The sequence below is a fragment of the Paroedura picta genome, chromosome 7, assembly GCF_049243985.1.
Source record: "Paroedura picta isolate Pp20150507F chromosome 7, Ppicta_v3.0, whole genome shotgun sequence".
In the NCBI taxonomy this organism is placed as follows: domain Eukaryota; kingdom Metazoa; phylum Chordata; class Lepidosauria; order Squamata; family Gekkonidae; genus Paroedura; species Paroedura picta.
In genome coordinates, this window is record NC_135375.1 from 12,357,401 (window position 1) to 12,486,109 (window position 128,709).

The 128,709-nt window shown below is 46.8% G+C and overlaps 1 protein-coding gene across 7 annotated transcripts; it reads right to left on the reverse strand.

Moving 5' to 3' along the window:
• Window positions 1-60,419: 60,419 nt before the first annotated feature.
• Window positions 60,420-114,184, reverse strand: SMAD2 (SMAD family member 2). Of its 7 annotated transcripts, none has more exons than XM_077346742.1 (11): window positions 114,036-114,184; window positions 93,045-93,329; window positions 77,959-78,048; window positions 76,717-76,910; window positions 75,239-75,373; window positions 73,202-73,276; window positions 70,644-70,697; window positions 68,024-68,236; window positions 67,682-67,819; window positions 67,335-67,479; window positions 60,420-64,300 (listed from the first exon to the last, which is right to left on the reverse strand). In XM_077346742.1, exons 2-11 carry the CDS (start codon window positions 93,278-93,280, stop codon window positions 64,177-64,179), a joined length of 1,404 nt encoding a protein of 467 aa, XP_077202857.1. In that variant the 5' UTR covers window positions 93,281-93,329; window positions 114,036-114,184; the 3' UTR covers window positions 60,420-64,176. The 7 variants fall into 7 exon arrangements, with proteins under 7 accessions (XP_077202857.1, XP_077202860.1, XP_077202859.1 ...); XM_077346745.1 differs by lacking the exon at window positions 114,036-114,184 and adding an exon at window positions 113,704-113,724; XM_077346744.1 differs by lacking the exon at window positions 114,036-114,184 and adding an exon at window positions 113,614-113,634.
• Window positions 114,185-128,709: the final 14,525 nt, after the last annotated feature.

The window sequence follows — 128,709 nt, forward strand, 5'->3', positions numbered from 1 at the left end:
GAACTCTGAGTTTGGTAGAAATCGGATTGCGGATATCCCACCCCGCATCTAAACAGGTTCAAAATTTGGCCAAGAATTCATAAGCCTGAGAAATACAGGGGATTTCTACACCCATTAAAAGTAGTGAAATGCTTACCTTTCGTTGTTGTTATATTCCGACCCCCTCCATTTGACGTCACCAACATGCAACGTCTGGGCAGTAATTGGCCAGCTACATCCTCCATTTTAAAGTGTTAGTTGGTATATCCCAAAAAATGGATTCACCAACCTATGTAGCACTAGCTAATGGAGAGCAACCAGCAGGCAACCAGCGGAGGGAAGTTATGGAGGCCAAAATGTGTGAAAGGCACCTTCCTCGTCCCACCCTCGCTCCCACCCCCTCTCCTGGAGACGGAGACGTCTTTTTAAAATGTCCGAAATCCTGGAGCAACGAATAGGTGGACAAGCATGCAGGCAATGGCAGAAATAATTTTTCCCCCAACGTTGTAGCACAATGCATGCCTCTCTAAAGCCCCCTCCCCCTCAAAAATATTGGGAATGAGATTAATTTTTTAAATTATCAAGACTCGTGATTCAATAAGGGGTAGCGTTCAAAAAGCATTATGCATCTATGATTAGATGCATAGGCATAGCAACAGAGAAGTATGTGTTTTTTTTAAAGCATGAAGAAAGGGGATTGGCTGCTTGGCTTGATTGACAGGCGGAAGAGAGTTAAACCGCTAAGTTAAAAGACCAAGTTAAAAGAGAGCTAAAAGACTAAGATGGAGGCTATTGCACTTTGGTTGCTTTATGGAAAAAGGAAACGTGGAAATCAGCAGGAAAAGAGGAGATCCTAGCATGAAACGGACTCAGTCAAGGAGGCCACAATCAAGGTGCTCCGTCTGCAAGGCCTGAGCAAGGCTGTTAACAATGGGCCGTTTGGAATTCATTAATTCGTAAGCTTGCTGTAAATCGGAAGTTACTCAGTGGCACCTCACACCCACCCTTATTTTTATCTGGAAGCCACTTTTGGCAGATTTTTGTTTGTTTGTTTGCTTTTAATATACAATTTTTATTTTTTCATGAAAGATAGAAATAGAACAGATATATAACATCAAGTAAGTTATGCTCTGCATATGTCTTGCTGTAAATCCCCTCCATACAATATTCTATTTTAGTTTATCTTCTTTGGCAATCTAGATATGGGACCCATTGTTCTTGAAAAAACATCTTCCGTTGTTCCATTGTCAATGTCAGTTTGGTCATCTCAGCAAAATCTGCCAGTTTATTCAACCAATCCTCTATTGAAGGCAGTTCTTGGTCTTTCCTCTTTTTTTGGCCATAACTGACCATCGTCACATAAAAAAATAAGTTTCTAGTTTGAGCTGGGAGGCACTGCGGTGGTATGCTTCCTTTGGCAGATTTTTGAAGTATGTGGCATAAGAAGACAACAAATAGAGTAAAAATGTATACTAACCTTCTATAAGGGTGTCAGCTCTTAGGAGCTGCTCATTCAGAGACATGACGGGAACCTTCCTTTGCGGGCAGGTAATGGGGCGGGGGGGGGGGTGTAGGAATGAACCAGTTCCTGATTCAAAGAGTAGGCAAAAACAGCTAGGCATCACAGGCAACTGAAAGGAAGGCAGTGAGTCTCAGAGCAGTCATCAAGCAGAGATGCAGCGGGCACCCTCTTCTACAAACCGGAGCCAGTGACCAACAGATGCCCATCAACACAATTTAAAATCACAGTTAAAACCATTCTAAAACCATAGTATAGAACTTGAACCCTGGGTGGGGTGCAATACAAGATGTTGATGATGACCGTTTTACTGGCCTTGAATGTAGGCCTGGCGGAAGAGCTCCATTTTGCAGGCCCTGCGGAACTCAGTGAGTTCCGACAGGGCCCCATTGTTTTCTGCTGCCTTATTCCACCAGGCGGGGGCCAAAGACAAGAAGGCCATGGCTCTGGTTGAAGCCACATGAATTTCTCTGGGGCCAGGGACCACCAGCCGGTTTCTATTGGCAGAGCACGAGAATCTTCCAGTCGACTTGAGTTATACAGTTTGGTGATGACTCATTTAATCTACAGATGGACTAAGAGGGAACTTGGGAAGCTAAATGGTATGATGCTGCAAAATATTCATTTCAAAGCCCACTTTTTCATCAAGAAGCTGAAATCACTCCCTCCCCCCCCTCCATTTCTACATCTGGCAAAGAGATTGGAGGTTGGGGGGGGGGGGGTTAGCATAACAATCTCTGGCAAAGAGGCTGGAATGAAACCCACCACAAAAGGCAGCTTAACCCTTCTGTTACCACCGTTGTCTTAGAAATTCCATCGGAAAGGGGGCCTGATGCCGTTGTGATGGAAAAACAAGCCTCGTACACGGTTCAGGGGGCTGCAGAATTGAGAGCTATTAAATACTAAAAAGACAAGGTGAGAAACAATTTGCAAAAATCTCCTCTTTTTATAGACTGCAGCTATTGAGAAAAATTGAGTGAATTCCCCGGCTGCCAAGACAGCAGTCTGTTTCAAGATTCCATCAATTTTTTACGGTACAATCAATATTTATGAATCCCCAAAGAACACCCGGCAAAGAGAAACATCGCAAAAAAACCCCGCGCGTCTCCGAGTGTTTTTAAACCGTGCCATCACAAAGATGTAACACGAGGACCTAAATAACTTTTAAAATCATTTCGCTGACAATCAAAGGGCCCAACGTAACCGATGCGCTGTAATATCGGCAGGGATATTAGGGTGGCTCAGAAAGAATCAAGAACGGGAACAGAGATTGAATCCCAAAAGGAATGCTGGAAGTTTGGTGTCTCTTCTTAGGAATCCATGTTGTTGAGGTTAGGATGTTGTAATTTGGTGCAAAAGGGGTGGGTGGGAATACAAAGGAAACACTCTGCTGAAAGGGTTTTCCTTTCCTAATATATAAAGATGTTTCACTATCACGTTCAGCCGTGGATTCTGTGGTTGGATTGTTGCTTCTTCTTCTTTTTTTCTGTTTATCAGTCAGCCAGAAAACCGAAAGATTTCTGTAAAAACTCCACGAAACAGATCTACATCCCTTTAATGGCTACTTTCGGTTTAATATCCAAACTTATTTAAATAACTCTGTACCCTCCTGCTGAGAAATATTGAAACGAATGGATTCCTTTGTGTGCAATCTCCATTTAAATGTAGAGTTTAATTTCCCCCTGGGCCAAACCTGTGTAAAACTTGACTTGAAATGTCCCTCTGTTAAAAACACACACAAAACGCCAATGCGCGCACACACACACACACACACATACACACGCACACAATGCGTAAGAGGTGAGGGAGGTGCTTTTGATTTTATTTAAAATTTATTTTGTACATTATGAGCAAACGGCACGGTCTCCGAAGAGCGACTCAAATTGAAGCTGTATACGTGCCAACTTTGCAATTGTCGTAAGGGGGGGGGGGGTTGGGGGGTGTACAGTAGATCGGGGAGGTGGAACGGATGCTCTTTTTCCCGAACGATGGTGTAAAGTGAACCGGGGCTTTGCTTGTAAGGTTAAGAGTGGAGCAAAATAGAATTTTGTTCTGCGTGCTGTTTTACCGAAACGAGAGGAGCTGTCCATGGATCTATGCCTGGGAGGTAAGTTTTAATACCCAGATCAGGCAGGGGAAACGGACTTCCATCAGAGGGCAAGGAAAATAAGAACCAACCGGCCTGTAACAGGTTGAACAAAAGAACGCAGAAAACTGAGCTAGTCTGACAGAGATCACATTATAGGAAATGGGCAGTTTATATTAAGAAGAAGAAGAATTGGTTCTTATATGCCGCTTTTCCCTACCCGAAGGAGGCTCAAAGCGGCTTACAGTCACCTTCCCTTCCTCTCCCCACAACAGACACCCTGTGGGGTGGGTGAGGCTGAGAGAGCCATGATATTCCTGCTCGGTCAGAACAGTTTTATCAGTGCTGTGGAAAGCCCAAGGTCACCCAGCTGGTTGCATGTGGGGAAGCGCAGATTCGAACCTAGCATGCCAGATTAGAAGTCTGCACCCCTAACCACTACACCAAACTGGCACTTAAGGAAAGAAGAGGTGCCCTGCTGGATCACACCAGTGGTCCCTCTTGTCCAGCATCTGGTTCGCCAACAACAGGGCACAGGGGCTGAGATTGCCGTAAGAACCTTAGAAGAACTGGTCTAGTCCAGCATCCAGTCTCACACAGTGGCCCATCAGTTCCTCTGGTTGGCCAGCAACAGGGCAGAGAGGCCGAGGCCTTCCCCTGATATTGCCTCCTGTCTCTGGGATTCAGAGGTTTAGTCCCTCTGAAGGTGAAGGTTCCCCTCAGGCACCATGGCTAGTAGCCACTGATAGACCTATCCTTCAGGAATTGATCAAATCCCCTTTTCAAGTTGTTCTAGAAGAACTGGTTGGCCCCTGTGAGAGACAGGAAGCAGGATGCTGGACTGGATGGACCTCTGGTCTGATCCAGCAGGGCTATTCTGATGTTCTTATGAAGGCCTCAGCCTCTCTGCCCTGTTGTTGGCCCTCCAGAGGAACTGGCTGGCCCCTGTGTGAGACAGGAGGCTGGACTAGATGGACCCCTGGTCAGACCCAGCAGGGCTCTTCTGATGTTCTTATGAAGGCCTCAGCCTCTACGTGCTGCTGTTGGATCTCCAGAGGACCTGGTTGGCCATAGTACGAGACACGACGCTGGAATAGATAGACCACTCATCTGATCCCACAGGGCTCTCCTTGCATTCTTATGAAGGCCTCGGCCTGTATGCCCTGCTGTTGGACCTCCAGAAGACCTGGTTGGACTAGATAGACCACTGGGTCTGAGCCAGTAGGGATCTTCTTGCATCCTCATGAAGGCCTCAGTGGCCCAATTCAAAAAGCCTGACTTCCAAAATAAAGTGTTGTTGATAATATCCAACTTTGCAGAGCAACCCCAGGCAAAGTTACAGCCAAGGAGCTTAGACTCAGGGGTAATTAAGGGTGCCAACTGTGGGTTCGGAAATTCCTGGAATTTTGGAGGTAAAGCCAGAAAAGGGTGGATTTGGGGGAGGGAAGGGACCTCAGTGAGTACAGTGTCTATATCCCACCCTCTAGAGCAGGGGTAGTCAACCTGTGGTCCTCCAGATGTTCATGGACTACAATTCCCATGAGCCCCTGCCAGCGTTTGCTGGCAGGGGCTCATGGGAATTGTATTCCATGAACATCTGGAGGACCACAGGTTGACTACCCCTGCTCTAGAGCAACCATTTTCTCCAGGGGGAACTATAATCTGGAGACCAGGTGTAATTCTGGGAGACCACCATGACTCACCTAAGGGCAGACACTCAGAGCCACGGCATAATTAGAAGAATTGGTGGTCTCGTGATAGAATTTGCAGAGATGACCAAACTTTCATCAGCAAAGAGACGAAAACTAGAATTTTTTTGGAAAAAAAATCTGTTTCCTTTTCCCCTCCTGTACCTTTCTCCTTTCTCCCTTTTCTTTTTCCTGTCTTGTATTATTTTTTATTAATTTAATCTTTTATTTAAAAAAAAACTTTTAAAAGTTTTTTCAACTGACTAGATCTCATCTCCTCACAAGGTGTAGGCGGCTGGCTCCATAGCGCTACGATGAACATTAAACTCTAAGTGTGAGCTTCTCAGCACGTCTCTGAGCTTGCAGCGAGTGCAGACGGCACCTGAGACACACTTATGTTGTGCTAGAGGTAATTGGACTGCCAACAATCGGGGTGCATCCACCCCATGTTCATCCCAGGCTCTGGGAGACCCCGGTTTTAATCTCCTCTCTGCCAGGAAAGCCTGCTGGGTGGCCATGGGCCAGCCACATGCTCTCCCCCTAACCTACCTCGCAGGGTCGTTGTGAGGATTAAAATGGGAGCAGGGCAAACAAAGCAAGCCACTCTGGGTCGGGGAGAAAGAGGGGGATCCAAAATGAAGGAAATAAACAAATAAATAGCTTGTTTGAGGAATCTTCTCCCCCCCCCCCCCGGTAGTTTAATTTTAACTAGCCTTTGAAAAAAAGAATTTCAGCATCATGTACATTTAAACCAGGATGACGCAGCAATTAATTATCAAAGATTCTCCTGCCCTTTAGATAACTTTGCAACATTAACAATGCTCTTCGATGTACGGGAACATGATGCGTTGGGAGATTGCTTTCAGGGAGGTTGATTTGTTCCAATTTAAGCCAACGAGCCGGAATGCCAACTATTTATGTGTCTAGTTTAAGTGTAGCTCCCTGGTGAGGTCTCCCCCTCCCCCTGCCCCTTCCACCCGCAGACCTTGCAAAGGTATCTGTGCAATTTCGCCTCTTTTTCGCATCTCGCCATCCCGTCCTGGAGAATCTCAGTAGACCAGTCCGTGCTGGATCTATTTCTATATTTAATGACACGTTTTATCATCAGGGAATACTTTTCTGGGAAGATCTCTGCTTGAACAATATTATTTTCAGAATACCAAGGCAGAGAAGAGCTGTTTGGTTCTTAAACGTGGGGTTGTTGTTGTTGGGGGGGGGGGTTAATAAAGGAAGTGTAAAAATATAGAGGACTGTGGAAACAGGCAGAAATATCACAGGTGATGATCAACCACTTCAGATTTGCCAGATTTATCTGATTGCCTGACCTCCTGTTCATTTTCTTTTTAAATGACCTGGATATAGAAAATTGGCATGTTACGGAAGGGGAAAAGCCAGAAATCTTCTCTGGAGTGCTTGTTTAGTATTTTCACCAAAAAAAAGAGGTTTGGGAGGCAGTCATCTGAAGTGGCACAGCCCAGCCAGTGGTTTAGCCCTTCCATGAGAACTAGAGTTGCCAACTTCCAGGTGGCACCTGGAAATCTCCTGCTAATAACTGCAGAACTCCACCTGGGACAATGGCTATTTTGGAGAATGTAATGTGTCATATCCTGCTGAGGTCTCTTCTTTCCCCTTTGCAAACTCCACCCTCCAAAATTTCCAGATATTTCTCAACATGGAGCTGGTTTCCCTAAAGAGATCTTGAAACTTGGAGGGACATCAGAAGAAGAGCTGTTTTTGTTTTGTTTGTTTGGTACCCTGCCTTTTACTACCCAAAGGAGTCTCAAAGCATTTTACAAGTACCTATCCTTCCTCTCCCCACCACAGACACCCTATGAGGTAGGTGGGGCTGAGAGAGCTCTGACAGAACTGCTTTCTGAGAACAACCTCTACCAGCACTGTGACTGGCCCAAAGTCTCCTAGTAAGACCCATGTGTCCCAGCGCAGCTCACAATTGCCTTCCCTTCTTCACCCCACAACAGACACCCTGTGAGGTAGGAGGGACTGAGTGAGCTCTGAGAGAACTGAGACTGATCCAAGGTCACTCCGCTGGCTGCATGTGGAGAAGTAGGGAATCAAATCTGGTTTTCCAGATTAGAGGCTGCCATTCTTAACCACGACACCCAGCTGGGTCTCGGATAATCCTGCCCCACCTTCAATGTCATCATCAGTTAGTGAGAGCCAATGTGGGACAGGCACAAACTCTGAAACCAACTTTAAAATATATGCTTAGCTATAAAGTTTATGGGGAGACCATGGGTAAGCCATTATATGCTCAAGTCATACTTTTAATGCAAATGAGCATAATGAAGCCATTCTGCTCCGTTTGGAACAGAACTTAGTCAACTACTTTTCAGGAAACAAACAAACAAACGTAGCTCTGATCTTCCTAAGATGAGTGCTGAATTTCAGTAATGGCTTTAAAATAAGTGTAGAATGTAACCAGCTAGATATTGGGGTGGGGGGGGGATTTTATGGGTCTTAGTTCAGCCATGGAATGGGCTGCCTCAGGAGGTGGTGAGCTCCCCCTCACTGGTGGTCTTCAAGCAGCGGCTGGACAGATCCTTATCCTGGATGCTGGAGGCTGATCCTGCAAATTTCACAACAGTGAACCAGAGAGGGAGAGAGAGAGAGAGGGAAAGAGATAAAGAGAGAAAGAGAGAAAGGAAGGAAGGAAGGAAGGAAGGAAGGAAGGAAGGAAGGAAGGAAGGAAGGAAGGAAGGAAGGAAGGAAGGAAGGAAGAAGAAAGAAAGAAAGAAAGAAAGAAAGAAAGAAAGAAAGAAAGAAAGAAAGAAAGAAAGAAAGAAAGAAAGAAAGAAAGAAAGAAAGAAAGAAAGAAAGAAAGAAAGAAAAAGCTTTGATTCATTTTAATGACTTTGCCAATATTATGTCACTCCTTATATTTCGATCCCTTTAAACAACAACAAAGTCCAATGGGGAGGGGGGGGAAACACCAAAACAATCAGTGCCCCCCAATTTGTGGTTTTGTCTGACTGCAAGTAATATTCATGTCCACATGCGGATGGCATGTAATTAACATGTCATAATCAAAATGACTAAGTTTGACACATTATAATCACTGCATGGAGATTATAGCATAGCCACGGGCAATCCAAACAGCCTATCTTAATATCATTTGCATAATGAAAGCACGCTGTCAGTAATAGCTTTTTTCCCCTCCTTCTCTTGTTATCATAATTTCACCCAGGGCTGCATGGAGCATTTGGGGGATGTCAGGCGGCCCCCGATCGGATGCCCATCCAGATCAGGGGTTAGCAGACTTCGAGTCCTACACAGACCACCCTCTTACTTTTTAAATCAAGTCCTTACACACACCCACACCAGAATATGTTAAATCCCCATCATCTGCATCCATTATGGGGATAGCATTCTCACCCCCATCCTACTCCTCCATACCATTTCCCTGCAACTTGGTATGAGGAGGAAGAGCCGGCAGGAGATAAGCCAGGAAGATAGTGACGGCTGTCCAGGCATGTTCTGCCTTGCTTTACGGCACCTTCCCCATGCTCGCCACCTTCCTGACCCAATAATATAGCTCTCTTCAAAAAGGGGTTTAAAAAATTCATGGAGGAGATATCTGATAACCATCTTCAAGTATTTAAAAGGCTGCCATGTAGAGGATGGAGCAGAGTTGTTCCCTCTTGCCCCGGAGGGACGGACCAGAACGAATGGGATGAAATTAATTCAAAAGAAATTCCGCCTCAACATCCGGAAGAAGTTCCTGACAGTTAGAGCTTTTCCTCAGGGGAACAGGCTTCCTCAGGAGGTGGTGGGTTCTCCATCTTTGGAGATTTTTAAACAGAGGCTGGAGAGCGATCTGACGGAGAGGCTGATTCTGTGAAGGTTCAAGGGGGTGGCAGGTGACAGTGGATGAGCGATTGGGATGTGAGTGTCCTGCATAGTGCAAGGAGTTAGAATAGATGACCCAGGAGGTCCCAACTCTATGATTCTATCGGTTGGTGACTATTAGCAAGGACGACTAAATCGAGCCTCCATGTTCACACACAGTGTACCTCTGGATACTAAATGCTGGGAAGCAACGACACAGGTGACGTTAATTTTATTGTATTAGTTTTGTCTATACTCCGCCTTCATCACTGGAACTTAGGGAGAAATACCATTACAACTGAACTTTTCCATCAACGTCGATTAAAATTTTGATAACTCTCAGAGGAAAGCCCCCCCAAAAAAGGCTGAGGGAGGGTGGAATGGCTCCTGCAGACCAGTGTGGGCCTGGCAGTGAGGTAGGCCACCTAGACCCATGCGGTGGAGTGAAGTTGGACAGCCGCTCCATCTCCCCCAGCGGCCAATCATAGAATCATAGAATCATAGAGTTGGAAGGGGCCATACAGGCCATCTAGTCCAACCCCCTGCTCAACGCAGGATCAGCCCTAAGCATCCTAAAGCATCCAAGAAAAGTGTGCATCCATCCTTTGCTTGAAGACTGCCAGTGAGGGGGAGCTCACCACCTCCTTAGGCAGCCTATTCCACTGCTGAACTACTCTGACTGTGAAAAACTTTTTCCTGATATCTAGCCAAGAGACAAGAGATAGCAGAGTGGGCACAGCAGAGTATGCGGTCATCCCTTCCCCACCTTCATGGCAGCCCTTGCCTACCCCTTGCCAACAACTGTCAATCCAAAAAAAACATGCAACTAATCCAGGGAAAGTTCAAAGCAAATGTTTGAGAGGGATGGAGCCACTCAACACTGTGCTGCCATTTTCGACGGCAGCCACGAGTTCCTTGTAATGACAATAACGACCAGTCATGTGGGTCAGGGAAACACACAACATGAATACTTTGGGTAGGTTCGGGCAGATTTTAAAGAGGGGCTGGAAAAACACAACACGGTGCTGCCGTTTTCAGCAGCAGCTCTGCGTCCTGCAAAATCTTCAGGTCTCTCCCTACGCCCATTCAGACTGGAGGCTAAAGGACCTGGCAGTGTTCTTTCAACCGCGATGCTCTGTGTGCCTTCCAGTCGCTTGCGATTTGTTTTGCAAACATGCCCCCGAGGAGCTGATTAAAGGTTTATGCAAAACAAGAAAATCTGATAGGATTTGGGTGGAAGCCAACCAGTTTTAAGTTTCCTCCCCGTAAGCCTTTAAGTATTTTCAACCCATTATTTCTGCCTTTGAGGCTGTCAGAGGGCTGTTTTTCCCTTTCAAGCCACTCACCCGCCCCTCACCCCAACCTCATCCAATGAAGAGGGAGAGGAAATAAAAAGCAATGTAAGACACAGAATGGAGATTTCAAAAAAAATCATTATCAGATTTGGGTAAGATTTTTTTTTTTTAAACGGACAAGCTTTTACAGGGTCATCACGTAAACAAATACATGCAAAAGCTTTTTGTGCTCACCCAAACCGATTGCTTCTTGAACGAAGGGTTCTCTAATGCTAAGTGTCTAAATTTTGCCATAGATTTTAGTTACTCTCACCGGAGTTCTAGTAAATGTGTAGCGAGCAAGCCCATCGGTGCCTATTAGCACCTTACAGTCGCCTTCCCATTCCTCTCCCCACAACAGACACCCTGTGAGGGAGGTGAGGCTGAGAGAGCCTGATATTACTGAAGAAGAAGAAGAGCTGGTTCGTTTATGCTGCTTTTCTCTACCAGAAGGAGTCTCAAAGTGGCTTCCAATCGCCTTCCCATTCCTCTCCCCACAACAGACCCCCTGTGAGGAAGGTGTGGCTGAAAGAGCCCTGATATTACTGAAGAAGAAGAAGAGTTGGTTCTTACATGCCGCTATTCTCTACCCAAAGGAGTCTCAAAGCGGCTTCCAATCGCCTTCTCCTTCCTCTCCCCACAACAGACACCCTGTGAGGTGGGTGAGGCTGAGAGAGCCCTGATATCGCTGCTCGGTCAGAGCAGTTTTCTCAGTGCTGTGGTGAGCCCAAGGTCGCCCAGCTGGCTGCATGTGGGGGAGCGGGGAATCAAACCCGGTTCGCCAGATTAGAAGTCGGTGCTCCTAACCACCACACCAAGTAGTACACCAAGGAGAAGAAAGTGAACAAATGAACTGAATGAACACTGCGTGCCAAACCTGAAATTCAAACGAACTATGGGGGCTTCCTAATGTCTCAGCTCAACTATGGAAACGGAAACAGGGCCTGTGAGCATCAGAAGAGCCCTGCTGGGTCAGGCCAGGGGTCCTTCCAGACCTGTCTTGCAGAGCCGGGTGAGATGGGCACACCAGCCACCTTCCTCTGACAAATATAGAAACTCACAATTAATTAGTTTTAATTGCTGTAAATTTCCTTCCCAATAAAAATCTCAAGAATTTTCCAATCACACTGATTTATTGGAGCAATTAGAGAGCCGTGCACAGATGTCACTCCCATCAACACAAACGTGTGGCTGAAACGGGGCTTTTCTTTTCAAAAGGGGGGTTTTTGGGACCGGGCCGGGGTTGCAGGAGGAGGGCAGCTTGAAGAGAGCAAATAATACGGACTCTGCAATGTAGGCTCGGGATCTATCCAAACCCATCTTAGGACAGGCCACAAGAAGAAGAAGAGCTGGTGGCTTATCCCCCGCCTTTCACTACCTGAAGGAGCCCAAAAGCAACTTACAAACACCTTTCCCTTCCTCTCCCCTCAACAGACACCCTGTGAGTTTGGTAGGGCTGAGAGGGCTCTGACAGAACTGCTCTGCGAGAACAGCTCTGCGAGAACCGTGACTAGCCCAAGGTCACCCATCTGGCTGCACATGGAGGAGTGAGGAATCAAACCCTGGCCTCCAGTTTAGAGACTGCCTCTCTAACCTCTGGACCATGCTGGCTCTGCATCACTGAGGTCTCTATGCAAGAACTCTAAAGTTGCCTTTTTATCTGACCGGTAGCACCTTAAACAGCAGCAAAAACTTTTTACCATTGAGCTTTTTTATTTGTCTATGAGATTTTTATAGCACCCTTCCCTCGGGTGCTCAGGGCGGTTTACAAGATATGATAAAACCACAATCGCAATGAAAACCATTCATTGCAGTTATAAAATTCTAAAAAATTGCTACAACGCTAAAATTCTGCACAATATTGAATCATTTACATTCCTGCTGGTAGGCTGTACTCGCATTCGGAGCTTGACGCCGTCCTCAGAGCAGGGGAGGGAAGAAAGGGCCCGTGAGGTGTTAAAGGCATTTGGTGTTCTTCATTTGCCTCACTGTAATAGCTGAGTGCATATAGGTCTTTGGTCTTCTAGGGCAGGGATAGTCAACCTGTGGTCCTCCAGATGTTCATGGACTGCAATTCCCACGAGCCCCTGCCAGCAAAGCGTTTGCTGGCAGGGGCTCATGGGAATTGTAGTCCATGGACATCTGGAGGGCCACAGGTTGACTACCCCTGTTCTAGGGGACTCAGCCATAGGCCTGGTGGAACAACTCCCATCTTGCAGGCCCTGCAGAACTGCTTGAGGTCCTGCAGGGTTCTGATCTCACCTGGGAGGTTGTTCCACCTGGCCAGGCCCCCCCCCCAAAAAAAACTCTGGCTCTTGTTGAGGCCATCTTTACGTCTCTGGGGCCTGAGATCTTCAGCAGATTTTGAGAGCTGGAGTGGAGGTTTCTTTGAGATATCGGGGAGGAGGTGGTCCCATAGGTATGGTCCCAGATCGTTTAAGGCTATGAAGGTAAGTACCAATATCTTGAACCTGATTCAGTCCTCAACGTGAAGCCAATGCAGCTGAGAAAGCACTGGTCGAAGTCAAGAAGAAGAAGAAGAAGAAGAAGAAGAAGAAGAAGAAGAAGAAGAAGAAGAAGAAGAAGAAGAAGTTGGGTTTTATACCCCACTTTTCACTACCCAAAGGAGACTCCAAGCGGCTTACAATTGCCTACCCTTTGGACTAACCAGTCAACTATAGCCCTGTTGGTCATTCCCACCCAGTGGTATGCCAAAAGAGTATAGCCCTAGTTTGCCTTATCTGCATAACTCCGCCTTCTCATTCAAATATGACTGGAGGAATCTCTGTGGCATATCTAAGAGTCTGTTCTCCTCACAGCAACCCTAGAAGGGACCTAAGTCATCACAAAGGATAATTTTGTGGGTTTCACTGTGGCCTGGAGAGGGGGAAGGAACCTCTGCCACTGATAGCAGAAGGGTTGAGCACGAACTGGCTCCTGAACAAAAATTTCTGATGAATTTAGGATGGTCCATGGTACTGAAGAACCACTGCAAACTTCTACAGATTTTAAGGCCCTTCAGGGTGCTTTCTATTCTTTACAAAAAACAGCTGAGTGATGGGGAGCAGAAAGCAGGGGTACAAGTGGCTCTAGCCATTTAAAGCCCTGATTTCTGTTCACTGCTGTTTTTGGATGGGAATGGAAAGCAGCAGGTTTAAATGGCCCACGGCAATTTCACAGTCGACCTTCTACTTACTGCCACTTTAGGCAGAGCACAGAAAGAAGGTTAAATGGTTTGGAGCAGAAAGCAGGGTCACAAACTGATACAAACCGGTTCGTACTTATTCACAAAAAATGCAGTTCATGGCCACCTTAATTAGAGTTGCCTAATGTGCAATGGGAATCTCCTCGGGATTAGAGGGTAGAGCTTGCAGAGAGCGGAGTTTCGTGAAGGGAGGAACCTCAGCCTGGAATAAAACCACACAGGCCAGCCCTCCAAAGTAGCCACTTTTTCCAGGGAAGCTGTCCTCTGTAGTCCAGAAATCAACAGCAATCCCCAGAGATCTCCAGGCCCCACCTGGAGGCTGGCAACCCTAAATACAGTACAAAATGTTGATACAGACATTTTTTCCCAGTTATACTACTCTGTTTGGAGCAACACCATAACTCAGCTTGCTCCATTGAGAAACCCTTGAAACATTCTTCAGGCTTTGAGAAACCCCAAAAGTGGCAGGATCGTGCAGAATACGGTTGGGAAGCAGAGCTGTGGACACGCCCACCTGGAGCCCCTCCCCTTCCCACCCCCTCCAAACCCATCATTGGCCACTTTGGGAGGGGGGGGGGCAGGCTGACATGACCATATATGGCCATATCTCCCAATAAGTGTTTAACACCTACCTCACAGGGTGCCTGTTGCAGGGAGAGGAAGGGAAGGCCGTTGTGAGCCACTTTGAGACGGGATATAAAAACCAACTTTTTTTCTTCTTCTTCTTCCAGGCACCACCAAAGAGCAGGAAAGGGCAGGGAGGGTGGGATTCATTTCAGAAACTGAGAACTAACACAAACAGCTGAAGCAGAAATGTCCAACACAGGAAATAGTGAGGAACAACGATCACAGTTTTCATACCCGCTCGCAATTTTGCTGGTAAAAGGTAAAGGTATCCCCTGTGCAAGCACCGAGTCCTGTCTGACCCTTGGGGTGACGCCCTCCAGCGTTTTCATGGCAGACTCAATATGGGGTGGTTTGCCAGTGCCTTCCCCAGTCATTACCGTTTACCCCCCAGCAAGCTGGGTGCTCATTTTACCAACCTCGGAAGGATGGAAGGCTGAGTCAACCTTGAGCCGGCTGCTGGGATCAAACTCCCAGCCTCATGGTCAGAGCTTTCAGATTGCATGTCTGCTGCCTTACCACTCTGCGCCGCAAGAGGCTCTTAATTTTGCTGGTCGCGTATTTGAATACAGCCTCAACAGGGTAATCCTTGTGTTTGTGGGATTCGTTAAGTAAGAGGTGTTCTCAGTGCCCCACGGCGGCAGGCCGCCCTCCTGGATCCCTAACATCTAGGGCAAGAAGAAATTTCCTCTCGGCCTGAGCTCTTAATGGCTCTGAAAGCTCATGCGTTTGTCTAAGTACAAAGAATCGGGCGGACTCCGTTTAGGAAATAGGTGGATGGGCTTTAATGGAGAGATTAGCAGACAGCATCGAAACCCCCGCCACCAAAACCCCCGAGAGGGTTCAGAGGTTAGCAAACATCTTTTTTTTTTTTTTAAGCGTACTCATTTCATAATACGGACCCGTCGCTCGGGTATCTGCCCACAGAAGCACAAATGCTAAATCAGGCTGTTGCAATCAGGGTTTCAGAAATCCTGGGGTTTCTTCATGGCCCTGGAAGGGTTTCCCAAAAGGATGGGAGTTAATTAATTAATTTATATATTTAAGATATGTCATTAGGAGGGAAGATATTATGGCTAAAGCTCACTTACTTAGGACATATCATGCGATCAAACTCGCTAGAAAAATCATTTATGCTCAGCATGGTCAGCGGCAAAAGGAAACGTGGTCAACAAAAGATCTGTTGGCTCGACACAATCAAAGCCGACACAGGGATGACCATGAACCAAGCAAAAGAAGCAGTCAGAAGCAGGGGCGCATGGCAAAGACTTTCCTATAAAGTCGCCAAGGGTCGGACACGACTGAACTGATGACATCATCATCAAAGATTAAAAACCATTATACATTTATTGGGTTTTATTCCCTGCTTTTGATTACCCAAAGCAGTCTCAGAGCAGCTTACGATCACCTTCCCTTCCTCTCCCCTCAACAGACACCCCCTCAGGTAGGTGGGGCGGAGAGAGCTCTGAGAGAAATGCTCTGTGAGGGCAGCTCTAACAGGACTGTGAGTAGCCCAGGGTCACCCAGATGACGACATGTTGAAGAGGAGCGGGGAATCAAACTCAGCTGGCCAGATTAGCTACCAACCCTCTTAACCACGACACCGCACTGACTTTCATTTGTGTTTTTTGGGCTACCTTCTAATGTGGCCATTCTCTCCAAGGGAGCGGATCCGTGTCATTTGGGTATCTGTTGTGCTTCTCGGAGCTCTCCAGAGCCCACCTGGAGATTGGCATTGATTCCCAGGTTGTTGAAGTCAAGCCAGAAAGATTCCCGAACGGCACTCAGGGTTGCAAAATTCCAGTGGGAGGCTGAAGTTCTCCTGGGATTACAATGGATTTCCATGTTACAGAGACCAGTCCCACTGGGTAAAATGGCTGCTAGAAGACAGACTCTATGAACTTATACATCACTGAAGCACAGGGTTTGTAAAAAAGGAAGGTTACAATACATTCTAAAACCTATGTGAAACTTCTTGATTCGTTACTTCTCACTTTTTCTTGAATGCTTAAACCCCTGTTCTATTATTTTTCACACCACTGTTAATATTTTTGGGCCGATCCTGCGTTGAGCAGGGGGTTGGACTAGACGGCCTGTATGGCCCCTTCCAACTCTATGATTCTATGATGATTCTATGTTTTCTTATTAACCAGCTTGGTGTAGTGGTTAAGAGCAGTGGCTTCTAATCTGTCAAACTGGGCTCGATTCCCTGCTCTTCCACATGCAGGCAACCGAGTGACCTTGGGCTAGTCACAGTCCTTGTAGAACTGTTCTCTCAGAGCTCTCTCAGGCCCAACTACCTCACAGGTTGTCTGTTGTGGGAGGAATGGAAGGTCGATTGTAAGCCACTTTGGAGACTCCTGCGGATAGTGAAAAGCGGGGTATAAAAACCAACTCTTCTTCATTGATTCAATGAGCACCTTCTTTAATTTAATTTTTTTTGGGGGGGGGTTAAATCCCTCAACCCTCCCTCCTTGCTGAGTTCCCTCTTCTCTCCAAACCCCCACCTTCGTTAGGCTCCAACCCCAAATTGACAGGTAGTTCCCAACCCCGGCCTGGAAACCCTAAGCACAATCCTGTAAAACAAAGAAAGCTGCAAGAAACGGAGTCCCTTTGCCGAACATTGGGGGGGGGGGAGCAATACACAGTTCGATATGCAAGCCTTGGGACTTCTCCCCCACCCCAAATGTTCCCCCCCCCGCCAATGGAGCAACCTGTCAAGGGACTGGGGGCTTTGAATTCCATTATGTACCCTCCCCAACCACACCCCCCATCTACGGGATTGCTTCTGTGGCAGAAGCCCTGAGCGTAAACCTTGACCTTAATCTCTGGCAGGATCAAGGGGCAATTCCGGGGATCAATGTTGTCCTTTAAATGGGGGAAAGACACACACAAAAGGTTTTCCAATCAATAACATCGAAGGTCTTTGGCATTTGTCACACACTGGCAAATAGGCTGAGTTTTCCCATACTAGCCAGAATAGACAGGTCCCCTTTATCCACGGAAATACTTTTCAGGGGAAGTGACACACACACACACACACACACACACACACACACATACATACTCTTGTATGTACTCTTCCCATATGAGGGAAGAGGATGCTAGACAGGAAGCAGAAAAGAGCCAGAGTCCAGATGTCCCTGAAAGACTTAACACAATTTGTGGGAGGGAAGGAGCTTTTCTGAGGGCCATTCCGCACCACTTAAATGTAGCAGAAGTCTTACCTTTGGTAAACGCTATTAATTCAACTGTTCCGCATGACGTCGCACACAATCTGCAACACTCCTGCAACACTCCCGCAAAAATTGCTTCGTTGTAGCGCATTTTGGGGGATCCAGAAAAGTGGATTCCCCCTAAAAAAAACCCGCTAGACTCTTGAGAACAACCTGCAACACATCCGAAAAAGACATGTGCATTCTCAATGTAGCGGTAGAAAGAATGTCCCTCCCTCACTCTCGTCCCTTAACAATAAAACAAAGCTCCATACTGCAAGTGTCTTTAAAGTTCCCAAGCACAATACAGCCCCCTGTTTGACACTGCCCGTAATTTCGGCCACAAATCACGCCCATGGGGGGAGGGGATTTTTTTTTTTACTTGAAGAGCGTGTAAACGAGTAAGCGCCAGCTTTTACGCCAGCAAAAAAGGTCTTTCCGAGACAATGAATGAACAAATATTCGTTGTGACTGATGTGCTTGGGTTTTTAAAAAACAGTTCTTAAAGGGAAAGGGGCTTTTCGGGAGCACGGACACAACAGTTCATTGGCTGTTCTGTTGGATTGACGGCCAGGGGCGGGAAGAAGCGTGGAAAAATATCACTTCCTTTGTTGCGATTCCAGCGAGACCGGAAATATGTGGGGAATGAATAGAGCGCTACTGGGACTTCAATGTTCCACTAGAATTAAAGGTATGTGGAATGATGAAATTTCACTATTAAATATAGCGTTTCTGCATGCTGAAAACATTCAGCAAAATTGGTCCTTGTGCGGAAAGCCCCTGAGTCTCTGCTCACTTCTTCAATGGAAAAGAGCCAGAGGCCAGGAGAAGAGTCAGAGGCCAGGAGCCCCTTCAAAACTTGCAAAATTTGTGGCAGGGGAGGAGCTGCATCAGTGGGCACGTTGTGGGGGGCTGAACCCTGCAGCTGCCACAGAGAAATGCCCACCCATATTCTGGGCCTGTCTTGTTGCCAGGCATCCTGCCACTTTGACCCTTATCTGTGGAATTGCTATACAATAAAATTTGGTGGATTTGAGGAAGAAATATTTTGGGCAGCTTGTTTCCAGTACATATTACCTTTCTTTGCAGTCTAATTCAGATATTACTATTTGATTTGGACAATAGTATCATGGAATCATAGAGCTGGAAGGTACCTCCAGGGTCATCTAGTCCAACCCCCTGCACAATGCGGGAACTGACAACTACCTGCCCACCCACAGTGACCCCAATTTCATGCCCAAGTGATCTCTCCATCAAAAATCTTCCGAATCCAGCCTTCCCTGGAGGGAATTCACCTACCATCCCACAGTGGCGATTAGCAATTCTGTAGGGATGCAAGGAGAGAAACCCTGGCACATCTCTTCCTACCCACCTACTCACCATCTGCCTAAGTTCATAAAACAACTCTGCTCCATCTTCTCTATGACAGCCCTTCAAGTATTTGAAGATGGTTATCATGGAATCATAGAGTTGGAAGGGGACATGTCGGCCATCTAGCCTGACCCTCTGCTCCAGATCAGCCTGTATTGAGCAGGAGGGTGGTCTAGGTCAGGGGTAGTCAACCTGTGGAATTGTAGTCCATGGACATCTGGAGGACCACAGGTTGACTACCCCTGGTCTAGACCACAAGTTGACTACCCCTGGTCTAGATGGCCCATGTGATCCTTCCAATTTTATGGTTTTATGATGCATTGCCATGCATTTGAGAGCACTGCAAAATCAATGCGGTTTCAGTTCACCTAAATTCCAAAGCCACATTGAATTAGTAAAGAAAACACTGATAGCACACATCCGATTCCCCCACCAGAAGACCATGTCTATGGGGGGGGGGGGGGAGAGAGAGAGAGAGAGAGAGAGAGAGAGAGAGAGAGGGCGCATGGCAGCCTGCCTCTGCTTTCGGCAGAAGCATAGACTCACCAATGGAGAGGATGAATATTTAATGCCGACAAGCCTTCTGTGATGCTGAGCGGATGTAAATAAGTCAAGAGAATGTGATATTTACCCCGTGATAAAACATTCATGGGAGGAGAGCTCTTTACAAAAGCTAAATATGACACTCTCTCCACCGTGGGTCACCTTCAAAGGTTAGAGATGAAAAGTTTTCGGTCTAATGGAAAGAAACACGCTCCGCCACAACGACGCAAACCCCTGTCTCCTCTGCAGGGAAATATCTTCTGGCTCTCCCAGTTTTCGTGTGCAATTACAGTCGGGTGAGGCCACGGCTGGAAAACGGGCAAAGGTGGGAATTGACGGTCTCTTCCGCACCCTAGTCTGCATTCGGGTGGGGGCAGGGGTCTTCGGGAGGTGGGGGATTCCCCCTCTTGGGTCACGTTCCTTTGGTGGTGCTGGTGGAGCTCACGGATGGTGTCCTTACCAGGTTCCCAAGCCAAGAGGCGCTCACGGGTGGTTCGCTGCTTTCTGCCTCCGTCCGAACTGTAATTGGAGAACGTGCTTCATGTGTACACCTGGAAGCTAAGTTGGGTGACATAGGCAGGTGAAAATACAAGCCGTAGAATGCTAAGGCATTAGAGAGCTAGTGTGGTGTGGTGTGGTGGGTAAGAGTGCTGCCCACTCAACTGGAGAACCGGGTTGGATCCCCCACTCCTTCTGGGTGACTCTGGGCCAATTCCAGTTCTCTCAGAGCTCTCTCAACCCCACCTACTTCACAGGGTGTCGCTTGTGGGGAGAGGAAGGGAAGGAGATTGGAAGCTGTTTTGAGAGTCCTTTGGGTAGTGAAAACCCTCCTCCTTCTTCTAGAATGGACTGTGTTAAATCTGTGGGTTCATGGTGGACATGGACACAGGAAGTGATTCAAGCTCTGGAAGTTATTTGAGCCAGCTTGGTGCAGTGGTTAGGTGTGCGGACTTCTAATCTGGTGAGCTGGGTTTGATTCCCCGTTCCCCCCACATGCAGCCAGCTAAGTGACCTTGGGCTCACCGCAGCACTGATAAAATTGTTCTGACAAAGCAGGAATATCAGGGCTTTCTCAGCCTCACCCACCTCACAGGGTGTCTGTTGTGGGGAGAGGAAAGGGAAGGCGATCAGAAGCCGCTTTGAGACTCCTTCGGGGAGAGAAAAGTGGCATATAAGAACCAACCCTGCTTCTTCTTCAGTAATATCAGGGCTCTCTCAACCTCACCTCCCTCCCAGGGTGTGGGGAGAGGAAAGGGAAGGTGAATATAAGCCGCTTTGAGACTCCTTCGGGTAGAGAAAAGTGGCATATAAGAACAAACTCTTCTTCTCTTCCTCTTCCTCTTCCTCTTCTATTAGGATTCCAGCATGGTACAATTCCACGGAGGTCCCTCACTGCGCCAAGTCCTGCACACTCCCAGCTCCACCCCCAAAATCTCCAGGTATTTCCCAACCTGGAGCTGGAAACCCTTATTGTAGCTCCTCTCCAGGCAGCAGAGATTGGTTCCCCAGGAGAACATGACTACTCTGGAAAGTGGACTCCATACCATTATACTCCAAGGAGGTCCCTCTTTGCCCCAAATTTCCCCCCACCTTCAAGTCTCTAGGCATTCGTTTATTTACTTACTTACTTATTTTTATTCCATGTCTAGACCGCCCTTCCAGTAGGCCAGCTCAGGGCGGCATACAGCATCAACAAAACAAGAATATAATCAAAAGAATACATATTACAAGCATTTCAAACCATCTATAACTCACAACCGCATCAATTCCAGCTAGTATTTCTAGATGATGAAGAAGAGTTGGTTCTTATATGCCACTTTTTTCTCCCTGAAGGAGTCTGGTGGGTGAGGCTGAGAGAGCCCTGATATTACTGAAGGAGAGCAAGAGGTGGTTCTTATATGCCGCTTTTCTCTCCCTGAAGGAATCTCAAAGCGGCTTACAGTCGCCTTCCCTTTCCTCTCCCCACAACAGACACCCTGTGAGGTGGGTGAGGCTGAGAGAGCCCTGATATCACTGCTCGGTCAGAATAGCTCTATCGGGGCTGTAACTAGCCCAAGGTCACCCAGCTGGCTGCATGTGGGGGAGTGTAGAATTGGACCATCTAGTATTTCTAGATGATGAAGAAGAGTTGTTTCTTATATGCCACTTTTTTCTACCCACTTCTACTCAAAGCGGCTTACATTCGCCTTCCCTTCCTCTCCCCACAACAGACACCCTGTGGGGTGGGTGAAGCTGAGAGAGCCCTGATATTCCTGCTCGGTCAGAGCAGTTTTCTCAGTTCTGTGGCGAGCCCAAGGTCACCCAACTGGTTGCATGTGGGGGAGTGGGGAATAAGTCTATTGCCAGATTAAGATGTAGCCATGGGAGTGTTCCCCCATTCCTGCGCTGGCAACTCAATGCTGAACAAACCAATAAGTATGAGGAGTCCATGTGTGCACTGGAAACCGAGGCCTGGCTCCTTGGGGATGAAGTTCTGCTTCCGAAGAGGTCCTCCCTGCCTAACTTCGGAAGCCTCAAGCGTGCCTCTGGGCCTCCGGGGCCCTTCCTCCTCCCCCTCAAGCCACAAGAATCGCTGTCTCCCTACAGAATCGCCTAGAGATTAAAGAGATGCTGAAATCAGTGACGAGATGATGAATAGAGGCAATGATCTTTAACTAAGCCCTGGGATCTCTCTCTCGGGGGCCCGCGAGGGAGTAAACCTGACTATTGATATACTCAATGTACATACTTCAGACGAAATGATAGATTGCCGCACGTCTAAAGCTGTCTAAAGCCTCTGCTTATTACACCCCCGCGGGGAGAGGGGGAGAAAGGGGAGACGTTTCGTTCCAACTTGCAAAAGAGACGCAAATTGAAACTCGTGGAATTGGCGAGATCTGTAGGGCGCATGCTTCAAAGGGATATGAAGGCTACCCTACAGGGGGCATCGGAGGAGATGTGAAATTTGCATATTTGGATCCGGAACTTTCCGATGTTTTTCAAATAATCTCCCCCTCGCTGGCTCAACTGGGGACTTCCTGCGCCTTTGACCTCACTTCCTCCCTGCTTGTCTCCAGAACAAGACAGAAGGGATGAAGAAAAAAGTTAGAAGACAACGACCTGTTTTTTATACCCCGCTTTTCACTACCCAAAGGAGACTCCAAGCCGCTTCCAATCGCCTCCCCTTCCTCTCCCCGCGCCCTGTGAAGCAGGTGGGGCTGAGAGAGCTCTGATGGGAATGCTCTGTGAGAACAGCTCTAACAGGACTGTGACTAGCCCGAGGTCACCCAGCTGGCTGCATGGGAAGGAGGAGTGGGAAATCAAATGCCGGCTCGCCAGATGAGAAGGTTAACCAGTACACCACGGTGGCTCTCCAGCAATATGAAGGCATCGTCTCTGCAGGAGAGACCTACAGAAGAAGAAGAAGAAGAAGAGTTGGTTCTTATATGCCACTTTTCTCAAAGTCTCTTACATTCGCCTTCCCTTTCCTCTCCCCACAACAGACACCCTGTGAGGTGGGTGGGGCTGAGAGAGCCCTGATATCACTGCCCGGTCAGAACAGTTTTATCAGTGCCGTGGCGAGCCCAAGGTCACCCAGCTGGCTGCATGTGGGGGAGTGCAGAATCGAACCCGGCATGCCAGATTAGAAGTCCGCACTCCTGACCACTACACCAAACTGGCTCACTGTGGAGACAGTGAGTTGAGAAAGGGAGAGAGAGGAGGGACGAGAGGGCAGCTGCCAGGTTGAGACAAAGACAGCCGTCCCATTCAAGGAGATAACCCACCCTTAGAGTGATGTAACCCCCCCCCACCCCAGTGTCCAGTCACTCCCAGCACTCATGAAGCCAATCTTCTGCTTTGAGCCACTCTAGGTCTTCACGTAGCACTTAGAACAAACTTAATCATCTGATCAATAGCTTTACTAACCACCCAGGCCGTGTCTACAGATCTCCAGGGATGACAACTGGTTTCTCAGCAACAGAGATCAGATCCCCTGGAGAAAAGGGCCACCTTGGAAGGTGAGCTTCATGGCCGTCTACCCCACTGAAATCCCTCCCCAAACCCTGCTCGCCTCAGGCTACACCCCACTCCCCCCCCCCGAAAGCCTCCAGATATTTCCCACCACCTTGGCAAGTCTGAACATGCACCCCTGCGGAGCATCCCCTTCCCCCTTGTAGCAATACACTTAAGAGCAGTATTTTCTTGTTCATCTGACAAGCGGCCATCGGGGAGAGAGATGGCCGCACTCCCGTCTTCCCCCTCTCTTTGGGTTCGTTGCCAACAACTCACTTGCTCCTTTCCTGTCTCTTGGAATCTCTGGCGGAGAGGAAGAGAGAGAGACAGAGAGACAGAGAGGTGTCTTGGCAAACATCCCTGTGCTTCCTTCCCCTTGGGGTCCCCTTTGGCATCTCCTTCCTCTTGGCCATGTAGAAGAGAGCTCTCCCCTTCCATCTCCTTTCCCATTCCCGCTCCCTTATTAGTTTTAGCAGGGCCATGTTATTTGTTGAGGCCATACGTCAACAAAACAAAAACAAAAACAAATAAAAACCAAAATTGCAATTTGGACGGATGACAAATGCAGGCGCACGCCCATTTGTCATTAAAACGGCCCTCTGCATTAGCTTCAAATTATTTCGGCCCCGCGAGAAGGAAAGGCAACTTTTTGCAGTGGTTGTGGTGGCCAGCTGGGGATACCTTGTAAACATGCAGTCAAGAGAGAAACAGAGGAACAAAGCGCTGGAAGGGACCTCCAGGAGGCGAAAACGCACAATAAGAGAATCCAGAAGGCTGAACAATAAAGCGTTTTTCAAAGTCCAAACTATTCTTGTGTTTATTTTATGCAGAAGTAACCAGGAGTAACCAAAACAAGTTGTTAGGCACAATACCCGTTTTCAATTAGGAAACCTTTCCCAGTGGTTTACTCCTCCATAATGATGGGGGCTTACACAGTTTGGCAAGAGTATTTTTCTAACATCAGTCTTCAAGTATCACTTGGGCTCACCGCTCTCAGGATAATGGGGTTGATTCACTTAAGAGTGTAGCACCTGGAAACATCCTGCAATTACAATCCATCTCCAGATGACCAGTGTTAAATCCGTGGTTTCAGAGACCAGGGCCCATTCCGCACACATTGGATAATGCACCTTCAGTGTTCTTTTACAGCTGGATTTTCCTGTGCGGAAATGGAAAATCTGCTTCTAAAAGACATTGAAAGCACATTGTCCAATGTGTGCGGAATGGGTCCAAGACATGGGGAGTTCATGTCAGCTCTTTATCATGACCCCCATCATGATGCTACAAAGAGGCAAAAACCAGAGAAACCTACAATCAACCCCAACCTATATACACAAGCCCCACAATAGATCTTCCCAAAAGAGCACGCTATTGGCCAATTTCATTTTAAATTGATGGGATCTGGCAGACAGGATCTAGCCGGGCATTGATCAGTTGCAGCACAGACTTACAACCCTACCTCGGACCTCATGCTTGGTCCTTGGCAGAACTACAAGCACAACAACCAAGATCAGTTCTTCTAGAGAAAATGGCTGCTTTAAGGGGTGGACTCTATGAACTGTCCAACAACCTGTCCAGCTTGGTATAGTGGTTAGGTGTGCGGACTTCTAATCTGGCATGCCGGGTTTGATTATGCACTCCCCCACATGCAGCCAGCTGGGTGACCTTGGGCTCGCCACGGCGCTGATAAAGCTGTTCTGACCGAGCAGTGATATCCGGGCTCTCTCAGCCTCACCCACCCCACAGGGTGTCTGTTGTGGGGAGAGGAAAGGGAAGGCGTATCCTAAGCCGCTTTGAGACTCCTTCCAGTAGAGAAAAGCGGCATCTAAGAACCAACTCTTCTTCTTCTTCAGTAATCTCAGGGCTTTCTCAGCCTCACCCACCTCACAGGGTGTCTGTTGTGGGGAAAGGAACAGGAAGGCGACTGTAAGCTACTTTGAAACTCCTTCAGGTTGAGAAAAGCAGCATATAAGAACCAACTCTTCTTCTTCTTCTTCTTCTTCTTCTTCTTCTGCTCTACCTGTCCAACTCTAGATTTCCGGAGTGCAAGAAATAGAGATGCGACGTGCATTACAAAAGCCCACCCGTGCAGCCAAGAGGCCTCACTTTAAGAAAAAGAAGGCAGAAGGGAGGGGGGGAACCCTCCAGCAGGGACAAGTCTCCCCCACTGCAAGGTGCTCACCGGAGCAGAGGGAAAGGAGAAAGGGACTTTGACAGTCTTACATCTTGATCAAGGGATGACTGATACCATTCCCGCCCGCCCCCATCTTTCAGGCCTCTCGTTTGATGACAAAGCACGGCCATTGTCCTGCCATCCATTATCCGCTTCCATCCCTGAGGCAAAGGCATCAATAACTCTCCCTCTTCCCACCAAAGCCCCGTCTTCCCTTCTGCGTGCCGGAGAGGACGCCGCGGCCGGCTAGCGGGTTTTTCCATACGGCAAGGGCACATCATTATGGTCCAGCAATCTTCCCCGCAGCGCACGCTGTTCTTCGACAGGCGCCTGGCGCAGGGCATTTTCTGTCTTTTCCCGTCTGGCTTTAACTATTTTGCAGACAGTAAAAGTCTCGGCGGGAGCCCAGCAGCGAATGTTGGTCACGGAGCCCATCCCTTCTCCAACAACGTCCTTTGTTTTAGGTGGGCGGCCGTGTTGGTGTGAAGCACAAAGTGAGAGTCTAGTGGCACCTTTAAGACCAGCAAAGTTTTATTCCAGGTATGAGCTTCTGTGTGCATGCACGTTTCTTCAGATGCAGGTATACGCTTTCGGGTGCGTGCCCATTTCAGATTCATTGAAATGGAAATAGTCAGGTGGATTAGATAGAGGTGAGTAACAGAACAAAGTTTGAGGCAGGAGAATGGAACCCCCAGGACTTAACAAAAATATTGGGCTCTTATCTCAGTACAAATGCTAATCAGTTCAGGTGGGAGGGCGTGTTGGTCTGAAGCAGCAGAACAAAGTTTTAAGTCCAGCGGGACTTTGAAGACCAACGAAGTTTCATTCAGGGTATGAGCTTTTGTGCACATGCCCACTTCTTCAGATACATTGAAGTGGAATTAGAATCGTGTGCGTCACCATGTCAGTCTGAAGCAGCAGAACAACATTTCGGTCCTGGGGCACCTTGAAGACCAACTCAGTTTAATCGAGACATGAGCTTTTGTCTCACGCACTCACACCTTGAATAAAACTCGGTGGGTCTTCAAGGTGCCCATAGACCCCATCCTTGTTCTGCTCTTTTGTTTTTAGCGTTGGAGATCGACCCCTTAATCCTAGCCAGGTAGGAAGGGAAAAAAACCTTCACATGAGGATGGATCTCTTTTTTTAACAAGAAAGAAAATGCTCTGGGAATTTGGGCAGGCAACCCCTGCAGTCAGATTTCCTTTTTAACGGGCTTCTGCGCCTTTTATTAATTAATAAGGAAAGTGGTACATCCAAGAGGGCTAACAGTTTGAATCTGAATGCAAACATCTCGGAACATCTGTTGCTATAATTTGGCTGGATTAACGGTCTAGTTTCCGACACCATCTGCCGCTCCCCAAGACCGCCGACAGTTCCTGTGGAATTCAGGTTTGTGCCAACGTATGTTTCCGTGTGACACGGCTAGAGCTGCCAACTTCCAGGCGGGACCTGGAGAGCCCAGGCTGGAACAAAAGATCTGGGGTAGAGAAAAGCGGCATATAAGAACCAACTCTTCTTCTTCTTCTTCTTCTACAATGGAGACAGGGATATGTCATTTTTTTAGCCAGGAGATATCAGGGATAGGAACTTAGGTCAGCCTTTCTCAAATTTTTTGCCACTAAGAAAACCCAGAAACATCCTTCAGGCTTTGAGAATATGGCTGGGAAGCATAGCTGTGAACACACCCTCCCAGGGCTCCTCCCCTTCCCATATCCTCCAGGCTCATCATTGGCCATTTTGAAAGGGGTGGGCCAACATGACCATATATGGTCATATCATATTAAAACACATTTCCCAAGGAACCCTTCCAGGGCTGTCAAGATACCCCAGGGTTTCACAAAATCCTGGTTGACACAACCTGATTTAGGTGATCAGCAATTCTGACTAACAGACCTAAAGAGCAGGGAAGTCTGCCATTCCTCAGTAGAGCATACAAGGGCAGAGTCTGCACTTACTTTGTTTATTCCATTGTCAATCCTGTTGAATTCAGATCAATTTGAACTCGAGTCTTCCTCTCCCCCCCCCTCCCCATTGAAACAGGAAAGTCTTCTGCACGTGGTTTAGGGAGGCTCAGAAGAGTGGGGGGACAAATGGAGACTCTTTCTTTGTTTTCTTGAAGGGGGGGGGAGAGGATCCAAGAAGTCAGAGGAGGGAGAAATAAATCCTTTATTTTCTTGAAGGGGGGGAGGATCGAAGAAGGCAGAAAAAAAAATCCAAGACCCACAAAAGTTGAGAGAAATTAGGGACTTCTCCTTTAAGGCAAGTTTGTCACATGACCACCTGTGGCCAGTCATGGGTTCCCTACCACGGAGGAGAGCCCAGATTCAAAACAATGCGATTTTAAAATATATTGAGCATTAAAAGCAAGATATCCCACAATAAAGGTAGGGTCACTCCGGATCAATCCTTCTTGCTGCAGAAGGAAATTTTAAATCGCCCCAAATCCAAACGGAAATCGCATTCTGTGTAGAGGGCAGGGACTGAATTGATCTGGGGTTGGAATAAAAGCTCCGTGCAGTTTACACCAAGAAATACGCCCCCGTGATAACCCCAATCAGTTTAGGCTGCTGCAGCTGGATCCACACACGTTGATGGATATTCCACTGTCGTCATCATTCACCTCCCAGATTTTCTTGTCTGCACAGATAAAATCCAAGAGATGGATGATCCCAGTAGCCCTTCCTGTACTGTGTAAATCCTGCCCAGACACTGGGCATGTGGGGAAATGGTTGCCTGCACTGCCACTGGCCTTTTAGCTTTAGGTTTTTTGGTTTTTAAGTCTAGCTACCATCTCGCTAAAAATTTAATGAAAAGTTATTCCAGGTGTTCACGGTTTGCTGTCGAGGAGACATTTTATTACACATTAAACTCAGTTTTTGATGGGAAAGCCAGCTTCTGGGAGGGGGGACTGGGGAATCATAGAATCATAGAGTTGGAAGGGGCCATACAGGCCATCTAGTCCAACCCCCTGCTCAATGCAGGATCAGCCCTAAGCATCCTAAAGCATCCAAGAAAAGTATGTATCCAACCTTTGCTTGAAGACTGCCAGTGAGGGGGAGCTCACCACCTCCTTTGACAGCATATTCCACTGCTGAACTACTCTGACTGTGAAAAAATGTTTCCTGATATCTAGCCTATATCGTTGTACTTGAAGTTTAAACCCATTACAGCGCGTCCTTTCCTCTGCAGCCAACGGAAACAGCATCCTGCCCTCCTCCAAGTGAGGAGGGCAGGATGCTGTTTCCGTTGGTTGCAGAGGAAAGGATGCACAGTAATGGGTTTAAACTACAAGTACAACGATATAGGCTAGATATCAGGAATAAAATTTTACACAGTCAGAGTAGTTCAGCAGTGGAATAGGCTGCCTAAGGAGGTGGTGAGCTCCCCCTCACTGGCAGTCTTCAAGCAAAGGTTGGATACATACTTTTCTTGGATGCTTTAGGATACTTAGGGCTGATCCTGCGTTGAGCAGGGGGCTGGACTAGATGGCCTGTATGGCTCCTTCCAACTCTATGGTTCTATGATTCTATGATTCTAAGACGAAGAAGAAAATTAGATTTGTATTAAATTCAAAATGTACATTAAAAATGGTACCAAACAATAATATAATGTATACTGAACTCGTTAAGAATATGGTAACAGCTGCAAGGATTCTATATGCATCCAGATGGAAAAAAGGAATTCCACCAGATCTTGTGGACTGGTCAAACAAGATGGCGGAATACACAGCAGTGGTGCAAATTACATGTCCGATGCACCTTGGACTAACCTCAGACTTCAGAAGAAAACAGAGACCAATCTTAGACTGCATATGAGATGGAGAGAACTAACTGAGTTATAAGCTGTGTGAACTGTACATTCCTATGTTGGAAAACATGTAGAACCCAGTATGTCGAATGAGGTGTGATATTATGGGGATGGACTATTATGGGACTTTCCTTCCCTCCTCTTTTTTCTTAGAAGTTGTCTTCTAGCAAAAGATACATTTTACTTCTTCTTTGTACTATAAAATAGCAGCTCAGCGCTTTTAGGAAATTGTTCTTTAATATGCAGTATATTACTTTTAAATAAAATCTCTTTTTTTAAAGGAAATATTGGGGTTCAGATGTGGAAGCTGCTGCCAGAGGATGTCTTGAAGGTCAAAGCAATAAACAGCTTTAAAAGGAGATTAGATAGATTCATGGAGAGTAAGTCTATCAAGGCCCACTAGCTGTGGTGACTGAGGGGAGCCTCCTTGTTCAGAGGCAGTCAACCTCTGGATCCCAGAGCCAGGAGGCAACATCAGGGGAAGGCCTCCACCGCTATGTCCTGTTGTTGGCTATCCAGAGGAACTGGCTGGCCAATGTGTGAGATGGGATGCTGGACTAGATGGACTCCTGGTGTGATCCAGAAGGGTTCTTCTTATGTTGTTATGGAGGCCTTGGTCTCTAGACCCTGATGGTGACCATCCACAGGAATTGGTTGGTCTCTGTGTGAGACAAGATGCTGGACTAGATGGACCCCTGGTCTGATCCAGCAGGGCTCTTTTGATGTTCTTAACCCCTGGTGGTGGGGGATCCACTACCCCAGTGTTGCCAGGAGAAAAATGAACTGATATCACTTATGGGTTTTCCATGGAAATGATAGAATCCTAGAATTGGAAGGGGCCATACAGGCCATGTAGTCCCACCCCCTGCTTAGTGCAGGATCAGCCTCAAGCATCCAGGATCAGCATCTGTCCAGCTGCTGCTTGAAGACGGCCAGTGAAGGGGAGCTCCCCACCTCCTTAGGCAGCCCATTCCACTGTTGAACTACCCTGACTGTGATTTTTTTTCCTGATATCTAGGTGATATCATTCTCCATGTAGCTTAAACCCATTACTGTAGATCCTGTCCTCTGCTGCCAACAGGGACCTTTCCCTGCCCTCCTCCAAGTGACAAGCTTTCAGATCCTTCAAGAGAGCCATCCTGTCCCCTCTCAACCTCCTCTTCTCCAGCCTGAACACCCCCAAGTCCCCCAAGCCTTTCCTTGTAGGACTTGGTCTCCAGGTCCAGGATCATCCTTGTGCACCCTCTCCATTTTGTCCACATCACTGATGTGTCACAGATTACTTTTGATATCAATCAGGAAGTGATGGGGGAGGAAGGTTGACGGATTGTGGCCCACAGCTCAGCTGCAGAGGTTAAAGAAGAGGGAAGGGGTGTCGGTTCCCTGTGCTGCTTCCCAGAGGTGTTCGGCTGGTGTCCTTTTCAACCATTGTTACCACCATGTTTTCAACCAACACAGCTTCCCATACCTAAAAAGACAAAAGCGAATACATAATAAAACTGTGAATTATGAGATTGCGGGTTCTTATCTGGCGGGGCTTTCCTCATGTCCTTTATCAGCGGGTTCCAGAATTTCATGTTTCCAGCCGTTCTAATTTACAATCTCAAGTTATCCTGGCCAATGTGGAGCCAGGAAACTTTTTTTTAATCACCGTCTTCTCTAACCTAAATAACTGTGTCCCTCTTGTGCTACCAACCCTGTAACACAGCTTCCCTCGTAACTTCTCGGTCCCCTGCCCCCTGCCAAGTAATTCCCCGTTATTTAAAACCGTTTAAAATTTTAAAAAAACTAGGCCACCAAAAGGGAGGAGATGAAAAGGGGGAAAGGTTGCATTGCTTTAATAATTAGCAATTACGATTGCAGCAATATTAATTGCATATTTCCACTCGGTGCACACCCCAGGAGGGGGTAATGTGATCAGTGGTTAGAGACCATAAAAGCCTAAAACAAAACAAAAACAAGACCTAAGGGAAGGGAGAATGAACAGATTTCAGGATGGAAAAAAGGGACATATGGTCCTTAAAATATCTGTATTCCGAGACCCGAGCTATTTGTGCACACATACCTAAAAAGAAGCATAAGACTGCCCAGAAAATAAAATCCATTCTGATTTAGAAAAAAATTATTTCATTTTTTTCTTCTTGTTTGTTCTGTTTGCCATTTTGATCAGTAGCCAAAAAAACAACCGAAAGTCCCAGCCTGACATGGAGAGGTAGCCATGAGCAATGGCGTCACATCACTACCAGGATCACCCGAGAAATGATGTCACACCTATCTAGGAATCACTGGAAACTCTATGGTTAAACTATAGAGTTGTGGGCGATTCCTCAAGAAGACTGATGTCACTTCCAGAGAAAGCCCACGCCTGTCTTATTTCTCACCACTACAGAAATAAGCAGCAGTAGGAAAGAAAGTAGAGCCTCCTGTGGTGCAGAGTGGTAAGGCAGCGACATGCTGTCTGAAGCTTTGCCCATGAGGCTGGGAGTTCGATTCCAGCAGCCGGCTCAAGGTCGACTCAGCCTTCCATCCTTCCGAGGTCGGTCAAATGAGTACCCAGCTTGCTGGGGGGTAAACGGTAATGACTGGGGAAGGCACTGGCAAACCACCCCGTATTGAGTCTGCCATGAAAACGCTAGAGGGCCTCACCCCAAGGGTCAGACATGACCCCGTGCTTGCACGGGGGATACTTTTACCTTTACCTTTAGGAAAGAAAACAACAACCAGCAGGAAACTGGGGGAAGCTAAGGACATGGGGAGAGTCAGTCATTGGCCATGGCATGACATCACTTACAGGATAACTTAGATGCAATGCTAGTCCTCCAAAGAATCTCTAGAAACTCTATGGTTTTACAACCTCTCTTCTCCCCACAACTCTGTACAGGTGGGTGGGAATACACAGAAGAACTGTGCTCATGCAGAAAGGAACTTTGCTCCCTTCAAAATGAAAAAGAAATAGAAACAGAACCTGAACTGGCCATTCTTGAGGAGAAAGTTGAACAGGCCTTAATTGCCAAACAACAAGACCCCAGGTGCTGACATGTGCACCAACTGCTGACGTGCACCAATCAAAACTGTGTGCCAGAAAATCTGGGAAATTAAAAAGTGGCCAGAGGAGTGGAAACGATCTGTGCTCATCCCTCTGTCAAAAAAGGATGACTCACAAAGCTGTTCCAATTACCATTCAATAGCCCTCATTTGTTATGCTAGTAGGATCCTGCCCAAAATCGTACAACAATACATAGCAACAACCGTTGAGAGAGAATTATCAGATAGTCTAGCTGGCTTTCAACAGGGGCGTGGCACTCATGACCACACAGCAAACCTGCACTGGATTTTGGGAAACTCACAGGAATATCAGAAGGATGTCTACCTCTGCTTTACGGATTACAGAATTTTGTGGATCGCAACAAATTATGGGAAGCCCTGCAAAATTTGGGGGTGCCAGTGCATTTGATCAAAGTGATGTTGCCACTCTATGCAAATCAAGAAGCCATTGTATTTACACCATTTGGCGACACTGGCTGGTTCAAAATACAGAAAGGATTGTGCCCAGGTTGTATTCTTTCCCCCTTCCTGCTTAACTTGTATGTTGAGATCATTATGAGAGAGACTGAACTCAAAGAATCAAACACTGGAATTGGGATTGAAGGTGGGAATATAAATAATCTTTGGTGTGCTAATGACACTGTTGTTGTTTTTGTTGTTGTTGTTGTTGTTGGATTTCTAACCCACCGCTCCCCTGAGGCTTGTGGTGGGTAACAACATGTAAAAACCCCATAAAACCTTTATACAGTGGTCCCAAACCCCCGGTCCGGGGACCGGTACTGGTCCGTAGCTCAGTCGATACCGGGCTGTGACTCCTTCTTTTCCTCCTGCCTGGCTGCTGCCTCGGGGGCTGTCCTGTTACTCTGCCGCCGGCTCACCTTTGGTGCTCTCTGGCAGCCGCCATGGCTGGAGCTCCCCCTCAGCATGGCACTACACAGCTGCTGCTGGCATCACCCCCCAGTGGCCAGCAGGAAGTCAGGGGCACCAGGGGGAAAGCAAGTGGAGCAAGGGCTCAGGCGGTGGTGATGTCCCTCAGCAAAAGACTACACCCCCCCCTGGGCCTCAGTAAAATTGTCAAGCGTTGACCGGTCCCCGGTGATAAAAAGGTTGGGGAAGAAGAAGAAGAAGAAGAAGAAGAAGAAGAAGAAGAAGAAGAAGAAGAAGAAGAAGAAGAGTTGGTTCTTAGATGCCACTTTTCTCTACCCAAAGGCGTCTCAAAGCGACTTACAGTTGCCTTCCCTTTCCTCTCCCCACAACAGACACCCTGTGAGGTGGGTGAGGCTAAGAGAGTCCGGATATCACTGCTCGGTCAGAACAGCTTTATCAGTGCCGTGGCGAGCCCAAGGTCACCCAGCTGGCTGCATGTGGGGGACTGCAGAATCGAACCCAGCGTGTCAGATTAGAAGTCCGCACTCCTAAACACTACACCAAACTGGCTCTCCCTATAAAGCCCGTTATATCACTGGTAGGCAAAATCATGAAACCCTGGCTCACTTAATTTGGCCATATCATGCGATCCAACTCAATTGAGAGAGCAATTATGCTAGGATTGGTCAGGGGCAAAAGGAAACCAGGCCGACAAAGAAGACGGTGGTTAGTTACGATCAAAATGGACAGCGGCCAGAGCATTATGCAACTAAAAGAAGCGGTACAAGATCAAAAATCATGACGACATCTGAGCCATACGGTTGCGAAGAGAAAGACTCACCAGAATGGCTAACTTCAAATACCTGTAGATTCAAGTGGGTAGCCGTGTTGGTCTGAAGCAGCACAATAAAGTCAGAGTCCAGTGGCACCTTTAAGACCAAAAAAGATTTATTCAGGGCGTGAGCTTTCGACTGCAAGCACTCTTCCTCAGACTATGAACTTCCGTCATGACAGTGGGAATATAAAGCAAAAGTTAATTCTGTTAAATTAGTAAACTGTGTCACGACATCCAAATACAGCCATATAATAATAGCTCTTTCTCCACTTCATTGACCCTGTTGGGGTTTTGAAATCACTAACCTTTAAAACTGTCGTTTACTGTGCCCTGCAGAAAATATTTTTGAAAACGCTTGATAACCAGTCTGCGTTCTGGCAGACCTTCTTTTTGGAATAAAAGAATGCTCTGTTTATTGTCTTCACTTGTATAGCCCGTTTGTCAGCTTCCTTGATTGTTTGCTCCCACCTGGAGGTTGGCAACCCTGCCACTAAGCCACAGCCCCGCCCCACCCCACCCCTCCCAAAGATCTTCCCAAAGCAAGCCCCTCTTCAGCCTATTCGCTGACAAGCCGTTTCTAGTCTTGCTTTGGAGCCATTCCCGGCCACCCGGGGCCCCACCTGCCAAGCCCTCTGATCTGATTTCCACAAGAACGCGACGTAAGGTAACTCCCGCAAGAAAATGTTTCAGCTGCCATTACCTGGCTCGGAGTCACAGGCCTTGAAGTCTGCCGACAGCTGACGGAACCGGGTCAGAGGTCTAGGGGAAACCGAGGCAGGTACCAGAACGAGAGAGCGTGCCCCCCTTGTAATTATTCCACGCCTGCAGGTCTCGACGAAGAGAGTCGTGGCATCTCTGCTGCTCAACCTGGCAGGATTTCAAGCCGGATAATTGCTTTCTACTTCTGTCAGCCACTCTTGCCACTCCGGAGGGAGGGATGAGGCTGGCCTCCCGTATCCCGTATTCTGAGCTGAATTACAAAGAGGCAGGCAAGGAGGCCTGCGTGTCCAGAGGAGGGCTAGGAAGACGGTGAGGGGTTTGGAGACCAAGATGTATGCGGAATGGGTGAGGGAGCTTGGTCTGTTTAGCCTGGAGAGGAGACGACTGAGAGGGGATCTGAGAACCAGCTTCAAATACTTGAAGGGCTGTCATAGAGAAGGTGGAGCAGAGCTGCTTTCTGTTGCCCCAGAGGGTCGGATCAGAACCAACGGGATGAAATTAATTCAAAAGAATTTTTGGCTAAACATCCGGAAGAAGTTCCTCACAATGAGAGCGGTTCCTCAGTGGAACAGGCTTCCTCGGGAGGTGGTGGGTTCTCCTTTCTTTAGAAGTTTTTAAGCAGGCGCTAGACAGTCATCTGACAGAAATGCTGATTGTATGAACTTAGGCAGATTGTGAGTGGGTGTGCAGGAAGGGATGTGCCAGTGTTTGTCTCTTGTGGCCCTTCCTTGCATACCCAGAGATTTGCTGATTGCCACTGTGGGGTGGCAGGTGAATTCCCCCCAGGTTGAACTGGATTCTGGAGAGTTGGTGGAGTTAGGGTTAGGTTCACTTGAGCATGAAATTGGGGTCAGTGTGGGTGGGCAAGTAGTTGTGAGTGTCCTGCATTGTGCAGGGGGTTGGCCTAGATGACCCTCGAGGTCCCTTCCATGATTCCATGATTGTAAAGAGGAGGGGATACCAACTTTCTGATCATCCTTTAAACTGGTTTGGGAGATGGGGCATTCCACGCGCGCACAAAAGAGAAACCCAGTCTGCTGTCCCATCTGGAATCTGCACAGAACAATCCACATTTCACAGTCCAAATTCTGGAGCAGAGAATTGCGGGATTAAATACTGGAGTTTTAGGATGACACATTTTGTCTTTGAAGCGTATCATTGAATCATAGACCACATACCCTGCTGTGCCCACTCTGCTTTCTCTTGTCTCTTGACTGCTGGGGGAGATGGAGTGGCTGTCCAACTCCATTCCACCGCATGGGTCCAGGTAGCCTACCTCACTGCCAGGCCCACACTGGTCTGCAGGAGCCATTCCACCCTCCCTCAGCCTTTTTTTGGAGGGGCTTTCCTGTGAGAGTTATCAAAATTTTAATCGACGTTGATGGAAAAGTTCAGTTGTAATGGTATTTCTCCCTAAGTTCCAGTGATGAAGGCAGAGTATAGACAAAACTAATACAATAAAGTTAACGTCACCTGTGTCGTTGCTTCCCAGCATTTAGTATCCAGAGGTACACTGTGTGTGAACATGGAGGCTCGATTTAGTCGTCCTTGCTAGTCGTCGCCAACAGACAGAATCATAGAGTTGGGACCTCCTGGGTCATCTATTCTAACCCCCTGCACTATGCAGGACACTCACATCCCTATCGCTCACCCACTGTCACCTGCCACCCCCTTGAGCCTTCACAGAATCAGCCTCTCTGTCAGATGGCTCTCCAGCCTCTGTTTAAAAATCTCCAAAGATGGAGAGCCCACCACCTCCCGAAGATGATGATGATTTGGTTTTTATATCCCATTCTTCACTACCTGAAGGGGATATCAAAGCAGCTTACAATCACCTTCCTTTTCTCTTCCCACAACAGACTCCCGGTGAGATGGGTGGGACTGAGAGAGCTGTGACAGAACTGCTCCATGAGAACAGCTCTAATAGAACTAATCAAACCCGGCTCTCCGGATTAAAGGCTGCCGCTCTTAACCATTACACCCAGATGCATTTAAGATATATATTTTAATTTAAAATATATAATAACTGCTTTATTCATGTCAATTAATTACTTGCGTGTTTTCTGTTGTTACCCACCCAGCCTGCAAAGAGAAGGTTATAAAAATAAAGTTACTGTTATTACAATTGTTGTTGTTGTTATTAAAGGTCTCAGGTATGCAGAAATGCTTGCCCAGTTACTAACATGCTGCTTATGATGCAGAATCTGCATTTTAAAAACTGGCCTTTTTAAAACTGTAACTAGCAAGCTATTTCAGTGCGAAGAAAAATAAAGAAATCCAACCTTCCCCAAGAGACCAACCATGAGCTTAAAATTCATTTCTTTCCACCACCTTCCGCTACTTAAACTGTTAGAAGCACAGCTTCCCCGACTCTGTGTGTGTACACATATTAGCCGGTCTGGAGCTTATCCTACCTATCCCTGAGCATTTCTCTGAAAGCTTCTGTTTGGAAACCCATAAATATGAAGTAAGTTAGCGGATTTCACGGCTGGGGCGATGCTTTTCAGCAGTTTGAGCTACAAGCTTCGACAGCTAAAAGGAAACCAAAGGAATCTATTAGCATCTGGAAACAAAGTACAACTAAGAAAGCGCAGAGACAGACCCGGCATTAAGGACAAAGAGAACGGGGGCATTTCAGCAAATAGGAAATGTAGAACGTAACCTCCACCACAACACAGAAAGCTTCTGGGTAGCTGTAATACAGATTCCGAATATCTCATATATTTACATGGATATCAGCACACTTAAGGCCTTCTGCCGTAGACAGAAAGCTGCTCGTTGGTACCCATGTTGTTCCCAAATCCCTGATCACTGGGGAAAGTCTACAGGTGGGAGATTTTTTTATGTCTGTCTCCGAAACCTTGGGGTCATATGAGAGATGGGCAGCATCCACAGGTATTTGGGTAGTGGGCTGTTGCTACACTATCGCAGACTCTAGCAAGTGGACTGTCTCGTCCACACTGGGTCACCCGATTGCAAATAGCTGCTGTCAAACAACATCCAGCAATGTGCAGGTGACTGACGCCTGAGTCATGAGACGACAAAACAAAAATTGAGGAGGGACACGTGAACTCCTGGAAATTCAACTCAGGCATTGTTCACTGGCTGCAAGGTAGGAGCCACGTTTCCCACAGACTTGTTGGAATAGAATAAAATCAGAGTCCAGCAGCACCTTTAAGACTGCTCTGGTTTGGATTCACTTGGAGTCCTGTGTTCAGTTTTGGGCACCCCAGTTGAAGAGGGACGTTGACAAACTGGAGCGTGTCCAGAGAAGGGCAACAAAGAGGGTGAGGGGTTTGGAGACCAAGACGTATGAAGAAAGGTTAGGGGAGCTTGGTTTGTTTAGCCTGGAGAGGAGACGACTGAGAGGGGATCTGATAACCATCTTCAAGTATTTAAAAGGCTGCCATATGGAGGATGGAGCAGAGTTGTTCTCTCTTGCCCCAGAGGGTCAGACCAGAATGAATGGGATGAAATTAATTCAAAATAAATTCCGTCTCAACATCCGGAAAAAGTTCCTGACAGTTAGAGCGGTTTCTCAGTGGAACAGGCTTCCTCGGGAGGTGGTGGGTTCTCCATCTTTGGAGATTTTTAAGCAGCGGCTGGAGAGCCATCTAACCGAGAGGCTGATTCTGAGAAGGCTCAAGGGGGGTGGCAGGTGACAGTGGATGAGCAAGAGGGTTGTGAGTGTCCTGCATGGTGCAGGGGGTTGGACTAGATGACCTGTGATGTCCTTTCCGACTCTTATTCTATGAGTATGATTCAAAGATTGTTTCAAGGCGTGAGCTTTCGACTACAAGCACTCTTTGTCAGACAAGATGAGAGGAAGACCCTGAAGGGGCAGCAAGAGGGCTGTTAGACAGGTCAGAGAGTTCAGGACCTTTCTACCCTTTTAAGTGTGCTTTTTGTCTGTCTTTAGACTGATACTCTCAGGGCAATATCCTCCTTCACGGAAGCTTCTTCATGGAAGCAGGCTTTATTCTATCCCTCTCTGCACTATCTCGATTGTCCTTCCGTAAATAAACCTTTAACCTAAAATACAGCATGTGCATCTCTATGACTTATTTACTCTGCTCACAAAACACCACAGTTGCCTTCTTGCAAAAGTAGGTTTTCACGCATCACAATTCAGTTCCACTCTCCCCTCAATCTCGCTGCTCCGTTCAGCAGACAACTGTTTACACAAACAATTAAAACAGTCCCAAATATTATAAATCAGTCCTGCATGGGGAGTGGAGAATCTTACCATTTCACATTTGTCCTTTGTTAATGCCATTAATGGCTGCAGATCTGATTTCACACATGCACAGTTTTCCTGGTTGGGTGGCAATTGCTTTGTTTGGTGCTGAACATCAGAAGAGCCCTGTTGAATTAAACCAACAGTCCATCTAGTCCAGCATCCTGACCGTTTCCGCATGAGGAATCTGCTCATGGACTGCCTCTGGTTGCTGGGGGGTTTTAGAGCCACATGATGTCACGTGCATCCCAAGGCCATCCTGGGGTTGGCTCACGTTTTGCCCAGATTTGCCTCTGGGTGAGGGAAATCGCAAAGAACAGATTTGCCGCTTTTTATCTTGCATCCCATCAGTGAGCATAGAATCATAGAGTTGGAAGGGGCCATACAGGCCATCTAGTCCAACCCCCTGCTCAACGCAGGATCAGCCCAAAGCCAAAGCAGCTTTTATCTTCAAAGCAACCAATGAGCAATCAGGGCCAAGCCCGTATGCAGAGGGAAAGGTGCCATAGTCTCTGCAGTGTTGTCCCACCCTCGCACCTCCTCTCCTCTCCCCTCTCCATTTCCTGCTCTGAGTAATTTTTTTTTTTAATTCACCTGCCCCCCCCCCGATCATCCAGGCAACCTGAGCATTTTGTTTTTAGCCAACCGTTTACAAAAAAATGACTCTTTGGGCTACAGCTACCATGTTCAGCCTCTCACAAAACAGGCAGGCAATACACAGTCCCATTTCTAATTTCTGGCGGTGGGGAATGAGCTGGGAGAGGTGGGGATGATCAAGCAGCCTTCTTCCTATCATCCAGGTTCGTTTGCGCTTTGTTTTTAAGCCAACTGTTTACACAGAATGAATCCTTGGGCTCCAGTCATCATGTGCAGCGTCACACAAATCCACCCAGACAGAAATAGAGTCTGAAAAACCATAAATCCCAAAAGGGGATGCTGTATCGGTCTAGCATTTCTCCCTACCAATGCGGAAGTGTTTATTTTTTTAATTAAAAATGCTTCTGCGTTGTGGCATTACTGCATAGCAACACAGAAGTGCCTTTTCTATTTTAAAAAAAAATTGAGCTGGGGGGGGGGGAGGTTTCAGTCCATGAGAGAACTGCTGTGCTGTGATTGGTGGCTTGCTGTGATTGACAAGCCAAGGAGCAGAGGGAGAAGTTGGTTTGTTTTCCCTTACAAGTTCGGCAGGAAGCAAAAAGTCACAACAGGGCAGAGGGAAAATGTGGGAGGGGTATCCCGTGAGGAGGGAGAATTCACCTACCAACCCACAGTGGCGATCAGCAATTCCCTGGGTATACAAGGAAGGGCCACAGGAGACAAACATTGGCACATCCCTTCCTGCCCACCCACTCACAATCTGCCCTGGTTCATAAAATCAGCATTTCTGTCAGGTGACTATCTAACCTTTGCTTAAAGCATTTCTTTTTGTCCATCCTGAATCTACTGCCCGTCAGTTTCATTGGATAGATACCCTCGAATTCTGGTGTTTTGGGAAGGGGAGAAAAATTGTCTTCTTCAACCCTCTCCGACTCATGCATAACTTCATAAGCTTTTATCATCTGCTCCCCTCAATATTACTTTTTCTAAACTGAAAAGTCCCAGGCTTTTCAGCCTCCCTACATTGAGATGGTGAACAGATGTGACGCTCAGTTCATGTCCAATCGTCACCGTCCAACGGAGTCACTTTGATGTCAAACACGGCCAGTCTACAACACCGTGGCTTCCCTAGAACCTACTGTGCTCCCAAAGTACTGCTAAGTCACAGCTGACTTATGGCAACCTCCTCCTTTGCATATTTAGAATCATAGAATCATAGAGTTGGAAGGGACCTCCTGGGTCATCTAGTCCAACCCCCTGCACTATGCAGGACACTCCCAACCCTATCACTCATCCACTGTAACCTGCCACCCCCTTGAACCTTCACAGAATCAGCCTCTCCGTCAGATGGCTCTCCAGCCTCTGTTTAAAAATGTCCAAAGATGGAGAACCCACCACCTCCCGAGGAAGCCTGTTCCACTGAGGAACCACTCTAACTGTCAGGAACTTCTTCCGGAAGTTTAGACAAGATTTCTTTTGCATTAATTTCATCCCATTGGTTCTGGTCCATCCCTCCGGGGCAAGAGAGGACAATTCGGCTCCATTCTCTACATGGCAGCCTTTCGAACACTTGAAGATGGTTATCAGATTTAAACTCTGCCAACAATTTTCATCTTCAAGACTTGGATGAGGAGTCAAGTTTCTTGACTCAGAAACCATAAAGGACTCTGATATTCCCATAAAGTTTGGTCACTTCCCGGCAGAACATTCCCATCTTCACACATTCAATGTGCAAAAACTGAACTTAGGAATCCTTCTGGGGAAAAGATTCAGACAGGACAGGTTTCATTTTCCGAAAAATAATTTAAAAAAAAATCTAGCAAGCATGTACACAAGCTATTAGGCACCCACGACCTGTCCAAAAGCTCACAGGTAGCTTTGCCCTTATAGCTGAGAAGGCTGACGGAGAAGCGTCACTGTCCTTATAGGAAAACACAATCCCCACCCCCCACCCCGGGAGAGGGATAAGGCCTAATCCGTTGACTATGAATTTCATTTTATCTCAATACCCTTCCCTAGTTAAACAGGTAGGAAGACAGCTTTGGCCGGTATGTGTGCGCACACATATTAGCGCATGTGTTTTTCATCCCACTTATCCTGGGGAATTTGGAAGACAGCTTGTGGAAATGTGTAAGTCGGTGGCAACTCGCTGGATTTTACATTCTGATCAATGTTCTGTAATGCGGTTCTCTCTACAAGCTTTTAGTCCGATGCCATGGGTTAGGATGAGGAAAAGGCAAAATAATACAATGAATTGGGGGGGGGGGGGAATCAAAATCAATAATGGCCAGAAAAAGAGGTCCAAATAAGACATCACAATGACACAATTAGCAAGCATTTTCTTCTACAATGATCAGGGGGAATGCGTTGATGTCCTTGGATTTGTGTTGTGGTTGAGTTGTTAAGGATAGGCTGCTTTTCCTCTAGTCAAGGCTATGGTATTCCCAGTTGTGATGTATGGCTGTGAAAGTTGGACCATAAGGAAGGCCGAGCGTCAAAGAATTGAGGCTTTTGAACTCTGGTGCTGGAGAAGACTCTTGCGAGTCCCCTGGACTGCAAGGCGAACAAACCAGTCAGTCCTAGAGGAGATCAGCCCTGACTGCTCCTTAGAAGGCCAGATCCTGAAGATGAAACTCAAATACTTTGGCCACCTCATGAGAAGGAAGGACTCCCTGGAGAAGAGCCTAGTGCTGGGAGCGATCGAGGGCAAAAGAAGAAGGGGACGACAGAGAACGAGGTGGCTGGATGGAGTCACTGAAGCAGTCGGTGCAAACTTAAATGGACTCCGGGGAATGGTAGAGGACAGGAAGGTCTGGAGGATCATTGTCCATGGGGTCACGATGGGTCAGACAAGACTTCGCAACTAACAACAACAAAATCTTCCTCCAAACCAAGACCACCTGTACAAAGCCATGTCTCTGGAGTCCTTTTCTGCTCATGCGGATAAATTCTGTTTTGGGAGTTCTATTGGTAAGAAGCAGCTGGAAACAAACTTTTGAGGGGTGACAAAGGGACAGGAAAGTAAGGGTTCATCACCTTCTTCCTTCTCCCTTTTGATAATGAGCTTGGTGTAGTAGTTAAGAATTTGGAGTAGTGGTTAAGAGCGACTGCCTCTAATCTGGAGAGCCAGATTTGATCCCTCGCTTCTCCTCCACATTCAGCCAGCTGGGTGACCCTTGGGCCAGTCACAGTCCTTTTAGAGCTGTTCTCATAGATCAGTTCTATCAGGGCTCTCTTGGCCCCACTTATCCCACAGGGTGCCTGTCGTGGAGAGAGGAAGGTGTTTATGTCACTTTAAGACCCCTTTGGCTAGTAAAAAGTGGGGTATAAAGACCAAACTCTTATTCTTCCTCCACATGCAGCCCAGCTGGCTGACCTTGAGTTAGTCACAGTTCTCCTAGACCTGTTCTCACAGAGCAGTTCTCTCAGAGCTCACTCAGCCCCACCTACCCTACAGGGAGTCTGTTGTAGGGAGAGGAGAGGAAAGGTATTCATAAGTTCCTTTGGGAGTCTGTCGGGTAGCGAACAGCGGGGTATAAGAGCCAACTCTTCTGCCGACACCCAGAAAAAAAAATACACGGAATGAGGGCAGGAAATCTCCCTATCTTAGAGCTTCCAAAATCTCCAACAGAAAGCATACGTGTCCATAAAAACTTCACGTTGACTACAATAAAACAAAATCCATCTCCGTGCGATGCTTTTTAAAACATATATATCTGCAGCCGGATAATCAAAGCAATCCCAACGTGCGTGGACCCTTTTTTTTTAATAAAAAGGAAGGAAAAAATCCTTTCCCAGCGGTTGATCGAAACCAGCGTCGAAGCAGTTAAGCTATTGGCAACAAGCGGCTCCTAATAAACACTCCGCTAATTCTGTAGGAAAAGCACTAATTAGAAAAGCAATAATAATCGGTGTAATTGCTCTAAATTACCCTCCAAACAGAGAAGCGTGTTTGGGTACTAAAACGCAGCTGCTCCTGAGCCCGGAAAGCGGCCGTCGCTCCCAGCCTCTCTTCGCTACTGCCCTCTAGAGGCGCAGGTGGGCAAAGGCCTGGAAAGAAAACATTCCCATACAAGGGAGATCCTGAAGGGGGGATTAAAGGGGGGGGGGGCGACACTGTCCAAAATGTCACACCTTTGCAGGCTATATCAAAAGAAAAATTGACAGCTAGCACATGGCTGGGTTTCCAGTGCCCTGGGCACAAAAGCTCACTGGGTGATGTTATAAACACGGGCAATAGGCCTAAATGGACAGATCGAAGGAAGTCCTTCTCCCCACGTGTGGAATTCACATCTAAAAGCACAGACAGCTTCAAGAGGGGGCTGGAAAAACACAGAGAGTAGAGGTCCACCTGTGGCCTTTAGCCCCAACGTTGTAGGGACGGAACAGTCTGTCTGAGGCAGGGATGCTCTGTAGTTTTGATGCTTGAGGGGGCGACAGTGGGAGATCTTCTGGAGTGGTGACCCTGCTGGTGGACCTCCTGATGGCCCCTGGGTTTTGGCTACTGTGTGACACAGAGTGTTGGACTGGATGGGCCACTGGCCTGACCCAACATGGTTTCCCTTATGTTCTTAAGAGCAGAGGTGCGTGGGTGGCTATTAGCCAGAACGTTTAGATGGAGCGCTGTCTGGGGCAGGGATGGTTTGTGTTCTCGGTGCTTGTGGGGGCACACTGGGAGGGCTTCTGAACTTCTGGTCCCACTTATAGACCTCCTGATGGCCCCTGGGATAGAGGATGTAGAGAAAGAGGTATTTTGCTTTCTTTCTCACAAGACAAGAACTTTGGGGCACTCCATAAAATTGCTGAGCAGGAGGATTTCTTCACCCAAAGAGTAATTCAAGGGGGGGGGGCAGGTTCCAGTGGGGTTGTGAGTTTCCTGCTTATGCAGGGGGTTGGACTAGATGACCCAACTCTATGATTCTATGAGATGGGGGATATTTTTTTTTTTTTGCCAAATAAAGGAATAATCTGGACAATTTCATTTCAGATATTTTACTTTCTCCCCCCCCGCCCCTGTCTCCTGAAAAGTGACAGTGATTTTACAAACACACCATAAAACAAGACAAGTCGATCCAACCTACAGATTATTCAGATTAAAACCAGACAACCAGAACACATATTTTTCTCTGTTAAGGGCTCGAGGGTCGTGGTGCCCCCCACTTCAGATGGTGTTCGGTTAATCCTGTTCGTTTAAAAAGCCTTGGGTTTGTCACACTATGGTGACGTTCAGAAGGGGGCAACCGTAACGCACTGTGTGCTGTTCTCCCTCTCAAAATCAACTCGGAAGTTACAAGTGGTGCAGCCTGCCACAGCTCAGCTGCTATTGGGAGCAAGATGGAGCATGCCTCTTGTTCGTATCCCTCAAGCACTCCATACTGGGTTGCCGGGTCCCTTGGAGCTGCTGGCAGGAGATGGGGGGGTCCACTTACTGGGATTGGGGAAGAGCACCAGAGATATTGTACATTGTGTTTTAATTATGTTTTAATGGGTTTTTATGGGATTTATTGTACTTATGGGTTGTGTAAACCGCTGCGAGACATTTGAGAGCAGCAGAATATAAATATAAATATAAATATAAATATAAATATAAATATAAATATAAATATAAATATAAATATAAATATAAATATAAATATAAATATAAATATAAATATAAATATAAATATAAATATAAATATAAATAAATTAACACAACACGCCTACGTGAAGAACTGTTTTTTAATACCCTGATTTTCACTACCTGTTCCAAAGTAGCTCATACAAACCTTTTCCTTCCTCTCCCCACAACACACACTCTGTGAGGTAGGTGTGGCTGAGAGCTCTGACAGAACTGCTCTTCAAGAACAGCTCTCGGAGAATGGAGACTAGCCCAAGATCATTCAGCTGGCTGCAGGGGGAGGAGTGGGGGATCACACCTGGCTCTCCAGATTGGAAGCTGCTGCTCTTAACCACTACAACCAGGCTTCCTCAACCAGGGTTTCAATGAAACCGACTCGCTATGTATAATCGACCTTGATTCCCTGTGAGAAAGGTTCACTATAACATAAGTAAATATTAATCTACCGGAAGGCCCAAATAACATGGCTTTATGGGAACCCTGTCCCTGTCCCAGCCCCTAGCTTCCAGGTAGAGGGACTAAGGGATTGGACCCTGGCCTCTATTCCAGCCCCATAACCATTTTGGAAACTAACATTTGCCACATCCTAAAAGGTCCAAGTTCTCGAAGGTTTCCATGGCATCAACAGGAACACCATGCGCTCCACTGTGGGTTTTCTCATCCCTCCAGCATGCCAGTCAAGATTACCCCCTCCATGTGCGATTATACGTCTCCGCTTGCTCCTACATTTGCAGGGGGTTATTTATCTTGGCTTAACGACCCATTAAACACCTACTGTACTTCATGAAGTGCCAGGATTGCTCATGAACAATTACGGCAATACTATCGTCGAGCAACGTGGCTGGTCTTTTGCAAGTGACCACTGAATCGCTTCACAACCGCCACAACAGAACTCAAAATGGCATCCGATAGCTCTAGGAATCACCGGAAACTCGGTGGTTTTACCACAGAACTCCCAGTGATTCCTAGAACTACCTGACATCATTTCCGCAGTGAATTGGAGAGAACTGACCCACAGCCTGAGCCACCTTGTCCTTCAGAATGTTAGAATATGCAAGATCTGTAGCGTACAAGATTCAACACTGTTGTGTCCGTAAATCTGACGAGGACTGAGCGTGAGGTCAGAGGCAGGATCATAACCTGTTCTGCAATCAGCCAATGCTTGATGCCGATTGCCAGACCCTGCACTGGCAGGAAGATCCATTGTGTTGCATTGTACGTAAATTGGGAGTTTTGGAGGGGTTCTCAGTTCGGTTTTTGCCTCTTGTCCCGATAAAGAGCTGAAATGAACTCCCAGTGTCCTGTTCTCTGAACCCATAGATCTAGCAGACATTGTAAAAAGAATCTACAGGGGGCATCAGAGGAGCTAAGCCAATTCCATATTTAGATTAGGAGCTTCCGGAGACTTTCAAATACTCTCCACCTGATTGGCTCACCTAGAGACTTTTCGCTTCTTTGAGTACACTTCCTTCTGCTTTCCCTCCCGAAAACAACAGTCCATTAGACTGTTAGGACTACTGCTCTCCTCTCTTCTTTACAAAGCTGTTTCTCTTCTCAGCAAAGCTATTTCTTCTTGAAGCTAGCCAGTGTTCAGCTCCTCCTTTGCGTATTTAAACTCGGCCAACATGGAAACCACCAGGACTTCTCAGATAATTTAGAGAGGCCTGGGCTGCTTCCAGCTTTTGAGGTGCCCAAGCCATCATAAAAAAGAAAACATGGCAATTCACAATGCACGTAAAAGCAAGTGTCAGAACAATTAACAAGTGTACAAATTTGAGCAACCCCCCCCCCCTTGTGCTTCAGATTCAGGCCTTCCTGCTCCTTGAAAGCTCCTCCCCTGTCCCAAATTGTGTTAGTCTTAAAGGTGCTCCTGGAGTCTGGCTCTTTTCTTCTGAAGAAGGGAGCAGGGACTCCCCAAAACAACTCCCCTGCCCCAAATTCAGTTAGTCTTGAAGGCACTCACAGCCCTTGACTCTTTTCTTCTGAGTAACTGAGCAGTGACTAAGGAGCTACAATATTCCGCACAAGGTACCACAAGTAAATGCGCGCGTCCCTTTTCTTGTCCACAAAGTTTCAGTGCAGAAGGCCGCAAAAATGACTTCGAATACATTTGGGGGCGTTTTTTCAGATGGTTTCACAAACGGACATATCGGAAGGCCATTTCCTCTCCCCTCTTCCCCCCCCCTCCCCGTCGGTGACCACCAAATGAACATCGGTGAGACCAGATGATGTAAATCAGTGTCATTCTGCAGAGAAAAGGCAGCCTCGCGCCCCTCTTTCTTCCCCCCACAATTAGGTTTCGTGGAGACGTATTAAATGCCTGCTGCTTCTTTTATGCGCCCCTCTTCCACCCGCCTCCTTGCTTTTCCAAAGGGCTCCTTCTGTCTTGAGATCTCGCTCATTGTGCTTGGCCTGGTAGAGTGGAAAATTTAATTTGAAACTAATTAGTTTGAAGTTGGGGAGCGGGCCTCAAGTTACCGGGCTTCACCTTTCCCGAAGGATGGGGCTCACCTGTAGCCAACATTTGACAAAGGCGGGATCGTGCGGGAGACGACAAAGGAGCCCGGATTGGCTATTGTCCCGGCCTAAAGGTCGAGGGCTGTTTATGACAAAGCTCTAATTAATACTTTATTACCCGTAAATGACCGGAGGGGGCTCTTTTGTCCGCATTTAGTATTATTAGCTAAAGGTTTGGTTTGCATGCAAAAAGATCCTTATCGTCGCAATCAGCTTGTTCCCTTTTCTTCGGTGCTCAAACAAGGCCGCCTTCGAGGTCCTTACTTTTGAACCTCCCTGAACACGGGTTCTATTTGTGTCAACAACACCGCGAGGGAAACCTAATCGGACCGGAGCCGTTCAATGGCGCCTCGGTCAACGAAAGGTCACTCCTGAATGGAGATGTCATTCTGAGTTGGCTGCACGGTTCAGCTGTGGCACTAGCGTAAGAGGACTTGCGGTCAGAGGTGATATGGCAGGGTGGCTTAAAAAGTGATCCACGATCCAGCAGGTCACTGGTTCAAATCTCCTCTCATAGAATCACAGAACCCTAGAGTTGGAAACCCAGCTTGGTGTAGTGGGGAGGAGTACAGACTTCTAATTTGGCGAGCCGGATTTAATTCTGTGCTTTCCCACATACAGCCAGCTGGGTGACCTTGGGCTCGCCACAGCACTGATAAAGCTGTTCCAACTGAGCAGTGATATCAGGGCTCCCTCAGCCTCACCCACCTCACAGGGTGTCTGTTGTGGGGAGAGGAAGGGAAGGCGATTGGAAGCCACAGAGACTCCTTCGGGTAGAGAAAAGCAGCATATAAGAACCAACTCTTCTTCTTCTTCTGGAAGGACTCATGCAGGTGATCTAGCCCAACCCTCGGCTCAATGCAGGATCGGCCTCATCCACGGTCAGGGGGGCTTGTGTAGAGCAGGCTTCTCCTGCCCGCCATCTTCAAGGATTATAATACTAAAGTGACACCAAGGAAAAAAGCGAAGAGTGTGGATATAACACAACAGCCCAGGAACCACTGTGCAAGAGAGCCCTAGAATCAGAATCGCAGTTGGAAGGGACCTCCGGAATCAACAAATCCAACCCCCTGCAGAATGAAGGCAATTCACACTACCTGCCCACCCACAGTGACCCCAATCCCATGCCTAGATTCTCCCTCTTCAAAGTGGTGATCGGCCTTTCCCTGGGCACGCAAGACCGAGTCGCAAGAGCCAAGCACTGACACAGGTTCCTTTTGCCCACCCACTCACGGTCTGCCTAAGTTAACAGAATCAATATTTTTATCGGATGGCTCTCCAGCCTGTTTAAAAGCTTCCAAAGATGGAGAATCCACCACCTCCTGAGGAAGCCTGTTCCACTGAGGAACCGCTCTGTCAGGAATTTCCTCCGGATGTTTAGCCAAAAATTCTATTGAATGAATTTCAAAATATCGGTTCTGGTCCGAGCCTCTTGAGCAACAGAAAACAAAACTCTACTCCATCTTCTATACGACAGCCCTTCAAGTATTTGGAGATGGGTATCATATCACCTCTTAGTCATCTTCTCTACAGGCTAGACAGACCAAGCTCCTTCAACCTTTCCTCATACGACTTGGCCTCCAAACCCCTCACCATCTTTGTTGCCATATGATTGGCTCAACAAATACAATCTTACAGAAATGTTATATTAAATTTCTCAGAAAAAAAATGCATATACATTTTCAGGATATCTGTTAATTTCTTATTTCAGTTGTCACCCTGTTGTCCATACAAAGGTAGGGAAACTTTCCTTTCACCAAGTTCTTGTTTCTTCAGTGGGCTCACAGAACTGCCCTGGTCAATTCCAAAGAAGCAAAGACGCCTTTTTCTCCTCTTCACCTGCCATCCCATCAGACCAACAAAAGGATTTAACAAACTTTGCATCTGACAATCAAGAGCTGACATTCCACACCCCTTGGATGATACACTTTCAGTGTCCTTTTGCAGCTGGGTTTTTCTGTGCAAAAGAGGAAATTTTGAAGTTTCATGTTGATCCATCAGAGTCACAATGGAAGGCAAGGCAGGGCCTTTGAAAAATCCACCCACCTCTCTTCCCTACAATTAATTGAAGCTTCAGCCTTTTCCTTCCTGCCGCCATCTAAATATAGCTTCGGATATACATATTCAAGACTAATAACCTTGAAACGGATCCCCCACTTGGCTTTTTTTCCCCTCATCGGCTTCTCCGCCCACAAGGATGTACTTACATTCAATAAAGGGCACGGTGCTATTAATTATTCCAGCATTGTAGGGTCCCTCCCCCCAATTCAACTTTAGAAGTTTAGTAAAATACCCTAGCACCCCTTTTTAAAGCGCTAAGTGTGTTTAATGAATTTGTTTTAAGGCAGGGAGGAAAGGTAAGGTTGATTCTCAGGGCCCGGCTCTGGAAACAAGGCTAGGTTGCAAAAGGGGGGGAAAAAAAAACAGATGAAAACAGGACATTTTTGAGAATTCAGCACCCCCCAGTGTTAGAGTGTGGAACTAAGGGGAACGTCACACTATTGGAGGCACATGCTTTTAAAGTGCCTATCCGAATGTTTAAAGATAGATTCAAGTGGGTAGCCGTGTTGGTCTGAAGCAGCGCAACAAAACAAAATCAGTACACTGGCCCCTTTAAGACCAACAAAGATTTATTCAAGACGTGAGCTTTTGAGTGCAAACACTCTTCCTGCTTGCACTCGAAAGCTCACGCCTTGAATAAATCTTTGTTCGTCTTAAAGGGGCCACTGGACTCTGATTTTTTGTTGCAAATGTTTAAAGATAGCTTTGACCTCAGTGGCTCAGAGGTAGAATATCTGCCTTACATTCCAAAGCAACCAGGGTCAGTCTCCGACATCTCCAGTTAAAAGGACCAGACAGTAGACAATGAGGAAGAGCTCAGTGGCTCAGTGGTAGAATATCTGCCTTGCATACAGAAGGTCTCAGGTTCAATCCCCAGCATCTCCAGTTTAAAGGACCAGACAGCATGTGATAGAAAAGACCTCAGTGATAGAATGTATACTTTAAATGCAGAAGGTTCCAGGTTCAATTCTGAGCATCTCCAGTTTAAAGGACCAGGCAGCAGGCATTGTGAAAGACCTCAGTGGTCCCATGGCAGAATACCTGCCTTGAATTCTGAAGGTCCCAGGTTCAGTCCCTGGCATCTCCACTTTAAGGACCAGGTGACATGAAAGACTTGAGATTTTGAAGAGCTGCTGCCAGGCTGAACAGACAAGAGGAACCTGGATAGGCCAAAAGTCTGACATGGCAGAAGGCAGCTTCAGGTGTTCAAAGAGCCACCAAGCCCTACAACCCAGGCCTGCATGTAGCTCTCCTGCAAGATCCACATTAAGGCTATGAAGGGAGGTTAAAGAGGAAGTGCTCTTTAGCTTGGAGAGATGACAACTGAGGGTGACATGTTAAAGGTTTACAAAATCATGCATGGGGTACAGGAGGTAGAGAAAGAGGTATTTTGCTTCCTTTCTCAGAAGAACTTTGAGGCACGCCATAAAATTGCTCAGCATGAGGCTTTGAACAAATCGACATCTTTCTTCACCCAAAGAGTAATTCAGACATGGAATTTACAGCTGCAGAAAGTGGTGGAGACCATAAGACAGCTTCAAGAGGGGACTTGAGAAATACTTGGTACAGAGGTCCATCTGTGGCCGTTAGCCACAAGGGCCAAATTGTCTGGGGCAGGGATGTTCTGTATCCCTAATGCTTGGGGGTGGGCACAGGGGGAGGGCTTCTGGAGTTCTGGCCTTGCTGGTGAACTTCTTGATGACACCTGGGCTTTGGCTACTGTGTGACACAGAGTGTTGGACTGGATGGGCCATTGGCCTGAGCCAACATGGCTTCTTTCATGTTCTTAAGAGCAGAGGTCAATGAATGGCTATTAGCCACAAGGCATGAATGGAGCACTCTGTCCCGGGAAGTATTCTGGGACCTGGGAGGCAAGAATGAGAAGATTTCTGGAGTTTGGCCCCACTGGTGGACCCCCTGACAGTCCCTGGGTTTTGGGCACTGTGTGACACAGAGCGTAGGACTGGATGGGCCACTGGCCTGATCCAACATGGCATCTCTTATGTTGTCACCTGCAGCCTCCAGCGGGAGGAGTTCCCATCATGCTGCTACTAACAAAACACCAATCACCGTAGCATCATGTTGCCTACAAAGCCTTAAAAGGATCCAGCTTGGTCACAAGTTTCACCCATCAGGTAACTCCTCAGTCCTCCACAACTTCCTGAAGCCACCATCCCACCGGCAATTTCTTATTCTCTGCCACCATCCAGTGGCTGATTCTGGCCTTGCAGCTGAAGACAGTTAAAGGCAAACACACCACCCATGCTTAGCGTGAGAACCGCAGGTCTCCTCCCGCAGCACCTACCCCACCCCGAAACAAGTGATGCTAAAAGTTCCCGTCAGACTAAAAACAACAGCACTCATTAAGAGGTTTTGGAGGTCCCGATTTATCACGTGATCAAGGTTTAACAAATTTAAAAAATAACGACAGATTAATGAACTGCCCATTCGGGGAACGCTTCTGGGGCCATCGAGAAACCCCCAGATTTCATGACACCCTGGTTGAGAAAGCCCAGCATTGGGGACGCATGAAGGCCATTGGCTAGCACAGGATCCGGACTGCTATTGCTTGCGATAATGGCCCAATCAGAGGGCTCCGCTCAGGGCCAATCACAGGCTATGCCCGGAACTGTATATAAGCTGGGGTGGTGGGCTGATGTTTGCAATCAATAAAAAGCCGATGCCCTGGCTCATGAGCAACTCTGCCTTATTGAACCCACTACTCAATAATTTAGAATAGCCATGATTGGCCTTTTGTTCCATGCATCTGTCCAACTCCCCTTTAAAGCCACCTACCTCCACTGGCAGTGAGATCCAGTTTACTCAGTGAGTAATGTAGTATTTCCTTCTGCCTGTCCTCCTGACCCTCTTCCCCAGTCACTACATGGGATGTCCTTGCAGTCTAGCATTTTGGATGAGGGAGAAAAGCCCCCTCCAGGTCCCCCTCTCTACCCCACGCAGAATTTCATAGACCTCAATCATGTCTCCCCTTCACTCCCTTTTTTCCAGGCTGAAAAGTCTCAGATTCTTCGGCTCCAACCCCCTAAATATTGGGGTTGCCTTGGTCACCCCAGGAAGCTTCTGTGGCAGACCAAGGATTTAAGGCTCCCAGTTGTGGGTTGGGAAATATGTTCAAAATACAATGGGTGCTAGAGGCTCCCCCACCCTCCAGGCCCTAGGGAGGGCAGCCGTGGGGCTGAGAGAGCTCTGGCAGAACTGCTCTGTGAAAACAGCTAAGAGAACCATGTCACCCAGCTTGGAGTACAGGAGCGGGGAACCCAGCCCAGCTCTCCAGATTAGAGTTCGCCACTCTTAACTACTACATCACACTGGAACTTCGATGTCGCCATGCGTGAGTTTGGACTTGATGGTACATTTCCCTTCCTGTTTGGCCCTCCCTGAGTGGACAGCAAAAGCACAGAGCAATGGAGGGGAGATTATTTTGCCAGTGGCTCTGAGACACCGGTAGCAGCCTTCAATTCCACGAGGCTGACCGACGGAGACCAGGGCACGGCCTTAGAGGACAGCAAGGTTAAGAAAGCCGCCATCCACCCAGTTCCCTGCCTGGAGGACTCCCTCTTCTGATAACCTTGATAAACCAATTCAGAACTCTGCAAAGCTCCCCTGAACACACCGTCAAAACCACACCTTCCACCGGTGATCCATAATCCCCTTTGCGTTCCGTGGGGATTTAATTTATGCTCACTCCATTTCAATATCCACCCCGCCCCGTGGTGTATTTATCACCCAATCTATTCTTTTAAGCTCCCTTCCACGGCTGGCGCGTGTTTATCACGTGCGTCTTTTCTCTCGGGCCTGCCGTCCAGCGCCAAGGCCGTGAGAAGCCTAGACATAACGCTGCCTCGGCCGGCCGACAAGGATATTTTGCAAGGCAGCTCCCTCAGAACTCATCGGGGAGCTGCATTTGATGTCCTCCTCTATCATCATATTTCTGGCTCAGGGGGATGTTTGTCTGTTACTCGCCTTATCTCCCCACCCTATAGTAAACTTCAGGGAGGTCCTGGGAACATTTATCTCTTGCTGTGCTAAGACAGATAAAGAGATCCTCCCTCAGTGCAGGATGAAAACACCAAAAAGCAGTGCTCCGTAGATGTCCAGCATTTCGCACTGGCTCCCACGGACCAAACTGCTGGGGCAGGATTGACGTTCAATGACTCTTCATGCCTGTAGCTAAAAACCCATGGCAATTTAAGCTTAACTGTAGCTTGGTGTAGCAATGCAGAGCAAGCAGCCTCTAATATAGAGCTGGAGTTTGATTCCAAACTCCTCCAAAGGCAGCTGGGATGGGTGACCTTCAGCTGGTCCCAGTTCTGAGAGAGCTGTTCTCAGAGCAGTTCTCTCAGAGCTCTCTCAACCTCCCAGGGTGTCTGTTGTGGGAAAGAGGAAAGGAAGGCAATCCCTCCTTCTTTTATAGTAATAATAAAAATGAGGGAGACCCATATACAACCCACTGGGCCGCTCAACAACACCCACCGAAGTTCGTCACGGTCCCAGTTCGAGGTGTTTGCATCCAGCAGCCCTTCCCACCCCAGGAGAGAGCTCTGCCTTAGTACACTTACGCTGTTTCATACGTCTTCCGTGTTTACTACATTTCAATGTGTGCCTGCCATGAAATATGGGTTTCATTTGCTCCCCCCGCCTCCCATTCAGTCTGTACTGTTTTTGTTTTAAAAATAAATCCCAAATTTCCATAACCACAGGCTGCCCTTGTTTTTATTTTCTGCAATTCAGCTTAAATGCCAAGAGAACAGGGTTGCCAAGAAGACCAGAACTCGTCATCCATAGTCTACGGGGGGGGGGGGGGGGAGAACTTTGATGCATGGAAGTCTTCTACCCTGGCCATAAACCGCAGGGGGCCCCAGTAGTTTCCAAAAGCACCTTTAAAATACAATGCTTCAATTTCCTGTTGACTTCTTCCCTTACAAGTCCAGGAGACCCGTTGTTTAGGGGGACCGTTATAATAAGGAGACTCTGGTTTTGATCACTACCTAAATCCATCTTCTGGCAGACCTAAAACTCCACCTACTTTAAAAACACTTAATCCCCTTCCTACTTCTCTTTAGCAAAATATGCATCTAAAACAAAGCTGGAAATAGAAGTTGGTTTCTTATACCCTGCTTTTTGCTACCCCAAAGAGTCTCTCCAAGTGGCTCCCAATCTCCTTTCCCTTCCTCTCCCCACAACAGGCACATTGCGAGGTAAAAAAGGCTGAGAGAGCTCAGAGAGAACTGAGGCCACTCCAGCAGGCCTCGTAACAGGCACCTCAAAATTTTTGCCATTTAAATTGTTTTAACTTTTGCCATTTAAACTTTTAATTCATTTGTAATCGAAATGTTGTAAACCGCCACAAACCAACTACACCGGAAGGGGGCGGACATATCAATCTAAGCATGACTAAATAAATGCATTTTAGATTTTTGCCTAACACAGTATTGCCCTTTAATTTTGCATCTTGACTTCCTTATGCTGCATCTCTCCCTTGTTTAGGCACAAATTCTGGGCATTTGCCAATCCCGACCCACACAAAGTAAGGAATGTGGATGGCCCGGCCCAGTAAGGGTAGGGCTAGCGTCAGTGTACCATAATGGGGGGGGGGGGGTGACTGCTGGAGTCCAGAGCTTCCAACAAGGGCGCATTCCTCCCACCAACCTGGAGGGACGGACCAGAACCAGCAGGATGAAATTAATGCAAAATAAATTATGTCTAAACATCCGGAAGAAGTTCTTGACAGTCAGAATGGTTTCTCAGTGGAACAGGCTTCCTCGGGAGGTGGTGGGTTCTCCATCTTTGGAGATTTTTAAACAGAGGCTGGAGAGCCACCTGACGGAGAAGATGATTCTGTGAAAGCTCAAGGGGTGGCAGGTGACAGTGGATGAGCAGAGTTGTGAGTGTCCTGCATAGTGCAAGGGGGGTTGGACTAGATGACCCAGGATGTCCCTTCCAACTCTATGATTCTATGGCACCCTTAAAGTGCCATGTTTGCTTCTGAGCCTTCCTGCCTCTCATGACACTATCCGTGCATGCTGTCTGGAAAGCGGCAGCTGAATGGTGCACAGCACAAGCACTTCCAAGCTGTGGCCGTATCAATGGAGGAGGAACTGCCCGAGGATCTGGACTGCTCCTGGGGAGGGGAGGGGCCCAGTGACAGCCTGTGCCCCTTCTACCATCTGCACAACAGGAACCGCACTCACAGCTGCCGATCCTGCCGCCAACTTGTCAAATTCCACAGAATGTCACATCATGTGGAAGGGAAGGTAGAATTCGAAGCCTTCCTTTCTTCTCTTGCTGATTTTCTCCCTTCTCTCTGTTAGGTTTGTTGAATTAAGTTAGAAATGCATGAAGAGCAGGGCTCCCGTCACCTACCCAAGCAGTAGCTCTGAAAACTCTGCATAAGAAAACCCTATTTGAGGGGGAGCAGAGGTGTGAGCTGACCAACCTTGGATGACTTCAGCCTTGCTGGCAAAATTGCTTGGAGGCCATTTTGAGACACCTGCGGCCTGCTAAGTGACCTCATGCCAGCCAGTTCTCTCAGTCCTACCTGCCTCACCAGGTGCACGTTGTGGGGAAAGGTTTGTCAGCCCCCCCTTTGAGACACAGGAGGCCTGCTGGATGATCTTGGGCCAGTCCCAGTTCTCTCAGAGCTCTCTAAGTTTCACCTACCTCATGGAGTGCGTATTGTGTGGAGAGGAAGAGAAGAGGACTGTGGGCTGCTTTGAGACTTTAGGGTAGAGAAAAGCAGGGCATAAAAGCCTACCTTTCTTCTCACAATTAATGCGTACCCATCGACAGCCTTTCAGACAATCAGTACATCTACGTCTGACTGCTTGGGCAAAGCTCTTCTTCTTCCAGATTCACAACCAACCTGCAAAACGTGCAGCAGAGCGGAAGTGCCTCCGTCACCCAGTGAGCTCCCTGACCCTGTGCAGAAGTTCCACCCCAGCCCTTTCCAAAGCCAAGGCTTCTTCATCACTCAGCATCACTGCTCCTCATATAAAGACCAACAGCCATTCTTCCGCCTTCAAATCAGAGGAAGAGAACGTCAATTCTCTTATTCTGAAGGCTATTTGATGATGTTATCCATTCAGTCGTGTCCGACCCTCGACGATTCTATTGGAAAGTTTTTGCCATGTCGATAACCGCTTCTTTTAGTTGGTTCATGGTCATCCCTGTATTGGCTTTGATCGTGTAGAGCCAGCCTTTGGCGACCACGTTTCCTTTTGCCGCTGACCAGACCGAGCATTAATGATTTCTCCAATGAGTTGGCTCGCATGATGTGTCCAAAGTAAGTGAGCTTTAGTCATAATATCTTGCCTTCTTATGATATTGTTGGTTTGCTCCTCTCTAAAACTATCTTGTTGAAGGCTATTTAGCAATACTAATTTAAGAGCAGTCCTGCTGGATCAGACCAGGGGTCCATCTAGTCCAGCATCCTGTCTCTCTCAGGGGCTGGCCAGCCCCTCTGGAGGTCCAACAATAGGGCACAGTGGCTGAGGCCTTCAAAGAATATCAGAGGAGCCAATAACAGAGCATGGAGACTGAGGCCTCCATAAGAACATCCGAAGAGCCCTGCTGGATCAGACCAGTGGTCCATCTAGTCCAGCATCCTGCCTCAAACAAGGGCCAACCAGTTCCTCTGGAGGTCCAACAAAAGGGCAAAAAGGCTGAGGATTCCATAAGGACATCAAAACAGCCCTGTTGGATCAGACCAGTGGTCCATCTAGTCCAGCATCCTGTTCTCACAGGGGCCAGCCAGTTCCTCTGGAGGGCCAACAACAGGGCATGGAGACCAAAGGCCTCCATAGGTTACCTAAGAGCCTTGTTGGATCTGACAGTGGTCAGTCTAATTCAGTATCCTTTCTCAGTGACCAACTAGTTAACTCCAGAGGGCTAACAGGGCAGAGTCCGAGGCCTTCCTCAAATATTTAAGCTGTGACTATAAGAGCTGACCTCTCCCATCCCATGCCTGAAGGTGGGCTTCACTTTAAATCTGCCATGGAATCCTGAATGTTCTCATATCTGCAAAGTGCAGCTCAGAAATGCTACCAGGGCCGTGTGGAGAATTTGTGCATCTTAATTTAAGCGCAATGGCCAAGCTGGGTAAGCGAGTTAAAAATAAACGGCTTCAGATGCCAACTCAAAGGACAGCAGGAACAACCTGCCAGAGCATAGATGCCACTTAAGATATCAGCATATGCCTTGAAAGTCTCTATATGACCGTGTGGAAAAAGAGGCACATGGATTTGGTGATTCATGTGCCATAGATGTACCCCACCCCTCTTACACATTGATTGAACTGGATCTGGCTGGCGGGAGGTCAAATTCCTCAGACGTCCAAATTTAATTTAAATTCTGTGCTACAGCCTCGTCAATCTGGAAACAGAAGCCTGGAGAAAACACCCCCGTGCACGGTCAAAGAAAAGGAAGGGCTCCGTGGGGCACAGATTTGGGGCAGGAAAGAGATTGGGCATTCCCCAGGCAAGCACTGTGAAGAGCCTAAGGACAGAAGAACCTGAAAAAGTCAAAAGTAGTAAAAACTGGTTTCACACAGCCTTGCACTAGAGCAGGGGTAGTCAAACTGCGACCCTCCAGATGTCCATGGACTACAATTCCCAGGAGCCCCTGCCAGCAAATGCTGGCAGGGGCTCCTGGGAATTGTAGTCCATGGACATCTGGAGGTCCGCAGTTTGACTACCCATGCACTAGAGCCTTCTTCAAATTGTCCAGGTGCAATTTCTTTCTCTCTCTCTCTCTTTTTTTTTTGCATGGACAGCAGGATGGAGGGAAGCAATGAATAGGGAAGGGTAGAAAAAGGCCCCATCAAACTCATGCCAGCAGTGCTCACTCAATGTTTCCCCAAAACAACTTAATTCTGTGACAAGGCTGAATGTAATTAGGCAACCAGCTGCCACGATTAAAAATGTTCCATCCAGATTTTTAAAACCATGCCACCACTGCTTACCAACGGTGTTGTTTTCCCCACACTGGAACTACCCTGATTTTTATGCTTCCCAAACTGTAAGCAGGACAGCAGGTTTTTCTCCTCTTTTCCTGTTCTCCTCCCAATCACCCTGGGAAGGTGCGTTAGAGCAAGAGTGATTCAGGCAAGGTCACCCTGGGTCACTGGACTCCCAAGAGCATGGGGGGGAAAGGGAGTTGGGTTTTTTGTGCCCCATTTACAGTCGTTTGCCTCTCCTCTCCCCACAACAGACACCATGTGAGGCAAGAGGCTCTAGGCTCTAAGAGGACTTTGACTGGCCTAAGGTCACCCAACAGGCCTTGTGTATCTCAAAGGGGCTTCCAATCGCCTTCCCTTCCTCTCCCAACAATAGGCACTTTGTGAGACAGATGGGGTTGAGAAAGCTCTGAGAGAACTGGAATTGGCCCAAGATCACCCAGCAGGCCTCATGGGTCTCAAAGCAGCTGACAAATCACCTTCCCTTCCTCTCCCCACAATAGGCACTTTGTGAGGCAGGTGGGGTTGAGAAAGCTCTGAGAGAACTGGGACTGGCCCAAGGTCACCTAGCAGGCCTTGTGTCTCAAAGTGGCTGACAATCACCTTCCCTTCCTCTCCCCACAACAAACTGTGAGGCAGGTGGGACTGAGAGAGCTCTGAGAGGACTGGCCCAAGGTCACCCAGCAGTCCTCTTGTGTCCCAAAGCCTTCCCTTCTTCTCCCAGGAGTCACATGTGGCCTCTTGACATCTGAGTTCTCCTGAAGATACAGGAGTGGGCTGAATTTCCAAGGCCAAGGTCCAAAGAGCTACTTCAGGCCAAGGCTTGGCAAATCCCTGGCACCAGGATACCGTGGCACCTAGAAATTACATTGCAGTATTCACCTAGCATTTTTCACTCATTTACGGCAAAGTCTCTCGGTGATTCTCGGCAGAAATACCAAGTTTATTTAATAAGGACTAGAGGTTACTTACCTCTTTGAGGCAATGACAACCCCATGTCCATCAGTTGACGGTGTTTTTAACAGCTCTTTCAAAAAGTTCCAAGCAACCATGAAAAGTTTAGGACTGGGTTCGGTGGCAGCAGGAACGAGAAAGTGCATCCATTAAAGCAGGGGTAGTCAAACTGTGGCCCTCCAGATGTCCATGGACTACAATTCCCACGAACCTCGTGGGAATTGTAGTCCATGGACATCTGGAGGGCCACAGTTTGACTACCCCTGCATTAAAGTATAAAACCCTGAAGGCTGAAGGAGGAGCCTGCCTCTTCCAGACCAAGGAAACGGGCGCGGCCTGCAGAGAAATGAAACCGCCCAGAAGTTTGCCCCGCTGAGCAGCAGACCCCCTAGCCCACTCTGCAACAAAGCCCCCCCCCCCCTATTTAAAAAAAGAGCTTTGCCACCGCCATGCATGGGGGAGAAGGACGGCCACCGACGAAGCCGATCCAAAGCACTTTGCTGACGGTTCTTGCCGTCCAGAACCGAGCGTGTCCTTCGCCCGTTCCTGGGGTGGGCCGTTCCCGGAGGGCAGCAGCTGCTTCGCCATTCAAACAAACCAGAGAGAGAATTAAAACTTTTTTTTTTTTTAATTAGTGTATTCACATAATTCGGCAATTGCAACACGCATGAAAAGCTTATTTTTCTTAGGTTCACGAGTTCTACCAATACAATAGGCTACTGGTAAAACTAGCACACACACACACACACAAAAATTGGTAACCGCTCAGCCGATCCTCCGACCCGCCTGACCCACCCTTTTTGTTTCGTTGTTTTAAACCGCCTTCCCACCCCCCGCACGACACCTCCAAAACTTGATTTTTGGTATTGCTCCTATGCCCTATTTATTTACGGCATAAAAAATAATCATCATTTCCCCCCCCCGCCCCCCCCCCATCGTCGCTACCCGCTGTTCTGTCGGTCGATGACGAAGCTTAACACTGGCCGCGTTTGTTCTTGAAGCTGAAGTGGGCGCTAGGGTGGCGCTTACAAAGCACGGCCCTAGCGCGAATGGGAACGATTTGGGAAACGGGGCAGGGGGGAGGGGAAAGGGAGGGCAAGGAAACAGACAAGAGGCAACCCCTGCTACTGCCACCACGACGAGAATGACAGACAGCTCGATCACAAGATTGTTAGTAGGATGTATACTCCCCCGTCCCGTCCCCCCCCCCCGTCAGAAAAACCCTTCTATACAGTTTCCCAACCCTCACCCGACCCAGTCTTATCCATAGAATATAATTCAAAATATTTCTTAAGTAAGGTTCAGATGCAGTGTCCTCGGGTTCACAATAACATGTACTATGGAGGGAAGTTTTGAGTCTAGTGGCACCTTTCAGCCCAAGCAAGTTTTAACTCTGGGGACAAGCTTTTGTGTGCTTTGTCAAGCTTCCACCCAGAATCGAACTTGGGAGGTCTGAAAAGTGCCGCGGGACTTGAAACTTTGTTCTGCTGCTCCAGACCAACACAGTTCCCTGCCGATGCACCGTGGAGGCTTCCTTTATGCCGGCCACGCCCAGCCTACCGGCTACTTCTGCGAGATCCAGCCCCAGGTTCACAAAACACACACGTCTTTCGGATCAGACTGGGCCCGGAAAGCTACAGCTTTACATCAACACGGGAAGGAGAACTTCATGGCATGGGAGGGACAGATGGGGTGGTCCAGGTCTCGACGGCATGACAATTTTGCACATTAGCCCACTAGGGAAGGGGAGGCCAGGAGAAGGCCAACGTTCTTGACTGCTCTCAGTTCTTGTTTGGATGCAGCACCACCCGCTGTTTCACAGAGCGCTTGGAACCCTGCTGCTGGAGTTAGGGCCGGTTTAGGGAGGGGAAGCCGCAGCTTGCCAATTGGTTGGCAGATTTAAAGGCAAAGCAGCCTGATAATCTTAGTTGGAGGGACCCTGACAGCACTGGGATGGAACTGTGTCATCAACTTCTGAAAAACCCTATGCCGATCCATTCAGAACTGACCACTGCAGGCTTATACTGTGAAAGGCAGAAACTGCACAGGAAGCGTTCCTCAGAAAGTACGCTCACCTGTGAAAAGGGATCCACGGGATCTGCAGAAAAGGGATCTGCAATGCACATTATATTCTTCTCCTGAGCAGAAGTGCAAACCTCTGGAACTGTTTTTTTCTGGGGAGGGGGGACTGTTCAACTAAGAAGGCTTCTCTTAGGATATGTGTGCAAGAGCAGACTGCACATGTGGCTATTTAATGGCACGTCAAAGGACCAATGGTGCAGTGGTTAAGAGCGGCAACTTCTAATCTGGCAAGATGGGTTTGATTCCCCGCTTCCCTACACGCAGCCAACTGGGCGACCTTGGGCTAGTCACAGAACTGATAAAGCTATTCTGATGAAACAGTAATATCAGGGCTCTCTCAGCCACACCCACCTCACAGGGTGTCTGTTGTGGGGAGAGGAATGGGAAGGTGATGGGAAGCCGCTATGAAACTCCTTTGGGTAGAGAAAAGCGGCCTATAAGAACCAACTCTTCTTCAGTTCCACACTGGTCACTCTTGACAAGAGGCCATGAGGACTGAGGGCTGCCTCCCCATTTAACCATACCTGCCTGTGACTAACTCCATTTTGTGTTCTCCGAACAAAGATTTGAAGATTATTCCAAAATCAGAATCAATAAGGAACTGTGGTTAGCCTTTAACATTAGTCACAACTCTAAGTAATGAAATAGGAGGCTAGGGAGATATAGAAGACAAACTGAACAAGACTTGGGGTTTATATCCCGCTTTCCACTACCCTAAGGAGTCTCAAAGTGGCTCACAATCTCCTTTCCCTTCCTCTCCTCACAACTGGTGCCTTGCAAGGGAGGTGCGGCTAAGAGAAATGGGACAGGCGCAGGGTCACCGGGTGGGCTTCATGAAGAGGAGTGGGGAACTGAACCTGGGTTTCCCAGATTAGAGTCCGCCCCCTTAACCACTACACCATGCTGTGCCCTGATCCACTTCAGCCACGGTTCAAGAAGAAGAGTTGGATCTTATATGCCGCTTTTCCCTACCCGAAGGAGTCTCAAAGCGGCTTACAGTCGCCTTCCCTTTCTTCTCCCCACAACAGACACCCTGTGAGGGTGGGGAGGCTGAGAGAGCCCTGATATCACTGCTCGGTCAGAACAGTTTTATCAGTGCTGTGTAGAGCCCAAGGTCACCCAGCTGGCTGCATGTGGGGGAGTGCAGAATTGAACCCGGCATGCCAGATTAGAAGTCCGCACTCCCAACCGCTACACCAAACTGGCACTCAAACAACACAATCCATAAGGGAGTCTCCTCAGGAGTGCCCTCCCCCTTGAACGGAAAGGTGTCGAGCGGCCTGCGGAGCCGAGCACCCATTGCCGGCAACAGATGCGTCGTCCTGGGAGGGCCGAGGAAGGAGATGTTTTCTAAACATGATGCTGGAGAGGAAGGAGGAAAAGCGGTATCCGTACACATTTTGGGCCCATGAAAGTACGTGCAGCATCCATGTTTTCGAGGTGTCCAAACCCAAGGATCGTTTCCTCTCCAAAGAGGGGTTTTTAAGGCAGCAGCCACTGCAGGGGCGAAGCAGGAGGGGAGGGAAGCTTTTCTGCAAGAAAAGCCTATTATAGGGCAGCTGAAAGCCTTCATATACATATATATATATATTTATATATAAAAATATCAAAAAATATTGAGAAAGGAGGACCTGGGCTTTTGATGAGATGTCTGATGGAGGTCAGAGAGGGGAGCTCTAGATGTCTTATTGAAAGGAATCCAAGCCAGGACAGCCGGACGTTGCCCTGCCAGGGGTGGGCAAGTGGGGGCCACGACGCCTTAAGCCAGGGGTCGTCAAACTGCGGCCCTCCAGATGTCCATGGACTACAATTCCCAGGAGCCCCTGCCAGCGAATGCTGGCAGGGGCTCCTGGGAATTGTAGTCCATGGACATCTGGAGGGCCGCAGTTTGACGACCCCTGCCTTAAGCAAAACCATCCATGTTATTGGTAAACCTTCAGGACACTCACATGTATATATACCCAATAAAAACACCATTAAAGTCTTTAAAATGTCCCTCCCTCCTTCAGAAGAAGGTGTTTCTATACACTAACTTTTTTTTAAACCTAGTATCAGAGTATAGGAAACAGAATCCACAAGGTGCTTTAAAATTTATCAGACCCTCAAGTGCTTTCCCCCCTCCCCCTGTCTCTCCTCTCTCTCTCTCTCTCTCTGAACTTTCTTTTTGTTGTTGATAGGAAACAGTTCATGGAGACCACACACAGTTACTATGACAGACGAGCTGTTAGGTTCAGTCTGCTGACGGGCCGGGGCGTTTCGAGCCCACCCGCAAAGACAAGGAGCTTTAGGACATGCTGGAGCAGCGTACTGAAGGGGAGCCCATCTGAGTCAATACTTTATCCAGCCACTGGAGAGGTCCATTCAGGTGGAGTTCGATCCAGCAAGGAGTGCTTGTAACTGTCTGCCGCCTGGAGAAGGGGGGGGGGGGAGAGAGAAGGAAAAACACGCCGTGAAGCCAGCAGGCACCAGTGACAAGGATGGCCCCTGCCCACCTTTTGGACCAGGGATCCCGAGCCTTTTGGATCCCAGCTTGTGGACCCCGTTGGAATTCCAAAACCATAGGGCGCCCTTTCTCAACTTTTTTATCGTTGAGAAACCCCTGAAACGTTCTTCAGACTTTGAGAAACCCCGGAAGTGGTGCAATTGTATAGAAGATGGTTGGGAAGCAGAGCTGTGAACACGCCCACCTGGGGCCCTCCCTTTCCCACCACCTCCAGGCTCATCATTGGACACTGGGGGGGGGGGTCCAACATGACCATATATCACACGATAAATGGTTAACAGATTTAATTTAAATATATATTAATGGATTCATGGTTTGAATGCTGCTAATAGATCTAACACAGGCCAAACTGCGGCTCTTCAGATGTCTGTGGACTACAATTCCCATGAGCCCATGACAGTGTGACACCTGGGAAAGCCAGATTGACCACCCCTGATCTATTTAATTTATTACATTTATATACTGCCCTCCCCTGAGGCTGAGGGAGGTTTACATGAAACAGAGGGGAACAGGAACAATACAGTATAACTCAGTAACCATTTCAAATGAATAAAAATAGGAACAGCAGTAACAGAGAGAACAGCAATTAACAACCTCAATTTTAACAATCCCATGGTTGGTCGGTTAGAATCATAGTGTTGGAAGGGGACTTCCAGGGTCATCTAGTCCAACCTCCTGCACATGAACACACAACTACCTGCCTACACAGTGACCCCAATCTCACCCCAAATGATCCCCCCCCCCCCAATCTCCAGAATCCCGCCCGGAAGAAATCAGGGCATTTGACTGATGGGAAGTGAGGTTCAGGGGTCCAGAGGATGTTGTTAGATTCGGTCAACCTCAACCAAATGCCTGGGGGAACAGCTCCCTTCTTCAGGCCCTGCAGAATTGTTCTAGCTCTGTCAGGGGCCTGATCTCCTCATTCCACCAGACCGGAGCCAGGACAGAAAAAGTGAGGTCAGGCGAGCTTCCTTGGGGCCAGGGATCCTCAGCCAGTTGGAGGTGGTGGAGCACAGAGCTCCACCGGGTCCCTCAGGTACACTGGGCCCAGGCTGTGTCTGGCCTTAAAGGTGAATACCAAAAACTTAAGTCTGATCCAGAATTCAACTGGTAACCAGTGCAGTTGTTGGAGAATGGGTTGAACGTGGGGCCTCTATGTTGTTCCTGTGAGGAAGCCCTGAATGAGAAAGCCTGCTCCAAAGGGAGCAATTGCACACAAAGCAAATGCCACTTCAAGCTTACGGCTCATGGCCACAAATGAAACTCAACTTCCAAATCTTCCATCTGTTTTACAGGAGGGAGAGGAAACTGGTTGGGGGGGGGGGGGGGGGTTCTTTCCAGATCTACACAATCTGCATTTCCCTGCAACATGTCAGACTGAGTCAGTGGGGGAAGGATTGATGGGGCACATACAACTACTGAAAGACAATGGCTCTTTATGGCAGGGAGGCAAGAAAAACTGGCCACAGTCCTTGTAACTTCGAGCTAATATTAAAGTGTTTCACAATAGCTTTGTTTTTATGGGATGACTCATTCCAATGTGGTTCATTCAAACTGCAGTATCAAAGAGGTACTTAGTCTGTCTAATGCCACAAACATCTTCAAGTTTTAAGGTTAAAGCAGACTGCTCTCTCAACAGAAGGGCTACGAAAACGATGAATGAGCTCCTTAAAGCGGAGAGGATCCTTAGCTTGGAGGAATGACAACTGGGGGGAAGCAATCCGGACAGCGGCTTGGGTACTAGCGACCCTCTTTCCTTCCTCCTCTAGGAGATTATATTAGGGGAATGGGCTGAGCTGAGTTGTATTGAGATTTCGCCGTATCTTATGTATTTTTAGCTCTTCATTGTAATTTTTGCTTGTGTTTTAAGGGGAAAGTCTATGGGGGGTTTATGCACATTTTGTAGCCCGCCACAAGCCTTTTTTGGGAGTGGCGGGGAAGAAATTTAATAATCATCATCATCATCATCATCATCATCACCATCATCATCATCTTTAAACCGCCTGTGGTGCCGCGGGCGCCATGGACTAAATAAATGGCTAAGGGGTTCTAAGGCGGGATGTGTCCGTGATGAGGAAGGGTCCGGATTGGACCCTTCCTCCGGATGGACAATCGGAGGGACTAATCGGCAGGCGCGCAGCGCCTGCCGATTGGTCCCTCCGATTCCCAGCCCCAGTAACTGCGAGCCGCTCACAGCGCGGCTCGCAGATGCTCCCTTTGCCACTGGCCTGGCGCATCAGGCCGGCCGCAAGGGAGCCCCCGGCAGCCGCGCGCCTCTCACCGCGTCAGGCCGCTGCCCAAGGGAGCCCCCGGCAGTCACGCAGAGCACGGCTGCTGGGGGCTCCCTGCCCAGCGGCCTAATGCGGCGAGAGACGCAAAGTGCCTCTTGTCGCGTCAGCCCGCCGCCCGAGCAAGCCCCCGCCAGTCGGAGCTCTACAAGACCCGCCCGCAACTCAACATGGCCGCCGTGGGCACGTCGAGGAGCCGAGGACACCCCGCCGCCGCCGCCCGCCCTCGATGACGCCTCCTCACTAAGGTGCCCTTCCTTTCCGTGCTGCCCTGTCCCTCCCTCTCCCCCACATTCTAGCGCCCATTGTATTTCGTTTACAATGGGCTCTTTTCCTAGGAATAATAATAACAACAACAACAACGATAATACTAATACTAATAATGAGGTTTACGAAATGATGCAAGGGGTAGAGAAGGTAGAGAAAGAAGTCCTTTTCTGCCTTTCTCACAAGACAAGAACTCATGGGCCCTCAGGGAGATTAAAGAGTAGGCTTAGAACAGATTAAAAGAAGTACTTCAGTGCTCCCAAAAGTGATGGTGGCTACAAGCACAGACAACTTCAAGTGAGGGCTGGAAAAACACACTGAGCAGAGGTGTGAAGGTGTGAATGCAGCCCTTTGCATAAGAAGCAGCCAATCATGTGCTCATACCTGTATTCAGCCCCCCATCCTTTAACAAAGCTCATCCTTATGGTGCACATTCGTGTGAGCTGATAAACCGCTTCGAAGCCCTGATTGACGGACTGAGCCAGAAGAGCAGCAAATTCCTGGTTGTTAAAGATCTTCAGGTTGCAGCCTGCAGAAAATACAAGGAAATACCAACCTGATAAACAACCGCTGCTCCTTCAAGCTATTAAACTGTTAATGCTTTCTTCTTTTAATTCTCCACTGGGGAAGCCTTACACCAGTGAAAGGAGCCAAAGGAGCACGCGGCACAGAAAACTCAGCTGAGAACACACGGAGCAGGTTTCGTTTTCGGCAGGCTGCCTGTACCTTACCTGGTGGGATTTTGCACACCGTTGCAGGATGCCACCCGTATCTCTGATTGCAATTGGGGCTCTGAACGAAGATTGCGCTGTCGCTTAGGCACTCGGCAAAAACTTCCCCACCGATGTAATACAAACGCACTCCCCTTCCTGGAAAAAGGACATGCCGGAGTTTTAAAGTGGACAGAGACTTAGGGCAAGGGTCAGCTATTTACTGCAGTGTTCCTTTTGCGACTCCAAGTTAAGCCAACTCCAAAATCAACCCCCACATCTATAAAAGCCAGGACCTGTTCTTCAGCACTGTAAAAAAAAAAAGGGAGAGAGAGAGAGTCTGAGGAGACAGGAAGTGGCTACCTATGTGCCGTCTTGTCATTTCCACGGTGGCGTTTCTGTTAACGTTTGAAAGCAGACCGAGGCAGAACCTTTCCGAGTTCGACGGATCTGTAAAGCCATCTACGGTAAGCGAAGGCTGCGACGCGTGGAAGGTCTCCCCCACTCTCTGGTTCAATTCGTAATACGCTATCGAGCACCAGAACGCCGGCTCTGAATAGGTGACCGGCTGAAGGTCTAGAGGGGGACAAAAAAATCGTGGCATTTGTCAACATAGAATTGGAAGGGTTGGAAGGGGCCATTCAGGCCATCTAGTCCAACCCCCTGCTCAACGCAGGATTAGCCCTAAGCATCCTAAAGCATCCAAGAAAAGTGTGTATCCAACCTTTGCTTGAAGACTGCCAGTGAGGGGGAGCTCACCACCTCCTTAGGCAGCCTATTCCACTGCTGAACTACTTTGACTGAAATTTTTTCCTGATATCTAGCCTATATCGTTGTCCTTGTAGTTTAAACCCATTACTGCGTGTCCTCTCCTCTGCAGCCAACAGAAACAGCATCCTGCCCTCCTCCAAGTGACAACCTTTCAAATACTTAATGAGGGCTATCATGCCCCCTCTCAACCTCCTTTTCTCCAGGCTGAACATGTGGCACACTTCTAAATCTTTGGCATTAAAGTAGCTAACCGCAGCTTCAAGCCCATCAAAGCTCTTTGTGTTATTGCCCTTAGTTCAACAATATCCCACATGCTTTGTGCATTCCAGAATTAAGAGGTAAAGTGCTCAAAGGAAAAGATCATCAAAGAGGTTGGATTCTGCTTGTCTGTTCTGCTTAGGACAGCGCATTCTCCTGGTACGCTGCATTTCCCCTGTGCCAGAAGGAGAATCTTGCATCCAGCCAGGGTAGGGATGTGTGTGTGCGCGTGCGTGCGTGCATGAGAGGCAGGATGTCTCACAATTATTTTATTTATATTTTGTTACATTTTTATACAGCCCTCCCTTAAGGCTCAGGGCAGTTGACAGCATGAATTCACAAACCCCATTGTCCTACTGATCCAGTACAAAGAAACTGAACTCAATAACTTACTTGTGTTAACATCATAAACATTTAATGCGTTAACTATATAACGCAAACTGTTGCTTGACGGGATGGCCAGACTTGGGGCCGTCTTGGGCTGTATCTGATGGGCGTATTTGGTGGGACAAGTGCACAGGACTGTCTAATGGTCTATAGCAAGGGTAGTCAACCTGTGGTCCTCCATATGTCAATGGAATACAATTCCCATGAGCCCCTGCCAGCATTTGCTGGCAGGGGCTCATGGGAATTGTAGTCCATGAACATCTGGAGGACCACAGGTTGACTACCCCTGGTCTATAGCATTAATCTCTCCAGTAAAAGAAGAAGAGAAACGAAGGCATAATTTCCAGCTCGTGCTTTGTGCTTCCAACTCAAACCCTCCAACTCTACTGAATTTCAAGCAAATCTCTGGAGAAGTCTCACAAACTAGGAAAAATATTTTGAAAAATGTATGGGTGATACGATCTTCCCCCAACAGCGCTGTTTGGCCCTCTGCTTCACGTTAAGTGTAGCGCCATCTCATCCTTGCGCAAGGCATGCCTCGTAGGCTTCTGTTCAGTCTCTCCATGTTTCCAGGGGTGTTTCAATGGTGCTCTTTTTAGAAACAGAATGAGTCAGCGGTAAGCTGAACGCAAGTTCTGCTCCGTGACCCAGATGCAGGGCCCTGCTTCAGCACACTCTGGTTTCTAAGGAACCCAAGTACCTTTTTGTAGGCAACGCTGCTGTTTGCATGATATAGTCAATCGACTCTTTAAAAGGACAACTCAATACGGGTTCGCTTCCCCCTAAAAACGATAACCTCCCCTCTCCTCCATTTCCCCAAATGGGTCACCTAGCAGTCACTTCCAGCAATTAAATGTCTGGCTGGTTTCACCTTGTGACTACAAATACGCCAGGGAGGAAAAAATTAGCCTAAGAACGCTACGCTCAATATGTGAAGGAAGGCAGGGAACACACAAAGCTGTTTCAATAGTGTCAAAGCACTCCGTCTGACAGGGCAGGCTGGCTTACAAGGAAATTTTCCAATGGGCCCCTGGCGCTAGAGATCCACTGGTGGCAAGTGGTAAGGAGAGCCAGTCCCCAAGAACTGCACCAGTGCCTGGGGTGGGCCACTTGGCTTGGTGGGCCACCAGTACCACTTGGCGTGGACTCTTTAGTGGCCACGATCACTGATTTCAAACAGGAAGAGATGAGTTTTGCACCCCACTTTTCTCTACCAGGAGTGCCAAATCAGCTTACTTTTCCCTTCCCTTCCTCTCTCCACAGCAGGCACCCTGTGAGGGAGGTGGGGCTGAGAGAACTCCAACAGGACACTCGCCCCCATCTGGAATTTTTCGCCCTGTTCTAGTTTCTGCCTCAGCTTGAGACCTAAATCTCCACGATGAACAGAGAGTCACCCAAACCACAGAGGCCACCTGAAATGTCTGGTGTTATCGTGGACAGAAAACAACCAGTCCCACCGGTTTTATCACCCAGTCCTTCTCCCAGATTGGTCTTTTCTGAATCCTGCTTTCGACATCCTAAGCAGCGTTGGCTTAAGTGAGGAGGAAGAAAAGCGTTTGCTGCTTACCCAGGCTGTGATTGACCGGAGAAAGGGTGCTGGGAGACAGCTCTGCCGGGGAGCCTGTAGAGTTAAGAGACAGTGTTACTTTACAGCAAAATCCACTCCAGTGCCTCAGACTGCAGAAAAATCGCCGTTTGCCGCATGCCAAATATTTCTCTTGGATGCCGGGCAGCTGTAATTGGAAGAGCTCGAGGCTGGTTTTGACTAACACGGGCAATGTGCAAGGTTCATCCCGAAGATATCCATGCAGAGCTACCGCTGGACACATTGGGAGCTGACCCGAGCACTGCTGTTTTGAGTTTTAAATGTCAACAAGTAAACAAAGCAGAAGAAAGAAGTCTCAAGCTGGCGATGGCAAAATGATTTATTCCAATGAAAACAAGATATCGAAAATGGACTATACCCAGGAATCCGTTTTGAAATTGTTTCGAACACGGTTTTCCCTGGAATAAATCATTTCACAATTGCCCGCTTGAGACTTTTTTCTTCTGCTTATCTTACAGCTGACGGGATTCCACCTGCTACCATTGGCAGAAAGCTCATGCTGCGGGCAGCTTTCCTTTGAGAAAGGTTTAGAAGTCCTGCTGCTACCTAAGAGAATCAAGGACGAGGTTGTGAAATCGAGGGGAGGCATGCCAAAATATATATTTCTATATAAAATCTTTTAGGAGATTTGAACAGCATCTTTTCTATCTTTCCTCACACCTTTAGCCCACCAAAAGGGGGAGTAGCAAATTAAGTATCATGACCAAATACTGTTTTTTAGTCTGCATACAAGACTTCTGAACACTCAGATGGCTCAGAGACAATACGAAGCGACATTATACCTAGGAATTATGTTCGCAGCACACCGCAAATCAATTACTCCCCTTCCTGACTGTCATCAAGCTACACCAGCCAATGATGGCTTGCAAGGTAGGAGCGGGCATTTGCAGGCCACACACACACAGACCACAGTTTGTCATTTCAAAAGCAAGCTGTGGCTTGCCAGAAGCCAGGAACTGACAGTCAGCTTGTGCTGAAGCCCAAAGGCCGTTCCCAGCTGTTTTGCACTGTGTCAATGGGGCATTACATCTGAACCATGTTTTGAACAGCCAAGGAGCAACTGGAACTTATGCAAGGTCATCATGGGCCTTACTGTAGCCTAAACTGACAGTTCTATGTCCCACCCCACTCCCTCAATCCTAAAGGAATAACTCTAGGACAGCCTTGGAAGAAAATTGCTTCCTCAGGGGGATGACACAGCACAACTGCAGGAAATGACGGTGGAATATGGAGACGTGTATTTGCCATTCACTGCTTTTGCAAGGTATATGTTGAGCAACTGCTTCACCGATTATCTTAAGGGATAGTGAAGCAATTTAGACGAGGACAGTTTAGGGTTTTCTGTTAAAGGAGCATGTCTCTTCCCCCTCAGGGTAGGGCAGAGGGTAGTACAGTATGAGCAAACTATCATACTATGAACAAGCTATCATTCAATGTAAAAAATATAAAATAAATATAAAAATTTCAGGTGCCCATTCCACTTCCCCCTGATTCTAAGCAGAGGGCCTGAACCCAGTTGGTTCATTTTGGGGGTCAGTTCAGGAACACCCCAAACTGAACCGGAATTTTCCAGTTTGCGCCTAACCCTAGTGACAATAATCCCTGCAACAACCACAAAAAAATCTAAAAATTAAATATATGATTTAAACAGATGAGGATGGTTTGTGGCCTGACTGAGAGGAAGACTGAAAGAGATCTTGTGGTTATAGCAGAAAGTTCAATTAAGATGCTGACTCAGTGTATTGGCCACAGTGAAAGAGGCAAAATCATACTGGGAATTATTAGGAAAGGACTGAGAATAAAACAGCAGTTATTTTAGTGGCCCTAAATAGAGCAACAGAATGGCTATATTTGGAACACTGGGGACCGTTCTGGTTGCCAGGATCTCAAAAAGTATATAGCAGAGCTGGAAGGAGTATAGAAGAGAACCACCAAGGTGATCAGGGGGTTGGAGCAACTTCCCTATGAAGAAAAGCTGACTTCTAAGATCACAAGGGAAATGGTTAAAAGAAGATATTATATAGGCTTATAAAATTAGGCATGGGAGTAGAGGAAGAGGACATGGGGAGCTTGTCCCCTTGCACTCTTTAATATAGGAACACAGGAGAACCTAGTGATGCTGATGGGCAAGCAGATACAGGACAGCCCAAAAGAAATACTTGTTTACACAATGAGTGATTAACCTGGGGAACACCCTATCAATAGACATAGTAATGGCTACAAGCATAGATTGTTTTAAAAGAAGATTAGACAGATTCATGGAGGAGAGGTGCACCATCAGCCATAGGGATCAAAGGGAACAGCAGGAAAAACCACTGAAAACCCAGTGCTTGGGGGCAACATCAGGCCTCTATCCCATGCTGGTTAGCCACGGAGCGAACTGAGATGCTATGCCAGATGGACCACTGCTCTGATCCAGCAGGCCTCTTAAGGAAAGAGTTATCAAGTCACCTAACATGGTCCCCTTTGATCTGAAAGTCTTTGCTTTGAGCACAGGCGCGGAAAACATAAACCCTTACCTGTATCCATGCTTTGGTTCAACTGCTGGTCGCTCGTTTCTCCATCTTCACTGATATAACCAGGAGGCGGCGTTTCTACCAAGAACAAGTTAACAACTGATGAGCCATGAACATGGTTTCTGAGCGCCAGGTGTAATTGGGAGGGGGGAAATAATTAAAATGTTGAGTCTCCCGTGGGGCCCTGGCTCGGTTAAACAAGATGTCATGCCACTGTCCACTACAAATGTGTAAGACAGGGAAGCGGGAGGATGTTACTGGCTTCTCCTTTCACAAACTACTGTTCCATGTCAACTCCCTGTTCTCTACGCTTCAGACCTAGCACAGTTGAATGAAACCATGGCCAAGTCAGATGATAACCCAATCGACCTAAATGATACCCACAGGGGTAGTCAACCTGTGGCCCCCCAGATGTCCATGGACTACAATTCCCATGAACCCCTGCCAGCTAATGCTGGCAGGGGCTCATGGGAGTTGTAGTCCATGGACATCTGGAGGACCACAAGTTGACTACCCCTGCATTAGAATACTGGTTTTTCTATAGTTCATCTTACCCACTTTCTTCCTCCTCCCAGCAAACCCTTCTAACCACAGAAATGTTGGTTTCCAAGTCATGGTACCAGCATAAAGTTGCTGATTTCCACTCTCCAACTTTCATGGGCCCTGACTTTTGGGGGTCTGGATGGAAGCAGAAAAGATCCCACTGGCAGTCTTCAAGCAAAGGTTGGATACACACTTTTCTTGGATGCTTTAGGATGCTTAGGGCTGATCCTGCGTTGAGCAGGGGGTTGGACTAGATGGCCTGTATGGCCCCTTCCAACTCTATGATTCTATGATTCTATGGATCCCCCTCACACCTGGCTAGCTGAAGCATAGTATGGAACAGGTAAAGAGTTGCTGAGATTCTCTTTGCAGGACCATTAAGCACACTGTAAGCTCTAATCACAGCTGCGTAGAATTTTTTTTTTTAATACAATATGCCAATCTCAGACATATGGAATGAAACCCAGCCAGCTGTGAGAACAGCATAGGTGGTCTCTGTACGTAAAATATAAACAGAGTTTCCTAGAAAATTAAACATAGGTCAGCAAGGAGATAAATAGAATTTAAACAAGGTTACAGGAATATCTAAAAATACGTAGTGTAAGGATGCAGCTACATTCCTGTAAGCTTCTGAGACAAGAGGGAAAGGCTGAGGTTAAGGAGTGAGTTCCAGAACTACCAAGGGAGCCCAGGTCCACCTACAAGGATCAGCAGGGTTGTCTCAAAAGGTCCTGAAGGATGAGGTGGCACACAGTACAGAGTCCTCCGAAACTTGGCAACGATGTATAGGGCTTTTTAGGTCAAAGCCACTGGGCTTCCTTGAATGAGACCTTGGCCCAGCAGAGTTACTACAAGCCTAGTTCCAAGCAGTTTGGGTCGCCAAGAGACCTTCAAAAGCGCACTCGGTCTATTGTCCTTGAACCCAGTCTGTTAGTGGGTCAGCTGGCAAGCATCAACTCCATTTCCAATGTCCCATTAATTTGGAGAACAATAAGGGCACAGCAAGCCAAGCCACTGATGTTTGACACTGCTGTGGACAGCTGCACGGTTGTCCCAGGCAGGTGGAAGAAGAAGAGTTGGTTCTTACATGCCGCTTTTCTCTACCCGAAGGAGGCTCAAAGCAGCCTTCCCTTCCCTCTCCCCGCAACAGACACCCTGTGGGGTGGGTGAGGCTGAGAGAGCCCTGATATTCCTGCTCTGTCAGAACAGCTTTATCAGTGCCGTGGCGAGCCCAAGGTCACCCAGCTGGCTGCACATGGAGGAGCTCAGAATTGAACCTGGAATGCCAGATTAGAAGTCTGCACTCCTAACCACTACACCAAACTGGCTCTCAACACCAAAGTAGCTCTGTACAGTGGAGTCTACAGCTCATGAATGCTGTCCATCAGAACAAACCCTAGGGGCTACTAACTGGTGCATCCCGGGCAATGCATGGATTCAACCCTGCGCATGGTGGAATGAGCATGTCTTTGCTACTTTCGCTTGCGCGCTGAGTACCTGGTATGTAATTGCTCTGTGGTTCGATGCCGGCTGGAAAGTTAGTGTTTTCAGGAATGGAATGAGTATAGTCGTCGAGGGGCGGAAGTTCGGTCAGAATCTCAGTATGGCGTGGCACTAAGACGGGAGGCAGAACTGGGGGAGAAAATCCCAACGTGTTAGACAAAGACACTCTCGACAGACGCTAACCGCAGTTTTCTAAAGCCAAAGTCAAGAACCAGCTTTGCACCCTCTCCAGACTGCACCAATCCCACCAATGGGGCATGTTGCAAAAGACAGTAACCAGCAACCATGATGCACTAGATCCACGTTTCCTTAGGATTTAAGGAGGCCAAGTGAGATACATTTTAGGGAAAGGGAGAGAACTTCAGGATGCTGGGGCCAGGGGGAGACAAAGCAAGATGCCCCGGGCAAGTCGAGCAAAAGAGACTAAGGGCATACAGCTTTGGCATACCTAGATCCTTGTGGCTCACAATCCTCTGCAATAAAGCTGTCCGGGTTCCCAATGCGGTGGCCACGGCATGCACTGGCACCTTATCAGGTGCTTGACAAGGGCTTTTAAAGATCAGGTGGGGCCATTTCTGATCTGCTGTGCAGATTATAACAGCTTTGCTTCTGAATCACCTCTCTTTCCCCCAGCACTTGGAATTCCTCTGGTTAGGTGTGTAGCAGCCATTCTGTGGTCGCTCCCACCACCCTGTGCCAGAATTCCAAAGGTGGCAGAGAGCTCAGAAAGGGGTGGGAAGAGTCTGAGAAGGTACCACAATGGAAGAACAAGTTGTCCTGTTAACAGCCACCAGGAGACATATTTCAGATAAGACCATGACTAGCCTTAGACCCCCCCCCCACCCCCGGAGATCTGAACCCAGGTATCTCTGACTTTCATCTGCTCTGTCCAGCACAAAACTCTCTTTTTTTGGCCTCAAGGTCAGTCTGACACTACTGGAAGCCAGCAGAGAATAACAAGAGATATGGGAAGATGCAGTCTGAACCAATGTTCAGTTCCAAGAGCCGCTCCCCCCCCCGGGGGGGGGGGGCGGTAGAGAGAAATCAAAGGACAGTTGATCATTTGGGTTGACCTCAGTGGTCAAGGCTGCAAAGGGAGGCATCCAAAAATGGTACATACAGTGTTTCGGAAGCGTTCCTCTGATGTACCGTTACCTGCCCTGAGCCTCATCGACGAAGCACATGACAAATCACTCAAAGAGAAGCTCCCCTGCTATAGCGGCAAGCATGTGCGTCAATGTTTCGCAACGTCCAGCTCTACCGAGCAGTGCCAGACACATGCATTCAATACGGCAACACAATTCATTACGACATTTCAATGCCACTGACAGGATTAAACAAACTGGACGAGTTCCCACTCAGCTCTTGGAACCCTCTCAAGCGGCACACGCTGAGCGCGGGTAAGAGACTTAGTCAAGCGGGCCCTGCCGGGGCGACCCCTTCCTGCCAACGGCGGTTTGCAAGCTTCCTACCTGGAGTCTCCACTCTCTGGTAATGGTAGGGGTTTACGCACACTTCGTCCTTTTTCAGGTTAAAAGCATAGTCACAGTTCTCAATGGCCTTAAGTTCGTGGTGACTGTGAAGGTCAGGCCAGCGCCACAACCGGCAGTAAATGACATGCGGCAATCCTTTACGGTGGGACACTTGTAGGCGGCCATCGAGGGACCTAAGGGGAGGAAAAATATTCCAGAAATATTCAGACGGGTTCACAGGCGGCACACTCAAGTTGAGATGTTCAGGAGTTTATTCAGTGTCCTTCCCCGTGCCCCCAGCCCCAGCCCCAGTAGGGCTACAAGAGAAATTTGTGCTCATCTGGGAAGACTTGAAATAAGAGGAGACCGTGTTACAAAATAGCCCCCTTACTTATACGGGCACCTGAGTCCTTGTGCCTGAGGGGGCCATTAGAGGTCGCTGCATGCCTGTGTTACATTAATGATAATCCTCCCCCCCCCAAACTTTCAATCCTCACCACTATGCTAAAACATTAGTTATCGCTTCACATACATTGGTCATACAAGACTGCACAAAAGATTACAGCAGTCAGCTCTCCACGTGATTTGGATTGGCTTGCAACTTGAAGCTTGCACGAGACATGGTTGTGTTTGCTTGCGGGTTTTGAGATCTCTTTGCTTTCTCGCATCCCTCGCTGCTACCGGTTGAAAAAGTTTTGCTAGTTTTAAGACAGAAGACTGCCTAGGCCTACACAAATGCAGATGGGTTTTATGACTCATGGGATGAGAGAGACGAACCTCAGGGCACAATGCGAGTAAAGGGTGACATGGGAAAAAAACCATCAAAAGCCTAGACAAATTGCTCACTCGACGTTGTATTTTTTTTTAGGCTCACTGAATTGCACGCACCTGACCAACAAGTCAAAAAACAGTGTGCCAACGAATGGTTTTTAAACACACACTTGATAAAGAGGCGTAAAGTCCCCCAGTCTTGTTAAAACAAATACCAGACCGTGTGGTTGCATTGCCCGACCCTCCCTAAGTCTCCCCCCTTTCCAACAGCACTGATGTGGAATGAGGATTTTTCAAAATTAGAATTTCATTGGTCAAAACATCAGCTGAGAACACTTTAAAAAAAAGGAGGGGGGAATCTATTGTTTTAAAATGCTTTGCTGACCAGGAAGCATTTCCAGCAGACAAGACCCTCAGAAGCCGCTCCCTCCCGCAAGATCTCTACAATGAGACGCAGGGCAGAATATTCACCTGGTTTGTTCAGAGAAGCTGTAAAGGCCTGTTGTATCCCACTGATCTATCGTATTTGGTGTACTCAGTCCCCAAATTTCAGAGCAAGTGCTGTGTATAAATTGAAAAAACAAAAACAAAAAAAGTTGATGTGAATATGGAATAATGGTTATTCAAACTACTGTGATGTAAAGACATGGGGAGGGGGGAGAGAAATGTACAGAAAGCTCCCTTTCACATAGAAGATACTGCTTTTAGAACGCGACTCGGCTGCTGTATTTTCTATATGAAGGAGGCCGATAAAATGGAACAGGTGACTCAAGGTAAAATGATGTCTCAAAAAGGTGAGCAAGTTAGCTGGATTTAAACAGACTGGCATATTTGTAAGAGACCTTAAAACAGGCAAAACCTCAACCTGGCAGAATACAGTATCGAGTTGTGTGTTGTTTTTTTAAATTGAAGGGAAAACTTTTGCAAGCGTACTGAAAGTCAGAAACTAAAGCCATGTTCACAGGAAGTTTATTAATATTACGAGATTTATCGACCATCCTTCCATATAAGGCTAGAATATTTTTACAAGTACTTTAAGTAGTAGTTCAGGTACTACTACGGTGATGCAGAATGACTACTAGCATGAATGTGCAGGCTTGGGTTCAAACGGCCTTATTAAATAAACCTCAACCATCCAATCACCTCTAATGCTTATTAGGGCCAAATATAAAGCTAGGAATTTGGATCCAACATTGTTTGTTTTTAATGAAACAAATGCACTTAAAACATGGCATGTATTTTTTTTTAACCCACAGCGCTTTCCTTTAAACAGCAAATCAATGACGGCAGGCGTTTTCATGGAAACCCAACTTCACAAGATCACCAATCCAAAGAAAGGGGACAAAATTTGCCCCAATAACTGTTTATACCACTGGTAGAAATGAAGCAGAAGAAACAGCCAATCTTATGTATGTGTCGTGCACACTTCGGGAACTGTATGTTAGGTGTCAGTCTACCAGAAAGTAGTGTTCTATATCTGTGAGATTCAGGCAGCTCTAAAGCAGACTTTTATCAACCTTTTGACCGTGGAAGTACCACTGAAATATTTTTCAGGCTTCGAGGTACCAAGAAGTCATGTCAGCTGGCCACACCTCCGTGCCACACACCTCCAGAAGTGAGAGGAGCCTAACACAGCAAAGGTTTAAATCAGGGGTAGTCAAACTGCGGTCTTCCAGATGTCCATGGACTACAATTCCCATGAGCCCCTGACAGGAAATGTTGGCAGGGGCTCATGGGAATTGTAGTCCATGGGCATCTGGAGGGCCACCATTTGACTACGCCTGTCTTAGCCCATGGTTCATTACTGTTTGACTAAACCTTGACATTTACAATACAGTGTTTTGATAAAAATTGTGTCAACCACCTATTTCTGAACGCTGGCAGGGGCTCACGGGAATTGTAGTCCATGGACATCTGGAGGACTGCAGTTTGACTACCGATTGTGTCAACCACCTATTTCTGAACGCTGGCAGGGGCTCACGGGAATTGTAGTCCATGGACATCTGGAGGACTGCAGTTTGACTACCGCCGGCTTAAATGGTCAGGGACCCTCCCCCATCCCATCACTGGCCACATCCCTTCACTGGCCTTCGCGGGTAAGTAATTTTTTTTAATTGAAAAAATGTGTTCCTTTCCTATTTGTTTGGAGCCGGAAATGGCAGGCATGAGATGGGAGGGCTCTCCTGAGCCACCATTTTGAAAAATGCTATGCTGCAGTAAAATTGAGGGGCCTTCACGGTACCGCAGTTGGGAAACCCTGCTCTAAAGTAATGTATCAGGTGAAGTGTCTTGAGCACAGCACACTTATAACAATTCTTTCTCTGGAAAGTTCAATAACCCTCCATTCCGTCCCACACTTACCAACAGAAGACAACCCAGCGAGAGTTATCCCCGAGCACATTAGGTATATTGCATCCTCTGGGATCAACCTGCAATAATGTCTTAGCTCTGAATGGTTGCATCTCGTGATGAAGAACCAAAGGTTTCGTGGCACACAGTGAGCAGTGTTGCCCTAGGGTGTCCCCATTAATACAGCAGATGTTATGAAGATTATCTGGCAGTTCTGGTTTTGCGTTAACCTTCAGGATCGCAAAAAGCCCACAAAGGTTTGACAAGAAAGTGGGGTGGTCCACCAGCCCAGACACATATGCCAGTCATTTATAGTTCCGGGTTGGGGGGTTAAGATAATTTTTGTAAAGCACTATTATCTGTAATAATTTTGCATGGCTTATTCTAATACGTGACCAGGTAAATAGTCACTTGTCTCAAATATTTCCAGATTCTGACAGCAACAATCTAAACCTGAATTGGTATCCCAATGGCTTACATGTCAAAGTTACCAGATAATTCAAAACGAATCCTGCAACTATTGGACACACAAATGTTTCTTGCAGAATTTTTCTTCTCTTTCAAATAGTATTACGTGTAAAGTATTGCATGAGAAAATGTTAATGCATTAAGGATTCATAGGGGGGGGGGGAAGAACTCAGGAGACTATTCCTACTCAGAGTTTTATTGCATAAACCACATACATTCTACGTTACAAATTCATACCCAACCACGAACAATAAACTCTTCAGATCTTCCACTACTGAGAAAAAGAGTTAAATCCAAACTAGCATTTTATCAATCATGAGCTAAGTCTATATGTGGGCTTGGTTCATTGTTCCTGCCCTTCCAGCATTTTCACACCTTGACACTGCAGATGGGGAGCTGCAAGTGGACACGAATCCCTTAGGTTACGTGTTAATGCCACCCTCTTGACCCAAAGTTGGCAGAGATGCAATCCAGAGCCAGTGCCAGGAGAAAAGGTCATGCGCTGGAGGAGTGTATGAGATCCTGCCGCCTAGGGCTTAAGTTATAAGCATTATATCCTAGACCTAGCACAGCCTTTCTCAACCAAGGTTTTCCGACAAATCTGGAAGGGTTTCCCAAATGAGTGGGAGTTAATTAATTTTTAATATATTTTAAAATTTGTTAAACATTTATTGGGTGATATAACCATATATGGTCATATCAACCAGCCCCCTCGCCCCCAATGGCCAATTATGGGCCTTGAGAGGGAAGGAAGGGAAGGAACCCTAGGTGTGTGCGTGCACTAGGGTCGTGCGTGGCAGCATCCAATCCGGCTGTTCCAGGCCAACGCAGCCGGCACCGCCCTGCAGGGTGGGAAGGGGAGGCATGGGGGCCGGTGCCCAACTCGGTGCACACACGCAGGTGGAGTTACGCACCGGCTCCCGCGCCTTCCCTTCCACCACTCCCCACAGTGCAGCACTGGTTGCGTTGGCCTGGAACGGCCAATTCGGAAGCCACCGCACACAACCCTAGATTGTGCACAGATATGTCTCCCAACCACATTCTCTATTTTTCTCAAAACTTTCTCAAAGCATTCTCTGGGCTTTTAGAAACCCCAGAATGATTGTGCAGAACGTGGTTGGGAACCATAAGAGTGGCCTTAGCTAAACAACGGGGGGGGGGGGGGGGGGAGAAGAGATGTAGCACTGTACTCTGATATGGGGCACCTTAAAGAGGGGACTGGTGAACTTAACTTGCTTTGACTTCAAACCGTAGGTCTATTCTCCAAAGAGCAATTCTGCTATGCCTTTGAAAATAAGATATGTGCTACTGCACTTCAGCCATGCGTGTTGTGTGTTAACTTTCTGGGAAGTCCTTATATACCCACACCACAAGGATGCATTTCAAAACAGCCTCCTGAGTCACTTAATCCTGAAAAAATAGTTCTCATTTTGGAAGACGCTTGTATTTTTTAAAGTGTTTCTTCCAGTTTGGAACAAGTTCCCATCTCTACAGAGGGAAATTTGACCAATGCATCCTATTAGATCAGAATCCCATTTGCAAAAAAATCCATCCCATTCATCCCCCCACACGTAAATGCACATTAAAAAAATTTTTCAAAAGAAAACAACCCAGTTGAAGCTCCCGATGTTGCAGACTCGCTGCATGGTTTTGCTCTGCCAATGCTCTCCTATTAATTTAAAATTTAAAATTAATTTAATTATTAGTTCATTGCCGAAACCACAACTTAGTCCAAATGTTCTGCTGCGTTGTGCTGCTGGCTGGGGCAATGGTCCTGCAGCTGGTCAGTGTGGCGTGCGGCGGCCAAGGCAGTAACCATGCTTGTGGGCTGGGCAACGGCCGTGCTGCCAGTTGGCCTGCCATGGCTGCTGGCGGGTAGGCCAATCAGCAACAAAGACACAGCACTGCAGAAGCACTCTCATTGGCCAAGCTTTGCTGGGCAGAAAGTGCAGGAGAAAGTGCAGGCCAGGTGTCCTGAACAGCGCTCTGCCCAGAGTGCCTTTTTCCAAATAACAGAGCCACCAATGGTTAGGATGAAAAGCTCTGTCATGAGCCCTTAATGTAAGAACCCTAAGCTCAGTTTTTGCCAGGGCAGTAGGCATTCTCCCAGCTAACTAAAAGTATACCACAGAATCATAGAGTTGGAAGGGACCATACAGGCCATCTAGTCCAGCCCCCTGCTCAACGCAGGATCAGCCCACAGCATCCTAAAGCATTCAAGAAAAGTGTGTATCCAACCTTTGCTTGAAGACTTCCAGTGAGGGGGAGATCACCAGCTCCTTAGGCAGCCTATTCCATTGCTGAACTATTCTGACTGTGAAAAACCATTTGTGTGACAAATCTTCAGCAGAATCCATTGAGGTCATGTGCATGCCATTTTGGTTTGTGATGTGTAAAGCATTTCTCCTGGTTACACATAGTAGGTCGATGAAAAATAAGCCTCTCTTGTCTACTCAAGGCTTTATTTCTGATTAAGGTCTATCTTGGTTAAACCAGTTTAAAGTCTTTACTCCTCTGGACTGGAGATCCACAAGGCAAGGAGAGGCACTATTACCATGAAAGCCTCCTAAGTTGATCTCTTAGAAGGGGCTGTTCCTTGTCAAAGGATCAAAGAGTGGTTCCGGCAAACACGGGTGCTAATAAAGCAATGACGCCGCTATGGGTTTAGAATAAGGAGTCCCTGTGCATGTTCCAAGTACAACATGAATTTTGCTCTAAGAAACTATCACAAATTAAAAATTTGCCAAACAGCACTGAGGGTTCAGGGTGAGGGAGAAAAATCCAGTATGAAGTGACTGTGTGGGGACGAGAACTGAAAAGACCAAGATTCAAATCCTCCATCAATTGTGGAGATCAATGCATGACCTGAGGCTACCAAAATCACACATGCAATTCATTGCCACAGGAAGTGGTGGCATCTACAAGCACAGACAGCTTCAAGGGGGGCACAGCACAAATGCATGGAGCACAGGCCCATGAGTGGTTATTAGCCACAAGATATACATAGAACACTGCCTGGGGCAGGGATGCTTGGCATCCTTGGTGCTTGGGGAGGGGCCACAGCTCCTGGAGTTCTGGCCCCACTGGTGGACCTTGGTGGACCTCCTGACGGCACCTGGGTTTGGATCACTGTGCAAGACAGAGTGTTAGACTGGGTGGGCCACCGGCCTGATTCAACGTGGCTTCTCTTCTGTTCTAATACCAATTCTTCCAGCATACAATATTCTACAGGGCTATTGTGAGGTTAAAAGGGAGAAAGGAAACCAGATATGCTATCCCAAGCTCTTTGAAGGGTGGTATGAAACGTAGCACCCAGAGAATCCTGGCCTAAAGCCAGACATTCCACACAGCAAAGCCTGAAGAGAGTGTGCTTGCTTGAAGCCCTTGCCACTCCACCCAGCACCGTCCATACTCACTGACCGCAATCAGCAAGTTATACATTTTACCCTGGTTGGCTCTGGAGTTAGCGGTTTATCTGTGCTCACCACCAATCTTCTGCTTCTCCTAACAATGTTTGTGCATGTCCGTGTATCAGCTTGCTTGTATGCTTCTAGCTTTAGGAATAAGCAGCAGCATGAGGCTTATACCACTTCTGCTTGCTCCAGAGTTCAACAGAACAAACGGCACCCACCCACCATCTATGCGGGGAGGGGCGAAGAGGCTGCTTCATGCTCCACAGAACACTGAAGGAGCCGAAGGTTTCATTGTTCCAAACCTGTCAGCTTGACAAACTTCACCTGAGTCCCCTGCAATTAACTGGAGAAACTGGGGAAGAGGATCTGCACTCTTCAGCATGCCAGGCAACACTAAAAGGGGACAAAAGAGCTGAAAGGTAGGTTTGGACAAGGCCAAGACAGACGGCTGCAAGTAAGATTGTCTGAATGCTTCTCTGACCTCTCTGCCTGGCATCCTAGTCATATGATGATTAACAAGAATTTTACCCAGCCTGCCTGGCCCCCAGAGGATCACCAAACTGAAGCATCCATACAAATTAAAACCTAATCTTAAAAAGGTAAAGATATCCCCTGTGCAAGCACCGAGTCATATCTGACCCTTGGGGTGACACCCTCTAGTGTTTTCTTGGCAGACTCAATATGGGGTGGTTTGCCAGTGCCTTCCCCAGTCATAACCGTTTACCCCCCCCCCCAGCAAGCTGGGTACTCATTTTACCAACCCCGGAAGGATGGAAGGCTACGTCAACCTTGAGCCGGCTGCTCGTAGTCAGAGCTTCAGACAGCATGTTGGCTGCATTACCACCCTGTGCTACAAGAGGCTTAACCTTAGAATCCATTAAAATCATCAAATACATCATTAAAGCAAGTAAAACCAGAGCTTAAAATACAAAGGATCATAGGGGGGATATCAAGTGAATCAAAAGAAAAGGTCTTAGTGGAACGTAAGGGAGGGAGGTCTGCATGCCCCCTCCTTCCAGGAGAGCAGTATGAGTGGCAGTTGTGAGTTCCATCTGCACCCTCCCACCTCTCCAGATGTTTATTGGGGAGGGGGGGTTGAGACTAGTGAGGTTTTTGTTTTCTGCTGTATCTTCTCCCTTTTTGATTTTTTTTTTTACCAATGAATTGTGATTTTTATGTCTGGGGTTTTAATGGGGATTTTGTGGGGGGTTTATTCAGACATATGTAACCTGCCACGAGCTGTCTGGAAGTGGCAAGTAATAAATCAAATAAATTATAAGGGGACAGGCAAAACTCCCTAGAAAGAGTTCCAGAGTTCTGGTGCCGCTGCTGAGAAGGCCTTCCTCTGGGATGCCACCCACCGAATTTCAGAAGGCAGGAGGCAAAGAAGGGAAGCCCTCTGAAGACGATGACAAGGGTCAGGAAGGTTGGTAAGGGAGTAGGCACTTTCAGGTATGTTGGCCCATATCAAATAGTGTTTCAAATGTCAGTACCTGGGCCCAGAAACAAATGGGGAGTAAAGATGGAACAAGAATGGAGTGATAAGGTCCCTAGCATCCATTCCGGTCCACATGCTGGCTGCAGTGTTCTGCATCAACTGAAACATCCAAACACTTTCAAAGGGTAGCCCCCACATAGAACACACTGCAGGGATCTAACCGGAATGTAAGCAGGGAATATACCACAGTGGCCAAAACCTTTCCTGCCCAGGAAAGGCTACGACTGGCTAACCAGCTGAAACTGGTAGAAAGCATGCCTGAACATGGCTGCCTCCTACATAGCCAACACGAAGCCTGGGTCCAAGAGCCACCCACCCCCAGACCACGGACTTGATCCTTCAAAGGAAGGACCACACCATCCACAACAGGTGAAGCCTTAAATCTTGAATCGGACCTTCTGCTCTCCAGTGGCACTTCTGTCGTGCCAGGTAAGGTTCAGTTTACTGGCCACACTGACTCCAAAATTGCCCCCAAGCACTAGTATCTGCTGGAAGCACAAGACAGAGCTCGGTGTCATCTGCGTACTGGCGACTAGACATGTGCATTTGGTTCACTTGAACCGACGTGAGTTCAAATAATCTGCCTCTCAGTTGTATCAGGGACCAGGAACTATTCTTTTCTGTCTAGTGGCCCGTGAGAAGAGGGGGCTTTATTTTATTTATTGGAATACATAACCACCTTCTCTGGCAAAGGTGGACTCAGTCAGTGAGCACTAGTTCTAGCTCAAGGTGGTGGGTGAGTTTCTTGAAAGCTGCATTGTATTTCTAGATGACAGCAAAGATGTAGCTCATTGGCAAAATTACCAACTGAACCGGAACATTACTGTTCATCACTTTCCTTAAAAAGCTCGTTTGCATGTACTGTTCACACTTAATACTTCTGTTCACAAGCAGCCTTTGCATGCTGGCTGTGTCACCTCTTCACCAAAGTGAATTTCTGAATGCTTCATTGCGGCCTCCTGAACAGCTGCTTCTTGTAAGGGACGCTGTTCTGTTTTGAAAGAGACCACCCCAAATACTGGGGGGGGGGGGCGGAGCTGCTCTTAGATAAAATTATACATCTTCAATCTCCCTTTCCTCCCCCCCCTCCACCTAAAATAACAATCAGACAACCAGCACAGTTTAGCGTTTTATGGTTGCAGTGAAGATAAAGTTGAAACCCAGATAATGATTCTGTAAAGCTGCTCTGGGGGTCCAATGGGGAAAAGCCTGGGGTATAAATTTTAAAAATCACAGCAAGCAATTGTTTGTAATCAAACCGCTCAGATATTCAGCTGTGAGTTCATGCAGAATGTGTCTTTGTGGGATGCATGCCGCGGAGAATCTAATCTCAACTACAATTCAAGGGAATGTCGGAAGGAGCATCTAACAAGACAAGATGAACAATGGCATCTTTGGCCTTGCATCAGAAATTCTGGAGTCGAGGCATGGTATAGTGTCTACTTAAAAAATGAAACTATAGAACCCTGGATGAGTCAATGTTTTTAGAAGCTCCCTTTCCTCTCTTTTCCTCATGGATCCAATGGATAGACAAACCTCTCAAGACCTCACCAGGACCAGGGCTACCTGAATCATCTGACTACTTAAAGACTTGGAAGTGTCAAAGGTCTGGCTTGCATTATTTTATTTAGAAGAGTTGGTTCTTATATGACACTTTTCTCTACCTGAAGGAGTCTCAAAGCGGCTTACATTCGCTTTCCCTTCCTCTCACCATAATAGACACCCTGTGAGGGAGGTAAGGCTGAGAGAGCCCTGGTATTACTGAAGAAGAGTTGGTTCTTAGATGCCACTTTTCTCTACTCAAAGGAGTCTCAAAGCAGCTTACAATTGCCTCCTCTTTCCTCTCCCCACAACAGACACCCTGTGAAGGAAGGGAGGCTGAGAGAGCCTTGATATTCCTGCTTGGTCAGAACAGCTTTATCAGTGCGGTGGCAAGCCCAAGGTCACCCAGCAGGCTGCCTGTGTGAGAGCAGCAGGGAATTAAACCCGGCTCGCCAGATCAGAAGCCCACGCTCCTAACCTCTACACCAAGCTCAGAATACAGTCTCAGGCCGGTTTACACAATCTAAACAAACAATAAAACTAATAAAATTCACAGCTATGAAAAACAAGTTACTGGTAAAATTTACAAAAACTGCAATTAATTGCTATTGTGACAGTTATTACTGACAGCAATTTATAACTACACTGGCCCACCAGATGTTTGACTAGGAAGGAATCAGAGGGGGGATAGAAGGACAGAAGGGGTAGGAGGAAGACCCGGTTTCGTTGGATAGTTCTTATTAACCAGCTGGCCTCAACCACATGCCTGGCAGAATCACTCTTGTCTTGCAAGCCCTGTGGAACTCAGAGAGCTCCAAGATTTGTCATTTCACCAAGCAGGTAAAGGTAAAGGTAAAGGTATCCCCTGTGCAAAGCACCGAGTCATGTCTGACCCTTGGGGTGATGCCCTCTAGCGTTTTCATGGCAGACTCAATATGGGGTGGTTTGCCAGTGCCTTCCCCAGTCATTACCGTTTACCCCCCAGCAAGCTGGGTCCTCATTTTACCGACCTCGGAAGGATGGAAGGCTGAGTCAACCTTGAGCCGGCTGCTGGGATTGAACTCCCAGCCTCATGGGCAAAGCTTTCAGACGGCTGCCTTACCACTCTGCGCCACAAGAGGCTCTCACCAAGCAGGACCCAGGGCCAAATCGGCCCCGGCTCTAGTTGAGGTCAGATCAATTCCCTTACAGCCAGGGATCCTTATTGATCAGCGATGCTTGATCAAAGAGCTCTCTGGGGAACGTATTCAGAGAGGTGGTCCATCAGATATGTGGGGGCCCAGGCCACAAAAGGACCAGGGGAACCTTGAACCAGATCTGGAATTCAACCAGAAGCCATTTCCTTTCATTAAAATAAAATTACTGTAATGCTGGAAGATGTTCCTTTGAATACTTTTCAGCCCAATTTGTCCTTTTATTGTTGTTTGAAAGTTTATTGCTAGAAAGTTTACTTGCAGCAGATAGAACACTTAGAAGTTAAAACAGCGCTACAGGCATCGGCACAACTGCAAAGTGGTTTACAGGAACTCTTGCATGCTTTACGACTGTTTGGAAAGGTTCCCAAATATTACTCACCTAGTTAGAATCACAAGGAGCTCAACACTCAAGGCTTTTCTCCCAGCCGAGGATCCAGGAAGCCACTTTTTTGCATTCTCCAACATTACAAAGAAGCACTTTTCATTAAAGAATAGGGCAAACCATAAAGAGACATGCTGAATAGGGTAAGGCATACAGAGACATGCTTGTGTACAATGAGAGAGTTTTATCCAACCTGGTATCCCACTGATGAAAATGCGCCCGCATGGACAAAAAGCCATGTCAGAGAAATGAGTTGGTCAAGACTGAACAAAAAGCCGGCCAGACCTAAACCAATGGAGAAGTATTAATCACAGCCAAGGCTAATACTAAACCCCGCGTGCATCTAACTTGTCTGGGTACCAAGCCTGGGTCAGATGAGTTAAACGGATTACGCCATTCTTAATTCAGAGCGTAACTACAAATTAAGTGTCAGAAGTAGATGAGGCTGACCCATGATGTCACACTAGCCTTTTGATTTTGAACCTCTAAAGTTCTGAACTCTGACAGTCTATATCAGGGGTAGTCAAACTGCGGCCCTCCAGATGTCCATGGACTACATTCGCTGGCAGGGGCTTCTGGGGGGGCCGCAGTTTGACTACCCCTGGTCTATATCCCTCGAACTGGGCGGCATAACTGGTCACCCACCAAGTAAAATCCTGTTCTATCATTTTTCCAGCTATCGTGGCTAATTAAAAGCCTTTCCACCATCAGTATCTACTTCTGCAAAGTCATTTACAGTATCATCCATCACAAAATTTCACAGCTTGAAATTCTAAAACCTTTTATTGGAAAAAGTGTTATATTTACAATTTACAAAAGCATCTCCCATTACCAGTGCTGACCTCTTTTTTAAAGTGCATTTAAAAGCAACATACAACATTTCTCAATGATGACTTAAAACTGTCAGCTTGGTAGACACTTTTATGGTGGGGGAGAAACTGCTAACTCAAACAGTACCTGCCATGTATTGTGTATGGAGATTACAAGAGACACCTGCTACTTATATATATAATAATAATAAATCATCACATGGGCTATGATCTAAGATGCAAGCAAACCTAGTGCTCAGAGAATGACCACTGATTACTCAATGTGAAGGGTCCTTGTCCTCCAATGTAAAAGAGGATCTCATTTATTCATTTCTATACTGCCCTCCCAGCGGACTGGCTCAGGCCAGAGTACATCATGTCATTCACATACAATAGTTAACAGCTCACTAAAATTGAGACTGAAAATATAATTAATTAAAATCGCCATGAAATGGCGGATAAATGCGTACTAAATCTCAATACCAAGTTCCAGCATCAACAGTCCCGGTTTACCATCTGTTCTTCTGGAACTAGATTCTTATTATTATTTATTCTGCCCTATCTCAACAGACTCGGGGCGGATCACAACATAATTAAAATCACGTGAAAATTTGAAATGCAAAAATAAATCTAATTCAGGTTAAAATTCATACATAAATTGCCTTGTCTGGTCCAAACCATCTAAGAATGTTAAGCATCGATACCAATACAGATCTGACATATACTACCTCTCTAATGTAAGAGCTATTTCTTCTGTTTCCTACGTTTTACAAAAATGTCACTCAAGCTTCCCCGATTCAAGAACCCACTGAAATTCCAAGAGCATTATATCAGTGGCACCCTTCTGTCAAAGTCTTCTTTGAAATCCATCAAAAATTTCAGCGCTGTGGATACAGAGGCTGTCAGAAACCCTGATTCTGCCATGAAATATATATCAAATGTGCTTAGAATTTGGCCTTGTGTAAATTACAGCAGCCAGTCTCCGATGCATGGTTCATAGCGATCTCATTCCCTCCCTCCATGCCCCTCCCCTCCACCTGGCACCATCTCCTGTGTTTCCCTGCCCCCATGTCCTGGAGCCTGGACTCTTATCAGAATGTTTTGACTATGCAAAGGTCTCCAGTTGTATGGGATTCCCATTTGGGAGGAGAGGGGGGCAGACCAGGGGGACATAGAGGAAAAGACATGCGCCCTAAACACCAATTTCATCAATGTCTTGAATAAGTGTACTTGTGGCTTAATAAATGTAACCTTTGCTTAAGTAATGAGTGCGTTTTTGACCTAAAGAAAATCCTTACACAGGCTAGCCCAATCTCATCAGAACTGGGAAGCTAAGCAGGGTCAGTCTTGAGCAGAATTTGGATGGGAAGCCATCAGTGAAATCCAGGATTATTACAGTCAGAGGCAGGCAATGGCAAACTACCTCTGAATGGCTCTTTATTTGCAAACCCTACTGGGGTTCAAAATGACGGGGAGGGAAATACGTTGCTTTGCAAAAAACCAACATTGCACCTCAATGTGCAACTGGCCCACACCTGGTGGGCCCACCTTTCCAATCCTGGCCCACACCTGGTGGAATGAGCTCCTGGATCAGCTTAGGGCCCTGATGGAGCTGTCACAGTGGAGCTCTTCCACCAGGAACTTGGTTGAGGCCAGGGATAGAAGATTGTTTGGGTCTCCCACTTTCCCCCTCTCATGCATGATATAATAACTGGAATTACATTTTTCATCCGCCTGATACATGGGGTCTGATGGATAAAGGTTGCTCCATGTTTTTGGAGCTATCACCAGGGAGGGAGGTGGGAATGCAGTGATTCAGCTGCCACTTGGATTTTACTGATTTTATTAACTGGGTTTTTTACTCTAATGTTATATTGTATTTCTGTGTGTTGTAAGTTGCCACAAGCCAGCCTTGGCCCGGAGTGGCAACTAATAAATAGATACATAAAAATAAATAAATAAAGCCATCACCAAAATGTTCTAGAAATTTACTCAAGTTACACTAGACATCATCTTTTTACAACGTTAATATGTCAACTGCTTCCCTATCAATTGGAAAGGAAGCTGACTCTACCAAGTGTAGCCTAGTCCTACACTTTTGGAAATGTGACATCTCAGCCCAGGGGTAGTCAAACCGCGGCCCTCCAGATGTCCATGGACTACAATTCCCATGAACCCCTGACAGCGAATGCTGGCAGGGACTCATGGGAATTGTAGTTCACTGACATCTGGAGGGCCACAGTTTGACTACGCCTTTCTTAGCCCATGGTTCATTACTGTTTGACTAAACCTTGACATTTACAGTACAGTGTTTTGATAAAAATTGTGCCAATCACCTATTGAGATGTGAGGATGGGATAAATAATACATTTATTTTTCCCTTATGTCTTTTGCCATCTTACATGAATAACGCTGCCCTATACCAATTCAGACCCTTGGTCCACCAAAGTTAACAATGTCTACTCAGACTGGCAGCAGCAGCTCTAAAGGATTTCAGACAGAGGTCTCATATCACCTGCTCCTTTTAACTGGAGATGTCAAGTGACCAAATCTGGAACCTTCATACTCAGCTATGGCCTCTCCCCCAACCCAAGATCTTTGGTTTACAAGACTAAATAGACACTATTCCCTGGACACTCCTTTTATACTTTTATTCCAAGGATTTATTTATTTCCTTGGGTTTAAAGGTGGCGAACAATGCAACCAGTTTCAGGGACGCAAACACATAGGAGTTCATAAATAAATTTCACATCATTGGAAAGATGAGAAATGTATTCAAATTTGCCCAAACTATTTACCCTCCACCAAATGCCTCCTTAAAAACAGACCCATCTAGTACATCTTCCTACTGAATGCAGTGAACATGAGAAAGGTATGGACTCCAATATTCCATGACAGAGGGCTGGACTTCATTAACTGTTGGTCAAGCAGTACTAAGAAAGGACACAAGTAGGAGAAAGATGTCCAAGGAATATAATACCAGGAGTAATGGCTTGACTAATGGAAGCAGAAAACTAATCATAAAAATAAATATATTCTTGAGTTCCAATAATTTACACGTCAACTTTCCTCTTTGCTTGCCTGTAGACTTATGTTTTACAGATTTCTTGTTCTTGTCCACTTTCTACGCTAAGCAAGGCATTCAGTTCCTAAAACTATCAATGACTTTTTTTAACAAGCTCCTTTAACAATGCTGTTTTACCACACTGGCATCTTCCTGGCGGTACACCATCATTCACTGCATGCAACTTTTTAAAAACTTTGCAGCTCCCTATGTAAGTGGGATCCTTGTAACCACTGTGCTTTAACAACTCTAAAATTGTGTGCATACTCACTCTTGTCACTAGAGGACCAGAGAAGAAATCAAGATATTCCAGAAACCAAGAACAGTAAGGGTATATCATTTTATTGTGATAATAGGTGGCTTTATGATAAGGTTTAAATGCTCTGAAGGCAGTAAAAAAAATACAATTTTGAAATTGCCAAAGACCAATTCCTATTGCAGACATCAACCAGACAAAACCAGCCACTTTCGTTTTTTGTTCACACTTTTTGTTCAGCGAACAGTGGCTGGCTGAAGTGTTGACCAAGGAAAAGCCCGGTTCATATGCATTTCAAGGAGGATGCATTGGTGGACGGCCCCACATGTGCTACCATCTAGCCACTTCAAACTCTCTTAACACCTGCCTAACAGGAATTCCAGTTAACAATATCCATACACAGATCTTCATGTGCAGCAACAAGTGCAGAGGGAAACGTTTCGGTTGAGAAAATAATCTATGTAGAAAAAAGAATTGTGTCCCTTACCGACCATGCTCAAACACAATACACACTCAAAACCACAAGAATATCAAAGCACCTGTGTTGGTGTACTCCAATTTAGCCCTGCGGGATTCTTACCTTGGTATCGTCACACATTTTGTATTGCAGTTCTGAGTGGTGATTGCTTTCTCAAGCTCGTCTAGTTGTCCGGTCTTCTTGAGCTTCTTGACTAAGCTCTTCACAGCTTTCTCGCACCATTTTTCCTCCTGGCCATTCTGCTCGCCGCCACCAGCACCGCCCGAGCCGCCAGCAGACTTCTTCCACCCCAGCAACCGCTTCACAACCGGTGGGGTAAATGGCAATATGGAGGACATGGCCAAGGCGAAGTACGATTGCCGCAAAAATTCAGCTACCTTGCACAACCTGCAGAAAAAGGGTGGGAGGAGATCTGTAAGATGGTGTACGTTGAGAACACACTTTAACCTTTCGGGAGAAACGACGCACTCAAAGCCCTTGAAGCAGATGTGAGAGCACAGGAGTCTGTTGTTAGATTGCCAATTCTAAAAAGGCATTTGTCTTCTTCTTGCCAGTTATAAGAGCTCTCATTCCCGTGCTTTTAATTAATGCCACTAATGATGACCAAGGTTCCACATGTAGGAATGCTTTACTGTTCTATCATGAGTAATATACTCTCAGTACGAACCTTCATGCTAGCAAAAAAAACAGACATTCTTCAGTAAGGCCATAGGACAACAAAAGGCTTCATGAAAATGGAGCCCCCCCCCCTTCTGATGTGTCATTCATGGCCTTTTAAACGCCGATGTGCTCATTTATACTAGAAATGGACTCCTGCACCAACTTGCACACACATTACTCCCACCGACACCAGAACCATTTTAAATCACTCACAACTGTTAATGTGATTGTGTCCAAATTTCATCCCCCCACACGTACATCCCAATTGCAGCAAACAAAAATTTAAACAATTTAAAGCAACTATCTTCATTATCTCAGCAAGCAGCAAAGGTACGTCGCACAACTCCAGGATTTCAGCCATTCCTATCATGTACCTATTCTAAAAGGCGTGAGCATCTGGACAGCAGTGATTACATAGGGCTGGATCCAGAACAAATGGGCAATTTCTACCCATTCCCCCTGCAGGCACCACCTCTTAATATTACTCAGGGTCCCCTACCTCTAAGGCAGCATTTCATGGCTTAAACAGGAAGGGGGAGGCAGGAAAGTTCCGCTCAGCTATTAGGAAATTTAGTCTGGTTCCAGTACAAGAACCTTTCTTATACAGAGTCAGAGCCTTGGTCCAGCAAGATCAGTAAGGTCTCTTCAGGGTGCCAGGCCTTCCACTTTGCTTCCTTGCTGATCCTTCTGTAACTGGAGAGGCCAAGGACTGAATCTTGGACCTTCTGCTATCCAAGCAGATGCTCTAGCACTGAGTCATGACCCCAACCTGAAGTCCTGATGGGGCACATTGCAAAGCTATTCAACACAAGAACTCTGTGCCCCAAGGGCAGAGGCGGTGGTGGCCAGGGGGGGGCAGGGAATACAGACAGAGGAAGCACTGAACTGAACATCCAGCAGAACCTAAACTTAAATTCTGGTTGTTGTAAACAATTAACAAGGGTATATCTGGGTCAGATGAGATGAAATTCACTCCTGTATAAAGAGGTGTATGCTTGATTTGATTAAAATGTGGCATCTGCTGCCAGAAGATGTAGTGATGGCCACAGGAGTCAACAGCTTTAAAGGAGGATTAGATAGATTCATGGAGGAGACGTTGATTAATGGCTACTAGAGGCTACTACAGTGTTGACTGATCCTCTGAAACCTAGAGTCCCAGATGGGCGTATCCACAGCTATACTTCCTAACCACATTCTGCACCATCGCACCACTTCTGGGGTTTCTCAAAGCCTGAAGAATGTTTCAAGGGTTTCTCAATGGTAAAAAAGTTTTAAAAGACTGATCTTTTGTGTACAGATCACTAAATCCTGCGCTATCACAAAAAACACAACACTTATACAAGGACGCTGCCTATACAAGAATCCTGCCTCTCGTGAGAAGTATTTTTACCTTCTAAAACAAGAAAACGTTTTAAAGAATGGTTAAGATCTCACGGGCTCTGTTCCTGTCTATTTGAAAAATGGGGAGCTTGGAGCTCCAAGCAATTCAGCCTTCCGGTTCTGGAATAAAGAAAAACCCTTCCCACTGAAGTCACAACTTTGCCTGAAATAGTACAACCTTTGCATCATTAGATAAAAAGGCACCTGACTAAGCCTGCACCCACCTGCTGGAGAAAGAGATGGAAGACCTAGTTTTCCTTCTTTCCCAAGTATATTTATTTATTTATATTTATATTATAATTTGAAATTTGATTTGTATTCCACTCTTCTCAGAATGGCTGTCTCAGGGTGGTGAACATCAGAATTTGCATAACATCAGAATAAAACAACAAATACGGTAATAAAATTAATTTAAAACATTATTGCCTGCTGCTTGTTTATTTGGATAACAGGGTAGCCAAGCCAAGAGGGGGAAGGAAAAGGAAAAGAAGCCTCCGTTCTATGCCAGTTCTGCCAGCTGTGATTACGTTCTGCATGGGGGCCCTAATCTCCTATGACATGGCTACAAATAAAGTCCCAAGCAGCAATTCCATAACCCTACCTAAACTCCACTGCCAGGTAGCAAAGCCATCAGGAAAGCATCCTATTTAGAAGAAAGTGCTGGTGTTATTTTGTGCTGGGCACCGTACACAGGCAAGGAACTAATTTTATGAAGAAGAGTTGGTTTTTATTTCTCGAAGGGGTCTCAAAGCGGCTTACAATCAATCGCCTTCCTTTCCTCTCCTCAACAACAGACACTCTGTGAGATAGGTGTGGGCGAGAGAGCTTCTGACAGGACTGCTTGGTCAGAACAGCACCATCAGGGCTGTGACTAGCCCAAGGTCACCCAGCTGGCTGCATGTGGAGGTGGGGAATCAAAGCCGCCTCTCTTAACCACTACACCATGCTGGCCCTCACAGTTAAGAAGCCTACCCTGGACGCTTTAGAAAGCATAAGGTCAACCATTACATTTAATGAATTAACAAAACTGGATAACTGGATGAAAGATTTTCCATTTTTTCCAGGCTTTCACATCTTGTTGTAGTGGTTAGGAGTGCAGAATCCAAATCTGGCAATCCGGGTTCGATTCTGCACTCCCCCACATGCAGCCAGCTGGGTGACTTTGGGCTCGCCACAGCAGTGATAAAGCTGCTCTGACCGGGAAGTGATATCAGGGCTCTCTCAGCCTCACCTGCCTCACAGGGTGTCTGTTGTGGGGAGAGGAAGGGAAGGGGATTGTAAACCACTGAGACTCCTTTGGGTAGAGAAAAGCATCATATGAGAACCAACTCTTCTTCATCTCTAGGCATGACTACGGAAGCTAGCCTCTCAGATCTTCACAGCTGAACCTTTCTCTATGAGAAAAACACAGTGCTGAATTCCAACAGACATTAAATAGAAAACAAAGCATCTGAGATTCCCTGGGCATTTCTTATGGCTTGACCAGTGGATTAGAGAAGCTTTGTCCAATACAAAGACCACTCATTCTTCTAGCATTCGCCAGTCTGGTTATGTGACTTCAATATATTCTCTCACACACTTGTTCTTTATCTGAAGTAGTAAGCAGTGACTCACAAAAGCTCATGCCCTGCGCCAAATGTTGTTAGCTGTTAAGGCACTGCTGGATTTGCTCTTCTGCTATACAGACTAATGTGGCTACCCATCTTGGTGTTCGTATCTCACTGGCTCATTCACTGACAAATCACCCAAGAAACAAAGAAATTCCAATGTCCTCTCTGGCTTCCACCCTTTCCTCCCCTTCTCATGTGTGAAGCAGGTAACAACTTTTGTTTCCCCACCAAACCTGCCTGCATGTATGTATGTATGTTCTCTGCCTGCATGTATGTGGAAGCACTACCAGATATTCAAATCCCTAGACTGGAAAGCCATCGCCACATACATAAAAGTCAAGCAAGGGAGTCCAATTCAACAGCAAGTCATCAGCTGTTAAGTAAAAAAGTTAGGAGAATCCACGGGCAGGCATTTGTGAAGGGGCTCCTAGTTAGGGGAAGTAGCCAGTGGCGCAAGGGGGAGGGGAGGCTCGGGCGCTGGCAGGCGCACACATGCAGGCGCAGAGCTCTGTGCCTGCATGTGTGCGCCTGCCGGCACACCGGTGCCCACACCTCACCTTCCCCCCGCACCGCGCCACTGGCTGCTTTGAGCGCAAATGGCCGCTTCAGATGCCAAAGCACCCAACCCTGTCCCAACAACCATTTCAGAGGCCGACAATACTAATTCCCCACCATGCCAGTCCAACCTCCAACACATTTCAAATTAGCTGGATGTTAAAATGTCAAGACGCGCCTCGCACCTTCTGAGTCAGTATCATGTACCTGATGAAAAACTTGCCTTTGCCCCAATGGCAAAATATATGTATACCACAGCAGATATCCATCTGATTCCTTGTAAGAGAAAATCCAAGCACTGTGAAGTCAAAATGTTTAAATGTATTTAAAAGAAACTAAAAAACAAAACATCCATACTGCATACCTGCCAAATCCAGATTAAAAAGCCAAGAGGTCATTAGAATCTTCTACGGAACTCATGGCAGTGCGGGGGGAGGGGAGAACAATTCTGCTCCATCCTCCATATGGCAGCCTTTTAAATACTTGAAGAAGTTATCAGATCCCTCTCAGTCGTCTCTTCTCCAGGCTACACAGACCAAGCTCCCCCAACCTTTCCTCATATGTCTTGGTCTCCAAACCCCTCACCATCTTTGTTGCCTTCCTCTGGATATGCTCCAGTTTGTCTACATCCCTCTTCAACTGGGGTGCCCCAAACTGAACACAGGACTCCAAGTGAGGTCGAACAAGGGTAGAGTAAAGCAGTACCATCCCGTGATCTGGACACGATGCTCCGTTTGATACAGCCCCAAATCCCATTTGCCTTTTTAGCCACCGAGTCACACTGCTGACTCGTGTTCAATGTGTGGTCTACTAAGACTCCGAGATCTAGGCTGCAACTCACTAACCAAGAGTGGTTTTACAACCACCGACAGTGGCTTTACAAGACCAAGGAAGTGATCGAGCAGGTTTCAGTGAGGAAGCCATTTCTGTTCCAAGGAACAACACATTTAAGCCCCCTTCCTTTTGAAAAATTAAGGCAAGGCCTCGCCACACAAGCTCAGTGGTAGCTCCTTCCACATGAGCCCCTCCAAACTATCAATGCTATAAAAGAAGGCTATATTTTAAAATGTTTTTGTTCCCTGTTGTCAGGTCACAGCCATTTTATGGTGACCCATGGCAATAGATGCTCAGATGTGGTTAGCCGCTGCCTGCCTCTTCAAAGGAAACAACCAAAACAAAAAAAAAATCCTTTACCACAGAGGGAATTCCAGCAGAGTAACTAGCATTTCTCCATAAGGAACAGAGTTTCCAGCTAGCTTGCCTATAACATTGTCCATTAGCATGCTCAGCAGTGAGGAAATACCTTTCAGCTGATAAGCAGGCACAGAACTCCCCAAGTGAACAAGCTGTCAAAATAGGAGGACCTTCAGTTACCATTATATACCAAATTTGGAACACAGCGGCATAGAAGTTAACAGCAGAAGTCAGCAATTGTATGTAGTTCCCATTTTATATATATGTCAGAAAAGAAATGTAGTCAGCTTGTGAACTGTGTAACAGCTATAACTAGAGAAGCAGTTCCCCAACCTTCTTGGTATGGGGACCCAATGGAATGTTTTGGGGGAATATGAAAACTGTTATGAAATATTTTCTATTTTAGAATGAAATTCTTTTTAGAAGTTGGGCATGCTATAGACCATTTACAGCTCTTAAATCTAGATGCAATTCTGCACCTAGAATGATATCCAATCTTTATGAGGGTGTGCAGGGCTTTCATTGCTTCAATTGTTCTACTCCATTCTGTTCTCCTTTTCACATGTCTCAACCCTTGTGGCTGAGCTTTTCACCTCTTCCTCAAACCACTCTGAAACACATACCCACAACCGGGTGATGAGTAGCTCGCTGTCCTACCTTGCTGGAAGGAAAAAAGACCACTACGAGGTGAAGCAGAAATGGAACCAAAACCTCAGAGCAAAACTGAAAGTTTCATTTAGAATCAAGCTCATTCTAAGCAGTAGCCACAGAAGGAAGAAAAAAGTATTGAGCTGGAACTGTGCATGCATTATTACTGACCCTTTTCCTGACCACTAATACTTTTCATGTTTTACCACAAACATTGTGTTTAATACCTTTTTCTTCTTTTCAGAGAGCACAGGGTGCAGCTTGCAGTTTTCTTTCAAGTAAGCGTTGGGTAAATTTGATATTTTAGTCATCGAAAGCAAAGTAGTAACTCTGTACGTAAAACATTGAAGGTAGAGTTGAAGATTAGGTTTTATGCTATAAAAAGAAAATATGGTCACTAAAATGCAAAATTCCAAAATTTGTCTTCAATCTTTGTGCTGACTCCTAGAGCCAAAGAAAATGTGTCAAAGTCTGGTTTAAATGCACCTGTGCCATGGCCAAAACCTGAACATGTACACCAGGCATGGCTGCTTTTAACCATTTACAAAACTGAAGAAGTTGCCACCTCATTTTTCCCTTATATCCAACTAAGAACACATATAATTTAAAAATAAAGTTTGTATTTACATCGGATTAAGGAAAATAAAGCATGGGATGCAACAACTCAGTTCCATGTCCATCTTTGGCTCATTGTACCTTGTCATGAAAGTTCCACCTCCACACTGTGTGACACTGAAGAGGGTGTACACAACAAAAGGCCTCTACAATAAAGCAAATAGTCTAAGAGACTCATTAAATACAGGGCTTGAACAACAACCACCACAAGACATTCAAGAGCGGTGATATATATATATATAAATAAATATAAATAAATATAATAAATAAATAATGAAGGAACTAAACAAGGTCCTTGTGTATACACATGTGCCGCCAGCAACTGAAATAAAGTTAATTAATACTATAGCATTTCCTGTTACTATGTATGGGTGTGAAAGTTGGACAATAAAGAAAGCTAACGGGGGGAAAAAACCTGTTAGCTTTCTTTATTCTTTGAAACACGGGGTTGGTGGAGTTTTACAAATACGGCGGGTTACCAGAGAAAATTGGGTTCTGGGTCCAATCAAGCCTGAACTTTACCTAGAAGCTAAAATGACTAAACTGAAGCCATTACAAGGGTCACTAGAAAAGACAATCATTACAGCAGGAAAAGAGGAAGAATCAACAAAGGATGGATGGACTCAATCATGGAAGCAAAGGCCCTCAGCTTGCAAGACCTGAGCAAGGCAGTTAATGAGGCAGCCATTTGGAGCTGTCATCAGTTGGAAACAACCTGCCAGCACTTAACACACGCACAAAAAGAAAGTTATATGACAGTGAACTAGTTTCAATGGTTGTTCTCAAACCATTCAAGCTCTAAGATAACTAGGGTCCCAACTTAACCAAAAAATCCCCCCCCCCAAATTAGCTGTTACAAACTTTAAATACTTTGTCCTTTCAGTCTCAGGGTAGTTGACTTATAATAAAATATATACACAAGTTAAAATCCAAGTACTACAGGTTTTAAAATCAATAAGTTGGCTAAAACTACTTTGCCTAGGTCATCTCCTGTTTAGAGAGGAGGCAAAGGTGTACGAAATTATTAACTCTTAATAGAATAGGTGATTAGGTAGGGAGGTCGGTGGAATTCCAGATGCAATTTTCGGGCCCTCAACCATAAGCCTGGTGAAACATGTGTTTTACAAGCCCTGGGGAACTGACCAAGGTCCTGAAGGGCTCTGATGTTACCAGGAAGAGCATTCTGCCAGGTAGAGCTACGTCCACCAGGCTGGGGCCAGGGCAGAAAAGGCCCCGGCAGAGGTCAATTTAATTTCTTAAGGAGTGGGGATCCTAAGTAGATTTTGATCGCTAGATCTTAGTATCCTTTGAGGAACACAGTGGGGTAGGCAGTCCTGCAGATACAATGGTTTTGTTAAGAACCACAAACTTGAATCTGATTCGATCCTCAACCTGGAGCCAGTGCAGCTGGGAGAACACAGGCCGCAAAGACCCATGCAGCTGCATTCTGGAACAGTTAAAAGTTTCCAAAGCAACTTAAGAGGCAGTCCTGCAGAGAGCAAGTTACCGTAGTCTAGCCTAAAGGTACCCACTAAATGGATCATACTGGCTAGGCCAGATGTCAATGGGTGCTAGATGTACTTAGCAGAGATGGTAGAATGCCTGGCGAGTGACATTTGTGACCCGAACATCCACAGATGATAGTGTCCAAGGTCACACCCAACCTTATGACAGTTACTGAAGATGTTAGTTGGATACAGCTGCATTGGTTCGCCTGAAGCATATCAATTCAGCCAGAGGATGGATCTTTACCAACTACCTATGACCTATTTAGTTATAAGGAGAAAACAGGAAAGGATGAATAATAGAAGACAAACGTTTAAGAGCAAGCCTATATAGGTGCGCTCCCATGCAAGGCAGAAAGAGAACTGGCAAGTAGGAAGGTTCTTCCCCTCAAGGAAACAGGAAGTTGAAGTTTGACCTGCCTCCCTGAGAGAACGGTGGGAAAAACCCAGCTAGATGCCCTATGCCTCAGAAGGAGAACAATCAATGTCCCTTACTCTCCCTGCAAGACACCTTGCGAAGTAGGTAGGCCTGAGAGAGATCTGAAATAACTGTGACAGGCTCAAGGTCACCAAGCAGGCTTTAGGTGGAAGAGTGGGGAATGAAACCCAGTTCTTCAAATTAGAGTTTGCTGCTCTTAATCACTGTACCACCACAAGGAATCAATGACTTACTTGACTGTAGTAACTCCAGCAATGGAAAGTTTAGACTTGTATTTTAATGTTTTTTTTAGTTCCCTGCAACCTACCGTAGATAGCAACCAGGCTACTTTCTGCTCCGCTAGAACAACTAATCCCATCACATGACCTGCAGCATTTTAGTTTAACAGATCAACAATTACAAATATTCTGACTAAGTAGGCTTAGGTATTGTCTTGTGGCTTTACGATATAAGTAATTAAATCCAATTTAGAAAGCAGAATTTACAGCTCACTTAGCAAGTCATGCGCCAAAAGGGAGGCTTCCAGTCACAGAATCTAATTTGCATGGTCCATTAAAGCAATGTGCATCTGAAAGGCCTTAAAATGTTTACACAACAGCCAAAAAGCAAAATACCAGGTAATTTTTCCACCTTCTATAGCAGTTTCCCAATCATGGAACCGTAGCATGGATTTTCAAAATGGCGGCTGTGGAGAGCCTGCCCCACCCTGTACTTGCTTTTTCCGGCTCCTAGGAATCTTTAAAAAAAAAAAAAAAAAAACCTTTACAATTGCTTCTCTTATTTGGAAAGGTTGACCCATCCCTCCCAAAGTAGAAAAATAAGAGTTGGTTCTTATATGCCGCTTTTCTCTACCCGATGGAGACTCAAAGCAGCTTACAGTCACCTTCCCATTCCCCTCCCCATAACAGACACCCTGTGAGGTTGGTGAGGCTGAGAAAGCCCTGATATCACTGCTCGGTCAGAACAGATTTATCAGTGCCGTGGTGAACCCAAGGTCACCCAGCTGGTTGCATGTGGGGGAGCACAGAATCAAACCCGGCTCACCAGATTAGAAGTCCACACTCCCAACCACTACACCAAACTGGCTCTACAGTGGCCAATGATGGGCCTGGAGGGGGCGGGAAGGCCATTCAAACCTTTGCTGAGGCTACTCTTCTCTTAGCTGCAGTTGTTCCTGTGTTGGTGGTTGCTGAAGTTGAGAGGGGAGTCCTTCTCTAGTGGGGCTTCTGCTTTGATTCCTTGCTGTTGCCTCGCTAGGCAGACCCAGCTGTTGGGGGGAAGGCAGTTGAGATGTCTACCCCAGCCTCATCCAACTTGCTGTTGCTGCAGGCTGGATTTCAGCCCAGAGTGGCAGCCAGTAGTATGAGGTGGGCTTGCTGGGCTGCTCCAGACCTTGGCGGGAGCATTATTGACCACTCATCCAGGGCTGTTCTAAGGTCACCAGCTCTGACCTGGGAAATGCCTGCAGATTTGGGGGTACAGCCTTGGAAGGTGAAGGAAACTCTTAAAAGGAAACACTCCCTGGGGAAGAGTACTACGTTTAATTACACACAAGGGAAGAAAGGGCAATGGCAGATGCATAATTTGAGATCCAAAGAGCATCTGCACAGGTCAGAGTTGTATCTGATGAAGACAGGTCCATCTGTTAAGGTAAAAGTGCCATTGATTACAATGGGGCTGTGTTTACAAGTAAACATACTTAGGGTTGCACCTTGGTGCATACTTAGGAGAGCCAGCTTGGCATAGTGGTTAGGATTGCCGACTTCTAATCTGCCGATCTGGGTTTGATTCCTCGCATGCCCACTTGCAGCCAGCAGGGTGACCTTGGGATCGCCAGAGCACAGCCTCACCTACCTCACAGGGTGTCTGTTGTGGGGAAAGGGAAGGGAAGGCGATCGTAAGCCACTTTGAGCCTCCTTTGGGTAGAGAAAAGTGGCATGTAAGAACCAACTCTTGCATTTAAATATGTTTCTGCCATATTTAGCATAGAGAGAGGGGCCTAGCATACTACACACACAAATGAAACTAATTCCTCATGTAACAAGCATTTTATTTTATTAGTGAAGTGATGCTGCTTCAGACCAACACACCTACCCACCTGAATCTATTATTTGGACAGACTTTTTCATACTTCCTTTTGTTTACTACAGAGCTTGTTAACTTCTCGTTTTCCTGCCTCTCAGATGGCAAAAACTAAACTTATATGGGCACAATGTAAACGCTAGAGTTTTTCAAAGGGTTTTTTTAAAAAATAGTTTTGAGTTCATCAGGATTTCTCTGAGTGTGCACACATGGGTGTTGGCATTTCGGGTGATGTCACTACCAGGAAACATGGCAGGGAACTGTGGTCAGCTGACATCATTTCCTGATACCCTGAAGTTTGAAAAATATTTCAAGGATACCTCCACAGTCAAAAGGTTGAAGAAGGCTGCTCTACAGGCACCACTTGTATCAAAAGCACCACCATCATCATCATCATAAATACATAATCCAGGACGCTTTTCCAGAACCAGAATAGCCTAGAAATTACATGTTCTGAAAAAGGTCTGGACTCCTACTGTGCTATGAAGCATAGCTTTGCACACAGCAATATCAACCCTTCAAGCGTAGGAGGAACCTACCTCTCCCTTCCGATAGTAAGCTGATTTGAGAATCCTTCGGGTAGTGAAAAGCAGAGTATAAAAATCAACTCCTTTTAGGCAGAATGAGTGCGTGAATGGCCCAAGCAGAGTGGGGAGTCAAAATCCTAATCCAGCACTCTAACCATGACATTTACGAAGTTCAGTAATGAACAATTCATACAGCGGTTATTGCCCACACAGTGCTAGTGGGGCGAATGCAGCATTGTAACTTGTGTGGTGGTCACCATGTGACCAAGCACAGGCCAAAGGGAAAGCCTTGGCAGATAAAACGTGATCCTGACACTAGCCCCTCCCTTGGCAGATAAAACATGATAGTTACACTGCCCCCTCCCCAGCTAAGATCTCCTGTACCAAGTTCTTGTTGTCCGTAGTGAAAGGGAGACTACACAGATATACTGAAGGTCGTTTTGTTCCCCCAAACAAATCCAGGAGACACTGATGCTACGAATATGGTTCATGCCACAAACAATGTGGGAAGAAGCTGTTCTCAGGACTATCCGCAAGATCACACATCAATGAAGTTACGAGTAGGACAGCAGACAAGTTTTAGATTCCACGTTCCATAAAATTAACAATGAATGCGTACTGCTGCCAACACAATATGAGGCAAGGTTGGCAATTTAAAAGTAATATTTAATGTTTTCCAGGATAACATCCCTAAGTCTGAGAGTACATTTCATGGATTTTGAAGAGGGGGGGATGTGTCTACAAATAGTCCAAATTAAAAAAAGGGAGTTCACCTGACTAATTTATCTCTTCCTCTTCCACCACACAAGGTGTAAGAGTTTTACATGTGATGGAGAAAGTTAAATCAAAACCAATTGGATATGGAACGATTAAAGACAAACAGTGAGATACTCCAGGGAATTCAAAGGACAAGAGGCAAACTGAACTGAAACTGCCAGACCACCTCATCATGCGCAAATATTTAGGTGTGCTAAAATCATCAGATTTCAGTGATTTTAGATTCCTCCCCAGCTGACGGGATAGCCCAGGCAAGCCTCATCCTGCCAGACCTCAGAAGCTAAGCAGGGTCAGCCACGGCTAATATTTGGAAGGGCAACCTCCAAGGAAAACCAAGGTCATGACACAGGGACAGGCAATGGCAATTCACCTCTGAACACCTCTTACCTGACAGCCAGACAATCCAAGGATCTCCTGGCTATATCACACGTGCGCCATATGATGATAAATCCCCTTAAATTAAAGAAAAAGCAAGGAAGAGCATACTATATTGTCTGTACAGTTTTACAACTATTACCAATACAAACCTAATCTTAAAAAGGTAAAGCCATCCCCTGTGCAAGCACCGAATCTTGTCTGACCCTTGGGGTGACGCCCTCTCGCGTTTTCTTGGCAGACTCAATACAGGGTGGTTTGCCAGTGCCTTCCCCAGTCATTACCGTTTACCCCCCAGCAAACTGGGTACTCATTTTACTGACCTCGGAAGGATGGAAGGCTGAGTCTATCTTGAGCCAGCTGCTGCGATCGAACTCCCAGCCTCATGGTCAGAGCTTCAGACAGCATGTCAGCTGCCTTACCACCCTGCACCACAAGAGGCTCTTACCAATACAAATAACTTCACACAAAGCATTGAATGTTTCAACAGTTGAACCATGCCTGATTTGCTCCCCCTCCCCGTCAAATATTCCAGTTCAAATACATGTATGCTACTAGAATTTAAAACCAGTGAGGCACTTCTAAAAATGTGTCTACACATTCAGTCTAAATCAACATGCCAAGTAAGATCACTACATAGAGCAGACAGTAATTCTCTAAAAACCTTTCCAGCTCTAACATTTCTGGAAAACTCACATCATAGCATAACCACCAAAGTGATAACCATCCCTGCTGTCTGTTACGAGCATCCAGCATTTAGAAGCAAACCCACCTTCTTTATGGAAATACCATTTAGCTTTCCCTTCTAATAGCTGCTGACAGTTCATGAATCTTAATCCCGTTTTAAAGCTATTTAAACAAGTAGTCGTCACCCACATCTTGAAATAGTGAATTCCACAAGCTAATTTGTGCACGGGATGAAGAAATCCTTCTTCTGTCTGCTCTATGACTGCAAGCCAGTTCCCCCAGGTAACTGAGCCATAAGGCAAAGAGAGGGGAAAAACATATTTCTAAACCACTCTCAAGAACTTAATGCAAGACAGCCAATGCTATTCTTTTCATTAAAATGTACTAAAATGGGCACACACTAATAGGCAGACAGCATGAGTTAGCCATACAGCACACATATGAGCAATGCTGTTTCCACTGTTGTGGCTCACGCACATGCATTTTTCAGAACCGGCAGTTTTGAAAAGGGGGAACACTGACTTCTGCCCTAACCAAAACAGAAGGAGAAAACCAACCAGCGACATGCAAGCTGAATGTATTCACTAGGCTCCTATGTAAGCATCACTTCTTCCAGATGCAAAACCTCCAGCAGATCAAGACCCTGACTAGTCAGGCCAGGGCTGCAACTACATTCCTAGGAGGCATTACATTAATGGAATACCACTGATGTCATAACTGTTTATAAATAATGCATTTTACGCATTTTCAGTGGAAGTTATACTTGTGAAATACCACTGGATTTTTGAATCACTCCAGAAGCAAAAAAGAGTAACTCTTTCACACAGCTAATAGAGGAATGTAATCAAATATACAAATGATTGTCAGTCTTTGAGTTAATGTCCCCCGGGGGGGTGGCATATACTCTGTTTTCTTCCCCCCCAAAAAACGTTTCAAATTTGATAAAGAAAAACTTGTAAAATTTTAAGGGAACGCTACAGAATCATAGGATAATGGAGTTGGAAGGAACCTCCTGGGTCATCTAGTCCAACCCCCTGCACTATGCAGGACAGTCACCACTCTGAAGACACCTATTAATTATTTCCCAATTTCACAATGAAACACTTTGAAAGACAGGATTACATTCATTTAAAATGTACAGCATTCCGTTTCTCTGCTTCAAAAAGATCCTGTGAAAGATACGTTTCCCCTTATTAGAACAAGTAGAATGTGCCAAGATAGCACAGGTCTCAGAAGTTAGCGTCACTCCAACATTAGCATTGGGTGGGTATATCAGTAATTTTGCTTATAGAAAGCTAAGGCATTTATACTGTTAAAATAGTATGGATGCACCAATCGAATACAATTTTGCATGTTACAAAGCTATAAACAATGCACTACTGTTCTCAAAGCAGCAGAAAGGTTTAGATCTGATAGGAAAGTTCTGCATGTATTTTATTGTTCCTAAATACCTGTTTGTAAAAAACGGACACACACAGAAGACCATTTTCCATGGCTTCAAAATTTCCAGTGATGCAACCCTCTCTAGACATCCCCCATCTGTTGCAACTGCTAACCAGTGAGTTTCACCCAACCTCATCACATGGTCTGCAATTCTCCTGGCTTCCGTCCTCAATTGACATCACGCTTCCAAGATGCCCCTTTATCTGACAGCCTCCAAATGTAAAACAAAATATAAGATTTCAGTTCCTACAAAAAAATGGTGCTCTGCTCACTGTTTTGGAAAGACTGGAGTTGCTCCTCAAACAATTATTGCTTAAAGAATACTGCTAATCGGGCTAAAATGAGAATAAAGAGTTCTGAAATAATCCATTGCTTCCCCCAACAGCAAGGGGAATACTAGGGGAGGAAACTTATTAGAAGCCATCACATTATGACAGAAACCTCTGGTAACACCTCTCGGCAAGCCTTTCTTGGAAATAGTGGAAACTACTACCTTGGAAATAGAGACGTGAAGGTGGAAGGAAAAATGCTTAAAGGCAAAGTTTTTCCCTGTTCAGTGCAAATCATGAAGGAAGCTTAAGACTTTCCCCATGTTCTCCATGAACATAGGGGAAACTTTTAGGGGCTGCTGCAAAAACATATACTGTTAACATAGGCAATCTTTTAAAATTTGTTGATTCACATTTTGGCAATAATTACTAGAAAATTAATTTGGTCACAATTAATAGACTTGAGAGTTTTGTATTTTCAATGTTCTAAACTTTACCTTAATCTCCAACATGCCGGGAGTCCTACCTACTAGAACTATTATTTGGACGAAGTTTGAGTTATGGGGCAACTTTAAGGCAGACCAAGTTTTATTCAAGGTATATGAACTTTCATCTGCAAGCCGAAGTACCACTGGATTCACACTTTGTTCTGCTGTTTCGGACCAACACATCTACCCACCTGAATCTATTATTTGGACAGACTTCTTCATACTTCTTTTGTTTACTACGGAACTTGTTAACTAACCACTAATGATCCCTGGCCCAAAGGAAGTATGTTTGGTCTCAACCAGAGGCAGGTCGTTCCCTGCCCAGACCTATTTCCCATCCTCCTATCCAGATAATAGTTACATGAACATGTTTGTTGTTAAACTGTTGACACAGTTGCCAAACTTACCTGTATTCTGTTACTCATCCAATGTAAACTACCCTGAGCCACTAGGGGGGTGGTATATAAATGCAAATAAAATAAATAAATAAACTCACTTTTCCCTGCCTCTCAGATGGCAAAAATTAAACTTATATAAGCTACAGCAGCAGACAGTGTAGCAGTCTACAACTCCTCAAATACTGGTATTCTCACAATTTTTCTTAAAGAAAATGAAGATATTTAGGCTTTGAAATTCCATAAACATTTGAATCAGTAAAAATTTATATGTGAAGTTATAAATGATGGATTTTATTGTGTTAAATCTGTAAAAATAGTTTAGGTTTGCCAGAAAAGTATGTACTGCATATATTTCACGCCCCACCCTCACAAAAGTGAAGGGGGGGGGGAAGGTATTTTTCTGTGCCATGACCTTGATATCCAAGGCGAACCAGATGTCATCAGATCTCAGAAGCTAAGCAGGGACAGCCCTGGTTAGTATTTGGACAGGAGACAACCAAAAAAATTAGGGTTGCTACACAGAGGTGGGTAGCAGTAAACTACCTCTGAACGCCTTGTTTTGAAAACCCTAAAGGCTCACTGTAAATAGGCTAAGAACTGATGATAAAATTCTGCAGCTTTGAAATAGCTGGAAATTGTGTCTCCGCTTAGAGAGCCTAAGAGGGGAATAAAGATCACTTTAAAATGTTTTAAACAAACCCAGGGAAAGAGCACTAGCAGACCAAAGCAAAGCACATGGAACACTGTTTTATTCTAATCAGCCCTTCTTGGGAACTAACTCCCCCAACCCCATCTTCCCTCTATCTGTATGTATGGCTTGCTAAAAACAGTTTCAGGGATTTGAAGTGTGCACGCACACGAAGCTTATACCCAGTATTAAACCCTGCTGGTCTTAAAGGTGCCACTGGAATCAAGCTGTTCGGTCACTATTAAGTATCCTGTGAAGCAGGGGTAGTCAACCTGTGGTCCTCCAGATGTTCATGGACTACAATTCCATGGGAATTGTAGTCCATGAACATCTGGAGGACCACAGGTTGACTACCCCTGCTGTGAAGAGTCTGATCCCCTTTGTAATGAGGTGGAACCTTCCGGAGCATTTAATTTACAGGGGGGTCACCTAGCAGCTAAGACTTGAGCTTTGCAGCCTGGGGCCTCAAAAGGACATCCTGTTTGAACTGCTAAGACCAGGTGACAATGACCTCACTGCAGGGGAATATCAATTCTGGCCATCACCACCTTTAATTCCCCTTCTCTGCTCCCCCCCACCTCCAACCAAGGCCTTATTGCTGGTGAACAATCAGTCATATTTCCCCTGTCTACTCTTAAAATGCATATAAAACCATATGGGGAAGAACCCATATTCCTTGCTTGCTGCCTGTACTATCTGCTGCAGGGATAGAGAGGATGCATAACCAAGGTACCTATATTCTCATACCAATCACTTTGTTAATGGAACCATTAGCACACTAAGTACCAGGTTCCGTAGCAAATAATCAACATAATCACTGTAATCAAAAGTGGTTCTCCATGAGGCTTAAAAGCACTATACACATAGCCATGGAGGTTTAATTATCCTGGATTTTATGACCCAGTGGTACAGCTCTCTTAAAGAAATTTAACCATGTTCATTGTTCCCATCTATCAGGATGTGCATGCAGCTCCACAATTTTATTTTTACACTGACAATCTCAATTTAAGAGCTTGATGCTGTCATTATGTTATGTGTGTATACGAGCCAATTAAACTGTTTGTATGGGTGGAGAATGAATGTATTTCTAGTCACAGAAGTGGTCCCCTCCTTTCACTTCACAGTATTTGGGCACTTACAAGCAGCTATGTGCAAGGAAGACAATGCAATCCTAAAAAAAGAGTTACAGACTCCAAAGTTAATACTTTTAGAAGGGTACAACTCTGTTTAGGATCACACTATGAGCCAGTTTGTTATATTGACCCAGGTAGAAGAAATATTCATAGTAACTCCTTGTCTCAGGATCTGAAGAAATTTACAGGCCCACAAAAGCTTAAACACAGAATTAAACTTTGTTAGTCTTAAAGGTGCCACTGGACTCAAATTTTGTTATCTTAGTAGGCGAGTGTTTGTGTGTGTGATGAGGGGGCTTAAATGATCGAGCATGACATCTTAGAGTCTGATGAAGAACAAAATCTTAACAGGTATTGTACTCTTGCAGCTTGGGAATGGGCATGATGAGGATCCAACACCCAACTCAGCCAAGGAGCCACCAAATGGCCTGCAGCAAAACTGCTATAGCTTCAAATTCTCTATGTGTAACGAAAAACAGCCACAATCTGCCTGCAGATTGCAAGAACAAGCAAGAAAAACTGTCATTTACATTTAATACACAAAGTTGTTCCCTGATGACTAGATAGCTTGCTCTTGCCTAGAGGGGTGCAAGAGGATCTCTTGCAAAACCTACCATCACACACTGGAAGGGAACAGAGATTTCCTCATCGAATAATCATGAGGGGGCGGTAGAGGAGCCATATATATATCTGCAGACAATTGCAGCATTAAAAAGTCTAAAAGAGTTACAAGCTCACAAAGGAATTGGTTTCCCAGCCTTGCTGAACACTTCTAGGTACTTCTGTCTCATGTATATCCACCCCAGTCTTAGATTCAGAAGCAAAAGAACTCTGGTGAAATCCACTCCCATTTATGCACATTTCAGGAACAAAACTTTTTCCTAAGCTTCCCTGCCTGGGGGCAATTTTCTGACTGCCACAAGTGACAAGGAGCTATTAAGAAGGCAACCTGAATTCTTATCTATATCTATAACTATAATACATTAGTAGCTCTTTGGCTCTCAATACAGATTACATTCATATACACTCAGCTGCCTTATTGCGAATCAAGCCATTTGGCTATCAAGACCTATTCCACATTGAAGCGGCTCTCCAGGCCTTCCAGGCAATTGCCTTCTAGCAGTCGTTTTAACTGCTGATGCTTAGGATTGAAATCCAGACCTTGTGCGCGCAAAGCAGATACTCCTTCTCCAAGCCACAGCTCCACTCCTGTTAGAGACACATCTGCCAGAGAAAACATCAGATATTCTCACAGAATTAGAAGTGTTTTTATAACTTCCACTTAGTTACTGCAGGTCACTGAACACCTCTCCCTAGTTTCATTTTTACGTGTTTGGAGGTAGTCCTTTCAAGCTAACATCTGTTTCCCTCACAACCATATTACGCATTGTCATGTCACCATTCAGTAATGGATAAACATCCAAAGGTAATAAAGAATTAGCCATTGTATAGTTATTACTCACTCCAGAAGCGAATGGATGATTTTCAGAGTCCAGTCTGTCAGCAGAGATGCACTTATCTGCCAGCTCATGTTACAGTTTCACAGCCCTAATCACAGTAGATGCTCAAGAGTGAATCCTGTAATATATGCAGACATAGCAAGCAAGACTGCACAGAGCATCTAACATGAACTAATCTGGAACAATCCTAACTTACCAGGGAACCACTTCCTGAGTGCACAGCCTTCTACATTAAGCCTCTCCTGTATTAACAGAACACTATCCTAAACTACTGAAGAAACACACAAGGTGCGTGACCAAGTAGTCTAGACACACAAACATATCTTTTTGTGGGAAGGTTATGAATTTCCCATAGAAGTGTACCAAAAGTTCATTTTGCGGACCAGAAAAAAAATAGATAAAAGAGCACAAAAGAGTAGCAACCAGCTTTCCTTGGATTGTTTACAAAAACTTGAATAACATTTTACACAGCAGTGGGACAGCTATAGACAAGAAAAAGAGGTTTACTAAAAGCCTCTTTGTTTTAAGCACAATTCTGGTGTAGCCACAGTTCTAAAATCTTAAATTTATTTTACACTTTTGGTGAAAAGTTAGAATTACAGCTCCCCATCTTGCTTGGGGTTTTGGAGGTATGTGTGGAGAAAAAGACAGTACTAAAGGAAATAATGACCAGAAACATATTGTCCTTCCCCCCCCCCCCAAGAATTCTCTGGCAATTTTCTTCCTAAAGTACCTTCTTTACTGCCAACTGCTTTTAGTGGGGGGGGGAAGAGGACCATAAAATGTTTCAGCTGAAACCCCCTTCCCCATTTATTATGGTGACAGTGGTGAGGGAGAACTTTATCTGCTTTCCTCCCTGTTGTATCTGGAGAGGAGATAAGAAACTTTAACATCCTTTCTCCAACCCCAGAGCTCAGGCACAGGAGCTCCACATAGGCACAACGACCCCCAGCCCATTTTTCTTTTTACACAAGTCCCATCCATTCAACATAACTTTTCTCCTGCAACAAAAATTCTTAGAACTTTAATAAATATATATTTATATTAAATACACATTGATTGATGTTGTATACCAGCTTTCCGCACAGGCCCAGGGTGGTTCATAACACACGTTGCACATACATCATAATCTAAATTACAGTTAAAACATTTACAACATTATTAAAACCTTGTGGTGCTCTACTGTTCTTGTCCATTGGTTTATTGATCTGCCATTTTATGGATAATGCATTATATTATTCATATTCTAATTTGGTGGCGGGTGTAACCTGGAAACATATGCATGCATATGTATGTATGTATACACAAACACACACTAGTAATGGCTCAATTGTTAGCTAAAGGAAATTTGGGGAGAAAAGGGGCAATGTTCTTAGTATTTTACAGACTTCCATAACTCACTTCTTTCTCAACCACAGCTAAAGAAAAATCGGGGGTGTGTGGGGGGGGGTGAGAGAGAGACACACACTGAAAACCCACGGTTGGACTCCCATGCATACTTACTCGGCAACAAACCCCATAAACTTTCTTACACAGGACAGAGCCAAGCAGCTTATTGGAACGGGAAAGAAACAAACCTGCAGAACAAACGAATTTAGGAAGGCGCACGGCATGGGGTGGGGGGAACGTCGGGGCGGAAGCAAAACCCTCCCCTCCCCCCCATCCCAACTCCCCCTCCCTCCAAATACCCACCCCACGCACCCCCCCACATTTTGGGAAACTAATGCACAGCCCCCACCTTTTCTTATCTCCAAACGCACGAGGACTTTTTGCAACCCAACCCGAGGGGAGAGAACCGGGGAAGGGGAGCCCATCCGCCCCGACCAACCTCTCTGGGCGCCGGCTGCAAAGCGTGCAAAGGATTAGGGCGAAGAAATGCACGGCGGGGGGGGGGGGGAGGATAGCCTCAGCCAGCGCCCCCTCCCATGCAAATGAGGCTTCCCGCCCCCTCCCCCACCCGGCCGCGGCCTCCCCTCCCCCACCGGCGCAGCACCGCCTCCTCCCACCACAACAAAGCGAGGCGGCCGCCCCTCCCCCCTCACGCGGGCCAGGCCTCGGGCCTAGGCCGCCCGGCCCAACCGTCGCCAACCGTCGGCCCCTCCCCGCGCGCCGCCACCCCCCGGCCCTCCACCCCCTCGCCGCCGACCCCCGGAGACCCACCTCCGCGCCCCCGACCCGCGCCTCCGCCGCCCTCGCTCGCTCGCTCTCGCAGGCTGCGCTCCCTCCCTCAGCGCCCGCCGGCCGCCATTGGCTGACGAGGCGCGGCCCCGACCCGCCTTTCTCCGCTTTGCCTTCCTCCGGTTGGCCGTTGGACGAGTCCGTCAAGGGGCAGCGGCGGCGCGGGTTGGCTCGAGGGGTAAGCGGCGGAGGGCGGGGTTGACTCTCTCCGGCTTCTCCGCCTCCTCCGGCTGACTTTCCAGGCGGCGATTGGCGGCCGCCGCGGCCAATGGGCGCTCTGTACAGGGGAGGGGCCGGAGGGGGAACCGCGAGGCGCGTTGAAGAGGCGTTAGATTGGTCGACGAGGGTGTCGTTCTGGTCTACGTCCCGCCCCTCAGCATCCATAATGTAGCCGCTTAGGCGAGTGGGGGCAGAATTCGGTTCAGTCGGATCGTGGCATTTTTGAAGGATTCTTCCGCCAGGTCGATAGTAACCTTCCGCGCGGCGGTTGCCTCCTGCAGCGGAGGGGAAATAGGTCCAACCGCCGCCCCTTTTTGAAAGTTTCCCTCAGATAACCCGGCCTTTTCTCGAGCAGCAGCAATTTTTTTTTTTCCTCCCCCAAACTCTCAATTCATCTTTCCCGTGGCCCAATTTCAACTCCTCTAAGGTGTAAAAACATTAAAACTTCACTGACCTCTGGACGTTTCATAATTTTATAAAATCCTGCCCATTGCACAAAGGTTGTGATTTAAGTCGAAAAATGCAGATCCAAGTTCAGTTGCAAAAGAATATGTATATATTAAATATATATGAATTTTCAAACTAAGATACCCAATTGACACGCCCTTTTACAAAGTTTCAGGCCTGTAGTCATGGTGGTCTGAAGTCACCTTGAAGACCGACAAAGTTTAATTTTGAGTAACAGGTTCCGTCTGCAGGCACACTTCTTTTTTTCTATAGAATCATAGAAGAGTTGGAAGGGACCTCATGGGTCATCTAGTCCAACCCCCTGCACTATGCAGGTCACTCACAACCCTATTGCTCCTCCACTGTCACCTGCCACCCCCTTGAACCTTCACAGAATCAGCCTCTCCGTCAGATGGCCATCCAGCCTCTGTTTAAAAACTTCCAAAGACGGAGAACCCACCACCTCCCGAGGAAGCTTATGCTTATACAGGAAAGCTTATACCTTGAATGAAATTCTCTTGGTTTTAACTGTGCCACTGGACTCCAACTTTTTTCTCCTCCTTGAACAAAGTTTTGAGTCTGGAAACATCCTTAACAGCAACAAATTTGCTTTTGTGTGCATGCCCACTCCTTGCATCTGATGAAGCATGCATGCACATTAACACACCTGGAATAAACCTTCGTTGGTCTTTTTAAAATGGCACAAATAAGAGCGTTTTTTTTTTGTACTCCGCTTTTCATTGCCCAAAAGAATTTCAGAGTGGCTTGTAATTGCCTTCCTTTTCTCTCCCCACAACAGACACACTGAGGCAGGTAGAGCTGAGAGAGCTCAGAGAGAACTGTTACTAGCCTAAGCTCACCCACCAGACCTGATATGTCTCAAAGCAGCTGACAATCGCCTTCCCTTCCTCTCCCCACAACAGAAACCCTGGGAGGCAGGTGGGGCTGAGAGAGTTCGGAGAGAACTGGAACTGGCCTACGATCTCGCAGCTGGAGGAGGAATTTGGGGACCATATGGAGAAGGAATGGGGAATGAAATCCAGTTCTCCAGATTAGAGGCCGCCGCTTTCAACTGCTACACCATGCTGGCTGTCACCTGCCCCCTAAGACGAGGAGTCCTCTCACTTTTGGAGGGGATACTCAAGGGGATTGTGCTGTCAAAGTGAAGCAGCAGAAGACAGTCTGAGTCCGGTGGCCCCTTTTAAAACTGATATGCAAGTTTACACCCAGAATAAAACTTCAGCGGTCTTAAAGGTGCCATCGGATGCAGACTGTGTCCTGCTTACGGTTGCCAGCTTCAGGTTGGAAAAAATCTGGAGACTTTGGGGGTGGAGCCTGCAGAGGGCATGGTTGGAGAGGGGCTTCATTGGGGTATAATATGATACAGTCCACCATCTAAGCAACGCTTTTCTAGGGGAACTGCTCACTGTTGCATGGAGATGAGCCCAAATGCTAGGGGATCTCCAGGCCCCACTAGGACCTAGTCTGCACACAACAGATAATGAACTTTCAATGCACTTTTGAAGTAGATTTTCCTGTTCTGCACAGGAAAATCCAGCTGCCAAAGCACATTGAAAGTGCATTATCCTGTGTGTGCAGACTAGGCCCTGGACTCTTACACCCGGAATAAACCTTGATTGGAATAAATCCCACCACATAATTCCAGGGACATCAGTGTTGTAACTCTTATGGGTTGGGTTTTTTATGTGCCTCCCTTAGGGATGCCAGGCTCCAGCTGGGACCTGCGGATCCCCTGGATTTACAGCTCATCTCCAGACTACAGAGATAAATTCCCCTGGAAAAAATGGATGTTTCGGAGGGAGGACTCTGTGGCATTGTGCCCCACTACGGTTCCTGTGCTCCCCAGGCTCCATCCCCAACTCTCTAGGGGTTTCTCAACTTGGATCCGGCAACCCTACTCCCCAACCACCCCCATCTCCTACCAGTCACCCCATCAGGAGGCAATCCTACACGAAAAGGACAGCCGACAGTCACTCTAAACCACTCTTGCTTTTGCAATGTCCTCACCATCAAGACCTGCAACTCTTTCCAAAGGATAAATTTTCACCACACTGCCTAGAACTGCAAAGGAATAAAAAGCAATTGTTTCCAGATTTGCAAAAAAAGGGCATAATTGTAAAGCACTTAGTTGACTCAAGAAGCGCTGCCATATCCCACAAGTGTCACTTTTAACCCCTGCTTTTCCATTCTTTCAAACCCTCAAACTGCCATCTGAAAAATCTTACACATATTGTGTTCCAGGGGATGTTCAAGGCCAAATTCCAGCACGTTCTGGTCAGAAACCTCCCACAGAAACAAAAGTTTGTGTTTGATAACATCAGAACAACCTGAGACGGAAAAGATTTTGCAGATGGCTGTGACTTGAGTTTAAGCACCAGCCTCCTTTTGCATATGGAATAACTGACATAAGTTCTCCTTTATAAATATAAACGTTCTATTTTCAGTATGAATCTCAGATATTAGAAAGCTGACACCCAAAGTCCTAAATGTGTGTGTGTCTCAACCTTTCTCAACTTTTTTGCCCTTGAGAAACCCCTGAAACACTCTTTAGACTTCAAGAAACCCCAGAAGTGTGCAGAATATGGTTAGGAAGCAAAGTTGTGTACATACTCACCTGGGGCCCCTTCCCTTCCCAGCCCCATCATTGGCAATTGGGAGGGGGGGAGCAACATGACATATTGCATGATAAATTTTGGTCATATCGCATGATAATTTTTTTTACATTTAAAAAACATCAACAAGTAAATCATTCCCACCTATTTGGGAAAACCCCTCCAGGGCCCTCAAGAAACCCAAGCGTTTCACGAAACCCTAGTTGAGAAAGCCTGAAATATATATAGCACAATCTCCGCACCATTTACGCCCTTTTAACCCTTTTCCCGAAATCAATGTGCTTTAAAAAGTTGTAACTCTACTTAGGGATGTACTGGTATTATCAGTAATGCCTACCATTGTTCATAATTGGGGGTTTTCTTCTACCCCAAGATCGTCTTCGTTTGTGATGGGAACAAAGTTTGAGTCCAGAGACACCTTTAAGACCCACAACGTTTTATTCAGGGTGCAAGCTTTCAAGCATCTGAAGAAGTGTGTATGGACAAACAGCTTGTACCTGCAATAAAACTGGGTAGGCCTCAGGTGGGTCTCAGGACTCAAACTGTGTTCTCATCACAAAACAATTTGTCCACCTGCTTCGGGCCAACATGGCGACCCACTTGAATCTATATGCTGTAAGGAGAGAATTGCAGGCCTTGGGCTCGTCCCAGTCCTGATAGTGCTGTTCTCACAGAGCAGTAACATCAGGGCTCTCTCAGACCCACCTCCCTCACAGGGCGTCTGTTGTGGAGAGAGGAAGGGAAGGCGATTGGAAGCCGCTTTGAGACTCCTTCTCACAGAGAAAGGTGGGGTATAAAAACCAACTCTTCTTCTTCTTCTTCCAGACTCTTTGGTTGTGCCAATCTACTGGCAATCCATCCCTTTCATTGCTGCAGTGACCCCTGCAAGCATCTCTCCCACAACTGGCACACTCCTTGCTCGTATCTCTGTCTGCTGCCCTGCGGATAAGAAAAACGGCATGTAGTTATTGACGCAGAAGGTACATGAGGCTCTTGCAGCGTGGTGTTACCAAGATAAGATTCACAGGACTTGATGTTCTGGTTAAACACGGGCACATCTTCCACCCTTCAGCGTATCTGGCAATCGGTTGGCTGTTTTCCAAGATTTACAATGAATATGTGCTCTTTCTGACCTGACCCCGTCTTCCAGGAAGCCCGGGTCTCCGGTAGGATGGCTAGCTCCCAGGCAGAGCCGACAGATTTCCCGGTATTACGGCTAAGCTTCAGCCAATGGAGATCGTCCCCTGGAGAAAATGTCTGTTTTGTAGGGTGGGGTCTTGAGTATTATAGTGACTGGGAATAAGAAGAAGAGTTGGGTTTTATACCCTGCTTTTCATTACCCGGAGGAGTCTTAAATCAGCTTACAATCGCCTTCCCTCCCTCTCCCCACAACAGAACAGCGTTGTTTAATAAATCATTGTTGCCCTTCAAGGTGAGCCTGGACTCAAACATTGTTCTGTTGCTTCAGACCGACATGGCTACACACCTGAATGTATCTCAGCTGCGTCTGAGAGAGATCTAACTGAACTGTGACTGACCCAAGGTCACCCAGCTGGCTGCATGTTCAGGAGTGGGGAAATTGGATCAGATTCTCCAGATTAGAAGCTGTCACTCTTTAACCACTACACCATGCTGTCTCTCAGGTCCCTCCCTTCCCAAATCGCATTCTCCCAAATGCCACCCCAAATTCTCCAGCCCAGAGTTAGCACCCTTAGCCCTCAGCTGTGAAATGTGAGAAAGGAAAGTCAGATTGATGTAGTGGTTAAGAACAGCAGCCTCTAATCTGGGGTATCAGGTTTGATTCCCTGCTCCTCCACATGCAGCCAGCTAGGTGACCTTGGGCTAGTCACAGTCCTGATAGTGCTCTTCTCTAGAGCAGTCCTATCAGAGCTTTCTCAGCACATTCCACCTCACAGTGTGCCTGTTGTGGGGAGAGAATGGGCAGGCGATTATCAGCCATTTTGAGACTCCTTTGGGTACTGAAAAGCGGGGTATAAAAACCATCTCTTCTTCAAAATGTAAGCAACATCTCATACGGTTATCGTGACTCAGGAGACACATGTACCTCTTTGATATTCTCCTTGTGGCTCTTCTAACCCCAATGTGGCACCTGCCCCATATTTCATGGAAGTGGGGAACAACCTTGCCCAATGGGGCTTGGGGTTAACAGCTGGTTCCAACCTTGAAACAGACACAGTTAGAGGAATAGTAAATTGCTGTCTTCCTTGAGGTGAAAGCTGTTGGGATATGCAATAGCTCTAGTGTACCAGAATCATCGGTGTATGAAAACTATCCTACAGGGGAGATGTGCAGTTAGCTCCAGAGGGTTGGACTAGATGACCCTGGAGAACCCTCCCAACTCTATGATTCTATGATATTTAGATCAGCAACTTCTTGGTATTTCCAATTACGCTCTTTCTGATTGGGTCAACTGAAGACTTCCTACTCTGTTGTTATGATTATTTATCAAATTTCGATGCCACCCTCCCATAAGGGGCATCCCTGGCCCCAGGGAAGCGCGCCTGGCCTCGACCAGGGCCAGGGCCTTTTCGGTCCTGGCCCCTACCTGGTGGAAGGAGCTCCCGGAAGAGCTGCGGGCCCTGCGGGAGCTTCCGGCGTTCCGCAGGGCCTGCAAGATGGAGCTCTTCCTCCAGATCTACGGTTGAGGCTGGCGTGGGGAAGAAGATCTGGACCCTCCCTTGTCATTAAGCCCTATTGGGGCTATTAAGGGCGGATTAAAGGGAGAGATCAGCCCCTCTGTCCACCCTGAGGTTTTAAAATAAGATTAGTATAGGTTTTTGGCCACCAAATGAATGGATGATTTTTAGTTGAATGGCTAGTTTGATCGAAATTGTTATTTATTTTATTGGGGTTTTCATGTATTGGGGTTTTATCGTGTTAGCCGCCACGAGCCCTTGTCGGAGTGGCGGGGTATAAATGTAATAAATAAATAAATAAATAATGGCTCAGGGTGGCTTACATACAGTTAAAATGAATAATAGATTGAAACCAACATAACTTTACAATATAAAACATCATTAAAAAAATATTATCGAGCCCGCTTTCTTCCTGACTGGCTCCAGATCAACCGTTAGTCGGTTAGACTGTTAGAACTCCTCTCTGCTTTCCAGAGCTGCTTCTATCCGCAATAAAACTATTTGTTCGTTTGCATTTCTAAACTTGTGGCGCAGAGTGGTAAGGCAGCAATCATGCAGTCTGAAAGATTTGCCCATGAGGCTGGGAGTTCGATCCCAGCAGCCGGCTCAAGGTTGACTCCGCCTTCCATCCTTCCGAGGTCGGTAAAATGAGTACCCAACTTGCTGCTGGGGGGGAAAAGGTTATGACTGGGGAAGGCACTGGCAAACCACCCCGTATTGAGTCTGCCATGAAAACGCTGGAGGGCGTCACCCCAAGGGTCAGACATGACCTGGTGCTTGCACAGGGGATGCCTTTACCTTTACCTTTATTTCTAAACTCTGTCAACAAAGGCCTAGTGCTACGGAAGCCAGTGTGGCCCTTTCGGCTGACGGTCATTGCGAGGGCAGCTCTCCACAAGCCATGGAGCAGGCGGCATCGATCGAACACACTGAAGAACAGCGCTGCTGACCTCGTATTGATTTTCTGCCGGCCGATATAACGTGCAACAAAGTGGCCAACCGTATCCGCACCATCGTGGTTTTTGCTCTAATGTGCAATTGCCTCTGCTCTCCTTTCATCTCCACTTATGACAACGACACCACACTCCATGCTAGAAAGAAGAAGGACAGCTTTGTTGTTCTTGAGACCGTCCAAACCTGGGTGTAAACTGCACGGAGCTTTTATTCCAGCCCCAGATCGATTCAGTCCCTGCCCTCTACACAGAATCCGATTTCCGTTTGGATTTGGGGCGATTTAAAATTTCCTTCTGCAGCAAGAAGGATTGATCCGGAGTGACCCTACCTTTATTGTGCGATATCTTAGAGTGCTGTTAATCCTGAATATATTATCAAATCGCATTGTTTTGAATCGGGGCTCTCCTCCATGGTAGAGGACCCATGATTGGCCACAGGTGGTCATGTGACGAATTTGCCTTAAAGGAGAAGCCCCTAATTTCTCTCAACTTCTGTTAGTCCTGGATTTTTCCCCCTTATCTGCCTTTTTTGATCTTCTCCCCCTCCCCTCCAAGAAAAGAAAGAGCTTGCCTCCCCCCCCCTTCTGAACTACCCTAACCACGTGCAGAAGACTTTCCTGTTTCAATGGGGGGGGGGGGAAGAGGAAGATCCGAGTTCAAAGCCATCTGAATTCAACAGGATTGACAATGGAATAAACAAAGTAAGTGCAGACTCTGCCCTGGTATTTCTTCTGAAACAGGTTAAAGGAAGGCCATCTTTACACAGAACGCAGTTTGAGTCCAATGGAACCTTCATCTTTTTACTTGAGGTAGAAGCTAGAACAGAAGCTAGGTCCAAGCTGTGACGTGCATGGCCACTTCTGTGGGTACATAAAAGATTATTAAAAGGGGGAATTCACTGCCAGGGGCTGTACTGCTGCTCACGGGAGTAGACAGCTTGAAAAGGGGATTTAAGAGATTCGTGGCGGATAAGTCTGTCAGCAGCTACTAGCCTTGGTGTCTAAAGGGAACTTTCACAGTCAGAGGAAGTCAACGTCTGAATCCCGGAGCCAGGAGGTCACAGCCGGAGAAAGGCTCACCCTGCTTTAGATCCTCCAGAGGAACAGGTTGGCCACTGTGACCTTTTCCACATGAGGGGAAAAGGCCAGGCTGGTGTTCATCTGGCAGCGGGGCTAATCCCCACTTCCACATGAGGTCGGTGCCTTGGCCCAGGCATGGTCCAAATCAGGCCCTCCATTGCCCCATGGCAAGGGAAACACAGATATTTCCCTTGTTCACCACAGGCACCAACAGAGCCTATCTCAGGCCAGGCCTGTGTGGAAGGGGAAGAGTTGGGCTTTCCAGGCCTGGCTCCTCCTTTTACATCATCCCGGAAGGGCCAAAAAATGCAGGGATCTTCTGATGCTCTTATGAAGCTCTTGGCCTCTATGACTTATTGTTGACTCTCCAGAGGATCTGGATAGCTACTATGAGAGACAGGATGCTGCACTAGATGGACCCCTGGTCTGATCCAGCAAAGCTCTTCTGATGTTCTTATGGAGGCTTCGGCCTCTATGCCCTGTTGTTGGCCCTCCAGAGGAACTGGTTGGCCCCTGTATAAGACAGGATGCTGGACTATGATGGACCACTGGCCTGATCCAGTTGGGTTCTTCTGATGGCAACAGTGGTGATCAAGATGGAGGGGCCTGCATTTTAGGGGAGATACATGGCTTCTGCCTGACAGTCCAATGCTCCTGCCACCTTTGTACTTGTGGGCAAAAAATTACCCCCTCCTACATTTCTCCCAACCCTCATCTCATGGCTCTCATGGTTCACCTATTAAGCAGGGTATGACATTTGTCATCATTCTTACCAATACGAAAGGCAGGTGGGATTCCTGTGGTGTGCCAGGCTACCTGCCCAGGTGAGCTTCTCTTTGGAGAGAACAAGATGTCTCACCTTCACAACAACACCACCGTTGTATTACAGAGGTTTCAGGTTTATTTGTTGGGTTGACAACTCTGGGTTGGGAAATACCCAGAGATTTTGGGGATGGAGCTTGGGAGGATGTGGCTTTTGGGGAAGGAAGGGACTCTAGTGGGGCAAAATTACCATAGAGCTCACAGAGAATCACAGAATTGGAAGAGGCCATACAGGCCATCTCATCCGATCTCTTGCTCAAAGCACAATTGCCATCTAAAGAAGCCATTTTTCTCCGCAGTACTTCTTTCTGGGGATCAGTTATAATAGCGGGAGATGCCAGGTGCCAGCTGGAAGTTGGCAACCCTATTTACTCGGTAAACTCTATTTCATAGAATCTTAGAATAATATTTATTTATTTATTACTTGAATTTATATACCGCCATTCCCATTCGGGCTCACGGCGGTTTACACAATAAAAAACCCAAAAATAGACAATAAAACCCCTTAAATACCCCAATTACGTTGATAAAATGATTAAGACTAAAAGATGGCGGCAAACTAATAGGTCAATTTATCCCCTCGACCAGCCAGGCCCCAGTCTTGCTACCAGGCCACAGTCTTGCTAATAGAGTTGGAAGGGACCTCCTGGGTCATCTAGTCCAACCCCCTGCCCTTTGCAGGACTTGTTCAATACCGGGCTGTGGTTCTCCAAAAGTCCATGGCCTAGAATTCCCACAAGCCCCTGCTGGCCTATGTTTGCAGGGGCTGATGGTAATCCTAGTTTAGAGAGCCTCAGTTTGGCCACCCAGGTTTTAGTATAAAACCATCAATGCTAAATAAAACTTAGCCTTAAAAGTGTCAGGGGATCCAGAGTTCGTATGGCTGTTTCAGACTAACAAGCCTATCCCCTTGAGTACCTTTAAGTGCTGGACATTGTCCTTATTATTGTGCAAATAGCCAGTCAGGGGGGCTATACCCCTGCAGGCTGGGCTGACCTACTGCCAAGTAAATGAAAATCCCACGCTGTGGACAGACCAGACGATTTGCTAATATGACAAATACTCAGAAGAATTCTCCTAGAGGGAAGCCGATTCATTACCTCAAATGGTCCTTTTTCAAGCTGCACAGAGCCTGCTCAATAATCCAAGGAAGGAAGAAATTGCAGTCCTATCGATCCTGTACATTACTCCACTATTATATTTCCAGGGAAGAGACATTCAGAGCTGGTTTTGCCATTGCCTACCTCTGTGTAGCAACCCTAGACTTCCCCTCCAAGTACGCCTGGGCCATCCGAGTCAAGGGAATCCATTTCTAGGGGCCTGCAAAAACAGTTTCCCTCCACAAACTGAAATATTGATGGACGTTTTCAAATGCGCAAGCTGCCGGACACCCTAAAGAAGATACCTTCAAACATACATTTGTTTTACAGGTTCGATTCTGCGCTCCCCCACATGCAGCCAGCTGGGTGACCTTGGGCTCGCCACGGCACTGATAAAACTGTTCTGACCGGGCAGTGATATCAGGGCTCTCTCAGCCTCACCCACCCCACAGGGTGTCTGTTGTGGGGAGAGGAATGGGAAGGCGACTGTAAGCCGCTTTGAGCCTCCTTCGGGTAGGGAAAAGCGGCATATAAGAACCAACTCTTCTTCTTCTTCTTCTTCTTCTTACACCTCCTGTTCCTGATCTATTATTATTATATTATTATTTCGATTTATTTCCCGCCACTCCCAAATGGCTCGAGGCGGGTTACAGTGTCTTAAACTCTAGCCCCTGCCCTGCCCCTTGTCAATGGCTCTATTCATAACATGACTTTATGGATCACTCAGATATTCTGCTGCTTATTTCTCCGGGGGGTTTGTTTGCCTGGCCACAGCAAACCCATAAACATTTTTTTTAATGCAAAACTTTTGGGTCTATGTCTGTTTTCTCATGTATTCTGTGCTCTACTAGACCTATCCTGTTCCAGGGGGTGGGCAGGGGGGTTAAGAACCGAGAGGCTCTTTAGAAGTCACATGAACCGACTTAAGCGCATTCCGTAATCCTGGACGGAAGCTTCGTTCGATTAATCCTTTTCTCACCTTTATTGTTTTCTCATTCATCCTTTCTACAAGATGGAGCTCAGTGCTCATCGCCTCATTCTGAACTGCGAAGCAACCGTTTGAACCCTGGTAGGGGAGGGAAGATTAAAACCAATTTACTCTGGGATGTCAGTTGCCGCAAGACGGTCCCTTCCGATTTATACCGTCCCCAAACGGACCTGGCTAATTAAGCATCTGTTTGCGCAGCTTAGACACTAAATGAGATTTACCCCCATTTCCGACACCATCTGTGCCCTATCAGGGCCAGATGCGAAGGAGGGAAGAGAGCCAGATAGACACCTATAGATTTGTTGGGACAGTTTTATCATCTCTGCATGCTGACAAAGAAACATATACATCTCTTTATTATTAAGAGATGTGTATAATAATGGTGATACGTATGATTTAAGAGCCGGCTTGGTGTCGTGGTTAAGGAGTGGCAAGCTCTATTCTGGAGATTCCCCCATTCCTCCTCCACGTGCAAATGTCTGATGAACAACTTGGTGATCCGGGGAAGTCGGCATGGATTTGTCCTGCCAGACCAACCTGGTTTCCTTCTTTGACCGAGTGACGGGCTTTCTAGATCACGGATGTTGTTTACCTGGATTTCAGTGAGGCTTTGGACAAGGTTCCCCGTGATGTTCTGATGGGAGGAGGGTAGACCGGATTTTCCGATGGTTAGGTGGATAGGGAATTGGCTAGAAAGCCACACTCAAAGTGTGGTTGTCCATGGTATTTTATCAGAGTGGAGCAGGGTAGTCAAACTGCGGCCCTCCAGATGTCCATGGACCACAATTCCCAGGAGCCCCTGACAGCGTTCGCTGGCAGGGGGCTCCTGGGAATTGTAGTCCATGGACATCTGGAGGGCCGCAGTTTGACTACACCTGGAGTGGAGGAAGGTGAGCGGGGGGGGGGGGGTGCCACAGGGCTCACTACAGGGGCCGGTCCTTTTCAACATTTTTATCCATGATCTGGACGAGGGAGGAGGGGTATTCCTCATTAAATTGGAAGGAGTAATGAACATCCCAGATGAGTACAAGATTTGAACATGCTGGGAAAGTGGGCAAATGCAATTCAATGAGAAGTGTAGAATTCTACATCTGGGTCACAAAAACAAGAGGCATGCATACTGGATGGGCGATATACTTCTGGGCAGCAGTGTGTGTGAATGCAATCTGGGGGTATTTGTGGAATGTGAACTAAACATGAGCAGACAGTGTGATGGGGCAGTAAAGAAGGCAAATGCAATATCAACAGAGGCATCCCATCAAAATTGGGAGATGTCACTGGAGTACAGTGAGCAGTTTTGGAGGCCTCGCTTCAAAAAGGGGTTGAGAGGGTACAGAGGAGAGCGACGAGGATGATCCAGGGCCTGGGGACCAAGCTCTACGCGGAAAGGTTGAAGGACTTGGTAAGGTTCAGCCTGGAGAAGAGGAAGCTGGTAGGGGACAGGATTACTGTCTTTACATATTTGAAAGGTTGTCACTTGGAGGGGGGCAGAGAGTGGACCCTGTTGGCAGCAGAAGAGAGGACCTGTAGTCATGGCTTTAAGATACATGTAGAATGGTACTGGCTAGATCTCAGGGAAGAAATGTCACAGTCCAAGTAGTTCAGCAATGGAAGGGGCTGCCTAAGGAGGTGGGGAGCTCCCCCTCACTGGCCGTCTTCAAGCAGTGGCTGGACAGATCCTTATCCTGGATGCTTGAGGCTGATCCTGCACTGAGCAGGGGGTGGGACTAGATGGCCTGCATGGCCCCTTCCCACTCTAGGATTCTAGGAGTCTAGTTCAGCAGTGGAATGGGCTGCCTAAGGAGGTGGGGAGCTCCCCCTCACTGGTGGTCTTCAAGCAGCAGCTGGACAGAGACTTATCCTGGATGCTTGAGGTTGATTCTGCATTGAGCAGGGGGTGGGACTAGATGGCCTGGATGGCCCCTTCCCACTCTAGGATTCTATGAGTCTAGTTCAGCAGTGGAATGGGCTGCCTAAGGAGGTGGGGAGCTCCCCCTCACTGGTGGTCTTCAAGTAGTGGCTGGACAGATCCTTATCCTGGATGCTTCAGGCTGATCCTGCATGGAGCAGGGGGTGAGACTAGATGGCCTGTTGACCTCTCCCTCCTACCAAAATGCCTGATGATGAGCAGGTGTGTCTATAGCTCTGCTTGCCAACCATATTCTGCATGATTGTGCCACTTCTGGGGTTTCTCAGAGCCTAAAGAATGTTTCTCAATGCTAAAAAAGTCAGGACAGGCTGCCCGGCAGGGCCTGCACAAGCTGGCCGTGGCTTGAGGGCCCTTTGCATCCCCCAATCCACATCCCTCGGCCAGGTCTGGATTTTGTGGCTGGCTTCCTTGCCAGGGGAAGGGAGGCAGATCCCCCGTGTCACAAATGACTTAGCCCAAGGGCACACACCTGTGCAGCCAGGAGGGTGGGGCTGGTCAATAGCTGCCTGGAGAGACAGAGAGCGGAATCCTGTCGCTTTAAAGATCGTCTGAGCAAAATGCAATTCACCCGCTGATGTTATTCATCTCTGCGTGGCGAAAACCTTTCATTCAGCTCCATTCGATTTATTGAGCGGCCATTTCAAACAGATTAAAAGGAGCACACAAGACCGTCAGTTACTCATTTCCTCTTACGATGCCTCTATGAAAGAGACAGCTGGTTTATCTTTAGGCCAGTCGGCAGCCCTGCTTGCTACGGAAAAATCTCCTTTTCTCATTCTGCAGTTTAGATGTTTGGCTACACCGAACAGATTTCCCTTGACCACCCAGCTAAACTTCAGAATTGGTTTCAGATAGGAGTGCTTTGTCTAATAATATTGACCACTGAGGAAGACCCATGAGGGTCGAAATGCATTTGGTCTGTTTATGGCGAGTTAGATCTGTATAGTTTTTACTTTGTTTTTAATGTTATATTGGTGCTCTTTAATAAATATTCGTTATACTTTTTATATTGCCTTATTATAGCTCAACTTTTGAGTTCCTGACTTTGTTAAGGTTCGGTTTCCGTTCCCTTTTGTGGTTTTGCATGGCTTGGTTGAAGGTGGGACAGGAACTGCAGAAGGTCCCTGTCGTTGTCATTTCCTGTGGCTAATGACGGCCTGCCCTGACCCGGAGGGACGGATCGCTTCACCTCTGCTCAGCTCTGCAGGGCCAGCCTTGGATCGTGAAAAATTGGCTGTGATTTAGAATCAGAGAATCCTAGAGTTGGAAGGGGCCATACAGGCCATCTAGTCCAACCCCCTGCTCAACGCAGGATCAGCCCAGAGCATCCTAAAGCATCCAAGAAAAGTGTGTATCCAACCTTTGTTTGAAGACTGCCAGTGAGGGGGAGCTCACCACCCCCTTAGGCAGCCTATTCCACTGCTGAACGACTCTGACTGTGAATTTCCCCCCCTGATATCTAGCCTATATCGTTGTACTTGTAGTTTAAACCCGTTACTGCGTGTCCTCTCCTCTGCAGCCAATGGGAACAGCATCCTGCCCTCCTCCCCTTTGTCTCTTGCTTTGACCCAGCGCTATCCACCAGCATGACCAAAGCAGAACGTAAACACCAGATTGGCCCGTGCCTGTGGCAAGCTAGACATTTGTGAGTCCGAGATAATCAGAGCCCTGATCTGGATGGGCCAGTTCAGCAGTCTCAGCCCCACCTAGGGCTTGGATGGGAGACCCCCAAGCAAGACTTAGCCCCAGGGCACACACCTGTGCAGCCAGGAGGGTGGGCCTAGTCAATAGCTGCCTGGAGAAATCCGCAGAGGAAGGGCAATAGCAG

What these genes read in the sequence shown, in the direction of transcription:
- SMAD2 (XM_077346742.1), bottom strand. Translation starts at nt 93,280, where the DNA reads ATGTCCTCCATATTGCCATTTACCCCACCGGTTGTGAAGCGGTTGCTG. An exon ending in AGCTTCTCTGAACAAACCAG is followed by an intron (nt 76,911 to 77,958) that starts GTGAATATTCTG and finishes TCCTCCCCTTAG; the next exon opens with GTCCCTCGATGGCCGCCTAC. An exon ending in TCCGGTCAATCACAGCCTGG is followed by an intron (nt 68,237 to 70,643) that starts GTAAGCAGCAAA and finishes GTCCCCCTCTAG; the next exon opens with ACCTTCAGCCGGTCACCTAT.